The following is a 143,160-nucleotide window of genomic DNA, read 5'->3' as shown; positions in this document are numbered from 1 at the left end:
AGGGAGAGAGAACCGTTAACAATGTCGGCTAACATGGGAGCCAGAAAAGGAAGTTGGGTGGTCAACAATTTGGTGGGAATAGGGTCAAGGGAGCAGGAAGTGGGTCACATGGACTCGGAAAGGTCATGAGGGGAGATTGGAGAGAAACTGGAGAGAGATGTGAGGTCAGGGCTAGGGCAGGGGGACCTTAGAGGAGGTTTGGCTAAGGGGAAGGAAGGGAAGAGGCAGGGTCAGCCAAATGGATGGTCTCAATCTTAGAGATGTAGAAGTTCATGAGCTCCTCACACTTCTAAGAACAGAAGAAATAGGAGCAAGAATAGGCCATTTGGCCCCTCAAGCCTGATCCACCATTTAATAAGCTCATGGTTGATCTGATTTTAGCCTCAACTCCACTTTCCTGTCTGTTCTCCATAACCTTTGACTCCCCTATTGTTCAATAGTGTGTCTATCTCCACCTTTAAATATATTCAATGACCCAACCTCAACAACTCTGTGGGGTAGAGAATTCCAAAGATTTACAACCCTCAGAGAAGAAATTCCTCTTCATCTCTGTTTTAAATGGGCGACCCCTTATTCTGAAACGATGGCCCCTCATTCTAGATTCCCCACAAGGGGAAACATCCTCTCAGAATCTTATACGTTTCAATAAGATTACATCTCATTCTTCTAAACTCCAATGAGTATAGGCTCAACCTTTCTTCCTTCATCTCAGGAATCAACCTAGTGAACCTTCTCTGAACTACCTCCAATGCAAATATATCCCTCCTTCAATACGGAGATCAAAACTACGCAGTACTCTAGGTGTGGTCTCACCAATACCCTGTACAGTTGTAGCAGGACTTCTCTGCGTTTATACTCCATCCCCCTTGCAATAAAGGCCAACATTCTATTTGCCTTCCTGATTACTTGCACCTGCCTATTCATTTTTTTGTCGGAAGTGAGGGTGGAGATTGGGGAGAGGGGTTTAAAAAGACGGTTAGCAGTGGAGAATAGAAGCCGGGGTTTATCTTTACATCCCAGAATGATCCTGGAATAGTGAGCGATTTTGGGGACGAGAACCGGACCCAATAATGCTTTATGTGGTCCAGCCAGATCTGGCGGTGAATGGTTAAACCTGTTGTCCGCCATATCTGTTCAAGTCTGCATCCCTTGGACTTGAGAGCGAAGATGAGGGCTGTACCAGGGGGAATGGCCAGGGTGAGAGAGAGTAATGATTTTAACAGGGACGAGGGCATCAAAGGTGGTAGTGAGGGTGTGATTGAACAGATCAGTAGCTGCAGTAATATCGTGGTGAATGGAGGGACAAAGGCTGGACAGTTGGGAGTTGATAAGTGCAGCTGTAAGAGAGTCGGGAGAGTTTTTTCCAGGGACGGACACAGAAGAAAGTAGGGTTGGGTGGGGGAAGTGGATGTGGGTGGAGAGCGATACGAGGAAATGGTCAGAGATGGCCTTATCTGCAATTAACATGATGGCCACGAGAGAAGACAAGGTCGAGGGGGAGAGATTAAGGGAGGATAGGAGGCTAGTGAACTCAGGAGAGAGAGCATGATGAATTGAGATGGAGGTTGAAATCATCGAGAATGAGAAGTTGTTTGGTGGGTGGGCAGTCGAGAACGAGAATTTTAAATGTGAGGGGTGGAATAAGGCGAGCTGCTCAAAGGAGGCGAAAGTGCCAGAGGAGTAGGGGGACAGACCAAGGTGTGATTTGGTGATGAGAGTCACACCCCCACCACGGCGGTCTGGGCAGGGCAAATGCTGGAAGGTATAGCCAGACGGAGAGGATAAGGTGTCATTGCCCCTCAACCAAGTTTCCATCATGGTCATGATGTCACTGACACTGAGAGCAATCTCAGCAAAATTCGGCATGCAGCACACGTACCTCGCATCACATGAATTTTGTGTGTTTTGGCTTGGCTCCTATTAAGTGTTGGTACTCGACACAACGCAAGCCTCCTGACGCTGTGTCTCAAAGAGAGAACCGTCAATCTACCCTTTGTGTATCTATCTATATCAGGAAGTGTTTTATTTTTGGTGCACGATTTCAATCTGAATCAGCAGAATTCAAGTTCAACAGCGTTCAGCGAATAGTTTAAGCTTATAAAATTGGCTTGTGCGCAACTGTGGTGTCTCACCTGGTGTGTGGCTTCACTAACACATGTTACTGTGGAGAATTGGGGAATATGATCAGCTCCAATAACCACCTATTCGTTAAGTTTCTAACAAAATGTCTGATTGACTAAATGTAAGCGAACCCAAACAGCAGTGCAGGTTATCAAGTAGTAGTTCAAACCCAACCATTCCAATACTCATGGCAGTAATGTTGCTGTTCAAAACACTGGCTGTAAAGGTCTAACTATTCAATTTACAATGAACACATTCTAGAAATCACTCAACTCTACATTAACCCTCCTTATTTTATCTTCAAAATCACCGGCAAACTTCCTATCCTCTGTACCGGCCTCCTCCCCCATCTCTGGCTTAAGGTTACTAGATTCCCATTGTCTGCATTGGGCTTTGCTGATCTCTCCAAGACTCTTGGAAATAATGTTAATACGGACTCTTTTTCCCTCAATCTGTTTCAGCGAATACACTGACACGCAAACACCTCTTTGCCTTTTCTGTAAAAGACCTTTATTGAAGATTCTCGGGCCGGGACTTGTCAAGACAAAGGGACACTCTCAATCAGAGCCTGTTTACCTTCCTCTGGACAAGCCCTTTTTCAGCGCGACATAACAACAGTTATACATTTTCAAAACAGAACACATTTGATTAGCACTTGGTCTATCCAATCCCTTTCTGCCCCCCCCCCCCCCCCCCCCGAGTACGTCCAATGGCAGGCAAGAAAGTCTCCCAGTTAGGGCTGGTGCCTGGTCAGGTTAGTTATAGCTTTGCTACACACTGTTCCCTTATCAGTAAAGAACCCAATTAGTTTCCCTTCCTCCTTATCAGTAGAAGCTATTACTTTTCCCTTCCTATCGAGGATTGCTTTCTTTCTTTGTGCTGCCTTGCGGCTTTCTCATGACCCATGTCTAACCTCAACTTCAACTCTTGGTAACCCCTTTTTTTCTGTTGATTCTGCAGTTATCTGCATCTTGACATTTCTTTAGCTATTTTCCCATGATTCCCTATCTCCATCCTTTTGCCACATTCTCTATCCATCTACCACCTTCGCAACCCTTCTTTACACATTCTCATTCCCCCCATTTATCATTCCATGATAACCCTGGTGCTTATTCTAGGAGTATCGCGTTTAGCTGTGCGCATTCTCTTTCCTGATCCTCCTTGTTGTCTGAGAGTCCGCCTCGAGCCTCTTCGCAAGGTCTTATCAATGTCTGTTTAGGTTCTCACATCGTATCCTGTCGGAATATTATTAAATTGATAACTTCTGGAGCCTTGGTACAAGGCTGAAGAGAGGTTATGGGCCAGTGCAGGAACCAGCACTTTAACCCTTGTCCCACTGGTACCCCTAATGCCAAATTTTTCTCTTACAATAAGAGCTAAATAGCTTGAATCTGGAGAGACTTGGGCTGTCCCAAATCGCTTTACAGCCAATGAAGTACTTTTGAAGTGTAGTAATTGTAATGTGGGAAATGCGACAGCCAATTTGTGCACAGCAAGCTCCCACAAACAGCAATGTGATAATGACCAGATAATTTTTTTTGTTACGTAGATTGAGGGATAAATATTGGCCAGGACACCGGGGATAACTCCTCTGCTCTTCTTCGAAATAGTGCCATGGGATCTTTTATGTCCACCTGAGAGAGCAGACAGGGCCTCGGTTTAATGTCTCATCTGAAAGATGGCACCTCCAACAGTGCAGCACTCCCTCAGCACTGCACTGGGAGTGTCAGCCTACATTTATGTGCTCAAGTCCCTGGAGTGGGATTTGAACCAAAACCTTTGACTCAGGTGAGAGTGCTACTCACTGAGCCACAGCTAATGCTAGGAAACATGGCAGCCAATTTAGCACAGCATGCTCCCACAAACAGCTGAGATCACAGCCAGATAATCTTAGTGGTGTTAGTTGAGGGATAAATATTGGCCAGGATACCAGGGAGAACACCCCTGCTCTTCAAAATAGTGGCTCTGCACTGGAGCGTCAGCGAGGATTCTGTGCTCAAAACTCTGGAGTAGGACTTGAACTCACAACCTTCGGACTCAGTAATGAAAGTGCTCCCCACTAAGTTATAGCTGACACTCAGTTCTCATCAGGAAGATGCAGCAATGGCCTGGGGACTTTGTGAAGCCCTGACTATCTGAGAAGTGTCCAATACTGAAGAGAAAGAAATGAAGCTGGCTGCACAGTAGCAGAGTGTTGAGCCTGCTTTAGGGATATCCTGGGGAGTAAGTGTTTGGAATTGGGTGTGTTACACTTGTATAACTATTCTGGTGCGATCTGTTTAAGATCACCCAGGGAAAATTTCCTCCTTGTGGCATGTGCAGCAAAACCCTAAATGGGGTATGGGGTGGGGGGAGAGCTGTGAGCCACTTGGTCACTCCACTGCTGACCCAGAGTGTCTGCTGTGGCTCAGTGGGCAGCACACTCTCCCCAGAGTCAAAAGGTTGTGGGTTCAAGTCCCACTTCAGGGACTTGAGCACGTAAATCTAGGCTGACACTCCCAGTGCAGTGCTGAGGGAGCGCTGCACTGTCGGAGGTGCCGTCTTTCAGATGAGACGTTAAACTGAGGCCCTTTCTGCTCTCAGGTTGACATAAAAGATCCCATGGCACTATTTGGAAGAAGAGCAAGGGAGTTCTCCCCGGTGTCCTGGCCAATATTTATTCCTTAATCAAAAAAACAGATTATCTGGTCATTATCACATTGCTGTTTGTGGGAGCTTGCTGTGTGCAAATTGGCTGCCGCGTTTCCCACATTACAACAGTGACTACACTCCAAAAGTACTTCATTGGCTGTAAAGCGCTTTGAGACGTCCGGTGGTCGTGAAAGCTGCTATATAAATGCAAGTCTTTTATTATTTTTTGCTCCACAAAGTACGAAGGATATGGCCTGCCCCATCTTCCTCTCCACCCCCCCACCCCCCTGGTGAAACCTGCAGCAAGTATTGACTGCTCAGTAGCAGCCTGACAGTTCTGAGTTCCTTCCCTGATTCTGTGTGTGCCTATCCCAAGTCCTGAGCAGTTACTCCCTCGGACTTTGCTCTTGTGACATTGCTAATTGATTTATGGGCCTTTATGTCACCAGCAAACAGCTGCTGCTCACCCCACAGAGCGGGTGGGGAGCAGCTGTGAGCCACTTGGTCGCTCCACTGCTGACCCAGAGACGCAGTGTGGTGACCACCGGTCCAGGTCACTTCTGTAACTGCTCTGCTCAGACATCAAGAAAGAATTCCATTTATATAGCACCTTTCACGACCACTGAGCTTCCCAAAGTGCTTTACATCCAATTATATACTTTTTTTTTTGAAGTGTAGTCACTGTTGTAATGTGGGCAATGTGGCAGCCAATTTGCGCACAGCAAGCTCCCACAAACAAACAGATAATGACCAGATAATCTGTTTTTTTGTTATGATTGTGGGATAAATATTGGCCCAGGACACCGAGGATAACTCCCCCTGCTCCTCTTCGAAATAGTGCCTTGGGATCTTTTACGTCCACCTGAGCAGATAGGGCCTCGGTTTAACATCTCATCCGAAAGACGGCACCTCTGACAGTGCAGCACTTCCTCAGCACTGCACTGGAGTGTCAGCCTAGATTTTGTGCTCAAGTCTCTGGACTTGAACCCACAACCTTCTGACTCGCCCGAGGATGCTACGCACTGAGCCCAGAAAAGAGAGAGAGACGCACACACACCCAAATGACAGCACTCCCTCAGTACTGCACTGGGAGTGTCAGCCCACATTATGTGCTCAAGTGTCTGGAGTGGGATTTGAACCCACAACCTTCTGACACAGAGGCGAGCACACTACCACTGAGCCACGGCTGACACACAGCTTGGAGAAGAAGTTACGGAATGTGAATTTAAAATGTCTGCACGTTGCGGAAAGATACAGAACCCTGGGGGAGAGCAGAGCAGAGTAGAGTGTGGTTAGCTCTGTATCACTCTAGAAGAGTCAGCAAAGGCAAGATGGCCAACATGGTCTGTGGTTTTAAACATCTGTGCATCTATGTTCAACTGGATGCTGCTGCTGATGGTGTGAGACTGTTTAGTGTAAATGGTGTGGCTCAGATCTCGCCGCCTGAAAGGGTACAATGTAAAGGGAGAGAGCACGCAGAGACGTGTGTGTGTCTCTCTCTCTCTCTCTCTCTCTTTTAGTCATCTGCCCGAATATCTCCTAATGTGGCTCAGCGTCACATTTTATGACGTTGCTGTGAAGGTTTATTACATTAAAGGCGCTATTATAATTACAAGTTGGGTGCCTCCCTGTCTGTGTCTTTGGTATTTTTCTGTCTGTGTCTCTCTCTCTCTCTCTCTCTCTCTCTCTCTCCTCTCTCTCTCTCTCTCTCTCTCTCTCTCTCTCTCTCTCTCTCTACAGCAGCGCTGCCTCCGCAAGATCCTGCAAATCTCCTGGGAGGACAGATGCACCAACGTCAGTGTTCTCGATCAGACCAACATCCCCAGCATCGAAACACTGATCACACTTGACCAGCTCTGTTGGGTGGGCCACATTGTTCGCATGCCCGACACCAGACTCCTAAAGCAAGCGCTCTACTCGGAACTGCTACACAGCAAGCGAGCCAAAGGTGGGCAGAGGAAACGTTTCAAGGACACCCTCAAAGACTCCCTGATAAAGTGCAACATCCTCACCGACAACTTTGGAGTCCCTGGCCCGAGACCACCCTAAGTGGAGGAAGAGCATCTGGGAGGGCGTTGAGCACCTCGAGTCTCATCGCTGAGAGCATGCAGAAATCAAGCGCAGGCAGCGGAAGGAGCGTGCGGCAAACCAGTCCCACCCACCCCTTCCCTCAACGGCTATCTGTCCCACCTGTGAGAGAGACTGTAATTCCCATATTGGACTGTTCAGTCACCTGAGAACTCACTTTTAGAGAACATAACATAAGAATTAGGAACAGGAGTAGGCCATCTATGCCTCTAGCCTGCTCCGCCATTCAACAAGATCATGGCTGATCTGGCCGTGGACTCGGCTCCACTTACCCGCCCGCTCCCCGTAACCCTTAATTCCCTTATTAATTAAAAATCTATCTATCTGTGACTTGAATACATTCAATGAGCTAGCCTCAACTGCTTCCTTGGGCAGAGAATTCCACAGATTCACAACCCTCTGGTAGAATAAATTCCTTCTCAACTCGGTTTTAAATTGGCTCCCCCGTATTTTGAGGCTGTGCCCCCTAGTTCTAGTCTCCCCGACCAGTGGAAACAACCTCTCTGCCTCTATCTTGTCTATCCCTTTCATTATTTTAAATGTTTCCATAAGATCACCCCTCATCCTTCTGAACTCCAACGAGTAAAGACCCAGTCTACTCAATCTATCATCATAAGGTAACCCCCTCATCTCCGGAATCAGCCTAGTGAATCGTCTCTGTACCCCCTCCAAAGCCAGTATATCCTTCCTTAAGTTAGGCGACCAAAACTGCACGCAGTACTCCAGGTGCGGCCTCACCAATACCCTATGCAGTTGCAGAAGAACCTCCTTGCTTTTGTACTCCATCCCTCTTGCAATGAAGACCAACATTCCATTCGCCTTCCTGATTACCTGCAAACTAACTTTTTGGGATTCATGCACAAGTACCCCCAGGTCCCTCTGCACTGCAGCATGTTGTAATTTCTCCCCATTCAAATAGTATTCCCTTTTTTTGTTTTTTTTCCCAAGGTGGATGACCTCACACTTTCCGACATTGTATTCCATCTGCCAGACTTTAGCCCATTCGCTTAACCTATCTAAATCTCTTTGCAGCCTCTGTGTCCTTTACACAACCCGCTTTCCCACTAATCTTTGAGTCATCTGCAAATTTTGTTACACTACACTCTGTCCCCTCTTCCAGGTCATCTATGTATATTGTAAACAGTTGTGGTCCCAGCACCGATCCCTGTGGCACACCACTAGCCACCGATTTCCAACCCGAAAAGGACCCATTTATCCCGACTCTCTGCTTTCTGTTAGCCAGCCAATTCTTGATCCATGCTAATACATTTCCACTGACCCCGTGTATCTTTATCTTCTGCAGTAACCTTTTGTGTGGCACCTTATCGAATGCCTTTTGAAAATCTAAATACACCACATCCATCGGTACACCTCTATCCACCATGCTCGTTATATCCTCAAAGAATTCCAGTAAATTAGTTAAACATGATTTCTCCTTCATGAATCCATGCTGCGTCTGCTTGATTGCACTATTCCTGTCTAGATGTCCCGCTATTTCTTCCTGAATGATAGTTTCAAGCATTTTCCCCACTACAGATGTTAAACTAACCGGCCTATAGTTACCTGCCTTTTGTCTGCCCCCTTTTTTAAACAGAGGCGTTACATTAGCTGCTTTCCAATCTGCTGGTACCTCCCCAGAGTCCAGAGACTTTTGGTAGATTATAACGAATGCATCTGCTATAACTTCCGCCATCTCTTTTAATACCCTGGGATGCATTTCATCAGGACCAGGGGACTTGTCTACCTTGAGTCCCATTAGCCTGTCCAGCACTACCCCCCCCTAGTGATAGTGATTGTCTCCAGGTCCTCCCTTCCCACATTCCTGTGACCAGCAATTTTTGGCATGGTTTTTGTGTCTTCCACTGTGAAGACCGAAGCAAAATAATTGTTTAAGGTCTCAGCCATTTCCACATTTCCCATTATTAAATCCCCCTTCTCATCTTCTAAGGGACCAACATTTACTTTAGTCACTCTTTTCCATTTTATATATCTGTAAAAGCTTTTACTATCCGTTTTTATGTTTTGCGCAAGTTTACCTTCGTAATCTATCTTTCCTTTCTTTATTGCTTTCTTAGTCATTCTTTGTCGTTTTTAAATTTTCCCAATCTACTATTTTCCCACTAACCTTGGCCACCTTATACGCATTGGTTTTTAATTTGATACTCTCAATTTCCCTGGTTATCCACGGCTAGTTATCCCTTCACTTACCGCCCTTTTTCATTGGAATATATTTTTATTGAGCACTATGAAAGAGCTCCTTAAAAGTCCTCCACTGTTCCTCAATTGTGCCACCGTTTAGTCTGTGTTTCCAGTCTACTTTAGCCAACTCTGCCCCCATCCCACTGTAGTCCCCTTTGTTTAAGCATAGTATGCTCGTTTGAGACACTACTTCCTCACCCTCAATCTGTATTACAAATTCAACCATACTGTGATCACTCATTCCGAGAGGATCTTTTACTAGGAGATCGTTTATTTTTCCTGTCTCATTACACAGGACCAGATCTAAGATAGCTAAGAGACGCACACAGAGAGAAACACACACATAGGGAGGCAGAGAGGCAGAGAGAGACATCATCATGGGCAGTCCTTTCAATACCGGTCAATCGCCTGTGAACTTTTGTAAGTGAAGTGGGGTTAAGTGTGGGAGCAGGATGTACAGATATCATTTAGTGCCCAGTTTCAAGGAATACATTCTGTTCTTATTCGTATTGTCCATTGTAAATTCCTATGTGCACATTTGTAATGGATACCGTGTGTAAACCTGCCGCGCTCCAATCCCCTCCCCCACAGTGATATGGCGGCGAAAAACCTCACTTCAATTCTCAAAAATGAATTTTATTTGTGTCTCTCTCTAGTGTAAACAGCCTCTTGCTTTTGACTCCACCCACTGTTCTGTTTCCTCTATTGGCCTTGCTATCTTCCCCCGGACATACAGATAATTGCCATTGCTAATGCTGCTTCTGAGAGCTTGCAGAGGTACTGAACACTTTGCCCCCAACGGCTCTGAACTCCTGATTAACCACTAGGTCATTCATAACTTGCATCCAGCTCCTGGAGTGATCCTCCTACAGCCCGAGCCACGAGATAGAGTGTGTTAACTGGTAGGTGATCCTTCTCTCAACTCTAGCCCCTGACTAAACTCTCGGCATCTTTTAGCAATGCTGCCATAGTTGCTGCTCCTCTGAATTGCCTCCTTTGTTCATAAGCTGTAAATAAAATGAAAGAAAGCCAATTTGTGCACAGCAAGGTCCCACAAACACCAGTGTGATAATGACCACGTGATGTTAGTTGAGGCCTAAATATTGATCACTCTAGGAAGAATTCCTCTGCGCTTCTACAATAGTGCCATGTAATCTTTTACACCCATCTGAGAGGGCAGATGAGATGGGGCCTCTGTTTAATGTCTGATCTGAAAGACGACACGTTTGACAGTGCAGCACTCCTTCAGCACTGCACTAGAGTGTCAGTCTTTGTGCTCAAGTGTCTGTAGCACAAACCAGCCTTCTGATTCTGAGATGGGAGTCTTACCACTGAGCCACGGCTGACACCAATAGACTGTACTATACCTCTTGCTCCTCCCTACACCCAAATGATTCCAGACACTGGGATTTACTGCACACTACAGATTTCAAAACTCGAGCTTAAAATCAGCTGATCACTAATTCTGTTCTCGCCAACCCTTTTCAGCTTTGATCGTGTCCTACACTTAAAACCTGTCTCTGCCTCTCTTTACCTCTACCTCTCTGCTTTCTTTCCCCCTCTTTCTCACCCCTCCTTCTCTTCCTCGAGAGCGTTTGATGGGACAGTGTAGAGGGAGCTTTACTCTGTATCTAACCGTGCTGTACCTGCCCTGGGAGTGTTTAGGGGAGCATTACTCTATCTAATTTGTGCTGAATCTGCCCTGGGCAGTTCTGATGCTGACACTGTATCTGAAGTGGAAAATGTATGGCCTTGAGCTTCATTTTGAGCGCAACATTCAAGGAAAAGCCAATAGTTAGAAAAGGTAGTTTTTAAGTAATAAAATAGGATCACTAGTGAATGAGGGTGTGGTGTTGTAAAGGAACACCAGGTGCACAGAGTATATTGGTTGCTGTAAGATACCTGTCCTTAGTTTCAGGTTGATATCACAGTGTATGTTTGTTTTAGTGATGGTGATGCCTACTTGGAAGTGCGTGCGTGTGGCGGTTGAGGAGCGCTATAAAAGGTGCTATCTAAATTCAAGTTGTTGAATGAGGACCGTTTCCAGGTTGCCACAATGCCCCATGCAGTCGAATAGTCTGCCCACACTTCCTGTTTAAAATCTCGCATGAGGAATCGCCACTTGGCTGAGGTGCAGATTGTGCACCCCTGTGCCGGTCACAAGCTGCGGGCAGGTCGAGAGCTATCAGGAACTGTGTTCGTCATGAGTCTCGACTCCAGTTACACAGAGGTACAGATACACAAATCAGTAAAAGTAGTGACGCAGGTTAACATGGCCTTTTTCAGGCACTAAGGGGTTAAAATTGAAAAGCAGGGAAGTTGTGTTAAACTTGTGTAGAACCGTGGTTAGACCACACGTTTGGAGTATGTGCTTGGTATACAATTCTGGTCATACTATAAAAATGCTGAACCGGCTGGGGCTCTTCTCTCGAAAAGAGAAGCCTGGGGGGGTGACCTGATGGCGATCTTTAAAATTGTAGAGGAAATGTTTGCATTTGTGTCGGAGTCCAAAACATGAATACAAATTAAAAACAGGAAATGCTGTAAATACTCAGCAGGTCAGGCAGCATCTGGGCACCTTTCCGGTCGAGGACCTTTCTAGGAATGCCATGAATATAAGATGGTCACAAATAAATCCAATAAGGAAACCTCTTTACCCAGAGAGTGGTGAGAATGTGGAACGCACTACCATGGAGTGGTTGAGGCGACTAGCATAAGCTAGATAAGTACATAAGGGAGAAAGGAATAAAAGGTTATTCTGGTTGCCATGGCCCACGCCCCTCCCTATCTCTATAATCTCCAGCCCCACAACCCCCCGAGATGTCTGCGCTCCTCTAATTCTGCCCTCCTGAGCATCCCTGATTATAATCGTTCCACCATCTGCCTTCTGTTGCCTAGGCTCCAGGCTCTGCAACTCCCTCCCTAAACCTCTCCATCTCTCTACCTCTCTTTCATCCTTCAAGACGCTCCTTTAAAACCTACCTCTTTGACCAAGCCTTTGATGACCAAGCTTTTGGTTGCCTGCGCTAATTTCTGCTTACGCGGCTCACTGTCAAACCTTTATCGCATAATACTCCTGTGAAGCGCTTTGGGACATTTCACTACGTTAAAGGCGCTATATAAATACATGTTGTTGTTGTTGATGGGGGTGAGATGAAAAAGAGTGGGAGGCGGCTCGTGTGAAGCATAAGCTCCGGCGTAGACCTGTTGGGCCGACTGGCCTGTTGCTGTGCTGTAAACTCTAAATTCTATGTAACTTCATTACTCCTTCACTTGCGTAACTTGCAGCCACACCTAGGCCTCGAGCCAGAGCAGTTTCGACATTCTGTAAAGCCAGAAAGTGTGTGTCGTATGCCAGCCACCTGTAACGTGCGTGTGTATATGCTGCCAGGTCTGTTCCTGTGTAACACTGTCTGTCTCCCCGGGGCTATCAGTCGGTACTGCCATTTGGAATTCCTATTTGATCATTTCCAGGGTGTCCCACGAAGTGCACGGCAGAACAATTCGGAGCTCTTGGAATCGTGCAGCGAGCAGACAGCTGAAGGAAATAGTGTCCACGGCAGGTGCATTCCATTTAAGCGAGGTTCGGTGAGCATCCCTCTCACAGTTACTACACGTGGAACGATTCGCGCGTCCCGGAAGCCACATCAGGCCTGTAACATTTTAGTAGCTGTAGCATGAAGCTTTATAATAGAGGGCGTTGAAATGTTTCTAGATTGTAAGTGCTCAAACGAGCGCTAGTTTTAACTCTAAGCCATTTTAGTTTATTCCAAAACTTCTGCTAAGACATGGTCAACAATTCAGCATGGATCAAAGTTAGCGCTCTAGTCAAACCCATTACATTAATGCTTGGTAGAAATAATACTTGCTTATTAGGTTGATTCGTGAGATGAAGGGGTTGTCATTGGCGTTTAAAAGACTGAGAGGTGATCTTATTGACGCGTATAAGATTCTGAGGGGACTCGACAGGTTGGCTGCTGAGAGGATGTTTTCCTTCGTGGGGGAATCTAGAACTACAAAAACAACAACTTGTATTTATATAGCGCCTTGAACATAGTGAAATAACCCAAGGCACTTCCCAGGAGTATTGAGAGAAGTGTCAGAATAAGAGGTCGCCCATTTAAGATGGAGATGAGGAGGAATTTCTTCTAAGAGTCGTGAATCTTTGGCATTCTCTACCCTGGAGAGCTGAGGCATTGAATATATTTAAGGTGGGGATAGACAGAATTTTGAACGATAGGGAAGTCGAGGGTTATGGGGAACGGGCAGGGATGTGGAGTTGTAGTAATACCCGCCCTCCTGTATGGCTCAGACATGGACCATGTACAGTAGACACCTCACGTTGCTGGAGCAATACCACCAATGATGTCTCCGCAAGATCCTACAAATCCCCTGGGAGGACAGGCGCACCAACATCAGTGTCCTCATTCAAGCCAATATCCCCAGCATTGAAGCACTGACCACACTCGATCAGCTCCACTGGGCAGGCCACATTGTCCGCATGCCAGACACGAGATTTCCAAAGCAAACGCTGTACTCTGAGCTCCCTCACAGCAAACGAGCCAAAGGTAGGCAGCGGAAACGTTACAAGGACACCCTCAAAGCCTCCCTGATAAAGTGCAACATCCCCACTGACACCTGGGGGTCCCTGGCCAAAGACCGCCCTAAGTGGAGGAAGTGCATCCGAGAGGGCGCTGAGCACCTCGAGTCTCAATGCCGAGAGCAAGCAGAAACCAAGCACAGGCAGCGGAAAGAGCGTGCGCCAAACCAGTCCCACCCACCCTTTCCCTCAACGACTATCTGTCCCACCTGTGACAAGGTCTGTGGTTCTCGTATTGGACTGTTCAGCTACCAAAGAACTCACTTCAGGAGTGGAAGCAAGTCTTCCTCGATTTCAAGGGACTGCCTATGATGATGGGAGTTGAGGTAGAAGATCAGCCATGATCTTAAATGGCCTACTACTGCTTCTATTATGTTCTTATAACCCCCAAGAATCGGGATGAAGTACTTTTGGTTTTGTTTTCACCCTTGCATCTCTCTTTTACAGGTTTGGGGCCAATCACCATGGCAGACATGTCTTCTGAGGATATAACATACAGAGCCAACCAAGTGACAGATGAGGTGAGTCCCTGCCTGGGGGAGGGGGGGTGGGGGTTGGAGTTGAAAGCAGACCGCGGAAGAGTTAGATAGGACGAGGATGTCATTTTAAACAGCAGTAGGGCTTTTATTTGTTTTTCCTTTAATTTTCTACCTCTGTGGGACCCTCCAAGGCTGGGGGAGGGGGGGGTGGGGGGTCTTGACTCCCTCCAGTACCCCAACAGACAGTGAATGGTAGCCAATCATCACAGCTGAGCCCAATTCTATCCTCGTCCAACATCTGCAATCCCTTGCTTTCCAACAGGAGTCACTGAATAGAGAGTGGGTGCCCCTCATTGCCCTGATTGGCGCTGGGGCCTGTTTTAGTATCTCTACTGCTCGGAAACATGGACCATGTACAGTAAGTAGACACTTCAAGTTGCTGGAGAAATACCACCAACGATGTCTCTGCAAGATTCTACAAATCCCCTGGGAGGACTAATGTTGGCATCCTCAACCAGGCCAACATCCCCAGCATTGCAGCACTGACCACATTTGATCAGCTCCGCTGGTCAGGCCACATAGTTCGCATGCCTGACACGAGACTCCCAAAGCAAGCGCTCTACTCGGAACTCCTAAACGGCAAACGAGCCAAAGGTGGGCAGAGGAAACGTTACAAGGACACCCTCAAAGCCTCCCTGATAAAGTGCAACATCCCCACTGACACTTGGGAGTTCCTGGCAGAGACCGCCCTAAATGGAGGAAGTGCATCCGGGAGGGTGCTGAACACCTCGAGTCTCATCGCGAGAGCATGCAGAAATCAAGCGCAGGCAGCGGAAGGAGCGTGCGGCAAACCTGTCCCACCCACCCCTTCCCTCAACGACTATCTGTCCCACCTGTGACAGGGTCTGTGGCTCTCGTATTGGACTGTTCAGCCACCTAAGGACTCATTTTAAAAGTGTAAGTAAGTTTTCCTCGATTCCAAGGGACTGATGATGAATACTGCTTTCCCGGCTGAGATCAATCTGCGCCTTGGGCGAGACAGTTAACCAGCTCTGATCAATGGCCTCCACCCCAAATAATTTGCTGCTCTCTACAAATGTGCTGGGGTCAGGTGGGCTCCACAGGGCGCTCCCCGAGTGCTTGATCTGGCACGGGCTGCTCCTACTTGGCCGTTCCAGACGCCACGGGTTTTTTTCAATTTCTGAAGGGGGCTGACTGCCAAACATACAGTGCCGTGTCCAGCAGTGAAGTTACGGAGCTGTGACCTGTCGTGCCTGGTGAGTGCTGGGACGTTGGTTAGTGCGTGGTGCCCGCTGTGTGACAATTTCTGTTGCTCTATTCACAGTCCCTGGAGAGCACACGGAGGATGCTGCAATTGGCGGAGGAGGTAAAGTCAAAATTTATCTTCTGTTGGGGAACAGTGCTTGGCGTTAGGGGGGGGTGGGGCTGGGAGTGGGGGCGAGAGGCGGCTGCGTGTGGGGGGAGAGGGTGGGGGCGGCTGCGTGTGGGGGGAGAGGGCGGGGGCTGGGTGTAGGGGGGAGAGAGTGGAGGCTGGGTGTAGGGGGGAGAGGGCGGGGGCTGGGTGTAGGGGGGAGAGGGCGGGGGCTGGGTGTAGGGGGGAAGAGGGCGGGGGCTGGGTGTAGGGGGGAGAGGGCGGGGGCTGGGTGTAGGGGGGAGAGGGCGGGGGCTGGGTGTAGGGGGGAGAGGGCGGGGGCTGGGTGTAGGGGGGAGAGGGCGGGGGCTGGGTGTAGGGGGAGAGGGCGGGGGCTGGGTGTAGGGGGGAGAGGGCGGGGGCTGGGTGTAGGGGGGAAGAGGGCGGGGGCTGGGTGTAGGGGGGGAGAGGGGGGGCTGGGTGTGGGGAGAGGGGGGCGGGGGAGGCGGGGGCTGGGTGTGGGGGGGGGGAAGAGGGCAGGGGCTGGGTGTGGGGGGGGAGAGGGCGGGGGCTGGGTGTGGGGGGGGGAGAGAGGGGGCTGGGTGTGGGGGGGGGAGAGAGGGGGCTGGGTGGTGGGGGGAGGGGAAGGGGGGGGCTGGGGTGTGGGGGGAGAGAGGGGGGGCTGGGTGTGGGGGAGAGAGGGGGGGCTGGGTGTGGGGGAGAGAGGGGGGGCTGGGTGTGGGGGAGAGGGGGGGTTGGGTGTGGGGAGAGAGGGGGGGTTGGGTGTTGGTGGGAGAGGGCGGGGGCTGGGTGTGGGGGCGGGGGTTGGGTGTGGGGGGAGAGGGTGGGGGCTGGTTGTGGGGGGGGGTTGTGGGGGGGAGGGGTGGGACTGGGTGTGGGAGGGGAGGGGGGACTGGGTGTGGGGGGGAGGGGGGGACTGGGTGTGGGGGGGGGGAGAAGGGGGGGACTGGGTGTGGGGGGAGGAACTGGGTGTTTGGGGGGGGGGGGACTGGGTGTGGGGGGGGGAGACTCGGTGTGGGGGGGGGAGAGAGACTGGGCGCTGGGGAGGGGGGACTGGGAGAGAGAGACTGGGCGTGCGGGAGGGAGACTTGGCACGGGGGAGGGGTGGGGGAGAGAGACTGAGGGCGGGGGGAGAGACTGGGCGTGGGGGAGGGGGAGGGGACTGGGTGTGTGGGAGGGAGGGAAAGACTGGTATCTGGTTGGGCAGGAGGTTGCGGGGGAGAAGAGATGGGGAGGCTGGTGTTGGTGAACTTAAATCCCTGTCCTCTGGTTACTGACCCTCCGGCCAGTAAATACAGTCTCTCCTTATTTTCTCAATCAAATCTTCCTCATGTTTCCACACTCGGGTCCAAAACCCGAGGTCATAAATGTAGGATAATCACCAATATCGCTAATGAGGAATCCATGAGAGACTTATTTTCTCAGAGTGGTGAGATTGCGGAACTCACTACCACAAGGAATAGTTGAGGCGAATAGCGTAACTACATTTAAGGAAAGCTCGATAAACACATGAGGGAGAAAGGAACAGAAGGATAAGTTCATTGGGTGGTAGACGACTTGTGCAGAGCATAAACACTGGCATAGACTACTTGAGCCGAATGGCCTCTGCTTCTGAGCTGTAAAAACTGTAATTCTATGTAATATCCTTTCTTTCAATAGTGTGACCTGAGGGTGTTTAATAAAACCTCTCAATATGTGTACTGAATACTAATCTCTTATTAATTCTGGCAGTGGTTCATTGCGTGGTGGATCTGGAAAATGGAGCTCTGTGAGAAGGTGTAGAGTGTAAGGCCCGGTGGTCAGTCACTGCTCCTGTGTGGTTAAAGTCAGCAGTTGGTGTGCTGACTCTTCCTTTCTTTTTTGCAGAGTAAGGAAACTGGCACCAAGACCATGATCATGCTGGATGAGCAGGGAGGTGAGTGCATAGTTCCGCTTGGTCATCATCGGGGAGGGTGGGCACGGCCCTGTGGGGTGGGCCAGGCCCCACAGGATCCAGGGCAGGTAGGCATGGGCTCATACTTGCAGGGAAGGGTGGACAAGGAATGTGTGGGTGACCCAGCAGTGAACGACGGGCACAGTTTCCTTTAGAACAGTTGGAGCGATGAGACGGCAGACTGTCGCGCGTGCATGCGTGTACGCGCGGAGTCCTCGCCTCCTCTGCCTCCAGGAGTGCTGCCACCCACTGAACTATTGGGCTGTTCATGGAGAGAAATGTCCCACCTCTCTTTGTTCCCTCTCCCGAGTTAAACATTTAAAAGTCGTTGTATTCCTCCATAACCCCAGACCTCTGGCCTGAGGGAGAGCGCCTCGGCTGAACAGCAGTAATGGTGCAGAGGGAGAATAGTGCATGTGCCACACAATGTAAGCCCTTACAGAGCAAGCTTGCTCTTGACTGGGTTGTTGCCACCGTGATGGAGCGGACTGTGCCCCTTGGCAGGACTGGCACACCCTGGTAGGAGGCCCACTGCTTGGGCGATTCCTGACAGAAGTTGAGGGGGTGTCAGGAGGAAGTCTCGAGGAGGGAGGAGAAAGGGGCCCTGTTCCAGCATGGCTTCCGTGTCACACATTGCGGCATTCTGAAGATTCATAGTTAAATGGGCCAGGAGCAGGTGGAAAGAAGTTCAGCTGCTCCACACCTGACCTTGTGGCTACATGCTGTTTTTGTTTAGAACAACTGAAGCGCATTGACGAGGGGCTGGATCAGATCAACCAGGACATGAAGGAGGCAGAGAAAAACCTGACTGACCTCACCAAGTGTTGCGGCTTGTGTGTGTGTCCCTGCAGCAGGTAGGTGTCTCAGCACGTCCAGTGACTGGCCTCCAACGGACCCACAGTCCCCAACCAACCAGGTACCACACAAAGACTTGCATTTATATAGCACCTTTCACAACCTCAGGACTTCCAAAAGTGCTTTAGAGACAATGAAGTACTTTTGGAGAGTAGTCACTGTTATAATGTAGGAAATGCAGCAGCCAATTTATGCACGGCAAGCTCCAGATAATCTGTTTTGGTGATGTTGGTTTGAGGGATAAATATTGGCCAGGACGCTGGAGAGAACGGCTCTGCTCTTCTACAAAATAGTGCCATGGGACCTGAAAGGACGGACAGGGCCTCGGTTTAACGTTTCATCCAAAAGACGGCACCTCCGACAGTGCTGTACTGTAGTGTCAGCCGAGATTATGTGCCCAAGTCTCTGGAGTGGGACTTTCAACCTTCAGACTGAGGTGGGAAAGCACTGAGCCATAGCTAACAATACGCAACAGGCTGCCATGTGAGCAGAATGGAGTGCCTTCTGTCCAGGCAGGGCATCGGTCATTGTCTTTCAAATTGCATCCCAGATGCTAATGTAGAGCGATTCATTGGAATGGAGCAAGGGGCATAAGGTGGGCAGTGGCTGTTTCACACAGGTGCAGATGGGCGTGTTGCTGAGGTTAAGGAGTACTGTTGGGACAGTGTAGGGGGAGCTTTACTCTGTATCTAACCCGTGCTGTACCTGCTCTGGGAGTGTTTGATGGGACAGTGCAGAGGGAGCTTTACTCTGTATCTAACCCGTGCTGTACCTGCCCTGGGAATGTTTGATGGGACAGTGTAGAAGGAGCTTTACTCCGTATCTAACCTGAGCTGTACCTGCCAACCCTGCTGATGCTGTTACCATGTTGAGGGGTGACTGGTTGTCTGGCTTTAACTCGGAGTCAGTTGCTGTGTGCAGCACACACTGGTGCTGGAAGCTGCCAGCAGATTTGCCTCATGTCGGTTTATAACATGTAAAGTCTATGCAAAAGCAACATGTCATGGTAATAGAATCTAACTTCAAGAGCAAGGGAGTGGTGTCTCTATTGAAGCTCAGGAACTGCAGCTGTGGTCAGCGTGTGGGCCGCTGAGCATGAGGTGTGATGATTGAGTTCTTGGGCCTATTGTGTGTCAACACTAACTCCTTTCTCTTGGTCACAGTTCAGCTGCTCTAACTATAACAATCTGCTCAACACTTCTGCTACCACTGTCCATTATCGGGTTAATCAATTCGAGCTGTGACTGACACGATTCTAATTCCAGTGAGCAGCTCGGGAGAAGTGCTCCAGGCTGTATTCTGTAATGCGAGAATCTTCACTAACACTGCCCTACCTAGAATGTCTGTTCTTTGAGTTCATTTTCTTGCTCTCCTTTTTCTCTCTCTCTCCCCTTACCCCTCCCCCTTTTTTCCTCCCTATGCTTCATTCGTTGGAGATTAACCCTAATATAACCCTGAGAGGAAAGTGGGAGCCAGTCAGTGACGTAAACAGTGGAGTCTGCCATGGAGAACAAGGCCGATTTGGGGATCCGCATGTGCTGTCCACGTATTGAGTAGGTGGTACATTTAACTGCATGTTGCATGAGCCTGGTGTGTGCCTGTTTAATTGTGCAAGTCTGTCCCATTAAAAGAAAGAAATTGCATTTCCTTAGCGCCTTTCACAACCTCAGGACATCTCAAAGTGCTTTACAGCCAATGAAGTACTTTGGAAGTGCAGTCACTGTTGTCACGTAGGAAACGCGGCAGCTAATTTGCGCACAGCAAGCTCTCACATACAGCAACGTGATAATGACCGGATAATCTGTTTTTAGTGATGTTGGTTGAGGGATAAATATTGGCCAGGACGCTGGAGAGAACGGCCCTGCTCTTCTACAAAATAGTACCATGGGATCTTTTACGCCCACCTGAGGTGGTAGACAGCTTCGGTTTAACGTCTCATTCGAACAACGGCACCTCCGACAGTGCAGCACTCCCTCAGCGCTGCACTGACGTGTCGGCCTGGATTATGTGCTCAATTCAAAATGTGCAGGGAGAAGGATGAGGGGAATTGCTGGAAGGAATACAGGAACCACCAACAGAATGTCAAAAAACAGTGGGGGACGAAGGGAGCTGGGAATGATCAGAGTGTTGAATAACCAAACATAACGGGAAGAAATCTTGCAACAGAAAATGGGGTTATCAAAAGAGAATGGAGACGCTTTTAAGGAAGGAAATCAGGAGGCTGAATTAAAACAAGTTAACATACCAAGTGATTACTTCCTGGAAGTACTGACTAGAAAGGACAGTACAGCAGCCACCCATCCTTGCAGATTCTACGACTAAACCTGATAACTTTCACATCCCTTGCACTGTAGATTCTAGATTGGCTCAATACCAACAAAATCTCCGAGATGGACTAAATATGGCCGAGTGTGCGAAGTGAGTCTAGGGACGGTGTCCATGTATCCTGCATAAAACCTGGAGGTGGGAATGGAATTGGCTGTATGAGAGGAAGGTTTCTTAAGTCCCCCTGTAGCTAGTCTCCATCATCCACTGTGTAACACCCCCCACCCCCGATTCGCCCTGGTGCTGTCTGTAAATTGAGATTGAATTAGTCCCGACATCGACCATCCCCCACCCCCCTCAAAAACCCTTCACCTTTCAAAGACACCTACTCACCCTTTCCTGTTCATAAAACAACCCCCCCCACTCACTCCCAGAACCCTTCCCCATTCAAAAACCCACCCCTCGAATCCAGAACCCTTCCCATTCACACTCCCACCCATAAACCTTTCCGTTCAAACACACTCTCACCCATAAACCTTCCCATTCACACTCCCACCCATAAACCTTTCCGTTCAAACACACTCTCACCCATAAACCTTCCCATTCAAACACACTCTCCCACCCATAACCCTTCCCATTCAAACACACTCTCACCCATAAACCTTTCCGTTCAAACACACTCTCACCCATAAACCTTCCCATTCAAACACACTCTCCCACCCATAACCCTTCCCATTCAAACACACTCTCACCCATAAACCTTCCCGTTCAAACACACTCTCCCACCCATAAACCTTCCCATTCAAACACACTCTCACCCATAACCCTTCCCATTCAAACACACTCTCCCACCCATAACCCTTCCCCTTCAAACACACTCTCCCACCCATAAACCTTCCCATTCAAACACACTCACCCATAAACCTTCCCATTCAAACACACTCTCCCACCCATAACCCTTCCCCTTCAAACACACTCTCCCATAAACCTTCCCATTCAAACACACTCTCCCACCCATAACCCTTCCCATTCAAACACACTCTCCCACCCATAAACCTTCCCATTCAAACACACTCACCCATAAACCTTCCCATTCAAACACACTCTCACCCATAAACCTTTCCGTTCAAACACACTCTCACCCATAAACCTTCCCATTCAAACACACTCACCCATAAACCTTCCCATTCAAACACACTCTCCCACCCATAACCCTTCCCCTTCAAACACACTCTCCCACCCATAAACCTTCCCATTCAAACACACTCACCCATAAACCTTCCCATTCAAACACACTCTCCCACCCATAACCCTTCCCCTTCAAACACACTCTCCCATAAACCTTCCCATTCAAACACACTCTCCCACCCATAACCCTTCCCATTCAAACACACTCTCCCACCCATAAACCTTCCCATTCAAACACACTCACCCATAAACCTTCCCATTCAAACACACTCTCACCCATAAACCTTTCCGTTCAAACACACTCTCACCCATAAACCTTCCCATTCAAACACACTCACCCATAAACCTTCCCATTCAAACACACTCTCCCACCCATAACCCTTCCCATTCAAACACACTCTCACCCATAAACCTTTCCATTCAAACACACTCTCACCCATAAACCTTCCCGTTCAAACACACACTCCCACCCATAAACCTTTCCGCTCAAACACACTCTCACCCATAAACCTTCCCATTCAAACACACTCACCCATAAACCTTCCCATTCAAACACACTCTCCCACCCATAACCCTTCCCATTCAAACACACTCACCCATAAACCTTCCCATTCAAACACACTCTCCCACCCATAACCCTTCCCATTCAAACACACTCACCCATAAACCTTCCCATTCAAACACACTCTCCCACCCATAACCCTTCCCATTCAAACACACTCTCACCCATAAACCTTCCCGTTCAAACACACACTCCCACCCATAAACCTTTCCGCTCAAACACACTCTCACCCATAAACCTTCCCATTCAAACACACTCACCCATAAACCTTCCCATTCAAACACATTCTCACCCATAAACCTTCCCATTCAAACACACTCACCCATAAACCTTCCCATTCAAACACACTCTCCCACCCATAACCCTTCCCATTCAAACACACTCTCACCCATAAACCTTTCCGCTCAAACACACTCTCACCCATAAACCTTCCCATTCAAACACACTCACCCATAAACCTTCCCATTCAAACACACTCTCCCACCCATAACCCTTCCCATTCAAACACACTCACCCATAAACCTTCCCATTCAAACACACTCACCCATAAACCTTCCCATTCAAACACACTCTCCCACCCATAACCCTTCCCCTTCAAACACACTCTCCCACCCATAAACCTTCCCATTCAAACACACTCACCCATAAACCTTTCCATTCAATCACACTCTCACCCATAACCCTTCCCATTCAAACACACTCTCCCACCCATAACCCTTCCCATTCAAACACACTCTCCCATAAACCTTCCCATTCAAACACACTCTCACCCATAACCCTTCCCATTCAAACACACTCTCACCCATAACCCTTTCCATTCAAACACACTCTCCCACCCATAACCCTTCCCATTCAAACACACTCTCCCACCCATAACCCTTCCCATTCAAACACACTCTCCCACCCATAAACCTTCCCATTCAAACACACTCTCACCCATAAACCTTCCCATTCAAACACACTCACCCATAACCCTTCCCATTCAAACACACTCTCCCACCCATAACCCTTCCCATTCAAACACATTCTCACCCATAACCCTTCCCATTCAAACACACTCTCACCCATAACCCTTCCCATTCAAACACACTCCCACCCATAACCCTTTCCATTCAAACACACTCACCCACCCATAACCCTTCCCATTCAAACACACCCTCACCCATAACCCTTCCCATTCAAACACACTCTCACCCATAACCCTTCCCAGTCAAACACACTCTCCCACCCATAAACCTTCCCATTCAAACACACTCTCACCCATAACCCTTCCCATTCAAACACACTCTCTCCCACCCATAACCCTTCCCATTCAAACATACTCTCCCACCCATAAACCTTCCCATTCAAACACACTCGCCCACCCATAACCCTTCCCATTCAAACACACTCTCCCACCCATAACCCTTCCCATTCAAACACACTCGCCCACCCATAACCCTTCCCATTCAAACACACTCTCCCACCCATAACCCTTCCCATTCAAACACACTCTCCCACCCATAACCCTTCCCATTCAAAGAACCACCCACAATCCCCCAGAACCATTAGCATTTACACCAATTCACCCACCCCCCCCAGCCACAAGCCTTCCCATTCGAAGACCCTGTTTCCTATTGCCCAGCCCCGACTAGATACGTCTCTCTGCACCACAAATACCTGATTTCCTCAACTAGTTTTCCAATAGACACCTCATGAAAGGCTCTAAAACCCATGAAGCAGTCGCCTGCACGATCGCCCCTAACTAATCACTAGTTACTTTATCAAAGGTCACAGTACACTGGGTTGCCCTGACATTCCTTGTGTAAATCCAAACTGATGCTTGGCCGTTAGTTTTGTATGTCCCTGAACGCCCCAGTGGCTTATCCTTGACAATCCGATTCTAGAATGTTCCTTGGTGCAGAACTTACCGGGTCATCCAGTCAGTCCATTTTTGAGGTGCTACATTTTCCTTTCCCCAGTCCTCTGGTATCACCCCTTTATCAGAGGCGTCCCTAAGTATTTGTGGGTTATTGTCCATTGTCTAAGGGAAGTAGATGCCATGTGGTCAGTCGGTGACGGCAGTGTGTAACTGACCGATTGAGGCCGGCCAGTGCCTGGTCCAGTCCAGGGTCTGTGCTGAGTTAGCCGATTTCTCAGGTTGCCACGATAAACCTTTCACCTGCTAGGTTGGGGAAGGAGAAGGCAGCCGGGTCATAAGAACAAGAAATGGGAGCAGGAGTCGGCCATTTGGCCCCTCGAGCCTGCTCCGCCATTCAATAAGATCATGGCTGATTTGATCTTGGCCTCAGCTCCACTTCCCTGCCTGCTCTCCATAACCCTCGACTCCCCTATTTTTCAAAATCTTGTCTTTCTCTACCGTAAATATATTCAATGAGACAACCTCAACAGCTCTCTGGGGCAGAGAATTCCAAAGATTCACGACCCTCTGAGAAGAAATTCCTCCTCATATCCGTTTTAAATGTGCGACCCCTTACTTCTAGATTCCCGACGAGGGGAAACGTCCTCTCTGCATCTACCTCGTCGAGCCCCCTCAGAATCTTATACGTTTCAGTAAGATCACCTCTCATTCTTCTGATATCGAATGAGTATAGACCCAACCTGCTCAACCTTTCTTTATAAGGCAACCCCCTCATCTCCGGAATCAACCTCGTGCACCACCTCTGAACAGCCTCCAATGCAAGTATATCCTTCCTTAAATACAGACACCAAAACTGTACGCAGTACTCCAGGTGTGGCCTCACCAATACCCTGTACAGTTATACCAGGACTTCTCTACTTTTATACTCCATCCCCCTTGCAATAAAAACCACATTCCATTTGCCTTCCTAATTACTTCATGTACCTGCACGCTAACTTTTTGTGTTTCATGTACAAGTCCCTGATCCTGATCCTTTGGACCCTGTTGGAAATTGTCTGGCGAGGACCAAATCGGGGACACTATGGAGCTGAGGTGTGGAAAGTGGTCCCTGGATGATGGGGGTGGGGGGGAGACCTGGGTGAGGTGGCAGAGGGGGGGGCGGGGGCATGCCAGGGTGAGGTGGCGGGGGGGGGGCCTGGGTGAGGTGGCAGAGGGGGGCGGTCCCTGGCTGGGGGGGTCTCTGGGCGAGGTGGCAGAGGGGTGAGCCCGACTCCCAGTGGTCAATGGCCTTTAGGGGAGGAAATTAGCAGAAGTAGTCGGGAGAGGGATCAATGATCTCCCAGATTGCAGTGCAGACTTGCAGGAGAGCAGCAGGGCACGGGAAGAGGACATTGATGCTCACAGGTACTACCTGGCTCACTCACATTGGTTTTCAGCTGACAGTGCAGAAGATAAGCAATGACATTGTAAATCAGTGCCACCCATGTTCAGCATGTAAAAACAGACTGCTATTTATACCATGCAATTTATAACCTTGGGACGTCCCAACGCGCTTTAAAGCCAATGTTGTACTTTGAGTGTAGTCGCTGTTGTAATATAATGCAGGAGACCCTTCCCTCTTGCTGAAAGATGACCAGATGCTATTCTACCAATAACGCAGGGTGAAGAACTTCGAGATGGGAGACTCGTACAAGAAAGCCTGGGGCAACGATGCTGACGGCAGAGCCGTCTCCAATCAGCCAGGCAACAGGCAGAACCATGAGATGGCCAGGCGGGGTGGCGAAGGAGAAGGCTACATCAACAGGTAGGTGGCATGCGCTCAGTCACTGTTCCAAACCACAGCACACACACCCAACAGCAAGTCACTGGCTAGGTGCTGTAATTGGAGAGCAGACAAATGACCCTTTTACTCCTGATCTCCAGTGGAGACAGCAGGCATTACCTTTCCTCTGCCTCACCCCAAGTGAGAGCGAGTACAACCTTTTCATCCTTATTCTGGGGGAGAGTGGGCATGACCTTTCCACCCCCCCCCAGAGTGGAGAGCACCCCTTCTTGCCGTTGTCCCCCGAGTGGAGAGCCCTCCTCCTTGCCGTTGGCCCCCGAGTGGAGAGCCCCCCTCCTTGCCGTTGTCCCCCGAGGGGCGAGCCCCCCTCCTTGCCGTTGTCCCCCAAGTGGAGAGCCCCCCTCCTTGCCGTTGTCCCCCGAGGGGCGAGCCCCCCTCCTTGCCGTTGTCCCCCGAGGGGCGAGCCCCCCTCCTTGCCGTTGTCCCCCGAGGGGCGAGCCCCCCTCCTTGCCGTTGTCCCCCGAGGGGCGAGCCCCCCTCCTTGCCGTTGTCCCCCGAGGGGCGAGCCCCCCTCCTTGCCGTTGTCCCCCGAGGGGCGAGCCCCCCTCCTTGCCGTTGTCCCCCGAGGGGCGAGCCCCCCTCCTTGCCGTTGTCCCCCGAGGGGCGAGCCCCCCTCCTTGCCGTTGTCCCCCGAGGGGCGAGCCCCCCTCCTTGCCGTTGTCCCCCGAGGGGCGAGCCCCCCTCCTTGCCGTTGTCCCCCGAGGGGCGAGCCCCCCTCCTTGCCGTTGTCCCCCGAGGGGCGAGCCCCCCTCCTTGCCGTTGTCCCCCGAGGGGCGAGCCCCCCTCCTTGCCGTTGTCCCCCGAGGGGCGAGCCCCCCTCCTTGCCGTTGTCCCCCGAGGGGCGAGCCCCCCTCCTTGCCGTTGTCCCCCGAGGGGCGAGCCCCCCTCCTTGCCGTTGTCCCCCGAGGGGCGAGCCCCCCTCCTTGCCGTTGTCCCCCGAGGGGCGAGCCCCCCTCCTTGCCGTTGTCCCCCGAGGGGCGAGCCCCCCTCCTTGCCGTTGTCCCCCGAGGGGCGAGCCCCCCTCCTTGCCGTTGTCCCCCGAGGGGCGAGCCCCCCTCCTTGCCGTTGTCCCCCGAGGGGCGAGCCCCCCTCCTTGCCGTTGTCCCCCGAGGGGCGAGCCCCCCTCCTTGCCGTTGTCCCCCGAGGGGCGAGCCCCCCTCCTTGCCGTTGTCCCCCGAGGGGCGAGCCCCCCTCCTTGCCGTTGTCCCCCGAGGGGCGAGCCCCCCTCCTTGCCGTTGTCCCCCGAGGGGCGAGCCCCCCTCCTTGCCGTTGTCCCCCGAGGGGCGAGCCCCCCTCCTTGCCGTTGTCCCCCGAGGGGCGAGCCCCCCTCCTTGCCGTTGTCCCCCGAGGGGCGAGCCCCCCTCCTTGCCGTTGTCCCCCGAGGGGCGAGCCCCCCTCCTTGCCGTTGTCCCCCGAGGGGCGAGCCCCCCTCCTTGCCGTTGTCCCCCGAGGGGCGAGCCCCCCTCCTTGCCGTTGTCCCCCGAGGGGCGAGCCCCCCTCCTTGCCGTTGTCCCCCGAGGGGCGAGCCCCCCTCCTTGCCGTTGTCCCCCGAGGGGCGAGCCCCCCTCCTTGCCGTTGTCCCCCGAGGGGCGAGACCCCCTCCTTGCCGTTGTCCCCCGAGGGGCGAGACCCCCTCCTTGCCGTTGTCCCCCGAGGGGCGAGCCCCCCTCCTTGCCGTTGTCCCCCGAGGGGCGAGACCCCCTCCTTGCCGTTGTCCCCCGACGGGCGAGACCCCCTCCTTGCCGTTGGCCCCCGACGGGCGAGACCCCCTCCTTGCCGTTGGCCCCCGAACAAAGTCCCAGATTCCTGGAAGCACACTTCTGAATGAGTTTAAATAACACATGGCAGATGATGGAGTTGATGAGCATTCACGGCACCAAGTCCCCAACATCACGTGGAATAACCTGAGAATTCGGGTTCCATTTCAGGATAACCAATGACTCCCGAGAGGATGAAATGGATGACAATCTGCAGCAAGTGGGCAGTATCATCGGAAACTTGAAAAACATGGCCATCGACATGGGCAACGAAATAGACACCCATAACAAGAAGATTGAAATTATAACCGAAAAGGTACCTGCTGTGTGTCTGCCCTCCTTCCTCAAGATGCTAAGGCTTCCATCTAGTAGGTTACTCTGACAGGGCGAGTCTTAGCTCCCTGAGGTCTTGAGTATCTTCCCCCACCACCCAAGAGCAAGATAAGTCATGGATAAACAAGTCCAGGATAGCGAGTTAATGTAGTTACTGGACCCATCCTAGAGAATCACAACATCAGACCTTGTTCCAGGCATACAGTTAAAAGATGAACAAGTGAATGTATAGCACATTATGTAATATATCTATTTATATTTTTTGATAGAGATTATGCTAGCCAGTTCCTTGCAAAGAAAGCAAAATATGAGGAGCTATTGTTTTGTGGATGGTTTTTATATAGGTAGCTTTGTCTTATCCTTTGTATCTAACTCGGCCAATCTATTTGCCTCGGAGAAATACTGGTCTCCATCCGGGCAACAAGTTAGACTTGGCTTAAACACTCATAGAAAACCAAGTTAGACTTGTCTTAACTTGGTTCGTTGAGCAGTTCTTGACTTATTTAATAGGCCTGCAAATGGATCCCAAGGCATTCTTGGATTGGAAGAACTCTGACGCGTCTAAAAATAACAACATAGTTGAGCTAAAGCAAAGTGCATTTGTTTAAAGCTGGCTTGGCTCCTTCCTCCAGCCTGGGTTGGATTAATAATGTTACAAAGGGATAGAAGTTATGCCACAGTTATATAAAGCTCTGGTTAGACCACATCTGCATTACAGTTCTCGGCACCGCCCCTCAGGAAGGAGATACTGGCCTTTGAGAGGGAGCCACGCAGATTCACCAGAATGATACTGGGGTTAACCGGGTTAAGTTATGAGGAGAGGTTGCATTGATGTGGCTTGTAATTCCCTTAAATATAGAAGATTAAGAGGTGATAAGTATTAAGATGTTTAAAGACTTGATGGGGTAGATAGAGGGAAAATATTTCCTCTGGTGGGTGGAGTCCAGAAAATGGGGCTGTTCAGGGGTGCTGTTAGGACGCACTTCGTCATACAAAGAGCAGTGGAACTTTTCCCCAAAAAACTGTTTGGGGAGAGGGGCGGTCAATTGAAAATTTTAAGACGGAGATTGATAGATTTTTGTTAGGCAAGAGTATTAAGGGATGTGGAACCAAGGTGGGTAGATGGAAATAAAATAGAGATCAGCCATGATCATATTAAATGGTGGTGCAGGCTCGAAGGGCCGAATGGCCTACTCCTGCACCTATTTTCGATGTTTCTATGACTTGAGGTAGACAGAATCTTTACCAAGATAAAACGCAATAAAGTGCTATTGGACGGGAGCAGCAAACATGGTCCTTTGTGCGCTGACTGTCTCTGTGTTTAACAGGCGGATGCTAACAAATCTCGGATCGATGATGCCAATCTGCGAGCAAACAAACTCATCAATAAGTAAGATGGCGGCCACTCAAGATTCTGTCCTGAATATACAGCTTTGCCTTTGAGTCTGATTTCTGTACCCCTTTCCATGGGAGTCACCTGCGCCTTGTGCCTTCCTGCATCTCGATTTGTCCCCAACGAGTTGACTCCTTGAATTAGTGTAAGATGTACGTCGGTGCTGAGTGATTCACCAATGCAGTCTACCAGCTGGATTCTGGAGCCAGTCAGTGCCGTGTCCAGAGAAAGCGACTTGATTTTTTCCCCCACTGGCCTATTGTTCAGGTGGTTTCTGGTCGCAGTGTGTTCCTTCGACACATCCAGCACTCATTAATTGGCCACTGATGTAACAACAGCACGGAGCAAAACTGGGAGCTGTGGGCAGTTCACCAATCCAAATCGGCAATAAAAACACACACTGCTGGAAATACTCGGATCAGGCAGCATTTGTGGCGAGATAATGTTTCAGGTCGATGACGTATCATTGGAACTAGAGGAGAGTTGATGGGTCATTGGCCTGAAAGGTTAACTTTGTTTCCCTCCACAAATGCTGCCTGACCCGCAGAGCACCTGTATTTACAGCACTTGTTTTTATTTCAGATTTCCAGCACTTGGCAGTATTTTGCTTTCGTAATATCTGGGAGACTGCTCTATCTCCTCTCCTTTTTTCTCCCCCCCCCCCCCCCCCACGTCTCTGTCCCCTCTTTCTCTCCCGAAATCCCATCTCTCTCCCCCACCCCCTTGTCCGTGTTTGTCTCTTCTTTCTCTCCCCATGGTCTGTCTCCCTCCCTCCTCCACTCAGATGCCACAGGATTGTCTTGAACTTTATAATTATCTTTCAGACAAGAGCTGCATTAGCCAAAGGGAGATGAGTATTGATCTGCAGAGAGGTGAATGAGGGGCAGTTGGGGTGTGTATGGTCTCGGTTTGATTGGGACGCACTCGTATATAGAATCCAAAGATTCTGCCCACTTCAGTAATGGCACCCAGACTCTGGGTCATTGCAGTACTCCACATACCAAGTGCCCTTAATGTCCCCCATGCCCTCACTCCCATTATTCCTGTGGTATTCCTGCCTTCGCTCTTGGTTTTGCTGTGATCTCTTCCAATTTTTAACCATCTTTAATTTGGCAACTCATAAGGTTTAAGAACAGTAATGTAACGTGGATGCTGTTTCTCCAGTACAAAGCACATTCTAGTCCTGCCCCAGAAATCAGAGTAGAGCTGGGGGAACATTGAAAGAGCTGGGATGTGATGTGTTAGCTGGATCTCGGCTGTTGCGGGAACTGGATGATTTTTGGGCGGTGCAAGGACCTGATTTCAACAAGTGCTGCTGCTCAGTAGCGACTGTGGAAATGCTGCTTTGTCTCGAACCCCACCCACCATCCTCAAACCCCACAGGCCTTCACCGTGTGAGAGTGTCTGCACCCATCACGCTATCGCAGCTGGGTTCTGGCCTGAATTTAGAAGTTATGGCTGAAGTCTTGCAGGTGAGCTGCACCTTTGTCAGCCTCAGTGGTGGTAGTAAGTGTGGCCTGTGGGCAGGGAGCTGGAATCCCCCTTACTACTGGCAGTCGGTGGAGTAAAATCAGTAACCATTGTGGCCCAGCTGCACGTAACTGTCTGCAATTGAACAGTGTTGAGAATAAAATGGTAAAATAATCTTGTGGGCGGCAGGGAATGTGTGTGTGAGTGGTGGTTGGGCAGGATTCTCTACACGAAGGCCTGGCCTTTACCCAGCACCGGATCCAGTGCCTCCCATAGCTTCACGTCGTCACTTACCGTCAGCAACTTGTGTAGAAAACGAGTGAAGATGAGTGAGTGGACTGACGAGCAGTGGTCAGGGCTGCACAGACTCCATCTCCAACACTCAGGGGCTTACTGTAATATATATTGCACATATAATCACTTTTCTACTTCTCTCCAATTGCATTGAGCTCATTGGAAAATAATGTTTAATAGAAATAATGTGATTACTATGATCTGGCTCTCCGCCTTAAAGCATCTAATTTCTTTTTCTAAAATAAATAAATCCTCCAAAAGAAGTCTGTGTGACTGAGATAAAACCTGGCATCGTCCTAGATCAGGACATGAGAAAACATTTATTTTTAAAGTGCATCTAAATATTTAATACGTGGTGTTAGCTGTGGCTCAGGCCTCTCACTAAACATCCACCACCCTGACCCCGCCACACAGCATTGCCCAGTCATCAAAATCCACAGCGTGGCCATGGACAACGTGGACCATTTCCCATACCTCGAGAGCCTACTAGCAGCAAGGGCAGACATCGACAACAAGGTCCAACACCGCCTCCAGTCGCCTGAGGAAGAGTGTTTGAAGACTCTGACCTCAAATCTGGCACCAAGCTCATGGTCTACAGGGCTGTAGTGATACCTGCCCTCCTGTATGGCTCATAGATGTGGACTATATACAGTAGACACGTTAAATCGCTGGAGAAATACCAACTGTCTCAAGATCCTGCAAATCCCCTGGGAGGACAGATGCACCAACCTTAGCGTCCTCGACTAGGCCAACATCCCCAGCATCGAAGTACTGACCACACTCAACCAGCTCCATTGGGCGGGCCACATTGTCCGCATGCCCCACATAAGACTCCCAAAGCAAACGCTCCACACGGCTCTTCCACGCAGCAAGCGAGCTCCAGGTGGGCAGAGGAAACGTTTCAAAGACACCTTCAAAGCCTCCTTGATAAAGTGCAACATCTGGGAGTCCCTGGGCCAAGTGGAGGAGGAGCATCCGGGAGGGTGCTGAGCACAGAGTCTCGTCGCTAAATCAAGCGCGGGCAGCGGAAGGAGCAAACCAGACTCCCCACCCACCTTTTCCTTCAACCACTGTCAGTCCCACATGTGACAGAGGCTGTCATTCCCGTATTGGACTGTAATTACCTGAGAACAAAGTGGAAGCAAGTCTTCCTCGATTTCGAGGAACTGCCTATGATGATGAATGGGTAGCACACTTGCCTCTGGGTCACTCTCGAGACTTGAACACAAAAATCTACGCTGACACTCCAGTGCAGTGCTGCACTGTCGGAGGTGCCGTCTTTCAGATGAGACGTTAAACCAAGGCCCCTACCCGCGCTCTCAGATGGATGTAAAAGATCCCATGGCACTATTTCAAAGAAGAACAGGAGAGTTTTCCCTGGTGCCCTGGCCAGTATTTATCCCTCTATCATCATAACAAAAACAGATTATCTGGTCATTATCAAATTGCTGTGTGTGGGAGCTTGCCAAGTGCAAGTTGGCTGCCGCATTTTCCACATTACAACAGTGACTTCATTGGCTGTAAAGTGCTTTGAGACGCCCGGTGGTTGTGAAAGATGCTATATAAATGCAAGTCTTTCTGGTGCTGGAGGATGGCTCCCCACTCTTTCCCTTCCACCCCCCAAACTAGTATCTAATTACTTCGTTCAGCCATTCCTAGGTTTTTTGTGAATCTCTACAACTTTCGACGGATATTGCCCCATCTCCTGGCCTGTACCTGTAATAATAACCCAAGTCAACTCCCCACCCTGACTCGTCTCTGCCAGGGGAGGATGTTACTGGTGTCTCTGCTGCACATACGCACAGCTTTCTCAAAGGATCAAACTATTTCCCTCCGTTCCAGCGCAATTATGATGTTGTAGGGGCTGCGTGATTCTTGCTGTCATGTTTCAGTGACTGTAGGGCAGCTTGTTTCTAGGTTCCTCTTTGCCCCTTTCAGCACACTCTAACGTCATGTTGGGGGTCCCTTGCCTCAGCGAGTGGCAATTGATCTTCCTGCTCCGGGTGTGAGCGGTGGCCAGTGCCTAGTGATAGGTGAGGGGGAGACCAAAGGAAACCATTGCCCTCACTCTGCCCTTTCTTCACACCAGGTTGCCCCAGGGCTCCCTGCCGCTACTCCCCCACATCAAATCGAAGAGGGGAAAAAAAAAAAGGTGCACAATTAATAAAGAAGCATTTTATGTGCAAAGTGTTTTATTTTATATATACACACACCGGTGTTCGATATGACAGATGGAATGGACCCAGAACTCACCAACAAGAGGTTAGACCAGGTGCTGTGGCTGCACCATCACCTTTAGCCTAGAATTATTGGTAGCACTGGAACCTGCCTTGGTCCCGGGCAGCAGCTTCATTGCCAGCAAGTCACAGCTTCAAGCTGATGCTGGGCTTCTCCCAACCGTTATGAAGTAGGGGATATCGGAAAGAATGGCGGGGTTACCGGAGCCATCTCCCAGACTTGGGAACAGGCCCTAAGTTAACCCCAGACCACCCGCCGCCCCGAACGTGCAAAGTGGACACAAGGTGCAACTGCAGGAGATTCTATCAGGAGCGAGCAGGGCCGTGTGCCCCCATGTTCACAGCAGCTTAAAAGACACTAGAGTACAATGCATTTTATAGATAACAGGCAGCGTATCAGCTTTGCTAATCCCAGTAACTGGAATACAGGCAGGACTGGGACCTTCGACATCGCATCACACTGCTCCTTCCACGGGTTGGAGTCACCTCCGCTGTAGCGACTATCACAAGTTAATACTACCCTTTAATCAGCTGCCCAGATAAGCTGGGCCATCATCCCATGGCTGAGGGAGAGACATCGGACCCGGGTTTCTCTCCAATCAAGTGAATTTCTTCTTTGTTGCTGTGAAGCGTTCCATGTACTAAGGGGGAGAAAAACACAAATCAGACCACCGTACACTCACACAGGACTGGCCCCCTCAATCACCCCCGCACTCTCACTCAGGACTGTCCCACTCACTCGAGACCATCCCTACAATTACTATGAACTATGCCTTTACTCGGCTGCCCCCCCACCCCCCCGCAACAACTCCAATCAGATGGAAACTAACCCCAGAAATTCCAGCCCTGCCCCCAATCTCTGCAAATTCTCCCTTCAAACTCAGCCTTTCCCACTCTGGGCCGTGCACTGGAGTCGGATCAGCATCAGGCTCGCAGTGCAGAGATGAACTGAATTATTCTGTGGGCTGTTACATCGAGAGATTTTACATCACAGAACAACTCTGGACCAAAGCTCACCACTCCCACCCCCTTCACATCAGTCATCTCATAGCCCTGCTGCAGTCCATTTAAGAGAATGGGTTTAGATTGGCTGGGGTTTTAAAGGGTATGGAGAGTGGGAATAGACTGGGTGGGATATAAAGGGTATGGGAAGAGGCCAGGAGAGTGGGATTAGACTGGATAGGATATTAAAGGGTATGGGGAGAAGCCAGACAGTGGGATTACACAGGGTGGGATAGAAAGGGTATGTGGAGTGAGGAGAATGGGATTAGACTGGGTGGGATATAAAAGGTATAGGGAGAGGGCGGGACAGTGGGATTACACAGGGTGGGATATAACGGGTATGGGGAGAGGGCAGGACAGTGGGATTAGACTGGATAGCTTACATGGAGCAAGCCACTGGCGCAGACCGGATGAATGGAATGGCCTGGTTGGTGTACTTGAAGTAAAACCTGCCGGTGCTCTAAGTGCAGCAGGTGTGAAAATCTGGTTTGGGCTCCGATCGGTAAATCGCCGAATCGCTTCACATGGGATCTTGTGTCAGAACTGGCACATTACACCAGACATGTGAACCTGCCCTTTCTGCTTCAGGTGTTGACTCCACCGTCGGCACTACCGATCAGAGCCCTTCCCGCTTTGTGACCAACCTTTTCATATCCCTCCAGGTCTCGCAGATTCCTTATTTCAAAGAGATTTCCCTCGACAGCCAGCAGGGATATCGGGGAGTCGGCCAGGATGCTGACAGGGATCATGGTGATTTCTAAACAGTTCTCTTCCAGCCGCAAAACCTTCAGCCGTGGACAGCGGGAGATGTTCGGTGAGATCTGAGAGATCTGAAAGTAGGAAATGATCACTTACATCTCAAACTATATCTTCACAGATTGCAAACAGAAATCCTTATAAAACTAGCAGCTTATGGTGCACAACTAATAGTGCATACCCCTCACATTGTGCACAACTAACGTACACCCCTCATACTGTGCACAACTAATAATAGGAACAGGAGTAGGCCAGTCAGCCCCTTGAGCCTGTTCCGCCATTCAATTAGATCATTGTTAACCACTTCAAGGTACAGCGCGAGCTGGTGCAGGAGGGCGACGGCAGCGAAGAGGGGCGTCATCAAGGTCCAGGTCGGTGATTGGAGCGTGGAGAGATACAGCAGGAGCGGCGAGGTCGGGGCGAAGGAACGGCGAGAAACATAGAAAATAGGTGCAGGAGTAGGCCATTCGGCCCTTCGAGCCTGCACCGCCATTCAATATCATGGTTGATCATTCCCTCACTACCCCTTTCCTGCTTTCTTTCCATACCCCTTGATCCCCTTAGCCGTAAGGGCCATATCTAACTCTCTCTTGAATATATCCAATGAACTGGCATCAACAACTCTCTGCGGCAGGGAATTCCACAGGTTAACAACTCTGAGTGAAGAAGTTTCTCTTCATCTCAGTCCTAAATAGCTTAACCCCTTATCCTTAGACTGTGACCCCTGGTTCTGGACTTCCCCAACATCGGGAACATTCTTCCTGCATCTAACCTGTCCAGTCCCGTCAGAATTTTATATGTTTCTATGAGATCCCCTCTCATCCTTTTAAACTCCAGTGAATACAGGCCCAGTCGATCCACTCTCTCCTCATATATGTCACTCCTGCCATCCCGGGAATCAGTCTGATGAACCTTCGCTGCACTCCCTCAATAGCAAGAACGTCCTTCCTCAGATTAGGAGACCAAAACTGAACACAATATTCCAGGTGGGGCCTCACCAAGGCCCTGTATAACTGCAGAAAGATCTCCCTGCTCCTATACTCAAATCCCCTCGTTATGAAGGCCAATATACCATTTACCTTCTTCACTGCCTGCTGCACCTGCATGCCAACTTTCAATGACTGATGTACCATGACACCCAGGTCTCGTTGCACCTCCCCTTTTCCTAATCTGCCACCATTCAGATAATATTCTGCCTTCGTGTTTTTGCCACCAAAGTGGATAACCTCACATTTATCCACATTATACTGCATCTGCCATGCATTTGCCCACTCACCTAACCTGTCCAAGTCACCCTGCAGCCTCTTAACGTCCTCCTCACAGCTCACACCGCCACCCAGTTTAGTGTCATCTGCAAACTTGGAGATATTACATTCAATTCCTTCATCTAAATCATTAATGTATATTGTAAAGAGCTGTGGTTCCAGCACTGAGCCCTGCGGCACCCCACTAGTCACTGCCTGCCTTTCTGAAAAGGACCCGTTTATCCCGACTCTCTGCTTCCTGTCTGCCAACAAATTCTCTATCCACGTCAGTACATTACCCACAATACTGTGTGCTTTCATTTTGCACACCAATCTCTTTTGGGACCTTGTCAAAAGCCTTTTGAAAGTCCAAATACACCACATCCACTGGTTCTCCCTTGTCCACTCTACTAGTTACATCCTCAAAAAATTCCAGAAGATTTGACAAGCATGATTTCCCTTTCATAAATCCATGCTGACTTGGTCCGATCCTGTCACTGCTTTCCAAAAGCACTGCTATTTCATCTTTAATAATTAATTCCAACATTTTCCCCACTACTGATGCCAGGCTAACCGGTCTATAATTACCCGCTTTCTCTCGCCTTCCTTTTTTTTAAAAAAGTGGTGTTACATTAGCTACCCTCCAGTCCATAGGAACTGATCCAGAGTCGATTGGCTCTGATCACCAATGCATCCACTATTTCTTGGGGCACTTCCTTAAGTACTCTGGGATGCAGACTATCAGACCCCGGGGATTTATCGGCCCTCAATCCCATCAATTTCCCTAACACAATTTCCCGCCTAATAAGGATTTCCTTCAGTTCCTCCTTCTCACTAGGCCCTCAGTCCCCTAGTATTTCCGGAAGGTTATTTGTGTCTTCCTTCGTGAAGACAGAACCAAAGTATTTGTTCAACTGGTCTGCCATTTCTTTGTTCCCCATTATAAATTCACCTGGATCTGACTGCAAGGAACCTACGTTTGTCTTCACTAATCTTTTTCTCTTCGCATATCTTTAGAAGCTTTTTCAATCAGTTTTTATGTTTCCAGCAAGCTTCCTCTCATACTCTATTCCCCCCCCCCCCCTAATTAAACCTTTTGTCCTCCTCTGCTGAAATCTAAATTTCTCCCAGTCCTCAGGTTTGCTGCTTTTTCTGGCCAATTTATATGCCTCTTCCCTGGATTTAACACTATCCTTAATTTCCCTTGTTAGCCACGGTTGAGCCACCTTCCCCGTTTTATTTTTACTCCAGACAGGGATGTACAATTGTTGAAATTCATCCATGTGATCTTTAAATGTCTGCCATTGCCTATCCACCGTCAATCCTTTTAGTATCATTTGCCAGTCTATTCTAGCCAATTCATGCCTCAAACCATTGAAGTTACCTTTCCTAAGTTTAGGACCCTAGTCTTTGAATTAACTGTGTCACTCTCCATCTTAATAAAGAATTCTACCATATTATGGTCACTCTTCCCCAAGGAGCCTTGTACAAAATTACTAATTAGTCCTTTCTCATTACACATCACCCAGTCTAGGATGGCCAGCCCTTTAGTTGGTTCCTCGACATATTGGTCTAGAAAACCATCCCTAATACACTCCAGGAAATCCTCCACCATCGTATTGCTACAAGTTTGGTTAGCCCAATCTATATGTAGATTAAAGTCGCCCATGATAACTGCTGTACCTTTATTGCACGCATCGCTAATGTAGAGGGATGTGATTGGGACCCAGGATAGGCGCGAGTTCGGGGCCAGGGGTCCAGGGGCAGCACAGGTCAGCCCTCACTGCGATATGTGTGCGCACTAGGTCCGTGCAACAGAGCAGAACTCCAGTTGTCTTGGGTATCCCTTGGCACTGGACCAAGACCGAGCTCTGTCAAGCTCGTGTGGTAGCTGGGGTGCAACGGCCACCCCACGTTAAAAAAATCCTTCATTGAAACACCTGTGAACTCATCCGTTTTTGGTGTGGAAACAAGTCATCCACGCTTCGAGGGACTGCCTATGATGATAGTGATGTTGATCAGTACCTTAACTCCATCTACCTGCCGTGGTTCCATAACCCTTCACACCCTTTGCATAACGAAAATCTATTAATCTCAGTTTTGACATTTTCAATTGACCCCCAGCCTCAACAGCTTTTGGATGAAAGAGTTTTCCTCTGCCCTTTGTGTGAAGAATTCCCTCCTGACAACACCCCTGAACGGCCTGGCTCTAATTTTAAGGTTATGCCGTCTTGTTCTGGACTCTCCCACCAGAAGGAATAGTTTCTCTCTGTCTACCCCATCAAATGTGGGAAGGGAGGACCTTGAGACAATCACTATCACTAGAGGGGTAGTGCTGGATAGGCTAATGGGACTCAAGGTAGACAAGTCCCCTGGTCCTGATGAAATGCATCCCAGGGTATTAAAAGAGATGGCAGATGCATTCGTTATACTCTACCAAAATTCTCTGGACTCTGGGGAGGTACCAGCAGATTGGAAAGCAGCTAATGTAACGCCTCTGTTTAACAAAAGGGGCAGACAAAAGGCAGGTAACTATAGGCCGGTTAGTTTAACATCTGTCGTGGGGAAAATGCTTGAAGCTATCATTAAGGAAGAAATAGCGGGACATCTAGATAGGAATAGTGCAATCAAGCAGACACAACATGGATTCATGAAGGGGAAATCATGTTTAACTAATTTACTGGAATTCTTTGAGGATATAACGAGCATGGTGGATAGAGGTGTACCGATGGATGTGGTGTATTTAGATTTCCAAAAGGCATTCGATAAGGTGCCATGCAAAAGGTTACTGCAGAAGATAAAGGTACGCGGAGTCAGAGGAAATGTATTAGCATGACTGAGAATTGGCTGGCTAACAGAAAGCAGAGAGTCGGGATAAATGGGTCCTTTTCGGGTTGGAAATCGATGGCTAATGGTGTGCCACAGGGATCGGTGCTGGGACCACAACTGTTTACAATATACATAGATGACCTGGAAGAGGGGACAGAGTGTAGTATAACAAAATTTGCAGATGACACAAAGATTCGTGGGAAAGCGGGTTGTGTAGTGGACACAGATTGGCTGCAAAGAGATTTAGATAGGTTAAGCGAATGGGCTAAGCTTTGGCAGATGGAATACAATGTTGGAAAATGTGAGGTCATCCATCTTGGGAAAAAAAACAGTAAAAGGGAATATTATTTGAATGGGGAGAAATTACAACATGCTGCGGTGCAGAGGGACCTGGGGGTCCTTGTGCATGAATCCCAAAAAGTTAGTTTGCAGGTACAGAAGGCGAATGGAATGTTGGCCTTCATCGCGAGAGGGATGGAGTACAAAAGCAGGGAGGACCTGCTGCAACTGTATAGGGTATTGGTGAGGCCGCACCTGGAGTACTGCATGCAGTTTTGGTCACCTTACTTCAGGAAGGATATACTAGCCTTGGACTATTCACTAGGCTGATACCGGAGATGAGGGGGTTACCTTATGATGATAGATTGAGTAGACTGGGTCTTTACTCGTTGGAGTTCAGAAGGATGAGGGGTGATCTTATAGAAACATTTAAAATAATGAAAGGGATAGACAAGATATAGGCAGAGAGGTTGTTTCCACTGGTCGGGGAGACTAGAACTAGGGGGCACAGCCTCAAAATACGGGGGAGCCAATTTAAAACCGAGTTGAGAAGGAATTTCTTCTCCCAGAGGCTTGTGAATCTGTGGCATTCTCTGCCCAAGGAAGCAGTTGAGGCTAGCTCATTGAATGTATTCAAATCACCACATAGATAGATTTTTAACCAATAAGGGAATTAAGGGTTATGGGGAGCGGGTGGGTAAGTGGAGCTTGAGTCCACGGCCAGATCAGCCATGATCTTTTTGAATGGCGGAGCAGGCTCGAGGGGCTAGATGGCCTACTCCTGTTCCTAATTCTTATGTTCTTATGTTCTAAATTCTTTAATTATCTTAAACACTTCAATTAGATCACCCCTAAATCTTCTATATTCAAGGGAATACAAGCCTAGTCTATGCAACCTCTCCTCATTTAACTCTTTTATCCCCAGTATTATTCTGGTGAATCTGCACTGCACCCCCTCCAAGCACCAGAACGGAATGCAATATGGGGTCTAACCAGAGCTCTGTACAGCTGTAACATAACGTTACACCCTTAATCTCAAGACGGCTGGAGTACAAAGGATAACCTTCCATTCGTCTTTTCAATTTTTTTTTTGTACCTGTCCACTAGCGTTTAGCAATTTCTGTACTTCGACTCCTAGATCTCTGCTTCTCTACAGTTCCTAACCACTCACAGCGTGCACAATAGTGTACATCGTTCACAGTGTGCACAACTAATAGTGCACAGCTCACAGTACGCACAATAGTGTACATTGTTCACAGTGTGCACAACTAATAGTGCACAGCTCACAGTACGCACAACTAATAGTGTACATCGTTCACAGTGTGCATAACTAATAGTGCACAGCTCACAGTGCCAGTGCGCACAACTAATAGTGCTCAGCTCACAGTGCGCACAACTAACAGTGCGCACAACTAATAGCGCACACAGCTCGCCTGCTGGCAGTATTCCCTTTTTGCGTTGAGCTGTAACGGTTGCCAGTGACTGACCTGGTTCTGGTTGACATTGAGTTCGATGGCCTGCAGCTGCTCCAGTTCATCTGGAAGGCGCTGGATTCGGTTCTTGGACAGATCCAGCACGTCCAGGTGTCGGAGCCGGCACAGCTGGAGTGGGAACTCCCGCAGCTGGTTCCCGGAGAGACTCAGGGTCTTCAGGGCTGCCAGCTGGCCAAAGCTAGAGGGGAGCTTTTTCAGTGCGTTACTGTTGAGGTGAAGAGTCTCCAGTTTCTTCAGCTTGCCCAGATCCTCGGGGAGAACGGCTGACAGAGAGAGAAAAACAGTCTCAAGCTGACAATAACACTGCCAACCAGCGAGGCACCGAGCTACCTTCAGATTCCTGGGGCATTCTGGGGCTGGAGAGATGGTGTAGGAGGGAAGAGTTCAGATTCCTGGGATTGGGACCAGTTCTCGGGCAGTAGTGACCATAACAGGATGAACGGGCTTCATCTGAACAAGGCTGGGACCAGCATCTTTCCCGAGAGAGGATCCTAACCAGCGCTGTGGGAACAGGTTAAACTAACATGGTGGAGCAGGAGGATAAAGAAGACGAGAAGACAGAAAGGAGAGACAGGGAACGCAAGGAAAATAAGAGGGAAAGAACACGTCAGGAAGCAGGAGGGAGTAAAAGCAGTAAGATTGTCAAACAGATAAAGGGTGGTTTGAGTCGTGTGTTTGTAAAGGCACAAAGGATTGTGAATAAAATTGGTGAGCTGGAGGGGTCTGATATAACAGCATCAACAGAGACACGTGCCGTGTGGGGCTGGGCTGTGTGCAGCTGATGGTTTACTGAGTCTTACCCAATCTATTGCTATTGAGAGTCAGATTCTTCAAAGCTGAGAAGTTGCCGATGAAAGAAGGTAAGGACTCGATCTTGTTTGCTGACAGGTCCATTGTCCTCAGACTCGCTGAGAGTCTCTGCAGGTCCCCGGGAAACTGGGGGAGGGGGGGGAAACAGAAATCTGTAACTTGCAAGAATCACGAAAGGAGAAAAAGGACAATCCCACACCGAGTCCCCCACCAGCACCACGCACTAACCACAGGTCTGCAAACTAAATGCCAACCTGCCTCTCCTCTCTCCAGACACTGTCAGATCGTCCCCCCACAACCACCCGCTGCTGGGAGGTCAACATAGGGGTGGCTGAGGACTGAAGTAACTAAGCACTATGGTAAGATCGAAGGGCCGCAGATTGATGAGTTGCTGCTCCTCAACCTTCACTGGAACACCACAGGAGAACAAAACAGAAAAAGTCAAGAGTGGGAATGGGAGCGGCTGTTAAAGTGCAGTCACAGGGAGTCAGAGTGAGAATAGGCGGGGAATTAAAATTCCTGCAATGAAAAGCATCTCACTCTAATCACTGACATTTCACAGATCAGTGAAGTACATTATGTACAAGTGATCATCCTCACGTTCGCAGTTCCCAGGGAAACATCAATGACCAGGCTTGTATTCCCTTGAGTACAGAAGGTAAAGGGTGATCTAATTGAGGTGTTTAACCCAATCAGTGGAAATCTGGAACTCTCTCCCCCAAAAGGCTGTTGAGCTGGCGGGGTGGTCAATTGAAAATTTCAGATTGAAGATTGATTTTTGTTGGGTAAGGGTATTGAGGGTTACGGAACCAAGGCAGGTCGATGGAGTTAAGTCACACATCAGGTGTGAGCTAACTGAATGGCGGACCAGTCTCGAGGGGCTGAATGGCCTCCTCCTGTTCCTACGTTCTGACGCCAGGTTAACTTGTTACGCTCACCTTATCTGCTTATGCAGTCGATAAGCCTGCATGCCCCAGGGCAGCAACAGCAGTATTAAAGATAAGAATGTACAGCACAGGATCGTTGTGTCTGACTCAAATCGGCCTCAGCACTTCTCATTTTGTGACGGGGAGGAGTCGGCCTGGGACCCTGCTCCTATCACTCCCCCCCCACCACCCCCTGTGACTGTTGCAGTGAAATATGGAGGAGGGGAGAAGATCAGCGTTGAATGTGAAGTCCCCATAGCTGAACATCCTGCTGCCGTTCACTGTCCGGGCTCACACATGACCTATGGCCATGTTGTTGAGCTCGGATAGCTCTGCTTCAGTATTACAACCATCACTGCTCGCGCTGACTGCTGCAACTTCTCACCTCATTCAGGCCTGCCCCTGTAAGCTGGAACACCCCCGTCTTCTGGGCAGTTTCCAGGTGAGCTTTCAGGGCGCTGTTCCCCATGGCAAAACTGCATAAATCCAAGAAGAAAAAGTATTTCCCTGATCTCTGGTCACATCTAGGTCTGCTCAGGATCTGTCCTTTTCCAAACACTGCAGTCACACCAGATCATAACTAAAATAAAGCACAGCAGTTAACAGGAAGGAACTCGCATCTCAACAGCTAAATCTTAATCTGTCAGATTGTTACAAGATCCCTCCCCCCTGGATCAACGCACCCCCTCCCCACGTCAGCACGTTCCCCCACCCTCAGGCCAACACGTCCCTCCCCCTGGCTCCGCCCATTGGTCACTGGGGATCCCACCCACCGGTCGCTGTGTCAATGCATCCCCCACGGAGATATTGCACCCGTCATACCAGAAGTTTCCAGATCTGACTCCAGGGCGTTGTTCAGTTACCTGAACGCAGAACTAGGAGTGACTTCAATACTACTGGGTGAAGGAGTAAGAAACGAGTCAGTATCCCTGCTCCTTCTCTGTAGCAGTCGGAGGAAAATGTGAGGTAGTCTAAGACGGGTTTGGAGTGAGAGTGTGTAAATGCATGTAGCGTACTCGGAACTCTTACACGGCAAGTGAGCCCCAGGTGGGCAGAGGAAACATTACAAGGACACCCTCAAAGCCTCCTTGATAAAATGCAACATCCCCATCGGCACCTGGGAATCCCTGGCCCAAGTCCACCCAAAGTGGAGGAAGAGTATCCGGGAGGGTGCTGAGCACCTCGAGTCTCGTCGCCGAGAGCGTGCAGAAAATAAGCACAGGCAGCGGAAGGAGCGTGCGGCAAACCACACTCGACACCCACCCTTTCCTTCAACCACTGTCTGCCCCACCTGTGACAGAGACTGTAATTCCCGTATTGGACTGTACAGCCACCTGAGAACGCCCTTTTAGAGTGGAAGCAAGTCTTCCTCAATTTCGAGGGACTGCCTATCATGATGATGTACGTAGCGTGGTAAATAAAGTTGGTGAACTGCAGTCACAAGTGGCTCCATGGGACTATGATACTTTGGTAGAAAAAATAGAAAACAGACTATTTTTTAAATGGTGAGAAATTGGGAAATGTTGATATTCAGAGGGACCTGCAATAGTTTACATGCAAGTACAGAAAGCAATTAGGAAAGCAAATGGTATGTTAGCCTTTATTACCAAGGGATTGGAGTATGAGTAAACAAGTCTTACTACAATTATATAGGGCTCTGGAGAGATCGCACTTGGAGTATTGTGAACAATTTTGGTCTACTTACCTAAGGAAGGATATACTTGCCTTAGGAGGAAGTGCAACAAAGGTTTACTGGACTGATTCCTGGGATGGGGGGGCGGGTGGGATTGTCCCCTGAGGAGAGATTGAGTAGACTAGGCCTATATTGCTTAGACTTTAAAGGAATGATAGGTGATCTGAATGAAACATATACGATTCTTACTGGGCTTGACACTGTAGATACAGGGAGGATGTTTCCCCGGGCTGGGGAATGTAGAACTCGCAGTCACAGTCTCAGAATAAGGGGTCGGCCATTTACGACTGAGATGAGGAGAAATTTCTTCTCTCAAAGGGTGGTGAATCTCTGGACTTCTCTACCCCAGAGAACTGCGCTTGAGCATATTCAAGAAAAAGAGCGTTGGATTTTTGGATACTAAGGGAATCAAGGGATATGGGGATAGTGGGAAAGGTGAAATTGAGGTAGAAGATCAGCCATGATCTTACTGAATAACGGAGCAGGCTCAATGGGTGAATAGCCTACTCCTGCTCCTATTATGTTCTTATGATATAGTGATAATAAAGACACATGGCTCAAAGAAGGGAAGGATTGGAAATGTAATACTCCTGGCTACAAGATATTCAGGAAGGCTAGGGAAGGAAAAAAAAAGGAGGGGGTAGCAGTATTGATCAAATAAATGATTATAGCACTCGAGAGGGATGATGTAGTTAATGAGTCAAAGACATATTCAATTTTTGAGAATGAAGGGACAAATAAAGGAGTTATTACAATACTGGGTATATACAATAGGCCACCAAATAGTGGGAAGGAGATAGAGGAGCAAATTTTGAGGCAAATTACAGAAAGATGCAAGAACTATAGAATAGTGATAATGGTGGACATCCTCGTATAGAGACTGGAATAGTACCAGGGTAAAGGGCAATGAGGGAGGAATTCCTGAAATGTGTACAACAGAACTTCCTTGATCGGTGTGTTTCCAGCCCAATGAGGAAGGAAACAGTGCTGGATCTAGTTCTAGGGAATGAAGTCGGAAAAGTGAAGTATGTTTCATAGAATCACAGAAATTTACAGCACGGAAGGAGGCCATTTCGGCCCATCGTGTCCGCGCGGCCAACAAGCGGCTATCCAGCCTAATCCCACTTTCCAGCTCTTGGTCCGTAGCCCTGTAGGTTACGGCACGTCAAGTGCACTTTTTTAAAGTGGTGAGGGTTTCTGCCTCTACCACCCTTTCAGGCAGTGAGTTCCAGACCCCCACCGCCCTCTGGGTGAAGAAATTTTCCCACAAATCCCCTCTAAACATCCCCCCAATTACTTTAAATCTATGCCCCCTAGTTGTTGACCCCTCTGCTAAAGGAAACGTCCTTCCTATCCACTCTATCCAGACCCTTCATAATTTTATACACCTCAATAAGGTCTCTCCTCAGCCTCCTCTGTTCCAAACAAACCCAGCCTATCCAATCTTTCCTCATAGCTAAGATTCTCCACTCCAGGCAACATCCTCGTAAATCTCCTCTGCACCCTCTCCATTGCAATCACATCTTTCCTGTAATGTGGTGGCTAGAACTGCACGCAGTACTCCAGCTGTCGCCTAACTAGTGTTTTGTACAGTCCAAACATAACTGCCCTGCTCTTGTATTCCATGCCTCAGCTAATAAAGGCAAGTATTCCATATGGCCTTCTTAACCACCTTAACTACCTGGCCTGCTACCTTCAGGGATCTGTGGACCTGCACTCCAAGATCCCTTTGTTCCTCTACACTTCTCAGTGTCCTACCATTTCATGTGTATTCCCTTACCTTGTTAGCCCTCTCCAAATGCATTACCTCACACTTCTCAGGATTGAATTCCATTTGCCACTGTTCTGCCTACCTGACCAGTTCATTGATATCTTCCTGCAGTCTACAGCTTTCTGCTTCATTATCAACCACACAGCCAATTTTTGTATCATCTGCAAACTTCTAATCATACCTCCTACATTCAAGTCTAAATCATTGATGTATACCACAAAAAGCAAGGGACCCAGTACAGAGCCCTGTGGAACCCCACTGGAAACAGCCTTCCAGTCACAAAAACATCCATCAACCATTATCCTTTGCTTCCTGTCTGAGAGTCAATTTTGGATCCAACTTGCCACTTTGCCCTGGATCCCATGAGCTTTTACTTTCGTGATCAGTCTGCCATGTGGGACCTTCTCAAAAGCCTTGCTAAAATCCATATACACCACATCAAACACACTGCCCTCATCGACCCTTCTCGTTACCTCAAAAAATGCAATCAAGTTAGTCAGACATGATCTTCCCTGAACAAATCCATGCTGACTGTCCTTGATTAATCTGATCTTTCCAAATGAAGATTTATCCTGCCTCAGAATTTTCTCCAATAATTTTGCCAAGGTGACTGGCCTGTAACTCTGTCTATCCCTTTCTCCCTTTTTAAACAAAGGTACAACGTTAGCAGTCCTCTGGCACAACACCTGTAGCCAGAGAGGATTGCAAAATGATGGTCAGAGCCTCTGCTATTTCTTCTTTTGCTTCTCTAGCAGCCTGGGATACATTTCATGCGGGCCTGGGGATTTATCCACTTTCAAAGCTGCCAAACCCCTTAATACTTCCTCTCTCGCTATGTTTATTTCATCTAATATTTCACACTCCTCCTCTCGGATTGCATCGCCCCTCTCTTTTGTGAAAACAGGCGCAAAACACCCACATCTTCCGCCTCTACACACAGATTACCTTTAAGGACTCTAATCGACCTCACTCTTCCTGTAGTTATCCTCTTGCTCCTAATGTATTTATAAAACATCTTTGGGTTTTCCTTGATTTTACTTGCCAATATTTGTTCATGCTCTCTCTTTGCTTTCCTAATTTTTAATGCTCTAAAACGAAGTCCAGAACCTCCCCCTCCCTTGTTGGACTTGCTACAACTATTTTGTAGACACCAATTAAATCAAATGTCCTCTGTTTAAAAGGGGGGGAGGGGGGGGAAGAGGCACACACCACTTTCAAGCCCCTGTGTTTTTTTTTTACGGGCACTAAAAACACAAATTATACAAGTGCCCTCTGACTAAAAGAGGGGGGGGGGGGGGGGCGCACTAAAACCGGTACAATAAACAAATTAAACTTTAGACATTTAAAATCAAATTAAAATTTGGTTGCCCGGGATGATGATGCACTCCAGTCCCTCCGGCGCCCACCTCTCGCGGAAGGCCACAAGCGTGCTCCATCTCCAGGGACACCCTGGCTCGGATGTAACCACGAAGATAGGCAGGCAGTCGGGCTGAACGACCCTCTCGACCGCCCGTTGCCTGAACCGGTTAATGGCCACCTTGACCATGCCCAGGAACAGTCCTACAAGGTGGGCTTGCTCCAACTCTTTTTGTTGGAAACAAAAATAAAAGAGTTAAATCAAGTGCCCCCGATCTGGGGGACACTCCAAATACTTATAACGGCCCTTTTTATATTTTTTTTTGTATTTTTTGTGTGGGTTTTTTTGGGCACTAAAACCGTAAATTTACAAGTGCCCCCTATAGAAAGGAGAGGGGGACACTAAAACCCAGCAATAAAAAAAATTAAACTTTAAAACATATAAAATCAAATTAAAATTTGGTTGCCGGGGGTGATGATGCACTCCAGTCCCTCCGGCGCCCACCTCTCGCGGAAGGCCACAAGCGTACCAGTGGACACCGCATGCTCCATCTCCAGGGACACCCTGGCTCGGATGTAACCACGAAGAGAGGCAGGCAGTCGGGCTGAATGACTCCCTCGACCGCCCGCTGCCTGAACCGGTTAATGGTCACCTTGACCATGCCCAGGAACAGTCCTACGAGGTGGGCTTGCTACATACTGGCTAAAAATGTTCTCCTGAATGCATTTAATTAATTCTGCACTCTCTATACCATTCACACTAATTCTATCCCAGTTAATATTAGGGTAGTTGAAATCCCCTACTATTATTGCCCTATAGTTTTTGCATTTCTCAGAAATTTTCCTACATATTTGCTTTTCTATCTCCCTCTCACTGTTTGGGGGTCTATAGTGCACTTCCAGCAGTGCATTTTGTTCTTCAATTCAACCCAGTGTTTGGGGAACAATGATCATAATATCACGTTAAGAATAGTTACAGAAAAGAACATGGCACAATCAAGCATGTATATACTTCACTGGAGGAAGGCTAACTTCAGCGAGTTGAAATGAGATCTGGTCCAGGTGGATTGGAATCAAAAATTCCTAGGCAAAACAGTATTTGAACAATGGGAGGCCTCCAAAGAGATAGTTTGGGTACAGAGTAACCACGTTCCCACGAGGGGAAAATAAAGGAAATCCAAAGCTAGAGCTCCCATTAAAGGCATATAGATTAAAATGAGACAGGAAAAACAGGTTTATCACAAATGTATGTTTTATAATACTGTCGTGAAACAAGCAGAATACAGAAAGTACAGAGGAGATGTAAAAAAAGGGAAGATGAGAAGAGAGGGAGTATGAAAATGGATTCAGTTCCATTCACTACTCCTCAGGTAATGAACTACTCCGTGCCCGAATGTAGAAACACCTCGCCAACATTCAGGCTTGGGCTGATAAAGTGGCCGAATGTTACTTGCCACTTAAATGCCAAGCAATGACCATCTCCAACAAGAGAGTCTCGCCACCACCCCTTGACATTCACCGGGATTACTATTCACCGAATCCCCCACCATCAACATCCTGTGGGCCACAGTCCCAGGATAAGGGCTCGGCCATTGAGGACCGAGATGAGGAGGAATGTCTTCACTCAGAGAGTGGTGAATCTCTGGAATTCCCTACCCCAGAGGGCTGTGAGGGCTCAGTCTTTGAGTATATTCCAGACAGAGATCGACAGCTTTGTGGATATTAAGGGATAAGGGGTTATGGGGAGCGGGCAGTGAAGTGGAGCCGAGTCTATGACCGGATCAGTCATGATCGGATTAAATGGCGGAGCAAGCTCAAGGGGCCGTATGGCCGACTCCTGCTCCCATTTCTGGGATATTGAGGAGAGGTGACCGATTCCCGCAGATCCCAGTCCCGCCCAGCCGGTAGCTGTGCCCGCGGCCTGCCGCTGCTCTGCCCTCTCCGGCGAGGACTAACCCCGTCAGCTGGAAGCCGCCTGCCGGGCAGGCCCAACGCGGAGCGACAGCCACAGCCCGAGACCTCCCCCTGCCCCGCCGCGCTATTGGCAGCGTCTCCCTGCTAACCCCCCACAGGAAAGTGTGGGTGAAGCGAGCCTGACGGGACCTTACCTGACCGTATCAACATGGCGGGGCTCCGTCTGACCTCATCATCCGGCACCCGTGCATGTGACTTCATCAGCGCGCGACGCCCAGTAAGGCTGGAGAGCGCGAGCGGTGAGTAACGTTCGGGGCTCGCGCGGCTCCGGCGGACAACACCCGCCTCTCCCCATCCCCCCGGCAACCTCTCCGTGTCAACACGCGCCGAGCCCACCTCCCGTAAATAACCGCCTTGCCGTCCGCCCCGGGACCCGAGTGATGTCACCGGTTTGTGAGTGTCTTTGTAAGCCCAGTGATGTCACCGGTCTGAGTGTCTCTGTGACCCGAGTGATGTCACCGGTCTGCGAGCCCAGTGATGTCACCGGTCCGTGAATGTCTCTGTGAGCCCAGTGATGTCACCGGTCCGTGAGTGTCTCTGTGAGCCCAGTGATGTCACCGGTCTGAGTGTCTCTCTGACCCGAGTGATGTCACCGGTCTGCGAGCCCAGTGACGTCACCGGTCCGTGAGTGTCTCTGTGAGCCCAGTGATGTCACCGGTCCGTGAATGTCTCTGTGAGCCCAGTGATGTCACCGGTCCGTGAGTGTCTCTCGGACCAAGTGATGTCACCAGTCTGTGAGTGTCTCTCGGACCTGAGTTCTGTCACCGGTCTCGCTGAGATCCTCGGGTATGTACAAATGACTAACTACAGGAAAGCCTGTGCTCCAGAGTGCTGTTGTAGAACCCCGGCACTGAATTGGTGGCACTTTGCAGAACTCACGTTTTTTCCCCAATCTGCCTTTCAGTCCGTCTTCAAGTGAGGATGCAGTCTGCAAACCCGTGGGACCCGACAGCACTGAACCCTGCAGCTAGTTTTCTGGAGAAGTGCCTGGGATCGGGCGTGTTGACACAGGTAGGGCTGGCTGAACTCAGCAGGTGAAGTTAATGGCTCTTGCACGTTTCAAAATCCATACATTATTCCAGACAAAATCCAGTTGTCTTCTCAGCCCCACTGCCCAAGTGGCTGTCCATAATGTATGAATCCTGTCAGTAACAGTCCCTATGAGGGACATCCCACCCAAGCTCCATCGGTTGTGTTGGCACCAATACACACATGGGTTACCAGACCGAGCGAGAGCTCCCAAAACCAAAAGAAAGAAAAACTTGCATTTATATGGCACCTTTCACGACCTGCAATGTCCCAAAGTGCTTGACAACCAATGAAGTATTTTTGAAGTGCAGTCACTGGTGTAATCATCATCATAGGCAGTCCCTCGGAATCAAGGAAGACTTGTTTCCACTCTTAGAATGAGTCCTTAGGTGGCTGAACAGTCCAATACGAGAACCACAGTCCCTGTCACAGGTGGGACAGACAGTCGTTGAGGGTAAGGGTGGGTGGGACAGGTTTGCCGCATGTTCCTTCCGCAGCCTGTGCTTGATTTCTGCATCTCTCGGCGACGAATCTCAAGGTGCTCAGCGCCCTCCCGGATCCGCCTCCGCCACCCAGGGCACTCTTTGGCCAGGGACTCTTGGGTGTCAGTGGGGATGCTGCACTTTACCAGGGAGGCTTTGAGAGTGTCTTTGTAATGTTTCCTCTGTCCACCTTTTGGCTCGTTTGCCGAGTAGAGCGCTTGTTTTGGGAGTCTCATGTCTGGCATGCAGACGACGTGACCCACCCAGCGGAGCTGATCAAGTGTGGTCAGTGCTACAATATTGGGGATGTTGGCCTGGTCGAGGACACTACTGTTAGTACGTTTGTTCTGCCAGATAATTTGTAGGATGTTGCGGAGACATCATTGGTGGTATTTCTCCAGCGACTTGAGGTGTCTACTATACATGGTCCATGTCTCTGAGCCATACAGGAGGATAGCCCTGTAGACCATGAGTTTGGTGGTAAATTTGAGGGCCTCGTCTTTGAACACACTTTTCCTCAGGCAGCCGAAGGCTGTGCTGGCACACTGGAAGCGGCATTGAATCTCTTCATCAATGTCTGCTTTTGTTGATAAGAGGCTCCCGAGGATTAGGAAATGGTCCATGTTGCCCAGGGCCGCGCCGTTGATCTTGATGACTGGGGGACAGTGCTCTGCAGCGAGGACAGGCTGGTAGAGGACCTTTGTCTTACAGATGATTAGCGTAAGGCCCATAATTTCGTACGCCTTGGTAAATACGTTGACAACTTCCTGGAGTTCAGCCTCTGAGTGTGCGCAGATGCAGGTGTTGCCTGCGTACTGTAGCTCGATGACAGAGGTTGGGGTGTCTTGGACCTGGCCCGGAGACGGCGTAGGTTAAACAGCTTTCCACTGATTCTGTAGTTTAGTTCCACTCCAGCGGGGAGCTTGTTGACTGTGAGGTGGAGCATGGCAACGAGGAAGATTGAGAAGAGGGTTGGGACGATGACACAGCCCTGTTTGACCCCAGTCCAGACGCAAATTGGGTCTGTAATGGATCCGTTGGTAAGGATCACGGCCTGCATGTCATCATGGAGCAGGCGGAGGATGTTAATGAACTTTTGGAGGCATCCGAAACTGAGGAGGATGCCCCATAGACCCTCGCGGTTGACAGTGTCAAAGGCCTTTGTAAGGTCGAAGAAGGCCATGTATAAGGGCTGGCGCTGCTCCCTGCATTTTTCCTGCAGCTGTCGCGCTGCAAAAATCATGTCTGTTGTGCCCCGTAGAGGACGAAATTCACACTATGACTCCGAGAGGAGCTCCTCGGCCACAGGGAGAAGATGGTTGAGGAGAACTCTAGCGACAACTTTCCCAGTGGCTGATAGCAGGGAGATTCCCCTGTAGTTGCTGCAGTCGGACTTGTCCCCTTTTTTGAAGATGGTCACAATCGCTGCATTTCTGAGATCTCCCGGCTTGCTCTCCTCCCTCCAGATGAGAGAGATGAGGTCATGTATCCACGCCAACAGCACCTCTCCGCCATACTTTAGTGCTCAGCAGGGATTCCACCCGCTCCCGTAGCCTTGTTGTTTTTGATCTCTCTGCTTTGTCTTTGATGTGCGAGGATTCTTCATCGCAGTCAAGGCCACCTACGGTCCAAACTCTCAAGGCCCCACCCCACTACTGGCCAAGAATGGGGAAACCCTCATCAAGGACACCACTGGAAGGAGCACTTTGAAGATCTCCTCAGTCGAGACTCTGCCTTTGACTCGAGTGTTCTCAACTCCATCCTGCAGCACGCGACCCGCCACCACCTCAGTGAAACCCCAACGTTGCACGACTGGTGTAATATAGGAAACGCGGCAGCCAAATAGTGCACATAAAGCTCCCACAAACAGCAGTGTGATAATGACCAGATAACTTTTTTTTATGTTGATTGAGGGATAAATATTGGCCAGGACACCGGGGAGAACTCCCCTGCACTTCAAAATAGTGCCATGGGATCTTTTACATCCACCTGAGAGAGCAGACGGGGCCTCGGTTTAACGTCTCATCCGAAAGACAGCACCTCCGACAATGCAGCACTCCCTCAGCACTGACCACTCATTGAACTTGTTGACTCTCTCATCGGGTAAGCCTTGACAGGGAATGCTGGCGGGTTATCCAACAAGCTGCATCTCGGAGCCAAGCCCCAATCCTGCCCTCTGGTGCCCAAATGCGCATTGCAGTGAGATCATTCTCCTCCCCTTGCTCAGGATGCTGAAGCCATTTACTGAGTGTCACAAACTCTCAAAGACCAGGAGTCCCGCTCTGTGACTCAGGAGAGAAGTTGGCTGCACAGTGGTCTCATTCTGTAGGAAGATATCGATGAACTGGTCAGGTGGGCAGAACAGTGGCAAATGGAATTCAATCCTGAGAAGTGTGAGGTAATGCATTTGGGGAGGGCTAACAAGGCAAGGGAATACACATTAAATGGTAGGACACTGAGAAGTGTAGAGTAACAGAGGGACCTTGGAGTGCAGGTCCACAGATCCCTGAAGGTAGCAAGCCAGGTAGATAAGGTGGTTAAGAAGGCATACGGGATACTTACCTTTAATAGCTGAGGCATAGAATACAAGAGCAGGGAGGTTATGCTTGAACTGTATAAAACTCTAGTTACGTCCCAGCTAGAGTACTGCATGCAGTTCTGGTCATCACATTCCAGGGAAGATTTGATGGCACTGGAGAGGGTAATGAGGAGATTTACGAGGATGTTGTCTGGACTGAAAAGATTTAGCTATGAGGAAAGATTGGATAAGCTGGGTTTGTTTTCTTTGAACAGAAGAAAAAGGAGCAGGAGTAGGCCATTTGGCCCCTCGAGCCTGCTCTGCCATTTAATAGGATCATGGCTGATCTGATCATGGACTCAGCTCAACTTCCCTGCCAGTTCCCCATAATCCTTGACTCCCTTATCTTTCAAAAATCTGTCTATCTCCACCTTAAATATATTCAATGACCCAGCCTCCACAGCTCTCTGGGGCAGAGAATTCCAAAGATTCACGACCCTCTGAGAGAAGAAATTCCTCCTCATCTCTTATAAATGTGCGACTCATTATTCTGAAACTCTGCCCCTTAGTTCTAGATTCTCCTCACCTTCTCTGAACTGCCTCCAATGCAAGTATATCCCTCCTTAAATAAGGAGATCAAAACTGTACGCAGTACTCTAAGTGTGGTCTCACCAACAGTTGTAGCAGGGCCCTTGCAATAAAGGCCAACATTCCATTTGCCTTCCTAATTACTTGCTGTATCTGCATGTTAACTTTTTGTGTTTCATGTACAAGGACCCCCAGGTCCCTCTGTACTGCAGCATTTTGTAATATCTCCCCATTTAAATAATTTGCTTTTTTATTTTTCCTACCAAACAGAAGAGGCTGAGGGGAGACCTTATTGAGGTGTATAAAACTATGATGGGAATAGATAGAGTGGATAGGAAGGACCTATTTCCCTTAGCAGAGGAGTCAACAACCAGGGGGCATAGAAAAGTAATTGGTGGAAGGTTTAGAGGGGATTTGAGGGGAAATGTCTTCACCTAGAGGCTGGTGGGGGTCTGGAACTCACTGCCTGAAAGGGTGGTAGAGGCAGAAACCCTCACCACATTTAAAAAGTACTTGGATGTGCACTTGAAGTGCCGTAACCTACAGGGCCATGGACCAAGAGCTGGAAAGTGGGATTAGGCTGAATCATCAAATCATCATCATAGGCTGTCCCTCGAATGAGGATGACTTGCTTCCACGAGAGTTCACAGATGTTTCAATGAAGTACCTGATGTTCCAGTCCCAAACTGCAGTTGAGGGGGTGGAAGATTCCTGTGCTGCACACCAGCCACCACACGGGCTTGACAGAGCTGGGTCTTGGTCCAGTGGCAAGGGTTAACCAGGACAACTGGAGACCTGTTCTGCTGCACAGACCTAGTGCGCGCACATATCGCAGTGTGGGCTGGCCCGTGCTGCCCCTGGGCCCTCGCCTCTTCTGGGCCCCGTACCCTCATTCGCCACACCTCCGCTACAATGTTGCAGGGCCCGGCGTCCAGCTCTATTTATAGACCCGACCTGCGATGGTGTTCGCACACAGGTCGGGGCAGCCCACGATGCTATTAGATTGAATAGCTGTTTGTCGGCAGGCGTGGACACGATGGGCCGAAATGGCCTCCTTCTGTGCTGTAAATTTCTATGATTCTCTCCCAGGTCCTCAAAACAGTGATCTCTCCTTCCGTTTCCACCTCCTCCTATTGGCTTATAATAGCCACGCATGGTATCACTTGACAAGCTTTTTAAAATCAAAGCTTTTGGCCCCTGTGTCCAGTCTGCCCTGTTTGACCCTTGGCCCTGTTTGACCCTTGGCCCTGTTTGACCCTTGGCCCTGTTTGATGCTTGGCCCTGTTCGGCACTGTGAGCCTCTGTTTCTCGGGGAAGTCTTGAACAGGATGACGTTGATGGATCCAGCTTGATGCCCCGCAGCATTGCAGAGACAGGAAGCGAGTAGATTGATATTGCAGTTGCAAGGTGTGCATTTGTTTTATTCTCACATTACTAACGTGTGTTTCTTTTTTTATGCTGTCGAACAGGATATTTTGGATTTAAGCAAGGTAGAGTTTGGAAACACCGTGCCATTTGTCCAACGCTTCAAACTATTGGATGCAGTTTCGAATACTAGGGCAGAACTTGAGCAGGTATCAGACTTTATACTGACTAATTAAACTGTTCACTCTGTAAAGTGCAGCAAGGTGCCAAATACAACAACAACTTGCATTTATATAACGTCTTTAACGTTGTAAAACATCCCAAGGCACTTCATCATCATCATCATTATCATAGGCAGTCCCTCGGAATCGAGGAAGACTTGCTTCCACTCTTAAAATGAGTCCTTAGGTGGCTGAACAATCCAATACGAGAACCACAGTCCCTGTCACAGGTGGGACAGATAGTCGTTGAGGGAAGGGGTGGGTGGGACTGGTTTGCCGCACGCTCCTTCCGCTGCCTGTGCTTGGTTTCTGCATGCTCTCGGCGACGAGACTCAAGGTGCTCAGCGCCCTCCCGGATGCACTTTCTCTACTGAAGGCGGTCTTTGGCCAGGGACCCCCAGGTGTCAGTGGGGTTGTTGCACTTTATCAGGGAGGCTTTAAGGGTGTCCCTGTAGCGTTTCCGCTGCCCACCTTTGGCTCATTTGCAGTGAAGGTGTTCTGAGTAAAGTGCTTGCTTTGGGAGTCTCGTGTCAGGCATGCGGACAATGTGGCCTGCCCAGCGGAGCTGATCGAGTGTGGTCAGTGGTTCAATGCTGGGGATGTTGGCCTGGTCGAGGATGCTAATGTTGGTGCATCTGTCCTCCCAGGGAATTTGTAGGATCTCGCGGAGACATCATTGGTGGTATTTCTCCAGCGACTTGAGGTGTCTACTGTACATGGTCCATGTTTCTGAGCCATACAGGAGGCTGGGTATCACTACAGAACTTGTCAAGGCACTTCACAGGAGTATTATCAAACAAACATTTGACACAGATTTTTTTTTAATTCGTCCCCGAGATGTGGGCATCGCTGGCGAGACCAGCATTTATTGCCCATCCCTAATTGCCCCTGAGAAGGTGGTGGTGAGCTGCCTTCTTGAACCGCTGCAGTCCGTGTGGTGAAGGTGCTCCCACAGTGCTGTTAGGGAGGGAGTTCCAGGATTTTGACCCAGCGACGGTGAAGGAACGGCCGATATATTTCCCAAGTCAGGATGGTGTGTGACTTAGAGTGCTGATGCCATGGAGGCCTGTCAGTACAGGACTAGTTCAAAAGTAACTAGCTCAAAATAACAGTAGCTTCTAAAAATTGGTGATGTGTACAATAAGAACAACACCAGTTTGCATTTACATAGTACCTTATTGTAAAGCACCCCAAGGTGCTTCCATAAATAGGCACATGGAAAATGGACCCTCAGCCAGGGAGGGAGAGACAGCGAGGGGTGAGTGAAAACCTGCAGAAGAGAGGGACATTCCAAAGCGCTTACAGCCAATGACATGTAGTCACTGTTGTAATATGGGAAACACAGCAGCAATTTGTGCACAGCAAACTTCCACAAACAGCAATGAGATGATGACCAGATAATCTGTTTCGGTGATGTTGGTTGAGGAATAAATTTTGACTGGGACACCGGGGATAACTCTCTTTCTAAATAGTGCCACGGGATCTTTTATGTCCACCTGAGGGAGCAGACGGGGCCTCAGTTTAACGTCTCCTCCAAAAGACGGTACCTCCGACACTGCAGCGCTCCCTCAGCACTGCACTGGGAGTTTCAGCCTGGATTATGTGCTCAAGTCTCTGGAGTGGGACCTGAACCCACAACCTTAGAGACGCGAATGCCTCCCACTGAGCCACAGCTGACACCGCAGGGAGAATGAGAGAATGAGAGAGTGTTCGAGAGATCAAGGACGAAGGCATGCGTGAGGGGTTTCAGTAGAGGTGGAGGTGGGTAGGGTGGAAATCCAGGTAAGTCACACGCAATCGACCCAGGTAGACTTTAAAGCAGTGACTACACTTCAAAACAAACAGTAATTAATTGGCTGTAAAGCACTTTGGGATGTCCTGAGGCTGTGAAAGGCGCTATAGAAATACAAGTTTGTCCTTTTTTGTTGGGCTATTATTGTGTTCATTTTGCAGCTGTTGTGATGAAGTTTATTCAAACTATGTTTCCCCCCACATTCCCTGAAGCAGTGACGCATGCTGACTTGGATACTGCCGACACTTCAGCATCTTACCTAAGTGGCCATTCCTTATGCGCAGGCCTCAGCAGTGAGTGTGAGCTGGAGGGGAAACATCACAGACAAGCTGGTCCCGTCCTCCCCCAATGTTCACACACATACACCTTCCGACAGGGAGCAGCGGACGGTGGGCACACTGGCTGACCAACCACGGGGCAGTGAGCCAGTGGTGTGGCCCGATTGCAATTGGGTAACTTGGCACCGATCAATAAAGCACCTGAGATGTACGCATGGCTGGGGGCGCACTCATCTGCCGAGCTATTTGAGACACCTCTGCTGTGCACTGTTGTTGATGTTTCTTCATTTCTTACCGTCAGAAATCTCTGGATGTAAAGCTGCTGCAGTTGCAGAGTGACATGGCTGATATCGCTCACCCCGTGTGCTTGGGTAAGTTCTGGCAGTTCTGAACACGTGAGGATAGCATGCAGGTTCAGCAAGTGATCAGGAAGGCCAATGGAATCTTGGCCTTTATTGCAAAGGGGATGGAGTATAAAAGCAGGGAAGTCTTGCTACAGTTATACAGGGTATTGGTGAGGCCACACCTGGAATACTGCGTGCAGTTTTGGTTTCCATATTTACGAAAGGATATACTTGCTTTGGAGGCAGTTCAGAGAAGGTTCACTAGGTTAATTCCAGGGATGAGGGGGTTGACTTATGAGGAAAGGTTGAGTAGGTTGGGCCTCTACTCATTGGAATTCAGAAGAATGAGAGGTTACCTTATCGAAACATATAAGATTATGAGGGGGCTTGACAAGGTGGGTGCAGAGAGGAAGTTTCCACTGATAGGGGAGACTAGAACTAGAGGGCATGATCTTAGAATAAGGGGCTGCCCATTTAAAACTGAGATGAGGAGGAATTTCTTCTCTCAGAGGGTTGTAAATCTGTGGAATTCGCTGCCTAAGAGAGCTGTGGAAGCTGGGACATTGAATAAATTTAAGACAGAAATAGACAGTTTCTTAACCGATAAGGGGATAAGGGGTTATGGGGAGCGGGCAGGGAAGTGGACCTGAGTCCATGATCGGATCAGCCATGATCGTATTAAATGGCAGAGCAGGCTTGAGGGGCGAATGGCCTACTCCTACTCCTATTTCTTATGATCAATCTACTCAATCCTCAAAGGACAACCCCCTCATCCCATCCATCTGTTCAAAGGTGCAGTGTGTGAATGATGAGGGCAGGATCAGGGCTCAGCTGTGAAGGCCCAGGTGGCTGGTTAGCCTGCCAGCACTCCGTGAAGAAAGGCAGTTTGGGCGAGCTACCAAGAGGGCTGCACCTGTACATCTGTGCCCAGTGTGAGCTGGCACCTTGAGGACAAAAGGGGAGACACTCAAGTGGAGGGGAGAAGGACCCTGCATTGGTCTGGTGTGTGTGGCAGCGTGTCGGGTCCGCAGTGCTGTGGCACCAGTTATTTGACATGCTTCTCTCTTGTATTGCTAGCTGAGAAATACAGTCAGCTTCAGTTGATGAACAGCCACCTGGAGGCGATCTTGCAGGAGGAGACGCTGCTGAAGCAGCGATTGGTGCAACCCATTTGCCATCAGTGCCTGCCCGTTGAGGCCAATTGTCACAGGTGAGCTGTAAGGCATCCCGACTGCAGTTGGGTTTAGGGATGTCAGCACCACAGTCAAGGCCACCTACGGCCCAAACACCCAAGGCCCCACCCCACTGCTGGCCAAGAACGAGGAAACACTCAAGGACACCGAGGCAGTCAGGGCCCACTGGAAGGAGCACTTCGAAGACCTCCTCAATCGAGACTCTGCCTTTGACTCAAGTGTTCTCGACTCCATCCCGCAACATGTTACCTGCCACCACCTCAGTAAAACACCAATACGCACAACAGTACTTGAAATATAATTCGAATTCTTCAGCACTTCGGAGCCATTTTCTACAGCAAACCCAACCAGATTCTGTGGCACTACCATGTAGATTCTGTGACAAGTTCGGCAGATGTTTGGAGACATCTCAGTCTGATTTTAATATTATTGCACATTATCTTGTGCTTGGTGTAGCAATTTCTGTTAAACAAGGTAGAGTTCACGATAGGGTAGAGTGTACTTAGTCTGAGAGGAGTCTCTCATGAATGGCCTCCTCATTCTTTGCATTCTCTGTCAGCAATGGTTTTGTGTTTCTGTGCGTTAACATTTTGACACCTATGCTGCATCTTACATCTGACCCTACTTTTGGAAAGTATTGTGAAAAAAAATGAGGATTACTTTTAACAAACTGTGTGTCAGCCGTGGCTCAGTGGGTAGCACTCTGCCCTTGAGTCAGAAGGTCGTGGGTTCAAGTCCCACTTCAGAGACTTGAGTACGTAATCTAGGCTGACCCTCCAAGGGAGCAATGCACTGTCGGAGGTGCCGTTTTTCAGATGTCCATTAATCCGAGGCCCCGCCTGCCCTCTCTGGTGGATGTAGATGATCCCACAGCACTATTTTGAAGAAAAGCCAGGGGATTATTCCCGGTATCCTGACCAACATTTATCCCGTGACCAATAACTCCATTATTATTATATCATGCGATTAGCAGGATGGTAGAAGATGAACGAGATGAACTTTTTTCACCTAGCAATTCCCATGTAACAAACGTCACTAGAACAGATTACCTGGTCATCGTCACATTGATCACATTGATCACATTGCTGTTTATGGGATCTTGCTGTGTGCAAATTGACTGCCGCATTTCCTCCATTACAACAGTGACTACATTCAAAGTACTTTATTGGCTGTAAGGTGCTTTGGGACATCCTGAAAAGTGCTACATTAGGGCAAGGTCTTTAAATGGTAATCTAATTGTTACTAAACCCAATAGTGTGAGAGAGTTGGATTAATGTCAGTAGAGATACAGTCAGTAACACAGGGTGCTGGGGGAGAGGGGTTACTGAGTGACAGTGTGAGGGAGCTGGATTAACATCAGTAGAGATACAGTCAGTAACACAGGGTGCTGGGGGAGAGGGGTTACTGAGTGACAGTGTGAGGGAGCTGGATTAACATCAGTAGAGATACAGTCAGTGACACAGGGCGCTGGGGGAGAGGGGTTAATGAGTGACAGTGTAAGGGAGCTGGATTAACATCAGTACAGATACAGTCAGTGACACAGGGCGCTGGGGGAGAGGGGTTACTGAGTGACAGTGTGAGGGAGCTGGATTAACATCAGTACAGATAAAGTCAGTGACAAATTCCAAGCTTGACATGAGATTGAGCCCTTTCTCTGCTATTTTTATCTCCCTGCTCATCACTTTAATTTTTCCACAGGTATGTCTCTGAGCTCATGCCAATGCTGATTAAGGTTATTGAGAAACTGGACTCCAATCTGCAGCTGTTAAAATCCAAGCCTCAGGTGACGCAGAAAGTGAGGATGATGGTAAGTAAACAATGGAAATTTGCAAATGTGTTTATAAATTTTTTCTCCTTTTTGTGAAGAATGGAACATCTACCATTTCAGTCACCCAGTATCACAACATGAATCAGATGCAACCTAAATCCCTTTCTCCGCTGAACAATCAAACACTCCATCTAACCCGTGCTGTATCTGCCCTGGGAGTGTTTGATGGGACAGAGTAGAGGGAGCTTTACTCTGTATCTAACCCCGTTGTGTACCTGCCCTGGGAGTGTTTGATGGGACAGTGTAGAGGGAGATTTACTCTGTATCTAACCCCGTGCTGTACCTGCCCTGGGAGTGTTTGATGGGACAGTTTAGAAGGAGCTTTACTCTGTATCTAACACCGTGCTGTCCCTGCCCTGGGAGTGTTTTATGGGACTGTGTAGAGGGAGCTTTACTCTGTATCTATCCCCGTTGTGTACCTGCCCTGGGAGTGTTTGATGGGACAGTGTAGAGGGAGATTTACTCTGTATCTAACCCCGTGCTGTCCCTGCCCTGGGAGTGTTTGATGGGACTGTGTCGAGGGAGCTTTACTCTGTATCTATCCCTGTTGTGTACCTGCCCTGGGAGTGTTTGATGGGACAGTGTAGAGTTACTCTATATGGAACTGTGTACCCTCCCCAGAAATACTCTGTACAAACACTGGTGTGATAAATAAAGTGTTGTATTCACCAACACTGATGTCCATCCACTTGTGATTAATAGAAAGATGCTTTGATAATATAGAAGTTTAAGACCGTTTGTTGTATGTTTAGGAAAGCTTTGTTGCTAGGATGGTGTCTGAGGCAATGGAGCTGAAGGAAGTGATGGACTTTATCGCGAGGTGGAGGGAGCAGCAGAACACTGTTGGATTGGAGAGCCTGGAATGCAAATGATGACTCCACTTTCTGGCTGGACAGTCACTTTCTCCCAGAGAATGGAGCTGTTTAATGCAAGAGTTATTTGAGTTTTTAAGATTTGAATGTGTGAACTCCCAGGGGATGGGATTGCCAACAGAAATGAAGCAATGTTTATGATTGGGTGACCATTCGGCTGTTTCCCTGGGTCATCGGTTGTGCGAAGTGTCAGGACCACACCGCGTGCTAACGCAAAATGCTGAAAACACTCCGCATCCGTGGAGAGAGAGCGAGAGCAGAGGTGCTAATGTGTTGGGTGTGGGCCATTCGTCCTTCCCTGTGATGCCGGCAATGTGCACTTCTGACAGGCTGACTGCTCGGTAGGTACAGTTCCACGGGTACCTGGGCCCCTCGCCCAAGCAACCAATCTTCATGTCAGCCCAGGAAGTGTCAGCAGGCTATTTGACAGTGCCACCAAGCCCAATCTTCTCCTTGCCCTACGTCCAGGGGATCACTGGATCATGACTAGGAGCAGAATCCTGATAACTATTCCCCATTGTCATCCAGTGGTCCCTGACCAGGAATGGAACCCTGGGCCCTTCTGCTCAGTGCCTTTTACTCTCCAGACCATTGAGGGGATTTGTTAGCCCAGGTAAATAGGGGATCAGTAGGAAGGTCTTACATCCTGATCAGAGAAAGTATACACCATACGAGAGTGAATCCTTTATTGTTGAGTCGGTTACCTTAATGAATTTATGTTCCTTGCATTTCTGCAAGGGTGATCATTTTACACACACTCCCATTTATCAGAAATTGGCTGAGATGATGCTCATTTGTAAATAAAAGTTGTTTGCAGTACTTAACGAGATTTGGAATTCTATTAAAATAAATCAGCACCAGGAGCATTAACTGGAAGCAGAACGGGACCGGTGACATCAATCACGTGCAGGATTAGTGGCTCAGCTCCTGACACCTCAAGGTCTCTCCACCATCTATTCGGCTCAAGGTCAATGGGCCTGGAAAAGTGCCGCTGGGACATCACTCGCTATGCTCCACACCCTCCGGGATACAGCAGTTTGCTTAATCCACAACTTTGCCACTGTCGCAAGAATGCTCTAAGTTCCCATCCCAAGTCACGTACCATCCTGGACTTCAACCTCTGTCGCCGTTCTTTCATCTTTGCTGGGTCACGATCCTGGGTCACACATCCCCTGGGAGGACAAATGCACCAACGTTAGCATCCTCAATCAAGCCAACATCCCCAGCATTGAAGCACTGACCACACTTGATCAGCTCCGCTGGGCAGGCTACATTGTTCGCATGTCAGACACGAGACTCCCAAAGCAAGCGCTCTACCCGGAACTCCTTCACAGCAAACGAGCCCCAGGTGGGCAGTGGAAACATTACAGGGACACCCTCAAAGCCTCCCTGATAAAGTGCAACATCCCCACTGACACCTGGGAGTCCCTAGCCAAAGACCGCCCTAAGTGGAGGAAGTGTATCCAGGAGAGTGCTGAGCACCTCGAGTCTCGTTGCTGAGAGCATGCGGAAATCAAGCGCAGACAGCGGAAAGAGCGTGTGGCAAACCAGTCCCACCCTCCATTTCCCTCAACGACTATCTGTTCCACCTGTGACAGGGACTGTGGTTCTCGTATTGGACTGTTCAACCACCCAAGGACTCACTAAGAGTGGAAGCAAGTCTTCCTCGATTCCAAGGGACTGTCTATGATGATGATCCTGAACACCCTACCTAACATACTGTGGGTTCACCATCACCCCAAGGGCTACAGCGGTTCAATGAACAGTCTTGCTGTCCCCACCTCTGGGGAAACTCGGCGTGGCAGTAAATACAGCCCTGCGAGCAAATTTAAAGAAAAAACATGCGCAGTTGTCTAATGGTTCTCGGAGAGGGGAAGGCCTGGCCACACTGAAGGCCTTGGGTCAGGCAATTGTGGTGTAAAACAGCAGACATGGGATGGAAATGTGGCTGTGAGAGTGCTCTCGAGTCTTGGCTTAGTCCACACACAGTCTCAGGAGTTGGCCTCTGGTCAGGACTGCTCCTTCCTAGCTCCCATGAAACCCTTGACATCTCTTTAACTGTTTAGACTCCATCTGTTACAGTCTAGCCCAGTGTCTGATGCTAAACCTGTTTCCCTGAATATGCTGCTGCTGTGGGAATCCATTCATTTTCAACGATTGGCCAATCAGGATTTATAGCAGCAAGTTGCAGTCTATTCAGATCGTGGCGAAGGTGCAGCGAATCTGGGCCCAGGGGCAGCACGGACCAGCCCACACTGCGATATGTGTGCGCACTAGGTCCAGGCAGCAGAGTTGGCCTCCAGTCGTCCTGGTTAACCCTTGCCACTGGATAAAGGCCTAGCTCTGTCAAGCCCATGTGGTGTCTGGTGTGCAATGGTCACGACATGTTAAAAAAATCCACGCACGGGCATCTTCCACCCCTGGAGTTCGGGACTGCAATATCGGGTCCTTCATTGAAACATCTGTGAACTCATCCCTTTTGGTTTGGAAGCAAGTCATTCTCGTTCGAGGGACCGTATATTCAGTAAATGGATTTAGGAGTGAAGTTATCCGATAAGCTAACTTCAGTCATTGTCCACACACACCAGAGGACCCTGAAGAGTGGGCAGGAGTGGAAGCACCCCTTCCCTTTCTTTCCAGAGACATTCTGAAGCCAGTTGTTGATCTGACTGAGATGAACTCATTGCTCTGTGGCATTCCTCAGTCCTGCGCCATAGCTATTATTTATTGTAATAAAAACATAGAATGCTGGAAATCTCAGCGGGTCAGGCAGCATCTGTGGAGGGAAACAGAGTTAACGTTTCAGGTCTGTGACCCTTCGTCAGAACTGGAAAAGTTTGAGATGTAACATTCTTAAGGAAGTGCTGGGAGAGGGGAGGAAAGATCAAAAGGGAAGGTCAGTGATAGGGTGGAAGGCAGGAGAGATTAGAGAGACAACAGGGGTGATGGGCCGAATGGAGATGGTAATGGCACAAGTTAGGAAACAAAAGATGAGTCTCATCATCATCATCATAGGCGGTCCCTCGAAGCGAGGATGACTTGCTTCCACGCCGAAAAAGGATGAGTTCACAGGTGTTTCAATGAAGGACCGAATATTCCGGATCCCGAACTACATCCTGAAGGGTGGAAGATGCCTGTGCGTGGAATTTTTTGCACACCAGCCACCCCACGGGCTTGACAGAACTAGATCTTGGTCCAGTGGCAAGGGTTACCCAAGACGACTGGAGACCAGCTCTACTGCACGGACCTAGTGCGCACACATATCGCAGTGTGGGCTGGCCCGGGCTGCCCCTGGGCCCTCGCCTCTTCTGGGCCCCGATCACATCCCTGTACAAACTCTTGCCGCTCCTTCGCCCCGACCTCGCCGCTCCTCTGTACCTGCCCGCACTGCAGTCAGCCATCGCCCTCCTGCAGCAACACGCGCTGCTCCCTGAAGTGGTATGCTGCTGCACACTGCTCTCTGTAATGGACCTGGCCTGCTGATGGTCTTGCAGGCTGGGACTGCAAGATAGGGTGTGAATGGCAGAATAATTACCAGCTGCCATGGGAAACAGAAAAATAAAATTAAAATAAAAAGGCAGAGTTGGAAAAAAATAAAGGGAGGAAAGGGAACAAAATATGGGCAGAGGTTATGGACTGAAATTGTTGAACTCTATGTTGAGCCCAGAAGCCTGTAAAGTGCCTAAACGAAAGATGAGGTGCTGTTCCTCGAGTTTGCGTTGAGCTTGATTAGAACAGTGTAGGAGGCAGAGGACGGAGAGGTCAGAGTGGGAGTGGAGCAGAGAATTAAAGTGACAGGCGACCGGAAGCTCGGGGTCACAACTTATGGACTGAACGGAGGTGTCCCGCAAAGCGGTCACCCAATCTACACTTGGTCTCCCCAATGTAGAGGAGACCACATCGTGAGCAGCGAATACAGTATACTAAATTGAAAGTAGTACAAGTAAATCCCACAGCTATTACTTATTGACTGAGCCTTGGGGAAGCTCCTTCAACATTTTAAAGGGTTCTGCTGGAGATTGTTTTCCTGCAATAGGATGGGCTCAGCATCTGCAGCCTCGCTCTCTCCCTTGGTGGTATGAAGTCTGATCGTTGCTGGTCAGATTTGATGGCCGTAAATTGGCTACAGGCTGCTGTTCAATCACGGAAGCTTGTTGCTGGACCCTTCAGCAGCTTTGATTGACAGGGCATTCATCGGGTTTGCTGGCTGAATGTTTTCAACAGATGTTTGGAAACCTCCAGATCACAAGGTAATTATAGTTGAAGAAGAAACATGCAGGAACCAGAGACCAGATGGCAGGAGGCAAATCCACAGAAAGATGCATGTACATAAATACCAAAAGCATTAGAAGCTGTTGAAATCAGAGGCCTGTATGGCAGCAAGGAACTACAGTTAAGTAGGAATTTCAGAAATTTGGCTCAATCCAGACAAGAGTAATTATAATATTTGGAATATAGAGTGTTCAGAACAGATAAGGTGGCGTAGTCCTTTGTAAACAAGGACATGTGAGAGGTATATAAAATTGACCCTGTGGGATGTAGAAAGTTGTACAATGCACTGCTGTGGTTATGCAACTCTAATGCGAGAACATTCAAGCTACTGCTAGGGATCTGCAGAAGAAGAAGGAAGACAGTTTGCTCTTTCAAAAGGTAGGAAAGGTATGTGAAAACAGGCAAGTTACTTTATTTTAAAATCAGCCAAATATAAACTGACCAAACCTAAGCAGTTTACAACTGACTACACTCCAAAAGTACTTCATTGGCTGCAAAGCACTTCAAGACGTCCGGTGGTCATGAAAGGCGCTATATTCTTTAGAGATGGTAGATGTACATGTGTGGCTGTACTATGATCCCGTGAAGCAGGGCTTAATCTGATCTATTGTTGATTAATGATTGAGACATGTAGAACATGGAAGTTGTGGCCTGATCTGGGATTGTGAAATATCCAGGAACAGGAGCCAGGCACGTTAAAGGGACTAGTTTCAAAGAAATAGGAGAACAAGTAAGCACTTTGGTTCAGAGAGGCTGTTCAACTACACTTTGGTAGAGGACAAGTGGAATGTGTTTAAAGGCATAATTTTGAGCATAGCTAGAATTATCCAGTTCAGATTAAACAAACAGGATGAGCACAAGATAATAAATAGTCTAAATAATGACTTCCTCCAAGTATCCAAAAAACATTGTCAAACAGAGACAACCTAGTCAGTTAATTTGGCATGGAAATCTTGGATAAGCCAAAATAAACACATTCCCAGGGAACGATGGTATTTGTCCCAGAGCGAAGATGGACTAGAGAGTATATTTGTGAAGTGCTAGCCAGTAGTATAAGGGAGTCACTGCACATGATAGATTGGTAAACAGTAGATGTGGCGCCCTTACTGAAAAAGGCTGACACTGGCAAATACAAATCCATTAATCTTGTAGTCTTAGCTCAACATTGTAGACACTGGGATCGATACCTGGACAGCAATGTTTATCAATGATACCAGCCGAATCCTTAACCCCATCACTTCCCACATTATCTTAACCCCATCACCATTTCCCACATTACGACAGTGACTATATTCCAAAAGTGCTTCATTGGCTGTAAAGCGCTTTGAGACATCCGATGGTTGTGAAAGGCGCTATATTAATGCAAGTCTTTCTTTCACTGTAACTTCTTGTCAAGGAACTGCCTACACTTTACCACCCAGTCTTTTCCTAGGAATGAATTGTGTTTAAATTTGGCTCTCAGAACTGTCTTGCATCAACCCTTGTGGTCTTCAGTCCCAGGTAAGGAATGTTTTGGTTGTTAAAGCCTTCGTGGTTTGTATTTCACAGTCACCCTTTTCTTTCCCAGCATTCAGTTTGACTACCGACTCCAGTGTGAGAATACACTGAAGACAATTCTTAGGCTATTTCTCCTACATGTCCAACCAATTCAGAGCAGCAATAAGCAAAGCAATGCTGACCTATATTCCTAAACAGAAGATCAAAGCACACTGCTCTGATCACACCACCTTGTGACCATTTCTGGTCTCTGACAGACAGAAGACATTCCAGCACTGGATGCAACGTAGATAAAAACCACAAGGCTGATGCCTGGTATAAAAGCTCTACCTTAATGAAAAACAAGGGAAACTTTGCTTTTGAGAATTGAAAGGAGTTATGTGAGAAGTGGTCTCCTAGAGATATACATGTTGGTTAATGGTTTGGAAAAGCAAATTCTGGAAAATAACTTCAAACTAAATTACAAGAGCAGGGCATGGGAACACAAGGTCAATCTAGTAAAAGGCAAATTTAGGAGAGGCCATAGGAGGTTCTTCACATAGAGCAATTAGAGCAAAAAATGTTGGAATCTTTTAAGAAACAATATGATGCTACCTTCAGGGGTCTTTCTGGATGGATGAACTAAGATGGAACTATTTAAGATTTGTTAGCAAGACATCCCAAGACTAGGCAACAAAATATTAACGCCACCATTGGTGTGTCCCCCGATCAATGATACAAAACCCTTCGCTATCCCACAGTCTGCCTAAAGTTGTGTGTCAAAGAATGCTTCATTGGGCAGCTATACAGATGGTAAATTAAAGAGGAGAAAGTGAATCTATTGATCATTCTACAGCATTCACGACAGGTTCCTAATAACGTGAGACATCAGATTTTTTACCCAGCACATTCTGATCTGGAACGCGCTGCATGAAAGGGTGGTGGAAGCAGATTCAATAGTAACATTCAAAAGGAAATTGGATAAATACTTAAAGGAAAAATTTGCAGGGCTATGGAGAAAGAGCAGGGGAGTGGGGCTAATTGGACAGCTCTTTCAAAGAGCTGGCACAGACACGATGGGCTGAATGGCCTCCTGTTCTGTATCATTTTATGTAGCATTTTTTGCTATAGTGAAAAGATGGGTCCTTGCGACCAGTTTGCACAGTTAATAATTCCTATCAGTTAATAATTTCTTTGTAATTGAAGCTGTGTTTTAAGGAGAAAAGCGTCACCAGCTTTAAGTGGTTCAAGAAAGTGTATCCCGCCTGGGGGAATATTAGAAACGGGTATAGGCCATTCAGCCTCTCATATCTGATCTGTATCTCAACTCCATTTTCTCACCTTAGCTCCACATCTCTTGTTATTCTTACCCAATAGAAATCTTGACCTCAGTCTTGAAAGCTCCAATTGACCCCCCGTATCCATAGCCTTTTGAGGGAGTTCCAAATTTCCACTACACTTTCCGAAAAAAAAGTGTTTCCAGATTTCACGCCTAAATGAACTTCTCTAATTTTAAGATTGTGCCCCCTTGTTCTGGATTCCCCTTGTTGGGCCTAGGACACTGCCCTGAGGAACTCCTGCAGCAATGTCCTGAGGCTATGATGATTGACCTCCAACCACCACAACCCATCTTCTTTTGTGCTAGGTATGATTCCAGCCAGTGGAGAGTTTTCTCCCCGATTCCCATTGACTTCAGTTTTACTAGGGCTCCTTGATGCCACACTTGGTCAAATGTTGCCTTGATATCAAGGGCAGTCACTCTCACCTCACCTCTGGAATTCAGCTCTTTTGTCCATGTTTAGACCAAGGCTGTAATGAGGTCTGGAGCCGAGTGGTCCTGGAGGAACCCAAACTGGGCATCGGTGAGCAGGTTATTGATGAGTAAGTGCTGCTTGATAGCACTGTCGACGACACCTTCCATCACTTTGCTGATGATTGAGAGTAGACTGATGGGGTGATAATTGGCTGGATTGGATTTGCCCTGCCGTTTGTGGACAGGACATACCTGGGCAGTTTTCCATATTGTCAAATAGATGCCAGTGTTGTAGCTGTACTGGAATAGCTTGGCTACAGGCGTGGCTAGTTCTGGAGCACAAGACTTCAGTATGACAACAGGAATGTTGTTGGGGCCCAGCGTCTTTGCTGTATCAGTGCGCTCAACCTTTTCTTAATATCACGCGGAGTGAATCGAATTGGCTGAAGACTGGTTTCTGTGATGGTGGGGACCTCAGGAGGAGGCCGATATGGCTCATCCACTCGGCACTTCTGGCTGAAGATGGTTGCAAAGGCTTCAGCCTTGTCTTTTGCACTTGCGTTTTGGGCTCCACCCTCATTGAGGATGGGGATATTCATGGAGCCTCCTCCTGCCGTTAGTTGTTTCTTTGATCTGATCCGTTGATTGTGGGCTCGCTTAGCTCGGTCTATAGCATGCATGTAGTCCTGTGAAGTACCTTGGGACATTACACTACATTAAAGGCACTATATAAATACAAGTTGTTTTGTTGTTGCAACTTCCCCAGGTTGTCACCTCATTTTTAGGTACACCTGATGCTGCTCGTGGCATGCTCTTCTGCACTCCTCATTGAACCAGGGTTGGTCCCCTGGTTTGATAGTAATGGTAGAGTGAGGGATATGCCAGGCCACAAGATTACAGATTGTGGTGGAATACCCTTCTGCTGCAGTTGATGGCCCACAGCGCCTCATGGATGCCTAGTTTTGAGCTGCTAGATCTGTTCTGAATCTATCCCATTTAGCACAGTGGTAGTCGCTGGAGAAATACTACCAACGATGTCTCTGCAAGATCCTATAAATCCCCTGGGAGGACAGACGCACCAACATTAGCGTCCTCGACCAGGCTAACACCCCCAGCATTGAAGCACTGACTACACTCGACCACACATAGTTCGCATGCCAGACACGATACTCCCAAAGCAAGCGCTCTACTCGGAACTCCTTCATGGCAAACGAGCCAAAGGTGGGCAGCAGAAACGTTACAAGTACATCCTCAAAGCCTCCCTGATAAAGTGCAACATCCCCACCGACACCTGGGAGTCCCTGGCCAAAGATTGCCCTAAGTGGAGGAAGCGCATCCGGGAGGGCGCTGAGCACCTCGAGTCTCATTGCCGAGAGCATGCAGAAATCAAGCGCAGGCAGCGGAAAGAGCGTGCGGCAAACCTGTCCCACCCACCCCTTCCCTCAACGACTGTCTGTCCCACCTACGACAGAGACTGTGATTCCCGTATTGGACCGATCAGTGACCTAAGAACTCATTTTAAGAGTGGAAGCAAGTCTTCCTCGATTCCAAGGGACTGTCTATGATGATGATGATGATGATGGAGTGCCACATAACACGATGGAGGGTGTCCTCAGTGTGAAGATGGGACATTGCCTCCACAAGGACTGTGCGGTGATCACTGCTACCAATGCCGTCATGGACAGATGTATGTGTGACAGGTAGATTAGGGAGGATGAGGTCATGTAGGTTATTCCCCCATGTTGGTTCTCTCACCACCTGCTGCAGGCCCAGTCTGGTGGCTATGTCCTTCAGGACTTGGCCAGCTCGGTCAGTAGTGGTGCTACCAAGCCACTCTTGGTGATGGACATTGAAGTCCCCCACCCAGAGTACATTCTGTGCCCTTGTTACCCTCAGTGCTTCTTCCAAGTAGTGTTCAACGTGGAGGAGTACTGATTGATCAGCTGAGGGAGGGCGGGAGGTGGTAATCAGCAGGAGGTTTCCTTGCCCATGCTTGACCTGAAGACATGTGACTTCATGGTGTCTGGAGTCAATGTTGAGGACTCCCAGGGCTACTCACTCCCGACTGTGTACCACTCTGCCACCACCTCGGGTGGGTCTGTCCTGCTGGTGGGACAGGAAATACCCAGGGATGGTGATGGAGGAGTCTGGGACATTGGTTGAAAGGTATGATTCTGAGAGTATGACTATGTCAGACTGTTGCTTGACTAGTCTGTGGGACTGCACTCGCAATTTTGGCACAAGTCCCCAGATGTTAGTGAGGAGGACTTTGCCGGGTCGACTGGGCTGGGTATACTGTTGTTGTGACCGAACCGGTGCGGAGGTCGATGCTGGGTGGTCCGTCCATTTTCATATTTTTTGAAGCTGTTTGGGACAACTGAATGATGTGCTCGACCATTTCAGAGGGGAGTTAAGAGTCAACCACATTGCTGTGGGTCTGGAGTCACACACAGGCCAGACCAGTTATAGACGGCAGGTTTCCTTCCCTGAAGGACATCAATGAACCAGTTGGGCTTTTACAACAATCTGACCGAGTCAGTCACATTTACGGATACCAGCTTTTGAATTCCCGATTTTACAACCCAAATTCAAATTATCGAACTGCCACAGTGGGATTTGAACTCACGGCCTCTGGATTATTAGTCCGGTAACATTACATCATAGCATCTATATGTTTTCACATTATATACTGTGCATGGATCTTTCCAGGCAGTTTCCAGTGGGGTTCCGCAGGGCTCAGTACTACGTCCCTTGCTTTTTGTGGTATATATCAATGATTTAGACTTGAATATAAGGGGTATGCTTAAGATGTTTGCAGATGATACAAAAATCGGCTGTGTGGTTGATAATGAAGAAGAAAGCTGTAGACGGCAGGAAGATATCAATGAACTGGTCAGGTGGGCAGAACAGTGGCAAATGGAATTCAATCCTGAGAAGTGTGAGGTAATGCATTTGGGGAGGGCTAACAAGGCAAGGGAATACACATGAAATGGTAGGACACTGAGAAGTGTAGAGGAACAAAGGGACCTTGGAGTGCAGGTCCACAGATCCCTGAGGATAGCAGGCCAGGTAGATAAGTGATTAAGAAGGCATATAGAATACTTGCCTTTATTAGCCGAGGCATAGAATACAAGAGCAGGGGGGTTATGCTTGAACTGTATAAAACATTGGTTAGGCCACAGCTAGAGTACTGCATGCAGTTCTGGTCACCATATTACAGGCAAGATGTGATTGCACTAGAGAGGGTACAGAGGAGATTTACAAGGATGTTGTCTGGACTGGAGAATTTTAGATATGGGGAAAGATTGGATAGGCTGGGGTTATTTTCTTTGGAACAGAGGAGGTTGAGGGGAGACCTTAGAGGTGTATTAAATTATATGGGGCCGAGATAGAGTGGATAGGACGAACTTATTTCCTTTAGCAGAGGGGTCAACAACCAGGGACATAGATTTAAAGTAATTGGTAGGAGGTTTAGAGGGAATTTGGAGGAAATTTCTTCACCCAGAGGGTGTTGGGGGTCTGGAACTCACTGCCTGAAAGGGTGGTAGAGGCAGAAACCCTCACCACATTTAAAAAGTACTTGGATGTGCACTTGAAGAGCCGTAACCCACAGGGCTATGGACCAAGAGCTGGAAAGTGGGTTTAGGCTGGGTAGCTCTTTGATGGCCGGCACGGACACGATGGGCCGAAATGACCTCCTTCCGTGCTGTAAATTTCTATCATACCACGATCTGTAAGTCCAGATAGTGCAGAGAATGACTTAGACTAGATACGCCTTTAACTGTACAATAGGTTAACACTTTATTTGCTACCAGAGGTAGCTACACAACAAGCTGTAAAATATTCAGCAGCATAGAAGCATCAGTTACAATCGCAATGCGTAATACTCTGCACTCCTGGAATCTGAGGCACTGATTCAGCACGTAACAGCCCGAGAGATGGGAATATTCGAGGACCGCGGGAACACACTTACAACCAGCTGTTGTTCTCCTCCTCACATTTCTGTGGCTCGATAAAGGGCTTGTCTATCGATTTAATCGTCAGTTCTCCGCAATAGATGCACTCGGCTGCCACCAGATCGTCGATGTCAGCTTTGATCTGATCACGGGACTGCTGCCCTCGGTCGCTGCCCTCTCCTTCCTTGGCACGCTGTCGGGATTTAGCCTGGCTGGCAGCCCCCAGCTTCCTCTGCAGCTCCTCCAGCCTGGCCTGCTTGTAGGGGGAAAGGTGGGGAATGACCTCATGCAGCAGGCAGTCGGAGTGGAACATGTGGCCACACAGGAAGAGGTAGAAGGGCCGGTTCAGCAGCGGGAAGTCACACGCAGCGCACTTCTCCTGCGACTCCACCACTCCGTACTTGTTCCTCATTTCCTGGATGTCCTCTCGGATCCGCCTGGCGCTCTCCGTCGCCTCCTCCATCTCCTGCTTGAGCTCGTCAATGTGCTTGTTGTACTCCTGGAGGGAGCTGCAGATGGCCTCCTTGAAGTGGTCGATGGTCACGAAGTCGGGAAAGAACGGCAAGATGTCTTCGATTTTCAGCAGGTTACAGCTGGAGAGGCACACCATGGCCTTCTTCACATCCTTCTCCTCCTGGACCACGTGACGAGCAATCTTCAACCACAGCTTCTTGCGGAGCTCCTCGTCTTCCTCCGGCATGTCCGCACACGACTTGGCAAGATCCACATCCATCTTTAAAAAAGCAAAAACATATCCATCCACAAGCCTGGCATCAACAAGGAGAACAGAGGCAGAACATCAAAGCACAGAATGGCCAAGTTATTCAATTCTTCAAACCACACCCCATCTACAATCCACCCAATCATGGACTCTATCCCATCCAATTAATCTAGTGACGTGCGTGAAATATTGGTACAGAAAGAGGTTATTCCGCCCCTCGAGACTGTTCCGCCATTCTATGAAATCATGGCTGATCTGTATCAATTCCATCTTCCCGCCTTGGTTCTGTAACACTCAATACCCTTACCCAACAAAAATCTAGCAATTTAAAATGTTTCAATTGACCCCCAGCCTCAACAGCTTTATTTTGGGGGGGGGGGGGGAGGGGTGGGAAAGAGTTCCAGATTTCCTCTGCCCTGTGTGTAAAGAAGTGCTTTCTAACATCACCCCTGAACGGCTTGACTCTAATTTTAAGGTCATATCCCCTTGTTCTGCACTCCCCCCACCAGAGGAAAATGTTTCTCTCTCTCTCGACCCCATCAAATCCCTCAATCACCTTAAACACCTCAATTAGATCACCCCTTAATCTTCTGTATTCAAGGGAATACAAGCCTAGTCTATGCAAATCTGAGCTCAATTTAACCCTTTTAGTCCCAGTATTGTTCTGGTTAAACTGCGCTGCAACCCCTCCAAGGCCAGTGCATAGAAACATAGAAAATAGGAGCAGTAGTAGGCCATTCGGCCCTTCGAATCTGCACCGCCATTCAATATGATCATGGCTGATCCTCTATCTCAACACCATATTCCTGCTTTTCCCCCATACCCCTTGATGCCTTTTGTTTCTAGAAATCTATCTATCTCCCTCTTAAATACATTCAGTGACTTGGCCTCCACAGCCTTCTGTGGTAGAGAATTCCACAGGTTCACCACCCTCTGAGTGAAAACATTTCTCCTCATCTCGGTCCTAAATTTCTTACCCCGTATCCTGAGACTGTGACCCCTTGTTCTCGACTTCCCAGCCAGGGTGAACATCCTGAGGTATGGGAGCATTTTTTGGGGAGATATTATTTAGTCTACAATGTTCGGTTCAACAATCAACTTCATTTTTCATATAGTTTCTTAATCAGCGTGGCTGGGTCAAAAAATATACAAACACTATCCAGCGATCCGTACATTGCTGTTGGGGGGGGCCTGGCTCAGGTAGTTTACCGGAGGGGAGTGACGACATGTTAACTACATCAGAAATTCTCTCTGGCTTTGATGTTAAATGCAAGCCAGAAGACAATTCCAATAGGTTGTGTTTCAGACCAGGCCTGAACAAGCCTGTGGACTGCAGAAGGAGCTGCTGTTCAGTCTGCACAACTGGAATTCATAGTACGCAATGAGGAGGAAGGAAGAACAGTAGGAGTATGTTTGTGTGTGCATGTATTGGCACATGCAGCAGAGCCTGGTCTCCAGTCATCTTGGATCCCCTTGCCACTGGAACAGCCTCCTCTGTTCCAAAGAAAACAACCCCAGCCTATCCAATCTTTCCTCATAACTGAAATTCTCCAGTCCAGGCAACATCCTCGTAAATCTCCTCTGTACCCTCTCTAGTGCCATCACATCTCTCCTGTAGTGTGGTGACCAGAATTGCACACAGTACTCTAGCTGTGGTCTAACCAGTGTTTTATACAGTTCAAGCATAACCTCCCTGTTCTTGTATTCTGTGCCTCGGCTAATAAAGGCAAGTATCTTGTATGCCTTCTTAATCACCTTATCTACCTGGTCTGCTACCTTCAGGGATCTGTGGACGTGGTCAAAAGGTTTTGAAGAGGTTGAGAGTTTGGACAGTGTAAAGCATTATGAAGTCAAGCACTTTACGGTTGGATATTGTGCATCATTTTGCTTCTGTGCAATTATATATTTTGTAAACAAACTGACTGGTTTTAGCCCGAATAATACAGTGAACATAAGAACTTAAGAATTAGGAGTACGCCCATCGAGCCTACTCCTCCATTCAATAAGATCATAGAAATTTACAGCACGGAAGGAGGCCATTTCGGCCCATCGTGTCCGCGCCGGCCAACCAAGAGCTACTTGGAAGAAGGGACTGAGTGTAACGTAGCCAAATTTGCTGATGATACAAAGATGGGAGGAAAAGCAACGTGTGAGGCGGACACAAAAAATCTGCAAAAGACAGGCTAAGTGAGTGGGCAAAAATTTGGCAGATGGAGTATAATGTTGGAAAGTGTGAGGTCATGCACTTTGGCAGAAAAAAAATCAAAGAGCAAGTTATTATTTAAATGGAGAAAGATTGCAAAGTGCCGCAGTACAGCGGGACCTGGGGGTACTTGTGCATGAAACACAAAAGGATAGTATACAGGTACAGCAAGTGATCAGGAAGGCCAATGGTATCTTGGCTTTTATTGCAAAGGGGATGGAGTATAAAAACAGGGAAGTCTTGCTACAGCTATACAAGCTATTGGTGAGGCCACACCTGGAATACTGCATGCAGTTTTGGTTTCCATATTTACGAAAGGATATACTTGCTTTGGAGGCAGTTCAGAGAAGGTTCACTAGGTTGATTCCGGGGATGAGGGGGTTGACTTATGAGGAAAGGTTGAGTAGGTCGGGCCTCTACTCATTGGAGTTCAGAAGAATGAGAGGTGATCTTATCGAAACGTATAAGAGTATGAGGGGGCTTGACAAGGTGGATGCAGAGAGGATGTTTCCACTGATAGGGGAGACTAGAACTAGAGGACATGATCTTAGAATAAGGGGCCGCTCATTTAAAACAGAGGAGAAATTTCTTCTCTCAGACGGTTGTAAATCTGTGGAATTTGCTGCCTCGGAGAGTTGTAGAAGCTGGGACATTGAATAAATTTAAGACAGAAATAGACAGTTTTTTGAGCGATAAGGGGATAAGGGGTTATGGGGAGCAGGCGGGGAACTGGAGCTGAGTCCATGATCAGATCAGCCATGATCTTATTAAATGGCGGAGCAGGCTCGAGGGGCCGTATGGCCTACTCCTGCTCCTATTTCTTATGTTCTTATATCCAGCCTAATCCCACTTTCCAGCACTTGGTCCGTAGCCCTGTAGGTTACGGCACTTCAAGTGCACATCCAAGTGCTTTTTAAATGTGGTGAGGGTTTCTGCCTCTACCACCCTTTCAGGCAGTGAGTTCCAGACCCCCAACACCCTCTGGGTGAAAACATTTCCCCTCACATCTCCTCTAAACCTCTCCCCAATTACTTTAAATCTATGCCCCCTGGTTGGTGACCCCTTTGCCAAGGGAAACAGGTCCTTCCTATACACTCTATCCAGGCCCCTCATAATTTTATATACCTCAATAAGGTCTCCCCTCAGCCTCCTCTATTCAAAAGAAAACAGACCCAGCCTATCCAATCTATCCTCATAGCTAAAATTCTCCAGTCCAGGCAACATTCTTGTAAATCTCCTCTGCACCCTCTCCAGTGCAATCACATCTTTCCTGTAATGTGGTGACCAGAACTGCACACATGGTTGATGATCAACCTCAGCTCCACTTTCCCACCCGATCTCCATATCCCTTAATTCTGTAGACTCCAGCCTTGAATATATTCAGAGACTCAGCATCCACAGCCCTTTGAGGCAGATAATTCCAAAGATTCACAGCCCTCTGAGTGAAGAAATTCTTCTTCATCTCAGTCCTAAATGGCTGACCCCTTATCCTGAGACTGTGACCCCTGCTTCTAGACTCTCCAGCAGGGGAAACAATCTCTCAGCATCTACCCTTTCAATGAGAGTATCGGCCCATTCTACACAATCTCTCATCATAAGACAGCCCTCTCATCCCAGGAATCAATGAGGTCTCTGGTACAAATTATTTTGGGACTCAAAGCTACATGTTTCAGAACAGAATATGTAGATCTGCCATGGATACTGTGAAGTAAACTGCAATAGCCTCTAGAAATAGTCATTAATCCTCAAAGATTATGTGGCAAACTGAATTTTGCCCAAACTGAATCTTTAACCCTTCAAATATTTCTATAATTCTAATGTAGTCTTTTCACTGAGTAAGCTAGCAATCACAAACCAGGCAGGTAACAATGGTGGTTTGAAAGAAGACTTGGATTTATATAACGCCTTACATGACTATCAGACGCCTCAAAGCACTTTACAGCCGATGAAGTATTTTTGAAGTGTAGTCATTGTTGTAATGTGGGAAACATGGCAGCCAATTTGCGCACAGCAAGCTCCCACAAACAGCAATGTGATAATGACCACATAATCTGTTTTTGTTATGGTGATAGAGGGATAAATATTAGCCCAGGACACCGGGGATAACTCCCCTGCTCGTCTTCAAAATAGTGCCATGGGATATTTTACGCCCACCTGAGAGAGCAAATGGGGCCTCAGTTTAACATCCCATCTGAAAGACGGCACCTCCGAATGTGCAGCACTCGCTGAGTACTGCACTGGAGTGTCAGCCTAGATTTATGTGCTCGAGTCCCTGGAGTGGGACTTGAACCTACAACCTTCAGAGAATTGTGAACTTGTGGAATTCTCTACCACAGAAATTTGTTGAGGCCAGTTGGTTAGATATATTCAAGAGGGAGTTAGATGTGGCCCTTATGGCTAAAGGGATCAAGGGATATGGAGAGAAAGCAGGAATGGGGGTACTGAGGGAATGATCAGCCATGATCTTATTGAATGGCGGTGCAGGCTCGAAGGGCCGAATGGCCTGTTCCTGCACCTATTTTTTATGTTTCTATGACTCAGTGGCGCGTGTGCTACCCACTGAGCCACAGCGCAGTAACTGCTTATTCAAAAGGATTATGTACAATCCCAAACATTTCAGGCTGTTGAGAGAAGATGGCGCTGAAGGCCCAGATGTTCTATTCCACGTACCCAGCCAGGGTCTTAGCTAAGCAGACAGGTCGGCTCTCACCACAGGATAGTAATGTGATTCACAGCTCAGTGCATCGAGCTCCAGTCCCGCAGGCTTACGAGGAAGCAGCCCAGAGAAGGGTCGCATTCTCCCGCCAAGAGTGGTGTGTGTTTCTGCAGCAGCAAGAAATCGTTTTTAGAAGGGTAAGGGAGTCAGGAGTCATGGGGAGTGGGCAGGGAAGTGGAGTTGAGGCCAAGTTCAGATCTCGGGTCAAATGGCCAATCCTGCTCCTATTTCTTATGTATGTTCTCACCTTTTCCAGTCTTTCAACCTTCTTAGCCAGTCAGCAGGTTGTGGGTTCAAGTCCCGCTCCAGGGACTCGAGCACATAGATCTAGGCTGACACTCCAGTGCAGTGCTGAGTGAGTGCTGCACTGTTGGAGGTAACCTCTTTCAGATGAGACGTTAAACCGAGGCCCCGTCTGCTCTCTCAGGTGGATATAAAAGATCCCGTGGCATTACTAAGAAGAGCAGGGGAGTTTAGCATTGAAGTACAGGCATCTTCCACCCTTCACGACATCGTTTGGGATTTGGAATATTAGGTCCTTCATTGAAACACCTGTGAACTCATCCCTTTTTGACATGGAAGCAAGTCATCCTCGCTTCGAGGGACTGCCTATGATGAGCGTTGAAAGGCTAAGCTGGAAAAGGTGAGTACATAATAGGAGCAGGAGTGGGCTTATTTGACCCTAGATCTGAACTTGGCCTCAACTCCACTTCCCTGCCCGCTCCCCATAACCCTTGACTCCCCTATAATTCAAAAATCTGTCTAACTCCACCTTAAATATATTCAATGACCCAGCCTCCACAGCTCTCTGGGGCAGAGAATTACAAAAATTCATGACCCTCAGAGAAGAAATTCTTCATTTCCGTTTTAAATGGGTGACCCCTTATTCTGAGACTATGCCCCCTAGTTCAAGATTCCCCCACGAGGGGAAACATCCTCTCTGCATCTACCTTGTCAAGCCCCCTCAGAATCTTATATGTTTCAATAAGATCACCTCTCATTCTTCTAAACTCCAATGAGTATCGGCCCAATCTGCTCAAGCTTTCAGAGCCCACGTTCCGAGTTAGTGTCATCTATTTGTCGAGAAATTGCCAGTTTGTGGAAACGGTCAGTGGTCTGAAACCACAGTGATTTAACAAAGTTTAAAATAGAGATTTAATGGAGCATGAAAACATATTGGAAAGAGTTTAGTACAGGTGAGGGTGGTCTTGAGGACACAACTAATGGATGCTTTGGCAAATCAGTTTGATGTACAGCTTGCCCCGATGGCTGGTGCGTGGCATCAATATTTACAACAGACTTGTCACAAGGCGTGCTGAACCCACAGCCCTAGAGAAAGTCAAAGCATGTTTAATGTGGTGGGAAACACCTTCACTTGTCACTTTCCCTCGCACAAGAGGTTCATGGTCAGTTTCATGCTGATGGGGGTGGAGTTTGCCCAGACTCCTCAGCAAGAAAGAAACTGCTCTATGATAAACTGGAGGGAGATACAGACACACACAGGTGGTGGAATCATTTAATGGGGGCAAAGAAAGCAAAATAAAGACAGAAGTATATGACAGGGCACATTACACTTCATCAAAAGCCCACTGACAACGCCGCCAGCACTCAGAGCTGTGAACATGCATTGCGTGAATGCAATGCCCAGTGTAGCATCGTGCCACACAGATCACAAAGCTCCCAGCTCTGATCACCAGTTCATGTTGCTTAGCTGGTCTCACTCAGGGGAAGCAGCTGTACACAACTGGTCTCAGCGAAGGGAAGTCAGCTGTGGCTCAGTGGGCAGCACATTCGCCTCTGAGTCAGCAAGTTGTGGGTTCAAGTCCCACTCCATGGACTTGAGCACAAAATCTAGGCTGACACTCCAGTGCAGTGCTGAGGGAGCGCTGCACTGTCAGAGGTGTCGTCTTTCGGATGAGATGTTAAACCGAGGCCCTGTCTGCGCTCTCGGGTGAACGTTAAAGATCCCATGGCACTATTAAAACGAGCAGGGGAGTTTTCCCCAGTGTCCTGACCAATATTTACTCCTCAACCAACATCGCTAAGAACGGATGATCTGGTCGTTATCACATTGCTGTTTGTGGGAGCTTGCTGTGTGTAAACTGGCTGCCACATTTCCCTACATTACAGCAGTGGCTACACTTCAAACTACTTCACTGGTTAGTGCTTTTGAACGTCCTGAGGCACCGTATAAAAGCAAGTCCTTTCTTCAAAGGAAGGGTGAGCTAAGGACCCTCACTCCCAATCGTATGCCAGGGACCCCTGCAAAAAGAGCAGCATAAAGCCCGACATAAGAACATAATTAGCAGGAGTAGGCCATTTGGACCCTCGAGCCTGCTCCGCCATTCAATGAGATCATGGCTGATCTTCTACCTCAACTCCACTTTCCTGCAATATCCCCATCTCCCTGGATTCCCTTAATATCCAAAAATCTATCGATCTCGGTCTTGAATATATTCAACGAATGAGCCTCCGCAGCCCTCTGGGGGAGAGAATTCCAAAGATTCACCACCCTCTGAGTGAAGAAGTTTCTCCTCATCTCAGCCCTTAATCGACCCCTTAATCTGAGACTGTGGCCCCTGGTTCTACACTCCCCAGCCAGGGAAAACATCCTCCCTGCATCTACCCTGTCAAGCCCTGTAAGAATTTTGTATGTTTCGATTAGATCACCTCTCATTCTTCTAAACTCTAGAGAATATAGGCCCAGTCTACTCAATCTCTCCTCATAGGACAATCCCCCATCCTAGGAATCAGTCTGTTGAACTTTCGTTGCACTCCCTCAATGGCAAGTGTGGACCTACCTGGAGAGCAAGGTCCACCGCCTCTTCATACAGCTCCATTGTTTTGTATATGTGCACACAGGCTCGATGGTGGCCATTCTCTGCACACAGGCGCAGCGCGTACTTCAGGTCGTAGTGAATGTGGTTGGCGTTTGACCCCGCCTGTTCCAGGTACCAGAGCAGGGCCTTGGGCTTATACTTGGCGTACAGCGACAGCAGGTAGTTGTGAATGGCCTGGTCGGTGACCTCCAGCTGGTGCACGCAGAACTCCAGGTAACGGATGGCCTCGCCGATCTGCTCCGAGCTGCCGATCTGGCTGTAGTTGACCAGCGCCGGGATGAGGCTCTTGGGATCCAGCTGCTTCCTCATGTCGATCCAGGCGTCCACCACCAGCTTGGGGATGTGCTGCATGAGGACAGGGGAGAACTTGTAGAACAGGGCGGGGTGGCGGTACTTGGACAAGACCTCCAGCGCCGCGCCGTAGTCGTCGTGCTGGCAGTGGTGGGCCATGACCCGCTCGTAGTCCTGCATGATCACCGAGAAGAAGACCATGTCCTCCACGTTGCCGTGGCTGGCCAACAGGTCATAGATGGTCGAGCGGTTGTTGAGCAGGCACTCCTTGATCTTGGAGCCGCCGAGAAATTTGCGGAAGTCCTCTCGGGTCGCCTCGAACAGGTTCCGTTTGCCCTCGTCCCCCTCGAGTGTGCCCAGCCTGTTCAGGTAGATTTCCGTCAGCCAAGTCGCCAGCAAGGTCAACTGAGTCTTGTCCTCCAGCTTCAAGTTCTTCAGCTTCTTCAGGAGGAATTCCTTCAGGGCCTCCTCTTGCTTGGCTTCGATGAACTTCAGGGCGATCTCCTCAAAGTACTTCTGAGTCAGGGCGTAGTACTTGGCGCTCTCCACGTACTTCTTGTTTTGAAAGCAGTGGTCAGCCTCCTTGGCGAGGACAGTATCCAGGCACTCGGGCCGGTCTTTGCAGTACTCCTTGGCCAGGTCGAACCTGCCCATGTTCATGTACATCTGCCAGACATCCCGTGACTCCTTCTGAATGTGGTAGCGGAACACTGCCTTCTCCGTGTAGACCCAGATCAGTCCGGCCACAGAGTCCTTCACCATGCGGAGGAGGCGGCCAAACTTGTCAGGGAAGGCGTCCTCGAAGACTAACTGCCCGTTCAGGGTGCAGATGGCCTTGACCCGGTCAGACAGCAGAAGCAGGAAGTGGAACTGGGTGAGGACGATGGAGCGGGGCGGCTCGAGCTGGGGCTCGATGTCGGCCGAGTACTCCCAGACCTGCACGTCACTCAGCAGGGAGTCAGGCCGGGCGTAGTCCAGGGTGCCGTAGAGCACGCCGTTGCCCATCATCCAGGCGAAGGAGCGGGGACTGGAGCGCAGCTTGGAGGTGTAGCAGGAGATCTCGCTGTAGCCCAGGCTGGCCGGGAACTCTTGGAAGCTGGGCAAGGTGTCGGCGTACTGGCTGAAGATGGGTTGAAACAGTTGGGGCTCGCCGGCCTCCGGGGCCCGGCCCACAAACTGGTACAGCCGCTTGCGGGTGGTGGCGATGACAAAGAGCCGCCCGTCAATGCTGCGCTCGATCTCCAGGCAGCAGATGGGTGCCAGCGACCCGTCCTCCTCCAGGCTGTACACGTACTTGAAGTACGGGTCGGGGCTGGAGTTGAAGAGCCGTTCCTCCGACACCACAACTTCGGCCTCGTACATCTGCCCCTGGCTGGTCCCCACCAGGATGGGGCCGGTGCTGGTCTCGCTGCCCAGGTGTTTGTTCCAACCCACGCTCTCAATCAAGTGCCCCTTCCAGCGGGAGAGACACCGCGCCTTCTGCGAATTGCGGTTGAGGTAAAGACACTCGCTGGAGGTGAGGCTGATCAGGAGATGGGAGCCTACAACAGGAGCAAACACATCAGCGTCACTTCAACAACTTACACTTCTTGTTTTCGAACACTTCTGACGAAGGGTCATCGACCCCAAACGTTAACTCTGTTTCTCTCTCCACAGATGCTGTCTGACCCGCTGAGTATTTCCAGCATTTCCTGTTTTTATTCCCAATTCCAGCATCTGCAGTATTTTGCTTTTGCATATTTATACAGGACCTTTAACGTGATAAAACATCCCAAGGCGCTTCACAGGAAAATGTTGGACACCGAGCCACATAAGGAGATGTGAGGGCAGATAACCAAAAGCTTGGTCGAAGAGATGGGTTTTAAGGAGAGACTTTAAAGAGAGATTTACGGAGGGAATTCCAGAGTTTAGGACCTAGGCAGCTGAAGGCACGGCCGTCAATGGTCGAGCATTTAAAATCAGGGATGTTCAAAAGGCCAGAATAGGCGGAGCAAAGATGTCTCAGGGAAGTATAGGTTTGGAGGAGATTAGAGATAAGTCCAACGGTAAAACAGGGTAGCGGTTAGGCCAAGGGCGTTGCACGCCAGCCTGAATCTCAAGAGGTAAAGCTTGCTCGAGTAGAAATCTGTTACAGCTGCAGGGAGGGAAAATAAAACGGATGGAGGTGGAGCTGTCTGGCCTCTGCTGGACTGGTAGTTCGGACACGGCTATTTATTTTCGGTCCCCCTGGGGAGAAAGGAGAATCAACCATGGTTCTTGCACCATTGATGAATTTAGGGAGCTAGGAGTTAAATTAAAAAGTAGGACCTCAAAAGTAGTAATCTCAGGATTGCTACCAGTGCCACGTGCTAGTCAGAGTAGGAATTGCAGGATAGCTCAAATGAATACATGGCTTGAGCAGTGGTGCAGAGGGGAGGGATTCAAATTCCTGGGACATTGGAACCGGTTCTGGTGTAGGTGGGACCAGTACAAACCGGACGGTCTGCACCTGGGCAGGACCGGAACCAATGTCCTAGGGGGGAATGTTTGCCAGTGCTGTTTAGGAGGTGTTAAACTAATATGGCAGGGGGATGGGAACCTATGCAGGGAGAGAGAGGGGAATAAAACAGAGACAGAAGCAAAAGATAGAAAGGAGAATAGTAAAAGCGGAGGGCAGAGAAACCCAAGGCAAAAAACAAAAAGAGCCACTTTACAGCAGAATTCTAAAGGGTCAAAGTGTGTTAAAAAGTCGAGCCTAAAGGCTCTGTGCCTCAATGCGAGGAGTATTCAGAATAAGGTGGACAAATTAACTGCGCAGACAGCAGTTAACGGTTATGATGTGATTGGCATCACGGAGACATGGCTCCAGGGTGACCAAGGCTGGGAACGCAATATCCAGGGGTATTCAGCATTTAGGAAGGATACACAGAAAGGAAAAGGAGGCGGGGTGGCGTTGCTGGTTAAAGAGGAAATTAATGCAATAGTAAGAAAAGACATCAGCTTGGATGATGTGGAATCGGTATGGGTGGAGTTACGGAATACCAAAGGGCAGAAAACACTAGTGGGAGTTGTGTACAGGCCACCACATAGTAGTAGTAAGGTTGGGGACAGCATCAAACAACAAATAAGGGATGTGTGCAATAAAGGTACAGCAGTAATCATGGGTAACTTTAATCTACATATTGATTGGGCTAACCTAACTGGTAGCAATGCGGTGGAGGAGGATTTCCTGGAGTGTATTAGGGATGGATTTCTAGACCAATATGTCGAGGAACCAACCAGAGAGCTGGCCATCCTAGACTGGGTGATGTGTAATGAGAAAGGACTAATTAGCAATCTTGTTGTGCGAGGCCCCTTGGGGAATAGTGACCATAATATGGTAGAATTCTTTAAGATGGAGAGTGACAAAGTTAATTCAGAAACTAGGGTCCTGAATTTAAGGAAAGGTAACTTTGATGGTATAAGGCGCGAATTGGCTAGATTAGACTGGCAAATTATACTTAAAGAGTTGACGGTGGATAGGCAATGGCAAACCTTTAAAGATCATATGGACGAACTTCAACAATTGTACATCCCTGTCTGGAGTAAAATTAAAACGGGGAAGGTGGCTCAACCGTGGCTAACAAGGGAAATTAAGGATAGTGTTAAATCCAAGGAAGATGCATACAAATTTGCCAGAAAAAGTAGCAAACCGGAGGACTGGGAGAAATTTAGAATACAGCAGAGGAGGACAAAGGGTTTAATTAAGAGGGGGAAAATAGAGTCCGAGAGGAAGCTTGCCGGAAACATAAAAAATGACTGCAAAAGCTTCTGTAGGTATGGGAAGAGAAAAAGATTAGTGAAGACAAGCGTTGGTACCTTGCAGTCGGATTCGGGTGAATTTATAATGGAGAACAAAGAAATGGCAGACCAATTGAACAAGTACTTTGGTTCTGTCTTCACAAAAGGAAGACACAAATAACCTTCCCAATGTACTAGGGGTCCGAAGGACTAGTGAGAAGGAGGAACTGAAGGATATCCTTATTAGGCGGGAAATTGTGTTAGGGAAATTGACGGGGTTGAAGGCCGATAAATCCCCAGGGCCTGATAGTCTGCATCCCAGAGTACTTAAGGAAGTGGCCCTAGAAATAGTGGATGCATTGGTGATAATTTTCCAACAGTCTATCGACTCTGGATCAGTTCCTATGGACTGGAGGGTTGATAATGTAACTCCACTTTTTAAAAAAGGAGGGAGAGAAAACGGGTAATTATAGACCAGTTAGCCTGACATCGGTGGTGGGGAAAATGTTGGAATCAATCATTAAGGATGAAATAGCAGCGCATTTGGAGAGTAGTGATAGGATCGGTCCAAGTCAGCATGGATTTATGAAAGGGAAATCATGCTTGACAAATCTTCTGGAATTTTTTGAGGATGTAACTAGTAGGGTGGACAAGGGAGAACCAGTGGATGTGGTGTATTTGGACTTTCAAAAGGCTTTTGACAAGGTCCCACACAAGAGATTGGTGTGCAAAATCAAAGCACATGGTATTGGGGGTAATGTACTGACGTGGATAGAGAACTGGTTGGCAGACAGGAAGCAGAGAGTCGGGATAAACGGGTCCTTTTCAGAATGGCAGGCAGTGATTAGTGGAGTGCCATAGGGCTCAGTGCTGGGACCCCAACTCTTTACAATATATATTAATGATGTAGATGATGGAATTGAGTGTAATATCTCCAAGTTTGCAGATGACACTAAACTTGGTGTGATCTGTGAGGAGAACACTAAGAGGCTGCAGGGTGACTTGGACAGATTAGGCGAGTGGGCAAATACATGGCAGATGCAGTATAATGTGGATAAATGTGAGGTTATCCACTTTGAGGGCAAAAACACGAAGACAGAATATTATCTGAATGGCGGAAGGTTAGGAAAAGTGGAGGTGCAGCGAGACCTGGGTGTCATGGTTCATCAGTCACTGAAAGTGGGCATGCAGGTACAGCAGGCGGTGAAGAAGGCAAATGGTATGTTGGCCTTCATAGCACGGGGATTTGAGTATAGGAGCGGGGAAGTCTTGCTGCAGTTGTACAGGGCCTTGGTGAGGCCCCACCTGGAATATTGTGTTCAGTTTTGGTCTCCTAATCTGAGGAAGGACGTTCTGGCTATTGAGGGAGTGCAGCGAAGGTTCACCAGACTGATTCCAGGGATGGCTGGAATGACATATGAGAAGAGACTGGATCAACTGGGCCTTTATTCACTGGAATTTAGAAGGATGAGAGGGGACCTCATAGAAACATATAAGATTCTGACTGGACTAGACAGGCTAGATGCAGGAAGAATGTTCCCGATGTTGGGGAAGTCCAGAACCAGGGAACACAGTCTTAGGATAAGGGGCAGGCCGTTTAGGACTGAGATGAGGAGAAACTTCTTCACTCAGAGTTGTTAACCTGTGGAATTCCCTGCCGCAGAGAGTTGTTGATGCCAGTTCATTGGATATATTCAAGAGGGAGTTAGATATTGCCCTTGCGGCTAAGGGGATCAAGGGGTATGGAGAGAAAGCAGGAAAGGGATACTGAAGGAATGATCAGCCATGATCTTATTGAATGGCGGTGCAGGCTCGAAGGGCCGAATGGCCTACTGTTTTGGGAATGTTTTTGTGGGGTTTCTACCCCCCCCACCAGGCGTCTCTCGAAACGCTCCCGGCCCGGCTCTTTAACTCGGGAGTTTCCCATCCTAGTGCTAAGGGAGCTGTACAATACCTCCCTTCACGCTGCGCCCCCTGGCGCAGGGCCCAACTTACAAACTATTCCCAGGCACTAACTTCCCCGCCCCGCCGCCATTATCACAACATAAAAGCCGAAAATCCACCCCAAGGATTTTTCTCCAGCACAACTGTGGGCATCAAGGAGAGAAATGATAAAACGCCAGTATCTCACTTCACAGAGACACGACATTAAACACTCGACCTGGCTGACAAGTCTGTGCTCCCTCACTAGGCCAATGTCAGGGAGAGTCGGGCTACTATGCGAAGGCTTCTCACTTAGTATGGTCAAGCTGCAATTATCACAATAACGCAGGCAGGGAAGTGGACCCAAGTCCATGATCAGATCAGCCATGATCGTATTAAATGGCAGAGCAGGCTCGAGGGGCCAAATGGCCTACTCCTGCTCCTATTTCTTATGTTCATATTTAACTCACATTTATACAATGCCTTTAATGAAGTCACATGTCCCAAGGCCCTTCACGGAGCGCACTCAAGACAAAAACTGACGCTGAGCCAACAAAGGAGATTTTAGGCCAGGTGACCAAAAGCTTGGTCAAAGAGGTAGGTTTTATGAAGGAGAGAGAGGTAGAGAGGTGGAGAAGTTTAGGGAGGGAGTTACAGAGCTCAGGGCCTTGGCAACTGAAGGCACGGCCACCAATGGTGGAGCGATTAAAATCGGGGGTGCTCAAGAGCCCAGAATTGGAGGAACGCAGACATCTCGGATGGTTGTGGGGCTGGAGGAGATTACAGAGATAGGGAAAGGAAAGGCCATGGAGGGATTTGAAAACAAGGATGAGAATTTTGAAATTGAGGTGTTGCTTAACTGGGAGCCAATGTAGGTCAGCGAATATAGGGGTGATGGGTCGGCGGGACTTGGTGCGAGTTAGGACAAGGGTTGCCGAGTTTTGGATGAATTTTAAAATTGAGGCGTTGTTTAACTGGAACCCAGCGAGCAGATGACTCCACAACAAAGCATAGAAACTGCATGCACCATACCAGAGGGGTCCAAAAACAGCTTGTGAATCCTGGCATCATCTTTGCGCCCCACTTCAATCTGGTTCGGCTGGTCTGGTTTTCCGAGGTCAATCCTGCACGAGTAGGGGAAAGAAAAAAAAGACCCGAGTTATCATCGCGATAGGAAGGGGGGGTGAGGAGGAGAAAGGGAAGGGGGGTGCCATGGGATGGAGGGGGAGGGGGAGGGGGAGGGGGAGGAAGCCGAAGCCGGGGGTGGGAGGGAGTAGAGAACCGGGGGGAAGCCGAGGAGCAGGCACCGGGGGAGGGAGACGGAAGGGGGGTGCGGACCCTTACCTGAGCAGAGTGTCCTTGCCCATGCTCATACACAGCTGGTTGTTGCACACCACGAGGTGGCTGATGACATCGGGAGGGCTGAAATCAATTCTCTGTTTGGAAAATATTGGTTTCTCCTCTTCGAGACGAGCACTGACGTAACCTGCAACAACCAGAGATTAAAGTTGCACTCCTCCACCTGATGGATGGTATCTCTGGGTGAGTGAGTAGGAGCACCGTGGGCCAACTGGGACACTGCTCCCTGCCGACAATAGTAATAGCTTGCATTTATATAGCGCCTTTAACATAGTAAAACATCCCAAGGCGCTTCACAGCAGTGTTATAAAGCAAAATTTGATACAGAGTCACCTGAGGAGATATTAGGGCAGGTGACCAAATGCTTGGCCAAAGAGGTAGGTTTTAAGGAGCACCTTAAAGGAAGAAAGTGAGGTAGAGAGGCGGAGGGGTTTAAGGAGGGAGTTCCAGAGCTTAGGGCCCAAACAACTGAAGGCACGGCCACTGATGGTTGAGCGGGATACTCAAGAGACCAGAATTAGAGGAGCACAGATATCTTGGACGGTTGTGGGGCTGGAGGAGATGAGAGAGATAGTGAGGGGCAAGGCCATGGAGGGATTTGAAAACAAGAATGAGAATTTTAAAATCGAGGTGTTGCTTAACCAGGAGCCAATGTAGGTCAGCAAGCACAGGGGTGATGGGTGAGCGGGACTTGGTGTGAGTTAGGACACGGACTGCCGAGTTTTGGATGACCTCAAGTTTACATAGGGCAGAATGTGGGAGGCCAGCCAGGAGTGCGTTGGAATAGTCAAGTCTAGAGATGACAAAGGCACGGATGAGGGTTTCAGCAGCAGATGAACTGAGGCAAGGGCGAAGATGGGCGATGTTACTGAGGTGGAAATAGGAGGTCTTAGTTATAGCGCAGATATGTGGTCAGATGCTCATTTCAGAGTCAATATGTCACCAAGGTGGTGAACAGTCTGGTTCAGCCTCAGATGCTTGGGAGAGGGATGGAGTCAGTGGCTTGGGATTGGAGTTGGTAACAATGGCTTCAGTCTTCCTAATATTTTATTGGAGAAAATTTCTGCTCATCCAATACTAGATGTCAGACAAGCAGTCTGACAATTTAGAAACAGTGGAGGCTAGCCAGGAGTGCGTTGAGGTAGAGCTGGGTGTCATCAGCGTACATGTGGAAACTGACGCTGTGTTTCCGGATGATGTCACCAAGGGGCAACATATAGATGAGAAATAGGAAGGGGCCAAGGATAGATCCTTGGGGGACACCAGAGGTAATGGTGTGGGGGGGGGGGGGGGGCGAAGAGAAGCCGTTGCAGGTGATTCTCTGGCTACGATTAGATAAGAATGGAATTAGGCGAGTGCAGTCCCACCCAGCTGGACATTGATGGAGAGGTATTGGAGGAGGATGGATTGGTGACCCTTGTCAAAGGCTGCAGACAGGTCGAGAAGGACAAGGAGGGATAGTTTACCTTTGTCACAGTCACAAAGGATGTCATTTGTGACTTTGATGAGAGCTGTTTCAGTACTGTGACAGGTGTGGAAACCGGATTGGAGGGATTCAAACATGGTGATCCAGGAAAGATGGGCACAGATTTGGGAGGCGATAACGTGTTCCAGGACTTTGGAGAGGAAAGGGAGGTTGGAGATGGAGCGGTAGCTTGCAAGGAGGGAGGGGTCAAGGGTTGTTTTATTGAGAGGGGTGATGATGGCAGATTTGAGGGAGAGGGGGACAGTACCTGAGGAAGGAGAACCGTTAACATCAGCTAACATGGGGGGGGCAGCGGGGGATTGTCGGTGCGGGTGTTCAATGTCAACACCGTCACACAGGGGGGAAGCTGCCCCCGGCCCCCGGGTGTGGAGCAGCTCTGGGCTCTGGGCTCTGGGTGTGGAGTTGCCCCGGGTGTGGGCCTTACCTGACTGCCCGATGCCGGTGCCGCCGGGCCGAAGCGGCGGGTAGGGGAGCCCGGCGGGCCGGGAGCGGGCTCGGGCCTGCGAGTCCTCATATTCATCCAGGATCGAGCTCATGGCGGCGGGGCCCAGCAACCGGAAACAGTCGGCACTTGGGCCACGGGCCGGCCAATTACCGCCCGGGACACGGAAACCCCGCCTACTGACCGAACAACCAATCACCGCCCGGGACACACTAACCCCGCCCACTGACGCAACAACCAATCACCGCCCGGGACTCGGCAACCCCGCCCACTGACAAAACAACCCATCACCGCCTGGGGCTCGGAAACCCCGCCCACTGACACAACAACCAATCACCGCCCGCGGCTCGGAAACACCGCCCACTGACACAACAACCAATCACCGCCGGGGCTCGGAAACCCCACCCACTGACCGAACAGCCAATCACTGCCCGGGGCTCGCTAACCCCACCCACTGACCGAACAACCAATCACTGCCCGGGACTTGGCAACACCGCCCACTGACCGAACAGCCTATCACTGCCCAGGGCTCGGAAACTCCGCCCACTTACTGTACAACCCACAGGGCAGAAGCTCCGCCCAATTTTCAAATAACCAATCACATCCCAGAGTGCAGAAGTTTCCCCCCTCAATGTCCGAACAGCCAATCACAGCACAGGGTTCATGAACCCCACCCACTGACTGAACAACCAATCACAGCCCAGGACACAGCAGGCTGGGCCAAGCAACGAGCAACCAATCATATCTCGGGGCTCCACCCAAGGCCTGAATAACCAATCACAGCCTGACTTAGTCATGCCCCCAGCACCGAACCCCCGTAGTCTGCTCACCCCCCCAGTTCATCGTCCCCTTGTGCCCTTTGCTTTTTTATCCGTTCCTGGGATGTGGGTGTCGCTGGCAAAGCCGGCATTTATTGCCCATCCCTAATTGCCCTTGAGAAGGTGGCGGTGAGCCGCCGCCTTGAACCGCTGCAGTCCGTGTGGTGAAGGTACTCCCACAGTGCTGTTTGGGAGGGAGTTCCAGGATCTTAACCCAGCGACAATGAAGGAACGGCGATATATTTCCAAGTCAGGACATAAGAACATAAGAAATAGGAGCAGGAATAGGCCATTTGGTCCCTCAAGCCTGTGACTTGGAGGTGGTGGTGTTCCCATCCGCCTGCTGCCCTTGGGAGGTGCTGCTGAAGAAGCCTTGGCGAGTTGCTGCAGTGCATCTTGTATATGGTACACACTGCAGCCATGGAGCGCCAGTGGTGGAGGGAATGAATGTTTATGGTGATGGATAGGGTGCCAATATCTGTCTTAGATTAGGGTGATCATACGTCCCCACTTTCCAGGGACAGTCTCCAGATGAAATAATGTGTTTCGGGCAAACAATGTCTCTGGAAGAATGATGTTCATTGGAAACGTACTAACGAAATGTGAGGAAGAAGGCCTCCAGTGGACATGTAGATGTTATAAACATCTTAACGGGACCGGCCCTTTGGCGCATCAGTTCCAGATTGTGTTGAATAAGCAGTGTGATTCAGAACCAACAAGCCCTTTGGGATCATCATAACTCATTCGATGGTTATTCCCTATTTGGGGGAGGAAGGCTACCCCCTGAACTGGCCACGAATGAGCCTGAGACACCAGGGGCTGGTAAGATGCTGTGCCAATTATAAGGACAGTTCCTCTAGGGTCACCTATGATATCAAGGTCATTCCCAAAGACAAAAATCAAAACGCCTCTCAGGGAGATTACACTGATTTTAGGAGAGGCCAAATGAATTACCCATACTTACAAATATCGGTATAATGACGAAAGTGGTGCCTGTAATCTTGCATTTCAGAGATATACCCCTACCCAAGGGAATGTGCCCCCAGAACTACAACATGTTTTACCGCAATTTGGTACAAAGGATCCTTAAGGATTTCTTGGCAAGGAACCAGGCTCAGGAACATTGGGGAGCCGGAACCTGGGAGGGAGATATGGAACAGGTGAATATGACCAGCTCAAGCTCGGGAAAGAGGCCTGGCAGAATGGTTAGGTATCGGGGCAACTGCAGGGACTGCAGCCTGGAATAGGGTGGATATTGAAAGTATGTGGGAACATGGTGAAGCCATGAGGAAATTGCCGAAGGGAATCTTGGCTGGAGCAAATAAGGAAGGGGAGGGTGTGATTCTGGAGTTATCTCAGAACTTGCTGTCTATCAAAGAATGTAGAAACAGGTACAGGATTATATTATTATCATCATCATCATAGGCAGTCCCTCGACTCAAGGATGACTTGCTTCCACATCAAAAAGTTCACAGGTCTTTCAATGAAGGAACAAATATTCCAGATCCCGAACTGCATCCTGAAGGGTGGAAGATGCCTGTGCGTGGATTATTTTAACGTGTGGTGACCGTTGCACACCAGCCACCACACGGGCTTGACAGAGCTAGGTCTTGGTCCAGTGGCAAGGATTGACCAGGACGACTGGAGACCTGCTCTGCTGCACGGACCTAGTGCGCACACATATCGCAGTGTGGGCTGGTCCGTGCTGCCCCTGGGCCCTCGACTCTTCTGGGCCCCGAACTCATGCCTCTCCTGGGCCCCGATCACATCCCTCCACGATCTCTCACCGCTCCTTCGTTCCGACCTCGCCGCTCCTGCTGTACCTGCCCACGCTCCAATCACCGACCTGGATCTTGGTGACGTCCTTCTTCGCTGCCATCGCCCTCCTGCTCCAGCATGTGCTGCTCCCTGGAGTGGTATTATATTAATATAGTTACAAATGACACAAGTGAAGCGTAAAGAACTATTTCCAAGGCCATAGTGTGTGCTACCTACAGCAACTACAGGTCAGACCCGGTTAGGGCAGGTTTCAATGCTATAGTGAACAACCAGATTCCGTCCTTCGTATTAACAGTATGATCCGGGGATGGTTTACTGACCATAACCATACTGTGGGAGTGAGGCAGCATGGGTGATGAGCACCACGGAAACAAAAGTATTGTTCTGATTGTGCTGTGGTTGCCCAGATTAGACAGGAGGGATGAATGGGAGGTCTTCAGGGTGGAGTCAATTGGAAAGCTGGAGAATGAAGTCCACTCGTGCTCTGAGAATCACCCATGGATTCTGATCAGCAGAAACATAGAAACATAGAAAATAGGTGCAGGAGTAGGCCATTCAGCCCTTTGAGACTGCACCGCCATTCAATGAGTTCATGGCTGAACATGCAACTTCAGTACCCCATTCCTGCTTTCACGCCATATCCCTTGATCCCCCTAGTAGTAAGGACTACATCCAACTCCTTTTTGAATATATTTAGTGAATTGACCTCAACAACTTTCTGTGGTAGAGAATTCCACAGGTTCACCACTCTCTGGGTGAAGAAGTTTCTCCTCATCTTGATCCTAAATGGCTTACCCCTTATCCTTAGACTGTGACCCCTGGTTCTGGACTTCCCCAACATTGGGAACATGCTTCCTGCATCTAATCTGTCTAAACCCGTCAGAATTTTAAACGTTTCTATGAGATCCCCTTTCATTCTTCTGAACTCCAGTGAATACAAGCCCAGTTGATCCAGTCTTTCTTGATATGTCAGTCCCGCCATCCCGGGAATCAGTCTGGTGAACCTTCACTGCACTCCCTCAATAACAAGAATGTCCTTCCTCAAGTTAGGAGACCAAAACTGTACTCCAGGTATGGCCTCACCAAGGCCCTGTACAACTGTAGCAACACCTCCCTGCCCCTGTATTCAAATCCCCTCGCTATGAAGACCAACATGCCATTTGCTTTCTTAACCGCCTGCTGTACCTGCATGCCAACCTTCAATGACTGATGTACCATGACACCCAGGTCTCGCTGCACCTCCCCTTTTCCTAATCTGTCACCATTCAGATAATAGTCTGTCTCTCTGTTTTTACCACCAAAGTGGATAACCTCATATTTATCCACATTATACTTCATCTGCCATGCATTTGCCCACTCACCTAACCTATCCAAGTCACTCTGCAGCCTCATAGCATCCTCCTCGCAACTCACACTGCCACCCAACTTAGTGTCATCCGCAAATTTGGAGATACTACACTTAATCCCCTCGTCTAAATCATTAATGTACAAACCAAACATGGGAGAGCTCTGACACCAAGCGTTGTTCCGAGCATCATCATCATCATCATAGGCAGTCACTCGTAATCGAGGAAGACTTGCTTCCACTCCAAAAGTGAGTTCTCAGGTGACTGAACGGTTCTATATGGGAATTACAGTTTCTGTCACTGGTGGGACAGACAGTGGTTGAGGGAAAGGGAGGGTGGGTAGTCTGGTTTTCCGCTGTCTGCACTTGGTTTCTGCATGCTCTTGCCGACGAGACTCGAGGTGCTCAGCGCCCTCCCGGATGCTCTTCCTCCGCTTTCACCAGTGGGAACCTGTTCAACCTTTGTCATCTCCAGACCAGATCCAAGACCGTCCCAACCTCTGTCGTAGAGTTACAGTACACAGACGGCGCTTGTGTCTGTGCACAGAGACTGAACTCCAAGTCATAGACAACATCTTCACTGAGGTATACTGATACCAATGTGGTGTAAGGACCCAGGTCTCCCGGCCGATGGATTCAATTCAGATAGCGAGTTTCCAACGTATAGCATTCACCTTACCAGGCGGGAACCAATCTAGTACGCTGTGTGTACACAGGCCACGGAGCCTATTGTGTCACTACCAATGCTAAGAGAATGAGGCATGGACGTCAGTGATGTGCCCACGTTTTCCTTCATGCCGACAGCCCCGACCACTCTGGGGGACCATAGATTGCTCCCAGTGAAGGTCCATAATGTCACTGAACATAGGGTGGATTTCTCAATGCAAGCCGAAGCCTTGGGAGCAATTTCCCACTTCGGCCAGCCTCTCCCCCTTCCTTCCCTCAGCCTGTAGTCTGACCTGCAGTGCTCCTCAACTTCACAGGCAGTAAGAATGATGCAAAACAATAATGTGACTAATAAGGCGATACGGAACTGAGGAGAAAGGTTGTGGTGGGAAACTGCCTATAATGTAGGGCAACACCCGTGGCTCAGGACATTGTGAATGCTGTTGTTCCTGACTCAGGCCTTAATATTATTTGCTGCATTATCATACTTTGTTATTGAATTCATTTAGTCCCAAAATTGTATAAACGAACAAATAGTCTAGAGATAGCTTCTTTGATTAGGAAATAGTAATCATGAGAGAGAGAGAGAGAGAGAGAGATCACCCCGATAGAGAGACAGAGAGAGAGAGAGAGAAAGGTCACCTCTGTTGTGTATGGAGAACGAGTCACATTGAACACTGTGAGCTCAAAGTAAAGTGTGACCTTAGTCTTTTATTGCCTCTCCAACCTGTGAAGCCTCCTTAAATACCTGTGCTCCCAAGGAATTATGGGATCCCTTGGGACTCCAGGGGACGAGCCCTCTAGTGGCTGTACAGAGTAAATACAAGTCCACATATATAACAACACTCTCCCCAAAGTCAATAGTGTAGCTATTTACAATGTGAGTCGATCTGGAGCCCTTCTTGCCCTGGTTGATCGTCTCGGTGTGAAAGCTGGTGTTGTTGAATCATTTGTTGGGCCCTCGCTGGGCTGCTGTGCAGCTGGCCTTGCTGGGCTGCCTGGTGTGTTGGGCCCTGCAGGGCTGCTGTGGATGATGGGTTCTGCTTCGTGGTCAACCGTGGTGCCACTGGTGAGTGTGTTGGGGGATCAAAAAAGGTAGGGTCCAAGGTGGGTTGCTCAGGATAGTCCATGAATCTGAGTTTGATTTGGTCCAAGTGTTTCCGGTGAATGAGTCCATTTGAAAGTTTGACCCGAAACACCCTGCTCCCCTCTTTGGCCACAACAGTGCCGGGCAGCCACTTGGGACCTTGTCCATAATTTAATACAAATACAGGATAATTGACTTCAATCTCGCGTGACACATTTGCGCAATCATGGTATGCACTTTGTTGAAGCTGCCTGCTCGCTACCTGTTCATGTAGATCAGGGTGAACTAACGAGAGCCTTGTCTTAAGTGCTCTTTTCATGAGCAGTTCAGCAGGTGGAATCCCAGTGAGTGAGTGGGGTCTCGTGTGGTAGCTAAGCAGGACTCGGGATAGGCGAGTCTGCAGTGAGCCTTCAGTTACCCTCTTCAAACCTTGCTTGATGGTTTGCACTGCTCTCTCTGCCTGACCATTGGACGCTGGTTTAAACGGGGCAGATGTGACATGTTTGATCACATTACAGGTCATGAATTCTTTGAACTCAGCACTGGTAAAACATGGCCCGCTCACCAGGACATCGGGTAAGCCGTGTGTGGCAAACATGGCCCGCAGGCTTTCAGTAGTGGCAGTGGATGTGCTAGCCGACATGATCTCACATTCAATCCACTTGGAGTACGTGTCTACAACCACAAGGAACATTTTACCCAAAAACGAGCCTGCATAGTCGACGTGTACCCTAGACCACGGTTTGGAGGGCCAAGACCATAAACTTAGCGGCGCCTCCCTGGGTACATTGCTATACTGCGAGCATGTATTACATCTGTGAACACAGGACTCTTAAGTCCGCATCGATACTGGGCCATCACACGTGGGATCTGGCTATCGTTTTCATCATTACGATGCCTGGATGGATACTGTGGAGGTCATTGATGAAGGTGTCTCTGCCCTTCTTGGGGACCACTACTCGATTGCCCCACAGAAGGCAGTCTGCCTATATAGACATTTCATCTTTGCACCACTGGAATGGCTTTATCTCTTCCTGCATTTCCATTGGGACACTAGACCAGCTCCCGTGAAGCACACAGCTTTTGACTCGAGATAATAAGGGGTCCTGGCTTGTCCAGGTTTTGATCTGCCAGGCAGTGACGGGTGATTGCTCACTCTCAAATGCTTCCATAACCATGGCTAGATCTACGGGCTGCACCATTTCCATCCCCGTGATGGGCAATGGCAGCCTACTGAGAGCATCGGCGCAGTTTTCTATGCCTGGCCTGTGGCGGATAGCGTAGTTGTATGCGAATAACGTGAGCATCCATCACTGGATGCGGGCCAATGCGTTGGTATTTATCCCTTTACTTTCGGAAAACCGGGATATAAGTGGCTTATGTCAGTTTCCAATTCGAATTTTAGCCCATACAGGTATTGATGCATTTTCTTTACCCCATAGATACACGCTAACGCTTCTTTTTCAATCATGCTGTAGGCCCTCTCAGCCTTAGACAGACTCCTGGATGCATAAGCAACCGGTTGCAGTTTCCCAAAATCATTAGCTTGTTGCAATACACACCCGACACCATATGACGACGCATCACATGCTCGTACCAAACGCTTACATGGATCATACAACACAAGCAATTTGTTTGAGCATAACAATTTTCTCTCTTTTACAAAGGCATTTTCTTGGCTTTTGCCCCATACCCATTCGCCCCCTTTTCGTAGTAAGACATGTAATGGTTCTAGCAGTGTGCTGAGACCCCGTAAGAAGTTACCAAAGTAGTTCAAGAGTCCCAGAAACGACCGCAGCTCCGTCATGTTCTGTGGCCTTGGTGCATTCTCAATTGCCTCTGTCTTCGCATCGGTGAACCTGATGCTGTCCGCTGCAATCCTCCTTCCCAAGAACTCCACTTCAGATTCCAGGAAAACGCACTTCGAGCGTTTTAACCTGAGCCCCACGCGTTTGATTCAACTAAGAACTTCCTCCAGGTTCTGCAGGTGCTCAACTGTGTTCTGACCTGTGACCAAGATGTCGTCCTGGAAGACCACGGTATGTGGGACCAACTTCAGTAAACTTTCTAAGTTTCTCTGGAATATCGACCACCGCTGATCGGATTCCAAACGGGCATCTGTTATAAACAAAAAGACCCTTGTGCGTGTTGATGCAGGTGAGGGTCTTCTATGATTCCTCCAGTTCCTGCGTCATGCAGGCTGAAGTCATATCCAGCTTCATGAACGTCTTTCCTCCCGCCAGCATTGCAAAGAGGTCATCGGCCTTTGGTAGTGGGTATTGGTCCTGCAGGGAGAAACGATTGATAGTTATTTTGTAATCGCCACAGATTCTGACGTTGCCATCTCCCTTGAGGACTGGGACAATAGGACTGGCCCACGCACTGAACTCGATCGGTGAAATGATGCCCTCTCTTTGCAGCCGATCTAGCTCGATCTCTACCCATTTTCTCATCATGTACGGTACTGCTCTCGCCTTGGGATGGATGGGTTGCGCCCCCGGAATTAGGTGGATCTGCACTTTTGCTCCTTGGAATTTCCCGATGCCTGGTTTGAACAGCGAAGGCAATTTGTTTAAGACGTGGGCACACGAAGTGTCGTCAGCAGGCGATAGCACTCGGACGTCGTCCCAGTTCCAGCGTATCTTTCCCAGCCAGCTCCTGCCGAGCAGCGTGGGACCATCGCCCGGTACCACCGAGAGTGGTAGCTTGTGCACCGCTCCATCATAAGAGACCTTTACGGTAGCACTGCAGATTACAGGAGTCAGTTCTTTAGTGTAAGTTCTTAGTTCCATGCGAACTTGAGTTAAGATTGGCGTTGAGGCCTTGTTGCACCACAACCTTTCGAAAGTCTTTTTGTCCATTATGGACTGGCTCGCGCCTGTGTCCAGCTCCATTGAACATTCAGCATTATCGGGGGACAATTCGTGATGAATGTGTGCACCCCATGTACCTCTGCCTCCTCTATCTGAGGCTCTCGTTTGTCGTGATCCTCCGTGGATCTGTCCTTCTCCGCAACATGGTGGTTTGCAGGTTTAACAGGCTCGCCTGCACACTCATTGTAAGTGTCCCATTGTTTCACAGCCCTTGCAAACGTACTCTTTGAATCAGCATGAATGGAAACGATGATCACCCCCGCAGCGCCAACAAGGTGTTAATGGCCTTGCATTCATTATCCTTGATGGTGGACTCTGAGACATCTGCGGACATGCAGCTACAGGTATGTGTGACCTGCCCTGTACGTTACGATTCGAAAACAACATCACTTTGTTCACAGTACTTGCAGCAGCACTTGTGTGCTGAGAGATTTGCTTCATATTGTCACTGGTGGCAATGAACGCCTGGGCTATTGCTGTGGCCTTACTCAAGGTTGGGGTCTCTACAGTCAAAAGTTTGCGAAGTATGGTTTCGTGGCCAATGCCAAGTACGAAAAAGTCTCTGAGCGTGTGCTCCAAATGTCCTTCAAATTTGCAATGTCCTGCAAGGCATCTCAGCTCGGCGACATAACTCACCACTTCCTGGGTTCAGACCTTTTGTAGGTGTAGAACCGGTACCTCGCCATCAGAACGCTTTCCTTCGGGTTCAAATGTTCTCAGACCAGTGTGCACAAATCATCATATGATTTCTCCGTGGGTTTTGCTGGAGTGAGCAGATTCTTCATGAGGCCATACGTTGGTGCCCCATAGACGGTGAGGAGGATCGCCCTTCGTTTGGCAGCGCTCTCTTTCCCATCTAGCTCATTGGCCACGAAGTATTGGTTGATACAAAAGTTTCCCAATTATCTCCCTCCGAAAATTTCTCCAGGATGCCCACTGATCTCTGCATCTTTGGATTCGCTTTTTGTATCTCGTCGGCAGTTGTTGTGTATGGAGAAAGAGTCAGACTGAACACTGTGAGCTCAAAGTAAAGTGTGACCTTAGTCTTTTCTTGTAGGTTTCCAGAGTGCCTTTCCAACCTGTGAAGCCTCCTTAAGTACCTGTGCTCCCAAGGGATTATGGGATCCCTTGGGACTGCAGAGGATGAGCCCTCTGGTGGCTGTACAGAGTAAATACAAATCCACATATATAACCACACAAGGAGAGAGAGAGGTCACCCCAAGAAAGAGAGAGAGAGAGAGAGAGAGAGAGTGGGAGAGAGAGACTGGGAGAGAGCGAGAGAGAGACCGGGGGAGAGAGAGAGAGACTGGGAGAGAGAGGGAGAGAGGGAAAGAGAGAGAAAGGCTGGCGGGGGAGAGAGAGAGAGCGAGGTCAGCCCGAGGGAGAGAGAGACTAGGGAGGAGAAAGAGAGAGAGAGTGACTGGGGGAGAGAGAGAGAGAGCGGACATCCCAAGTGTTATGTATGTACATGCTATTTGTAGCCAGCAGATGGTGTCATTGTTGGAGGCCACTGAGCAACACACACATGGTGCTGCTCTGATATAAAAGGCCAGCCATTTTGTGAGTCAGGCACTTTGGGCCTAAATAAAGCAGGAACAAGGTTGTACCTTGTTCAGTTAAACAGTACTCAGTTTGTATCTTTATTGCATACATAACAGTTGGCAACGAGAATACAAAAACCTTTGATTGCAAAATGAGCACGATTGGATTTTTAGAGCGATTTGTGGAGGGAGAAGATTGGGCAGACTTTATGAGCCATTTGAACCAGTACTTCATGGCCAACAAAATGAAGGGGGTCGACGATGCAGATCGGCGCCGGGCCGTGTTCCTCACTGTGTGCGGTTCAAAGATCTACGGTCTGATAAAGAATCTACTCATGCCTAGTGATCCAACAGAGAAAACGTATGAGGAGTTGTGTACATTGGTACGGGAGCACCTCAAGCCAGACGACGGCATCATCATCTCGAGATACAGGTTTTACACACACGTTCGATCGGAGGGCCAGAGCGCAGCGGGATTCATTGCCGACCTGAGACGTCTAGCGGGACCGTGCAAGTTCAGGACGGTGTTGGCAGACATGCTGCGGGACTTCTTGGTTATCGGTATCAACCACGAGGTGACCCTCCGCAAACTTCTGGTGGTGGAGGAGTTGGATTTAAAAAAGGCCATCCAGATCGCTCAATCATGTATGACAATGGACAGGAGCCTAAAGCAAATGTCGATGAAGAACCGAACCTCGGCAAGTACTGTAAATGCGATTGATTCGATGTTCGGCAGAGCGGCACATGGCAGGGCCTATCCGGCTGTGTTCACGAAACCTGTGGCTGCCCAAGTCCACCAGCGGGAATGTATCCGACTTCTCCGTGTTGGCATTGTGGGGGAAATCATCGGCACCAGCAGTGCCGATTTAAGCAAAATAGTTACAAAGGCTGTGTGAGAGTGGGGCATCTCCAGCGCAAGTGTCCACAGATGAGCAAGCGAGCTGCGACACACCACATGGAGGCTGAGAGTCAGACTAGCGCGGATCCAGATACGCGATTTGAGATGCCAGAGGAGAAAGTGTATGGACTGTACTCTTTCATAACCAAGAATAAACCAATTTTGATTAACGTAAAGTTTAACGGGATACCGGTATCGATGGAACTGGACACGGGGGCGAGTCAATCGATCATGAACAAGAGGGCATTTAATAAGCCGTAGGATACTAAGACTGTGAGGCCCAGGCTGAGCCCTGTTAACGCCAAGCTGCGCATGTACACCAAAGAACTGATAAAGATGATTGGCAGTGCACAAATTAATATGTCGTATGACGGTGCAGTTCATGAGTTACCACTGTGCATTGTTCCAGGCAATGGCCCAATGCTGCTCGGCAGGAGTTGGTTGGAGAAAATCAGATGCGACTGAAACGACATAAAGGCGTTGTCATCGAAGGAAGATACATGTGCCCAAGTATTGAGCAAGTTCCCCTCGCCGTTCGAACTGGGTATCGGCAACTTCACGGGAGCCAAGGTGCAGATCCATGTGGACCCATGGATGTAAGACCCGTCCATCATAAAGCTCGGGCAGTGCCGTATATGATGAGGGAGAAGGTCAAAATTGAACTGGACAGACATCAGCGTGAAGGGATCATATCACCGGTCGAATTTAATGAATTGGCCAGCCTCATCGTTCCTGTGCTGAAAAGTGACGGCACAGTCAGAATCTGTGGAGACCACAAGGCTACGATCAACAGAGTTTCGAAACAAGATCAGTTCCCGTTACCGAAGCTGATGACTTGTTTGCGACGCTAGCCGGAGGGAAGTCATTCACAAAACTGGACTTGACGTCGGCCTATATGACGCAGGAGTTGGTTGAGACGTCAAAGAGACTTACATGCATTAACGCGCACAAAGGACTGTTTATTTACCACTGGTGCTCGTTTGGAATTCGCTCGGCTGCAGCAATATTCCAGAGAAATATGGAAAGTCTACTGAAGTCCGTTCCCAGAACTGGGTTGTTCCAAGATGACATCCTGATCACCGGTCGGGACTCCAAAGAACATCTGAACAACCTGGAAGAGGTTCTACTGCATTTGGACAGAGTGGGATTCAGACTTAAACGCTCGAAGTGCGTCTTCATGGCACAGGAGGTCGAATCCCTCAGGAGGAAAATCGCCGCTGATGGCATCAGACCTACTGACGTGAAAACCAAAGCCAACAAGAATGCACCCAAGCCACAGAATGTGACGGAGCTGCGTTCGTTCCTGGATCTACCTCAACTACTTTGGTAACTTCCTACCTAAATTGAACACCTTACTAGAACCACTGCACATGCTATTGAGAAAAAGCAACAACTGGGTGCGGGGCACATTGCAAGACAGAGCTTTCGAGAAAGCCACCAATCTGCTTTGCTTGAACAAGCTGCTGGTACATTATGACCCATGTAAATGTTTCGTTTTGGCCTGTGACGCATCGTCATAAGGAATTGGTTGCGTGTTACAACAAGCCAATGAGTCGGGGAAACTTCAACCTGTTGTGTGTGCATCCAAAAGTTTGTCGAAAGCAGAAAGAGCCTACAGCATGGTAGAAAAAGAAGCTTTAGCGTGTGTGTACGGTGTTAAAAAGATACATCAATACCTGTTTGGTCTGAGGTTCGAATTAGAGACCGATCACAAGCCGCTCATTTTATTGTTTTCCGAGAGCAAAGGTATCAATACCAACGCTTCATCCCGCATCCAAAGGTAGGCGCTGACATTATCTGCCTATGATTATGTCATTCACCACAAACCTGGCACAGAGAATTGTGCCGATGCTTTGAGCCGTCTGCCGTTGCCCACACCGGAGGTGGAAACGCCACAACCGGCAGATCTAATGTTAATCATGGATGCTTTTGAGAGTGAAGGAACTCCTATCATGGCTCAACAAGTTAAGACCTGGACCAGCCAGGACCCGATTTTATCGGTGGTGAAGGGTTGCATCCTCAAAGGGGATTGGTCTGCCATACCTAAGCAAATGTGTGAGGAGGCCAAACCGTACATTCGTCGCAAAGATGAACTGTCTATTCAAGCAGTTTGCATATTGTGGGGCAATCGAATTGTAATGCCTAAGAAAGAGAGAGAGAAGTTTGTGCATGAGTTACACAGCACACATCCTGGTGTAGTGATGATGAAGGCCATCGCCAGGTCCCATGTTTGGTGGCCAGGAATTGATTCTGAGATGGAAGCATGCGTACATCAGTGCAACACTTGCATGCAGCTCAGCAAAGCACCAGCAGAATCGCCGCTGAGTCTGTGGTCATGGCCATCCAAACCTTGGTCCAGAATCCATGTAGATTTTGCAGGTCCCTTCCTGGGCAAGATATTTTTAGTGGTGGTGGATGCTTATTCAAAGCGGATAGAATGCATAATCATGTCATCCAGTATGTCCACGGCAACCATAGAGAATCTCAATGTCATGTTTGCGACACATGGTCTGCCTGACATAGTGGTAAGCGACAATGGGTCGTGCTTCACCAGTCAAGAGTTTCAGGAGTTTGTAAAACCTAACCGCATAAAACATGTAAGGTCAGCACCGTTCAAGCCTGCATCCAACGGTCAAGCAAACGTGCAGTACAAATTATCAAGCAAAGCATGAGGAGAGTAACTCAAGGGTCACTGCAGACCCGCTTGTCTTGCATACTGCTGAGTTACAGGACAAGACCTCACATGCTCGCAGGGGTCTCGCCTGCCGAACTCATGATGAAAAGAGGTCTTAAGACCAAGTTATCTCTGGTACACCCGGATTTAAGTAATCATGTTGAATACAGAAGACAGAGTCAACAAGGGTACCATGATCGCGCAACTGTGTCACACGAGATTTCTGTTAATGATCCTGTATATGTGTTGAATTATGGTCAGGGTCCCAAATGGATCGCTGGTACGGTCATGGCCAATGAGGGCAACAGAGTATTTGTTATTAAGCTCAAGAATGGGCAAACTTGCAGGAAACACATGGATCAAACAAAGCTGAGGCACACAGATGAGCCAGAGCAGTTGGACGAAGAAACCGTCGATGACCAACCAACCTACCAGCAGCCTTCAGTGGACTCAAGGGTCATCAGTGACCCCGGAATTTCCATCACGGACTTGTTCAATAAAAATGGACTTGCAATTCCTGACATGGCCACTGCCACCCCCAACAAGCCAGTCATCCAGCCACCAGCCACAATGGACTCCGCACTGGGGAAGAGAGAGAGAGAGAGACTGGGGGGAGAGAGAGAGAGAGAGAGAGAGAGGTCACCCCGAGAGAGAGTGAGAGAGAGAGACTGGGGGACAGAAAGAGAGAGAGAGAGAGAGACTGGGAGAGAGAGAGAGAGAGAGAGGTCACCCCGAGAGAGAGAGTGAGAGAGAGAGACTGGGGGACAGAAAGAGAGAGAGAGAGAGAGACTGGGGGGGGGCGGGGGGGGGAGGAGAGAGAGAGAGAGTGACGGGGGAGAGAGAGAACCTGGGTGAGAGAGAGAGAGAGAGAAACTGGGGGAGAGATAGAGAGAGAGGTCACTCCGAGAGAGAGAGAGAAGGATTGGAGATAGAGGGAGAGAATGAAGGATTGAGGACAGAGTGTGTACCTCTGTTGGGGGGGATAGTCAATACTGAGGAGGACTGCAACAAATTACAGGAAAGACATTAATAAACTTGCAGAATGGGCAAATGAAGTTCAACACCGATAAATGTGAGGTATTACATTTTGGTAGGAAGAATAAGGAGGTCACTTATTACTTGGAGGGTGTGAGTCTGGGTGAGGTAGAGGAAAAGGGGATCTCGGATACAAATACACACATCATTATAAGTTCCAACACAGGTTAGCAAGGCTGTTATGTATGCAACACCTTGTAACCAGCATTCCACCGCACCAGAGGGCGCATCTGTTGGAGTCCCAAGGGATCCCAGCATCCCTTGGAAACACTGCATATAAGCAGGCATCCCATGCTGTGCCAGCACTCTGGAGTCAGAATAAAGAGACTAAGGTCACACTTACTCAAGTCTACAGTACTCAGTCACATTGCTTTATTTGAGACATAACTGGCGACGAGTAATCGATAACGAACCATCACGCGAAAATGCAAAGAACTGTTGCTTTCCTGGAGAAATTCTCAGAAGGTAACGATTGGGAAGCCATCGTGGAGCGACTCAACCAATACTACGTGGCCAATGAGCTAGAAGGGAATGAGAACGCTGCCAAACGAAGGGCGATCCTCCTCACCGTCTGCGGGGCAACAACCTATGGCCTCATGAAGAATCTTCTTGCTCCGGTGAAACCAAAAAACAAATCATATGAAGAACTGTGTACGCTGGTCTGGGAGCACCTAAATCTGAAGGAGAGCGTTCTGATGGCAAGTTATCGATTTTAAACATGTCAACGGTCTGAAGGCCAGGAAGTGGCGAACTACGTCAACGAACTAAGGCGCCTTGCAAGACATTGCGAATTTGATGGATTCCTGGAGCAAATGCTGAGAGACTTTTTTGTGCTTGGCATTGGCCATGAGGTTATCCTTCGCAAACGATTGACTGTTGAAACACCGAACCTGAGCAAAGCTATAACGATAGCCCAGGCATTTATGTCTGTTATATATGTGGACTTGTATTTACTCTGTACAGCCACCAGAGGGCTCATTCCCCGGAGTCCCAAGGGATCCCATTATCCCTTGGGAGCACAGGTTGGAGAGGCACTCTGGAAACCGCAATAAAAGACTAAGGTCACACTTGACTTTGAGCTCACAGTGTTCAGTCTGACTCTTTCTCCATACACTACAACTGGCGACGAGATACAGATAGCGAACCCAAAGATGCAGAAAACAGTGGGAATCCTGGGGAAATTTTCGGAGGGAGATGATTGGGAAACTTTTGTGGAGCAACTCGACCAATACTTCGTGGCCAATGAGCTAGATGGGGAAGAGAGCGCTGCCAAACGAAGAGCGATCCTCCTCACCGTCTGTGGGGCACCAACGTATGGCCTCATGAAGAATCTGCTCACTCCAGCGAAACCCACAGAGAAATCATACGATGATTTGTGCACACTGGTCTGAGAGCATTTGAACCTGAAGGAAAGCGTTCTGATGGCGAGGTATCGTTTCTACACTTACAACAGGTCTGAACCCAGGAAGTGGCGAGTTATGTCGCCGAGCTGAGATGCCTTGCAGGACATTGTGAATTTGAAGGACATTTGGAGCACATGCTCAGAGACTTTATCATACTTGGCATTGGCCACGAAACCATACTTCGCAAGCTTTTGACTGTAGAGACCCCAACCTTGAGTAAGGCCATAGTGATAGCCCATGCGTTCATTGCCACCAGTGACAATACGAGGCAAATCTCTTAGCACACAAGTGCTGCTACAAGTACTGTGAACAAAGTGATGTTGTTTTCAAATCATAACGTACCTGCAGCTACACGTCATCAAATGTCTCAGAGTCCACCATCAAGCGTGATTAACACTTTGTTGGCGCTGCGGAGGTAATCGTTTCCATTCATGCTGATTCAAAGGATACGTTTGCAAGGGCTGTGGAACAATGGGACACCTCTAACGAGTGTGCAGGCGAGCTGCTAAGCCTGTTAAACCTGCAAACCACCACATTGCAGAGGAGGACAGATCCACGGAGGATCACTACAAACCAGAGCCTCAGATAGAGGAGGCAGAGGTACATGGGGTGCACACATTCACCACGAATTGTCCCCGGATAATGCTGAATGTTGAACTACATGGACTCCCGGTGTCAATGGAGCTGGACACGGTTGCGAGCCAGTCCATCATGGGCAAAAAGACTTTCGAAAGGTTGTGGTGCAACAAGGCCTCAAGGCCAGTCTTAACTCCAGAAACTAAGAACTTACACGAAAGAACTGATTCCTGTAATTGGCAGTGCTACCGTAAAGGTCTCTTATGATGGAGCGGTGCACAAGCTACCACTCTCGGTGGTACCGGGCGATGGTCCCATGCTGCTCGGCAGGAGCTGGCTGGGAAAGATACGCTGGAACTGGGACGACGTCCGAGCGCTATCGCTTGCTGACGACACTTCGTGTGCCCAGGTCTTAAACAAGTTCCCTTCACTGTTCGAACCAGGCATCGGGAAGTTCCAAGGGGCAGAAGTGCAGATCCACCTAATTCCGGGGCCATCCATCACAAGGCGAGAGCAGTACTGTACATGATGAGAGAAAGGGTAGAGATCGAGCTAGACTGGCTGCAAAGAGAGGGCGTCATTTCACCGATCGAGTTCAGCGAGTGGGCCAGTCCTATTGTCCCAGTCCTCAAGGGAGACGGCACGGTCAGAATCTGTGGCGATTACAAAGTAACTATCAATCGTTTCTCCCTGCAGGACCAATACCCACTACCAAAAGGCGACGACCTCTTTGCAACGCTGGTGGGAGGAAAAACATTAATGAAGCTGGATCTGACTTCAACCTACATGATGCAGGAACTGGAGGAATCATTGAAGGCCCTCACCTGCATCAACACGCACAAAGGTCTTTTTGTTTATAACAGATGCCCGTTTGGAATCCGATCAGCGGCGGCGATATTCCAGAGAAATATGAAAAGTTTACTGAAGTCGGTCCCGCCACCGTGGCCTTCCAGGATGACATCTTGGTCACAGGTCGGAACACAGTCGAGCACCTGCAGAACCTGGAGGAGGTTCTTAGTCGACTCAACCACATGGGGCTCAGGTTAAATGCCCGAAGTGCATTTTCCTGGCGCCTCAAGTGGAGTTCCTGGGAAAGAGGATTGCGGCGGACGGCATCAGGCCCACCAACGCAAAGACGGAGGCAATCGAGAACGCATCGAGGCCTCAGAACGTGACGGAGCTGCGGTCGTTTCTGGGACTCTTGAAATACTTTGGTAACTTCTTACCGAGTCTCAGCACCCTGCTAGAACCATTACATGTCTTACAATGAAAAGGGGACGAATGGGTTTGGGGCAAAAGCCAAGAAAGTGCCTTTGTAAAAGTGAGAAAATTGCTATGCTCAAACAAATTGCTTGTGTTGTATGATCCATGTAAGCGTTTGGTATTAGCATGTGATGCATCGTCATATGGCGTCTGGTGTGTATTGCAACAAAGCTAATGATTTTGGGAAAGTGCAACCAGTTGCTTATGCATCCTGGAGTCTGTCTAAGGCTGAGAGAGCTTACAGCATGATTGAGAAAGAAGCGTTAGCGTGTGTCTATGGGGTAAAGTAAATGCATCAATACCTGTTTGGGCTAAAATTCGAGTTGGAAACTGACCATAAGCCACTTATATCCCTGTTTTCCGAGAGTAAAGGGATAAATACCAACGCATCGGCCCGCATCCAGAGATGGGTGCTCATGTTGTTCACATACAACTACGCCATCCGCCACAGGCCAGGCACAGAAAACTGCCGATGCTCTCAGTAGGCTGCCATTGCCCACCACGGGGGTGGAAATGGCGCAGCCTGCAGATCTAGCCATGGTTATGGATGCATTTGAGAGTGAGCAATCACCCGTCACTGCCCGGCAGATCAAAACCTGGACAAGCCAGGACCCCTTATTATCTCGAGTCAAAAGCTGTGTGCTTCACGGGAGCTGGTCCAGTGTCCCAGTGGAAATGCAGGAAGAGATAAAGCCATTCCAAATGTCTATATAGGCAGACTGCCTTCTGTGGGGCAATCGAGTAGTGGTCCCCAAGAAGGGCAGAGACACCTTCATCAATGACCTCCACAGTACCCACCCAGGCATCGTAATGATGAAAACGATAGCCAGATCCCACGTGTGATGGCCCGGTATCGATGCGGACTTAGAGTCCTGTGTTCACAGATGTAATACATGCTCGCAGTTAAGCAATGTACCCAGGGAGGCGCCACTAAGTTTATGGTCTTGGCTCTCCAAACCGTGGTCTAGGATAACATCGACTATGCAGGCACGTTCTTGGGTAAAATGTTTCTTGTGGTTGTAGACGCTTACTCCAAGTGGATTGAATGTGAGATAATATCGGTTAGCACGTCCGCTGCCACCACTGAAAGCCTGCGGGCCATGCTTGCCACGCACGGCTTACCCGATGTCCTGATGAGCGATAACGGGCCATGTTTTACCAGTGCTGAGTACAAAGAATTCATGACCCGTAATGGGATCAAACATGTCACATCTGCCCCGTTTAAATCAGCGTCCAATGGTCAGGAAGAGAGAGCAGTGCAAACCATCAAGCAAGGCTTGAAGAGGGTAACTGAAGGCTCACTGCAGACTCGCCTATCCCGAGTCCTGCTTAGCTACCACACGAGACCACACTCACTCACTGGGATTCCACCTGCTGAACTGCTCATGAAAAGAGCACTTAAGACAAGGCTCTCGTTAGTTCACCCTGATCTACATGAACAGGTAGCGAGCAGGCAGCTTCAACAAAGTGCATACCATGATAGCGCAAATGTGTCATGTGAGATTGAAGTCAATGATCCTGTATTTGTATTGAATTATGGACAAGGTCCCAAATGGCTTCCCGGCACTGTCGTGGCCAAAGAGGGGAGCAGTGTGTTTCAGGTCAAACTTTCAAATGGACTCACTCATTCACCGGAAACACTTGGACCAAATCAAACTCAGATTCATGGACTAACCTGAGCAACCCACCTTGAACCCTACCTTTTTTGATCCCCCAACACACTCACCAGTGGCAACCGACACCACGGTTGACCACGAAGCAGAACCCATCATCCACAGCAGCCCAGCAGGACCCAACATACCAGGCAGCCCAGCAAGGCCAGCTGCACAGCAGCCCAGCGAGGGCCCAACAAATGATCCAACAACACTAGCTTTCACACCGAGATGATCAACCAGGGCAAGAATGGCCCCAGATCGACTCACATTGTAAATAGTTACACTATTGACTTTGGGGGGGAATGTTGTTATATATGTGGACTTGTATTTACTCTGTACAGCCACCAGAGGGCTCATTCCCCGGCGTCCCAAGGGATCCCATAATCCCTTGGGAGCACAGGTATTTAAGGAGGCTTCACAGGTTGGAAAGACACTCTTTACTTTGAGCTCACAGTGTTCATTCTGACTCTTTCTGTATATACTACAATGTCCACCAGCGATAACACCAAACAAATTTCGCAGCATAAAGATGTATCGGCAAGTACTGTACACAAAGTAACGTCGTTTTCTGGCAGGAATGCATATGGCAGAACGTACACGGCTGCAGCTGCACGACCTCAGATGACTCAGAGTCCGCCATTAAGTGTGAATGCGAAGCAATTAACACCTTGTTGGCGCTGCGGAGGTGATCATCGAGCCCCTCAATGCCGCTTCAGATACTATGCGTGCAAAGGCTGTGGAACAATGGGACACCTCCAGCGAATGTGCAGATGAGCTGCAAACCCTGCAAACCACCACGTTGCAGAGGATGACTGATCCATGGCAGATCAGGCTGGACTAGAGACGCGAACCGAGGAGGCAGAAGTGTACGGGGTACACACCTTCACCACGAAATGTCCACCGATCATGTTAAAAGTTGAACTGAATGGAATTCCAGTATCCATGGAATTGGACACGGGTGCGAGTCAGTCTATCATGAGCAAAAAGGCCTTCGAGAGGTGCAACAAGGCACAAAGGCCCAAAGCTGAGCCCTATTCATACCAAGCTGAGAACTTACACTAAAGAGCTGATCCCTGTAATTGGCAGCGCAGCAGTAAAAGTCTCCTATGATGGAGCAGTGTACGAACTCACACTATGGATAGTACCAGGAGATGGCCCCACACTGTTTGGCAGAAGCTGGCTGGGAAAAATCCGCTGGAACTGGGACGACATCCGAGCGCTTTCATCCGTCGACGACGCCTCATGTGCCCAGGTTTTGAGCAAGTTCCCGTCGTTGTTTGAGCCAGGCATCAGAAATTTCTCTGGCGCGAAGGTGCAGATCCACTTGGTTCCCAGTACACGACCCATCCACCACAAAGCACGTGCGGTGCCATATATGATGCGAGAGAAAGTGGAGATCGAGCTGGACAGGCTGCAATGAGAGGGCATCATCGCGCCGGTGGAGTTCAATGAGTGGGCCAGTTGAATTGTTCCGGTTCTCAAGGGCGATGGCACGGTCAGAATTTGTAGGGACTATAAAGTAACAATTAATCATTTTTCGCTGCAGGACCAGTACCCGCTACCCAAGGCAGACGACCTATTTGCGACGCTGGCAGGAGGGAAGATGTTCACCAAGTTGGACCTGACCTCGGCCTACATAACGCAGGAGCTGGCGGAATCTTCGAAAGGCCTCACCTGCATCAACACGCACAAAGCTCTGTTCATCTACAATAGATGCCTGATTGGGATTCAATCGGCTGAGGCTATTTTTCAAAGAAACATGGAGTCGGTGCACCGTGGTTTTCCAGGACGACATATTGATCACAGGTTAGGACACCATCGAACACTTGCAGAACCTGGAAGAGGTTCTTAGTCGGCTAGATCGTGTGGGACTCAGGTTGAAACGCTCGAAGTGTGTTTTCCTGACACCAGAGGTCGAGTTCATAGGGAGAAGAATCGCAGCAGACGGCATCAGACCCACCAACGCCAAGATGGAGGCCATCAAGAACGCGCCGAGACCACAGAACGTGACAGAGCTGCGGTCGTTCCCAGGACTCCTCAATTATTTTGGTAATTTCCTACCCGGGTTAAGCACCTTGCTAGAACCCCTACATATGTTGCTACACAAGGGAGATGACTGGGTATGGGGGAAATCACAAGAGGCTGCTTTTGAGAAAGCCAGAAATCTGTTATGTTCCAACAAACTGCTTGTTCTGTATAACCCATATAAACATTTAGTGCTAGCTTGCGATGCATCTTCGTACGGGGTCGGGTGTGTGTTACAACAAGCAAACGAATCGGGAACATTGCAACTGGTCGCTTATGCGTCAAGGAGTTTGTCCAAGGCCAAAAGGACTTACAGCATGATTGACAAAGAAGCTCTGGCATGCGTTTACGGGGTGAAAAAAATGCACCAGTATCTGTTTGGGCTTAAGTTCAAGTTAGAAACTGACCATAAGCCGCTCATATCACTATTTTCAGAGAGCAAAGGTATTAATACCAATGCCTCTACTTGCATCCAAAGATGGGTGCTCACGCTGTCTGCATATAACTATGTAATTCGTCACAGACCAGGCACAGAGAACTGTGCTGATGCTCTCAGTCGGCTACCATTGCCCACCACCGGGGTGGAAATGGCACAGCCTGCAGACTTGCTCTTGGTGATGGATGCATTTGAAAATGAAAAGTCATCTGTTACGGCCCACCAGATCAGGACCTGGACCAGCCAGGAACCTTTACTGTCCCTTGTAAAAAACTGTGTCCTCCATAGGAGCTGGTCCAGCATCGCAGTGGAGATGCATGAAGAGATTAAGCCATTCCAGCGGCGCAAAGACGAAATGTCCATACAGGCGGACTGTCATTTGTGGGGCAATCGTGTGGTTTTGCCTAAGAAAGGCAAGGAAACATTCATATACGACCTACACAGTACCCACCCAGGCATAGTAATGATGAAAGCTATAGCCAGATCCCATGTATGGTGGCCCAGCATTGACTCAGATTTGGAGTCTTGTCTGCACCAATGCAACACTTGCTCTCAACTGAGCAATGCACCCAGGGAGGCACCGCTAAGTTTGTGGTCATGGCCCTCCAAACCGTGGTCTAGGATCCACGCTGACTTCGCTGGCCCGTTTCGAGGCAAAATGTTCTTGGTTGTTGTGGATGCTTATTCAAAATGGATTGAATGTGTAATAATGTCTGTAAGCACGTCCACTGCCACCGTCGAAAGCCTACGAGCCATGTTCGCCACACATGGCCTGCCTGATGTCCTTGTCAGCGACAATGGGCCGTGCTTCACCAGAGCTGAATTCAAGGAATTCATGACCCGCAATGGGATCAAGCACGTCACATCTGCCCCGTTCAAGCCTGCATCCAACGGCCAGGCAGAACGGGCAGTCCAAACCATCAAGCAAAGCTTGAAACATGTGTCAGAAGGCTCCCTGCAGACCCGCCTGTCCCGAGTCCTGCTCAGCTACCGCACAAGATCCCACTCGCTTACCGGGGTTCCTCCTGCCGAACTGCTCATGAAAAGGGCACTCAAAACAAGGCTCTCTTTAGTCCACCCTGATCTCCATGATCATGTTGAGGGCAGGTGGCATCAACAAAGCATGTACCATGATCGCGCAAATTTGTCACGCCATATTGAAGTCAATGACCCTGTATTTGTATTCAACTATGGACATGGTCCCAAATGGCTTGCTGGCACTGTCGTAGCCAAAGACGGGAGTAGGATGTTTCAGGTCAAACTTGCAAATGGACTAATTTGCAGAAAGCATTTGGACCAAACCAAACAGCGATTCAGAGACAGCCACGAGCAACCTGAAGAGGACACCACCAACTTCGACTCTCCGATACACACACAAGTGGCAATCGACATCATGGTTGACTACGAAGCTGAACTCATCATCCACAGCAGCCCAGCAAGGCCAGCTGCGCAGCAGTCCAGCGAAGACCCAACCAACTCACCTGCACCTGTGTTTGTACCGAGACGATGGACTAGGGAGCAGAAAGCCCCAGATTGTCTCAACCTGTAAATAAGTGTACTATTGACTTTGGCGGGGGAGTGATGTTATGTATGCAACACCTTGTAACCAGCATTCCACCGCCACCAGAGGGCCCATCTGTTGGAGTCCCAAGGGATCCCAGCATCCCTTGGGAGCACTGCATATAAGCAGACGTCCCATGCTGTACCAGCACTCTGGAGTCAGAATAAAGCGACTAAGGTCACACTTACTCAAGTCTGCAGTACTCAGTCACATTGCTTTATTTGAGACATAACAAAGGCCATAAAAAAAGCACACCAAGCAGGCTTGAGGGGCCAAATGGCCTACTCCTGCTCCTATTTCTTATGTATGTTCAAGCACTAGAGTTTATTTCTCGAGGGATAGAATTGAACAGTAGGGAGGTTATGCTTACCCTGCACTGAACCTTGGTTAGACTACACTGCATACAGTTCTGGTCGCCATATTATAAAAAGGATATTGAGGCACTGGAGAGGGTGCAGAGAAGATTTACAAGGATGATACCAGAAATGCGGGGGTATACATATCAGGAAAGGGTGGACCAGCTGGGTCTCTTTTCCCTTTGGAAAAAGAAGGCTGAGGGGTGACCGAATTAAGGTCTTTAAAATTATGAAAGGCTTTGATAGAGTGGATACAGAGAGAATATTTCTGTTATATCTGTAATGCACTTATAAATGATTCCACAAGGCAATGTGTTGTACTCAAACTGTAGTGACCTTGGTCCTTTATTCGTAACTCCAGAGTGAGGCACAAGCATGGTGAGCAGCCTTTTATACTGGGCCCTGCACACCTATGCAGGTGACCCTCAGGTCTCAGACCGCAGTGCCCTCTGTTGGACAGCCTCTGCCACAGGGGCAGGAAACCCCGGTCTCCACCAATTGCACCCTCTAGTGGTGCCAGCATAGTAGCTACACAGTGTAAATCTTATTGATCAGGTAACAAGTTTCCATCTTATGCAACTATACAGTGACTACACAGAGTATATCTATAGTCTGCATATATAACATCACTCTCCCCCAAGTCCTTTGTGTCGATTACCTTTGCACTATGTGCTCTGGCTTAGCCCTCCCCAGACTTAAGTGCCAATAGCCCTTGCAGCTTGGCTGTGCTTTGGCTTGGCTCTCTCCCTGTTAACCCCCAAGTCCCTTTGCCACAACGTTGGGTAGTGGTTACCAGTTTGAATGGTTCGATGATGCAGTGGAAGTTCCAGAGGGTTCTGGGTGTGATCCATGTGTGTGTCCATGGCTACATACACCCATTTCCCCCCCCCCCCCGCCCCCACAGCGAGATCATGCAGCAGGCCCGTTACATTAACATACAGGATCAGACACAGTGCAAGTACAAAGAAAGGAAGTTACAGTTTGTATCATGACATCTTGGTTCAGTGATTTACATTCGTTACGTTTTGCGGTTGTGCACCAGGATTGGGTAGATTGCATATTGGCGTATTGGCGCCGTTTTCATTTCCAGGTCCATGGCGAATAGTGCCATCGGGTGCCTGCAGTGTGGGATAGACCAGGGGCAGGGTATCAGGATTAGTTATGGTCAGTACTGAGGTAGCAGTACAGGTATGCGAGGACGCTGGTTCCAGAGCAACCGGATGGGGCCCTAGTCGTCTGATAACGGCGCTGTGACCCCTGCTAGCGGGGTGGGCTTGGTTCGCTCACCATGCCAGGACTCAGGGCCTTTGCCATTGCCTAGTGGTGGGCAGAGCCACAGATGTGTGTGGCCTCCCTATCCTCTGTTGAGGGCTGCAGAATCTTCTGCCTGCTCTCTAACGGTGTTGGGAACCTGGCTGTTCCAGGTCCTGTTTAAGGAACTCGTTGGTTCTGACCTTTTGCTCCCAGACATGGCCGAGGTAGTGACTGGGTCTGGGGGCTGCACTGTCTCCACCCGGGTGGTGGGCAACAGCGGCCGACTGCACATATTAGCACCGTTTTCGTTTCCAGGTCCATGGCGAATAGTGCCATCAGGTGCCTGCAGTGTGGGATAGACCTGGGGCAGGGTATCAGGATCAGTGCCTTTGCCCTCCTGAGGTCACTGGCCTATAACTTGTGGCAATACCTGGGGCGGGGTATCAGGATCAGCGCCTTTAACCTCCCGAATTCGCTCACTTGCTACTTTTGGGGACACTCTATTCCTGACATCTCGCAACAGCATTTTGTTCACAATCTTAATCGGTTCGTTACATTGATTGCTATGCATACAATGTCTCTTTAAGTTCAGTTGGTTGCAGGTCTCCTTTAAGGGAACCCTGCTGGCTTTACCCCAATCAAATCCTTTGTTAGACACCACGTGTTGGTCCCTCAGCGTTGCGCCTCATGATATGGCTGCGGCCATCTTTTTTTTCAGCCACGCTGCACCTCGCTGCAGCAGGGATGCCATCTTGCCTCTGTCCTCGACTGCCTTGATCCTTCTCTCCCACGATTCTGCCACAAAAACTGGAAGAGTGCCTGTGAATTCGATCTTCCTCCCCAGGAGTCCTGCCATTGGAGCTGGGAAGGTACCTTTAGGTCATTTCAGTTGGATCATTGCCATGCAGTTGTGATGATCGGTCTGTGCCTCAGGTGCTGCACTGATCTGTTCTCTGGTGCCTGGCTCAAGCGAAGGTGAGGTTTTGCTTTGCCTCTGAGCACGGGGGACATCGATTGCTGGAGTGAAGAGGTCTTCCCATTTCCACTGGATCTTCCCCATCCACCTTCTTCCGAGTAGCATTGGACCATCACCTGCAACAATCCACAGAGGTAACTTGTGCACTACACCATTATGGATTACACGTACATCCGCACTACCAAAGACTAGGTGCGCAACTTTTCCTGTACTGGAACCAGCTCGGGTAATTTTTCGTTCCATAGCCTCTCAAAGGCATCCTGGTTCATCACTGACTGGCTCGCTCCCATGTCCACTTCCATGACGACTGGAACGCCGTTTATCTCAATTTCCATCTTCACTGGTGGTGCAGGTATACACTCCATACACTTCTTCTTGGGGCTGAGCTGCCTCTCTGGCCAAATCATCATACTCCCCTCTGGATTCAAAGTCATCCACCTACTCCTCTGCTAGACGGTGAGTCATATTTCTTTTACACATACGCTGGAGGTGGCTCTTCGTGTTACAGGCTTTGCATATGTACTCAGCAAACCGACACTGGTGAGCCCTATGGTTTCCTCCGCGACGCCAGCATGGTGCTACTTGATTGGCACCCCTCGGTGGACTCTGAGTTCTGAAACCCTGAGGTCTGTGCTCTCTGCCCTGGGCAGAGCCACGTTCTACAGTCTTGCCTGTGAAATGCACCATTCTGTATACAGTACTTGCCGGGTTTGAGTCCACAGGATGAATAATTTGCTTGGTACTGCAGGTGGAGGTCATGAACGCCTGACTGATACTGATGGCCTTCTGCAGATTGATTGTGATAATAGCTTGTGAAGGAGGGCCTCGTGGCCAATTCCCATAATGAAGATGTCTCGCAATGCTTCGTTGAGGTGCGTGCTGAAATCACACGGTGCCGCTAGTCTCCTGAAGTCGGCAGCATATTTTGCATCTCCTGGCCCTCAGGTCTGCGGTGAGTGTAGAATCTGTAGCTGGTCGCGAATTAGTTCAGTCAGCTCATCGTATGTCTTATCCTTCGCCATCGTGGGTGCCAGCAAGTCCCTGATGAGGCGGTAGATCTCGGGCCCACAACTGGTCAGCAGTATAGCCTTGTGCTTTTTCGCCAATGTGTCCGTCTCCCCTCCCCTGCCACGAAATATTGCTCAAGCCTTTCCGTGAAGGCACCCCAATCATCACCCTCTGCGAAGTCTTTCAGTGTGCCAAAGATAGCCATAATCACGTGAAAGTCCGTTGTTATGTCTGTAATGCACTTATGAATGACTCCACGAGGCAATGTGTTGTATTCAAACTGTAGTGACCTTGGTCCTTTATTTGTAACGCCAGAGTGAGGCACAAGCATGGTGAGCAGCCTTTTATACTGGGCCCTGCACACTTATGCAGGTGACCCTCAGTGCCCTCTGGTGGACAGCCTCTGCCACAGGGGCAGGAAACCCCGGTCTCCACCAGTTGCACCCTCTGGTGGTGCCAGCATTGTATATACACAGTGTAAACCTTATTGATAGTACATCAGGTAACAAGTCTCCATCTTATGCAACTATACAGTGACTACACAGAGTATATCTATAGTCTACATATATAACAGTTTCCACGTGTGGAGAAGAGCATAACTAGAGGCTATCAATACAAGTCACCAAGAAACCCAATAGGGAATTCAGAAGAAACTTCTTTACCCAGAGAGTGGTGAGAATGTGGAACTCGCTACCACAAGGAGTGGTTGAAGTGAATAGTATAGATGCATTTAAGGGGAGGCTAGACAAGTATATGAGGGAGAAGGGACTAGAGGGTTATGCTGATAGATTTAGATGAGGAAAGACGGGAGGAGGCTCGAGTGGAGCATAAATGCCAGCATGGACTGGATTGGCCGAATGGCCTGTTTCTGTGCTGTGAATCCTGTGTAATCCTATGTAAAGAGTCTTAGGCTAAAAACACAAGTGGACATCCTGCATAAGAAGCTCCACGAGCAGATTGGTGTTTGGCTAGAGTCTACTGATGATCTTGCTGTGAAAAACCAGACTGATAACCTTCGTTGTTTCAGTGTTCTGACCCCAGCTTATGCAGACAAAATTGTTGAATTTCTCCTGTCTCAGTTACAGAACGCTGGCCAAGGCTTGAACAATAATCTGCTGTTGTTCAGCACATATTGCGAAAAAGAAACTGTGAGCCATTAACGAAAACTCTTACAATGAAGATGCCAATCTCCCCAGAAAGTTTCTGTACCCCCGCAAACTTGGTGAGACTTGTTTTATGGCATGTATTGGTGTTTGGTGAGGTTTTTGTTCCAGTGAAGTTTGGCACCAGTGAGCTGAGGTGGTTAATTAGATATTGTATAATTTTATTGTAACATTAAGGCACTGAATGTTATGTGTGTAACAATATTTGCTCCAATGGGTACAAAGCGCCTGAAGTAAGGGCAAGGGGTTCTACGTATACGACCAGGACAGTTAGTAAGTCTAAAAGAGGGAATAGAGATTATTGTGTATGTAGGCAGTCTGTTAGTGACACCACAAGGCAGGGGTATGGCACTTGAACTGTACAGACTGTAGTCCTTTATTACAGCTCCAAGAGTGAGGACACCAAGAGGTGAGTTCCCTTTTATACTGGGTTACCTGCAATGTACAGGTGACCCTTAGGTCTACAGCACCAGCACCCCCTGGTGGTACAGGTAAGGTATATACATGGTGAAGGTACATTCAGGTCTAGTGTTCAGTGCATCATTACATCATTGGCATGAATACATAACAACACTCCCCACTAAGCCTTTTCCAAGTCCTTATTGCTATGACCTGGGGAGGTGAGCAGCAGTGGGCCGTGGGAGGTTGTGGTGAGGGTTGTGTGGGTACCAGGTGTGATCCCTGTGCTTGAGACTGACCTCATACATTCACCCCCCTCCCACTCACACACAGACCATGTGGGTGTCACTGTCGGAGGATCCCTCAGTGGTAAGGAGCCAGTGCTATGGGTAGGGTACATACTCTGTAGAGTGGGTAAGTGATGGTGTTTGGTGGTGGGCAGGGCCACAGGACTTGTGTGGGCTCCTTATCCTCCATTGGTGGTGGAAGTCTGGATATCCCAGGGTACTGGCCTCTCGCTCCTGGTGTTGGCCCTGGTGGCCAGGGGGTGTAGGGCCGATCTGGGGCAGGTTGCCAGTGGTGGTGGCTGTGCTGCCCATTGTCCGCTGCCCCTGCAGTGGGTCTGCTCCCACTGGGTGTGTGTGAGTCCTTCCTGGGGCATCACATTTGTCCCAAAAGTCCAGGCTACATGGTCAGTAGCTGGACCTGGGGGGTCTCCCATGGGAGGATTTCTCTGGCATTTACATTGTACCTGTAGAACCCGGTGTCCTTTAACAGTCTACTTTCTGCATACATGACACATTGGCTCCAATCACACTTAGTCGATTTTACACTGTTATCTCTCCTTACATTATTACTTTTAGCACTTACAACACTTCCTTGTGTATCGGTGTCTCCATACAGGGTTACATTAGCCATATTAAAATTTCTATCATCATAATTTAACAGTACAAACTTGTTGCTAACATCACTTTCACAAGCATTCATTACATTGTTTTCATCAGTTACTCCGGCATCACAATTCAACATTACATTTGCATACATGCATTTGCTTACTGCACTTTTAACTTTAAAGTCCTTGGCATCGCTGTGCCTAGAGTGAAACTGTCCCTTTAATTTCTTTGGGTTACCGGTTTCCTTTAAGGGGCCCTTCCAATGCGGTTCGCCGCTCGGTGCTCCTTCAACCTGTCGCTCCTCCAACGCTGCCCCTCATGGTCTGGTCGTGGCCATTTTGATTCTGGGTTCTTCGCCTCGTGGTGTCGCCGCCATCTTCTCGCTCTCCTCGAGGTAGGCTGTGGTGATCTTTTTCTTCACAGGTTCGGCCACAGATGTCGGGAATCCAACCTTTTCATCGATCTTCTTCCCTCGGAGTCCTGCCATGGCCCAGAAAGTGAGGTCTGGACGTTTGGTTTGGGTGATCTCGCCACGGTGTTGTGCAGTCATCGTCGCGCAGTCAAGCTGGTCGGTAGGATTTCTAGGTGCAGCGATGGATCCAGGTTCGGGGCTGTTGGGATATCGATGGCTGGAGCCCGGAGGCTGTCGTTGCTTCGACCGACTTGGACCTGCTTCATCCAACTTTTTCCCAGCAACGTTGGACCATCGCCGGCAATAATCCACAGGGGAAGCTTGTTCATCACACCGCCCTGGGAGACCTGGACGCCCACGCTGCCAATGACTGGGATTGAGCAACTTTGCCTGGACAGGAGACAGTTTTGGTCATTTGGCAGGATTGATCCAAAGTTTTTCGAAGGTCACCTGGCTCATCAAAGACTGGCTCATCCCTGTGTCGCTCTCCATTAAAACTGGAACTCCGTTGATGTCTACTTCCATCTTCCACGGGGAACTTTCGGTGGAGCAGGTATAAATTCCGTACTCTTCTTCCAGGGGTTGAGTAGCTTCATCTTCATCAGTGTCAGAGCCCAGGTGATCAGCCAACTCTTCAGTGACGCGGTGGGTAAAGCTTTTTCTACACATTCTCTGAAGATGGCCTTTCACGTTGCAGCCTTTGCAGGTATAGTCTTTGTACCGGCACTGGTGGGCCCTGTGGTTTCTTCCACAGCGCCAGCACGGGGCTAGCCGGTTGGCCTCATGTGGTGGACTCAGGGTTGCGGGACTCGGGGCAGCATTTCTGCCTTTGAAAGTCGCCATTCTGTTCACTGCACTTGTCAGTTTAGAGTCCTGGGTGTGGGTCATCATTCGCTTGGAGTCGCCGACCGAAATCATGTCGGCCTGGCTCACTTTAATTGCCTTCTGCAGGGTGACCATAGTGTCCGCAGAGAGCAGTTTGTGGAGGAGGCCCTCGTGGCCGATTCCAATAACGAATATGTCCCTTTGTACTTCGGTGAGGTGGTCGCCAAAATCACATGGTGAAGCCAACCTTCTTAAATCTGCAGCATACTTAGCAATTTCTTGGCCTTCGAGTCGCTGGTGAGTGTAAAACCGGTGCCTGGCTCTCTTTGGGTTTCAGTTGCTCCTGTATCAGGGTTACGAGCTCCCCATAGCTCTTGGTTGTTGTCTTCGCTGGGGCTAGTAGGTCCCTGATGAGGCCGTGGATGGTGGGCCCACAACTGCTAAGCAGGATGGCCCTGCACTTGTTCGCCAGTGTGAGTCTCCATCCAGTTCGTTGGCAATGAAGAAGTGTTCTAACCTTTCCACGAAGGCATCCCAATCTTTCCCATCGGTGAATTGTTGGAAGTTGCTGAGATTAGACATGTTGTGCATGGGATTCGTGACCTCGTCGCCAGTTATTGTGTATGTAGGCACTTTGTTAATGACTCCACGAGGCAGGGGTATGGCACTTGAACTGTACAGACTGTAGTCCTTTATTGCAGCTCCAAGAGGTGAGCTCCCTTTTATCATGGGTCACCATACATAACAGAGATTGTTTAGACCAGTTGCTTGCAATTCCTACGCCATGTGGGAACTTCAGGATGCATCATGTGCCTTGGGGGCAAGTGTCTCCAGCTGTGTGAGCTCGAGCTCAGGGTTTACCAGCTTGATGGGGCAGCTGGAGTCACTGCGGGGCATCGGGGAGGCTGAGAGTTTCCTGGATCGTACATTCCAGGAGGTGCCCCCCCCCCCTCACCCCACCTCCCCCCCCCCCCCCCCACCACAGGCAGAGAGAGTTCAGGGTTCAGGATAGTAAATTGAGGGTGCTAGCCGAAAGAGTTGGAAGTGCAGGAGTCTTTGGGATATATGTGTGGTACTCTGCATTGGAGACTGCTGAGAGTGACGACACTTAGAAGGAGTGACACCAATGGGCAAGGGACTGTAGGGGGGAACGGGGGAAACAGTAAAACAAAGAAATGCAGTTGTTAAAGGAGATTCATTTGTTAGGGGGACAGATAGGCCTTTCTATAACCGCCATCTTGAATCCCGCATGGTGTGTTGCCCCGACCTGTGTGAGAACAGTACCGCAGGTCAGGGCTATAAATAGAGCTGGAGCGCTGGGCCCTGGAACATCGTGGGCGAAGGTGCGGCGAATTAGGGTACGGGACTCAGAAGAGCCGAGGACCCGGGGCAGCACGGACCAGCCCACACTGAGATATGTGTGCGCACTAGGTCCGTGCAGCAGAGCAGGTCTCCAGTCGTCCTGGTTAATCCTTGCCACTGGATAAAGGCCTAGCTCTGTCAAGCCCATGCAGTGGCTGATGTGCAACGGTCACCACACGTTAAAAAAATCCACGCACAGGCATCTTCCACCCCTGGAGTTCAGGACTGGAATATTAGGTCCTTCATTGAAACTCATTTGAGGCACCACCTGTGATGATAAGACTGTTCTGTATGCAATTAAGGTTCAAACTGAGTACTGTTTAACTAAGCAAGATACAACCTTCGCTCTGCTTTATTTAGGCCCAAACTCTCTGACTCTCAAAATGGCTGGCCTTTTATACCAGAGCAGCACCATGTGCGTGCTGCTCAGTGGTCTCCAACAATGACGCCACCTCGTGGCTACAAACACAATGTACATACATGACAATACCCCACTCTGAGATCTTATCACAGTCTTTCACAGGTTGAGACGGTCCGGTGCTTTTCACTCCCAGGGTGACTGTCTCAGTTCGATTCCAGCTTTGGGTGAGTTTGCGGGGTCTGTTGTGGCTGGTGGCTGGATGACTGACTTGTTGGGGGTGGCAGTGGCCATGTCAGGAATTGCAAGTCCATTTTTATTGAACAGGTCCGTGATAGAAATTCAGGGGTCACTGATGACCCTTGAGTCCTCTGAAGACTGCTGGTAGGTCGGTTGGTCGTTGATGGTTTCGTCTGACTGCTCTGGCTCGTCTATGTGCCTCAGCTTTGTTTGATCCATGTGTTTCCTGCAAGTTTGCACATTCTTGAGCTTAATAACAAATACTCTGTTGCCCTCTTGGCCATGACCGTACCAGCGATCCATTTGGGACCCTGACCATAGTTCAACACATATACAGGATCATTAGCAGAAATTTCACGTGACACAGTTGTGCGATCGTGGTACCCTTGTTGACTTTGTCTTCTGTATTCAACATGATTATTTAAATCCGGGTTTACCAGAGATAGCTTGGTCTTAAGTCCTCTTTTCATCATGAGTTCAGTAGGTGAGACCCCTGCGAGTGTGTGGGGTCTTGACCTGTAACTCAGCAGTATGCAAGACAAGCCGGTCTGCAGTGATCCTTGGGTTACTCTCCTCATGCTTTGCTTGATAATTTGTACTGCACGTTCTGCTTGCCCGTTGGACACAGGCTTGAACGGTGCTGACCTTACATGTTTTATGCCATTAAGTTTCACAAACTCCTGAAACTCCTGACTGGTGGAGCACAATCCATTGTTGCTCACCACTATGTCAGGCAGACCATGTGTCGCGAACATGACATTGAGATTCTCTATGGTTGCCATGACATGATGAATGACATCGTTATGCATTCTATCCACTTCGAATAAGCGTCCACCACCACTAAGAACATTTTGCCCAGGAAGGAACCTGCAAAATTTACATGGATCCTGGAGCAAGGTTTGGATGGCCACGACCACAGACTCAGCGGCTATTCCGCTGGTGCTTTGCTGAGCTGCATGCAGGTGTTGCACTGATGCACACTGTCATGTATCCTACGTGGCTACTGTTGGTACTATTGCAAGGGTTGCCACCAGAGGGCACAGCAGTGGGAGACTTGCAGGTTACCTGTACAGGTGTGCCTGGCCTAGTATAAAAGGTAGGCCACCAAGTGTGATCCTCACTCTGGAGTTATCAATGACTAAGGTCACTACAGTTCAAGTACAACACATTGCCTCGTGGAGTCATTATCAGAGCATCCAAAGACATAACAATTGGCGACAAGATTACGGACCTTCACATAAAAATGGCTACCCTTGGTATGTTGCAGCAGTTCGCCGATGCTGATGATTGAGACGCCTTTGTGGAGAGGCTTGACCATTTCTTCGCAGCAAACGACCTGGCAGGTGACAATCCAGCCACACTGGCTGATAAGCGCAGAGCTATCCTGTTAACCAGTTGTGGGCCCATCGTTTATGGCCTTGTCAGGGACTTGCTGGTACCAGCGAAGATAACGACCAAGACGTACGAGGAGCTTGTAACGCTTGTTATGTATGTATGTTAATGTATGTACGGTAACACTACACCACTGAATGTACCTTCATCCTGTATACACTATACCTGTACCACCAGGGGGTGCTGCTGCTGGAGACCTAAGGGTCACCTGTACACTGCAGGTAACCAAGTATAAAAGGGAGCTCACCTCTTGGTGTCCTCACTCTAGGAGCTGCAATAAACGGACTAAGGTCACTACAGTTCAAGTACTATATCCTTACCTCATGGAATCATTATTAGAATGCTTGCATATACTACAACGCTGATCCAAGAACAACTCAAGCCCAAAGAGAGCATCCTCACAGCCAGACACCGGTTTTACACCCACCGACAGCCCGAAGGCCAGGAAATTGCGAAATATGCTGCAGACCTCTGGAGGCTGGCGGCACCCTGTGATTTCGGCAAACACCTCACCGAAGTGCTGCGGGACATTTTTGTCATTGGAATCGGCCATGAGGGCCTTCTTCATAAGCTACTGTCTGTGGATACCACAGTCACACTGCAGAAGGCCATCTCTGTGAGCCAGACATTCATGACCTCGACCTGCGGCTCTAGGCAGATGACTCATCGTCTGGACTCAAACCCGGCAAGTACTGTGCACAGAGTGGCACCTTTTAGAGGCTGTACTGTAGAACGTGAACCTTCTCAGGGGAGAGAGAACAGGCCCCCGAGTCCCTTAACACAGAGTCTGCCGAGGTGGGCTAACCGAGTAGCTCCATGCTGATGTTGCGGAGGGAATCACAGGGCTCACCAATGCCGCTTTAAAGACTATGTTTGTAAAGGCTGCAGCACAAAGGGCCACCTCCAGCGAATGTGTAAAAGAAATATGACTCACTGTGTCGATGAAGAGTCTGCAGATGGCCATGAATCCAGCGCGGATTATGAAACGATAGTCAGAGAGGCAGCTCAGCCCCATGATGAGGTATATAGCATGTTTACCTGCACCACCGAGTGTTCCCCGCTGAGGATGCAAGTCGAGATAGATGGCGTTCCAGTCTTCATGGAGGTGGACACGGGGGCGAGCCAGTCAGTAGTGAATCAAGAAGCCTTTGCGAGGCTATGGGACAATCAAACTGACCGACCCAAGTTGGCCCCAGTTCAGGCAAAGCTGCGCACCTACACCAATTAACTTATCCCAGTCGTTGGTAGTGCAGATGTTAAGGTACTCCATGATGGCGCGGTTCACATTGTTACCCCTGTGGGTTATTGCAGGTGATAGACCAACGCTACTCGGAAGAAGGTGGATGGAGAAGATCCATTGGAGCTGGGAAGATTTCATCCCTCCAGCGATCGACGTCCCCCACGCTCAGAGGCAAAGCAAGCCCACACTTGAGGTTAGATCCAACACCAGAGAGCAGACCAGCACAGCACCCGAGGCACGGACCGCTCAGCACGACTGCGTGGAGATGATCCAGCTGAGACGACCCGAACACATCTTCCAGGCTCCAGTGGCAGGACTCCGGAGGAAGAAAATCGTATCCAAAGGCGACTTCCCAGCTTCGGTGGCTGAACCCGGGGAGAAGAGGATCACCGCAGTCGACATCATGGATTGAGGAAAGATGGCGCCCGAACCACGAGGTGATGCGCTGAAGAAAAAGATGGCGGCGGCCAGACCACGAGGGACAGCGCTGATGGAGCAACACGTGGCACCAAACGGAGAAGAGGATTGGGGTAAAGATAGCAAGGCTCTCTTCAAGGAGGCCTGCAACCCACTACAATTAAAGGGACAGTCACACACACTCAATCAATGTAAGGGCAACTGTGAGTTAGATGTAAAATGTGTAATTGATGATCAGAGTTGTGTACATGCAATAAGCGAAGAAAAGTCGCGTGATCGCGATCGGAGCTACAGGTTATTTACAATAAGTAATGAAGTGTTGTGCGATGTAGGATTTCAACTACATTCAATCAATGCAGCAGGCAGACACCCATCGGGAGCACACAGGTCCAGCAAGCTAGCCTGCGTGCCTAGGACCAGAGTTATGCACCATGGAATGTGGCCACAAGCAGCTAATACATACAAGCTGCAGGGCAAGCGATCTCAGGAGAGCAATGGCAACGGTATTGATACCCTGCCCCTGATCGGCTCCACCTCTCAGGCACCCGATGGCACCAACCGCCTTGAGCCTGAAAGAGCAAACTGTGCTAAGGCGCAGCCCCCAGACCCTATCGCCACCAAGGCCATACCCCTGAATGCAGGGTCATCTGCAATGGTTCTCCCAAATGGGACTGGGACCAGCCAGGATCACAAACCAAATAACGCCCAGGCAAGTGAGTCAGCAGTTCCCTGTGCACTGCTAGACGACTGCTCCTCAGGAAGCAGCAGCGATCTGGGCGCAAGGAAAGGACAGGGAGGTCACAGGCATCTGTGAACCTGCCCTATGCTAGGAGCAATGGCAAAGGCCCCGAGAGCAGGCAACTTGAGCCAACCGGGTTCCCACTGCCAGCACCGGGTACCGCGGCGCCACCAGACTACCTGGACACCATCCAGCAGCTCTGGAACTAGCTTGTCCTCACACACCGGTGCTGACCCCAGCACTGACTCCAAGTATGTATCAAGCATGTACCTCACCAGTCAAATGTACTTGCCTCACAACTGTACCACAAATGTAATGATGTAAATGCAAATTTTTTTTCCGGACTTGAATGTATATGGATGTAATGAGCCACCGGCATAATCTATATGTGGAGGGGTGGGGGAGGGGAGAATGGAGTGGTCATGGACGCATAAATAGAAACCACCAGCACCTCTATTGTCAATGAAACACAACCTACTCATCCAAGCTGGAGACGACTCTCCAAGGGTCAACCAGATAGAGCTAAGCCCAGAGCACAGTCAATGCAGAGGCGATTTGCACTAAAGGCTTGGGGGAGAGTGATGTCACGAATCCTACATGGTTACTGCTTGTATTATTACAAGGTGTGCCACCAGAGGGCACCACAGTGGGAGACTTGTAGGCTACCTGTACAGGTGTGCCTGGCCTAGTATAAAAGGCAGGCCACCAGGTGTGACCCTCACTCTGGAGTTATCAATAAAGGACTAAGGTCACTACAGTTCAAGTACAACACATTGCCTCGTGGAGTCATTATCAGAGCATGCAAAGACATAACACGCATGCTTCCAGCTCAGAATCAATACCTGGCCACCATACATGGGACCTGGCGATGACCTTCATCATCACTATACCAGGATGTGTGTGCTATGTAACTCACGCACGAACTTCTCTCTCCCTTTCTTGGGCATTATGCAATCTGCTTGAATAGACAGTTCGTCTTTGCGATGAATGTACGGTTTGGCCTCCTCGCACATTTGCTTAGGTATGGCAGACCAATCCCCTTTGAGGATGCAACCCTTCACCACCGATAAAATCGGGTCCTGGCTGGTCCAGGTCTTAACTTGTTGAGCCATGATAGGGGTTCCTTCACTCTCAAAAGCATCCATGATTAACATTAGATCTGCCGGTTGTGGCATTTCCACCTCCGGTGTGGGCAACGGCAGACGGCTCAAAGCATCGGCACAATTCTCTGTGCCAGGTTTGTGGTGAATGACATAATCATAGGCAGATAATGTCAGCGCCTACCTTTGGATGCGGGATGAAGCATTGGTATTGATATCTTTGCTCTCGGAAAACAATAAAATGAGCGGCTTGTGATCGGTCTCTAATTCGAACCTCAGACCAAACAGGTATTGATGTATCTTTTTAACACCGTACACACACGCTAAAGCTTCTTTTTCTACCATGCTGTAGGCTCTTTCTGCTTTAGACAAACTTTTGGATGCATACGCGACAGGTTGAAGTTTCCCCGACCAATTCCATATGACGATGCGTCACAGGCCAAAATGAAATGTTTACATGGGTCATAATGTACCAGCAGCTTGTTTGAGCAAAGCAGATTGGTGGCTTTCTCGAAAGCTCTCTCTTGCGATGCGCCCACACCCAGTTGTCACCTTTTCTCAATAGCATGTGAAGTGGTTCTAGTAAGGTGCTTAATTTAGGTAGGAAGTTACCAAAGTAGTTGAGTAGACCCAGGAACGAACGCAGCTCCGTCACATTCTGCGGCTTGGGTGCATTCTTGATGGCCTTGGTTTTCACGTCAGTAGGTCTGATGGCATCAGCGGCGATTTTCCTCCCGAGGAATTCGAGCTCTGGTGCGATGAAGATGCACTTAACATAGAAACATAGAAAATAGGTGCAGGAGTAGGCTATTCGGCCCTTCGAGCCTGCACCACCATTCAATATGATCATGGTTACTCATGCACTTCAGTACCCCATTCCTGCTTTCTCTCCATACCCCTTGATCCCTTTAGCCATAAGGGCCACATCTAACTCCCTTTTGAATATATCTAACGAACTGGCCTCAACAACTTTCTGTGGTAAAGAATTCCACAGGTTCACAATTCTCTGAGCGAAGAAGTTTCTCCTCATCTCGGTCCTTAGACTGTGACCCCTGGTTCTGGACTTCCCCAACATCGGGAACATTCTTCCTGCATCTAACCTGTCCAATCTCTTCAGAATTTTATGTTTCTATGAGATCCCCCCCTCATTCTTCTAAATTCCAGTGAATATAAGCCTAGGCGATCCAGTCTTTCTTCATATGTCAGTCCTGCCATCCCGGGAATCAGTCTGGTGAACCTTCGCTGCACTCCCTCGTTTCGAGCATTTAAGTCTGAGACCCACTTTGTCTAAACGCAGTAGAACCTCTTCCAGGTTGTTCAGATGTTCTTTGGAGTCACGACCAGTGATCAGGATGTCATCTTGGAACACGACGGTTCTGGGAATGGACTTCAGTAGACTTTCCATATTTCTCTGGAATATTGCTGCAGCTGAGCGAATTCCGAAAAGGCACCTGTGGTAAATAAACAGTCCTTTCTGCGTGTTAATGCACGCAAGTCTCTTCGACGTCTCGACCAACTCCTGCGTCATATAGGCCGACGTCCAGTCCAGTTTTGTGCATGTACCGAAAACCGGCTTTTCCGATCTGTCAAAATTTCCTTTGACAGATCCTCTGCATCCCCGGGAGAAGGAAATTTGCGCGGGAGAGATTGGGCTATTTGCCCAACTCATGCCCTGCGAATGTCCTTCAAACTCTTACGCCTGGTAAAAGCAGGTGCATAGCTTACTTTTACCAGCATAAGAATTTTAAAATGTTTTAAATCTGTGATGTGTTTTTTTTATTTAGTATGCTGCATTTGGGTGTTTTAGGGATTTTCTCATTAATAATAATGGGAACTCCATTACTATCAATGAGAATACTGCATTGTGATTGGTTGTCCAGGCACACATGACTCCAGCTTGGACTTACCTCAAAGTCATCTTCCCGTTCGCTGAGCAGCGAATCTAGGCCTCCAACCGGGATCTTGCGTTTCTCCAAGACCAACAGGTAGATTCTGTTATATCTTTAGCTGCTCTGATAATGACTCCACGAGGCAATGTATTGTACTTGAACTGTAGTGACCTTAGTTCTTTATTGATAATTCCAGTGAGGATCACATCTGGTGGCCTGCCTTTTATACTAGGCCAGGCACACCTGTACAGGTAACCTACAAGTCTCCCACTGCTGTGCCCTCTGGTGGCAAACCTTATAATAGTACAAGCAGTAACCATGTAGGATACATGACATCACTCTCCCCCAAGCCTTTAATGCAAATCGCCTCTGCATTTACTGTGCTCTGGGCTTAGCTCTATCTGGTTGACCCTTGGCGGGTCATTTCTATCTTGGGTGAGTGGTTGGTGTCATCGGGTGCCTGAGAGGTGGAGCCGATCAGGGGCAGGGTATCAATACCGGTGCCGTTGCCCTCCTGAGATCGCTTGCCCTGCAGCTTGTATGTATTGGCTGCTTGTGGCCACATTCCATGGTGAATAACTCTGGTCCCAGGGACGCAGGCTACTACATTAGGTTGCTCGCTGGACCTGTGTGCTCCCGATGGGTGCCTGCCTGCTGCATTGACTGAATGCAGTTGAAATCCTACATCGCACAACGTTTCATTACTCATTGTAAATAACCTGTCGCTCCGATCGCGATCGCGCGACTTTTCTTTGCTTATTGCATGTACACAACTCTGATCATCAATTACACATTTTACATCAAATTCACAGTTGCTATTACATTGCTTGAGTGTGTGGAACTTTCGCTTTAAGTGTGGTGGGTTGCAGGCCTCCTTTAAGAGAGCCTTGCTTTCTTTACCCCAATCCTCTTCTCCGTTTGGTGCCACGTGTTGCTCCATCAGCGCCGCCCCTAGTGGTCTGGCCGCCGCCATCTTTTTCTTCAGCGCTTCACCTCGTGGTTTCGGCGCCATCTTTCCTCCATCCACGATGTCGACTGCGGTGATCCTCTTCTCCCCGGGTTCTGCCACCGAAGGTGGGGAGTCGCCTTTGGATCCGATTTTAATCCTCCGGAGTCCTGCCACTGGAGCCTGGAAGGTGTGTTCGGGTCGTCTCAGCTGGATCATCTCCATGCAGTCGTGCTGAGCGCTCTGTGCCTCGGGTGCTGTGCTGGTCTGCTCTCTGGTGCCGGGTCCACCCTCAGGTGAGGGCGTGCTTTGTCTCTGAGTGCAGGGGACATTGATCGCTGGAGAGATGAAATCTTCCCAGCTCCAATGGATCGTCTCCATCCACCTTCTTCCGAGTAGCGTTGGTCCATCGCCTGCAACAATCCACAGAGGTAACTTGTGAACCGTACCATCATGGAGTACCTTTACATCCACACTACCAGCGACTGGGATAAGTTCATTGGTGTAGGTGCGCAGCTTTGCCTGAATCGGGACCAACTTGGGTCGTTCAGCTTAATTGTCCCATAGCCTCTCAAAGGCTTCTTGATTCACTACTGACTGGCTCGCCCCCGTGTCCACTTCCATGAAGACTGGAACGCCATCTATCTCGACTTCCATCCTCAACGGGGAACACTCTGTGGTGCAGGTAAACATGCCATACACCTCGTCGTGGGGCTGAGCTGCCTCTCTGTCTATCGCTTCTAATCCGCACTGGATTCATGGCCATCTACAGACTCTTCATCGACACAGTGAGTCCTATTTCTTTTACACATTCACTGGAGGTGGCCCTTTGTGCTGCAGCCTTTGCATACATAGTCTTTAAAACAGCACTGGTGAGCCCTGTGATTCCCTCCACAACGCCAGCATGGAGCTACTCGGTTAGCCCCCCTCGGCGGACACTGAGTAAAGGGACTCGGGGGCCTGTTCTCTCTTCCCTGAGAAGGTTCACGTTCGACAGTCCAGCCTCTAAAAGGCGCCACTCTGTGCACAGTACTTGCCGGGTTTGAGTCCTGACGATGAGTCATCTGCCTAGAGCCGCAGGTCGAGGTCATAAATGACTGGCTCACAGAGATGGCCTTCTGCAGTGTGACTGTGGTATCCGCCGACAGTAGCTTGTGAAGAAGGCCCTCATGGCCAATTCCGATGACAAAGATATCCCGCAGTGCTTCGGTGAGGTGTTCGCCGAAATCACAGGGTGCCGCCAGCCTCCTGAGTGTTATGTATCTTACATTATTATATATAACTGTATCCCAACATGCTATACATGACTGTAATAAGATATGACCTGTAACCACCAGCATACCTTACCACCGGGGGTGCACTTGTAAGAGACAGGTATATAAGGACAGGTCTCAGGCAAGTGCAGCATTCCAGAGCTGTGAAATAAAGGTGCAGGTCCAGAGTGACCTTGACTTCACTACATGCCTCGTGTGAATCTGTACTAAGGGGACAGGACTTTACAGTGACGACGGGTTATAGGATTACAGAATCCACAGAATGGCGAACAACGGATCAGATGAAAAGTACAATGCGGGAGACAATTGGGAGGACTTTTTAGAAAGGCTCCAGCAAAGCTTTGTAACCAAAGACTGGTTAGGCGACGATAAGGCAGACAAGAGAAGAGCCCATCTCTTGACCAGCTGTGGCTCGAAAACATACGTTTTAATGAAGGATCTGCTGGCACATGAGAAACCAGCAAGCAAGTCGTTTGAAGAATTGAGCACACTGGTAAGAGACCACCTAAAGCCAGCGAGCAGCCTACACATGGCCAGACACAGGTTCTACAACTACAGACGCTGTGTGGGCCAGAGCATACCCGACTTCGTGGTGGAACTTCGGAGGTTGGCTAGTTTATGTGAGTTCTCCGATGAACTGAGGAGAGAAATGCTGAGAGACTTTTTAATTGAAGGAATAGGCCACGCAGGCATATTCCGAAAGCTCATAGAGACCAAGAACTTGACTTTAGAAGCAGCAGCACTGGTTGCACAGACATTCTTGGTAGGGGAAGAAGAAACGAGGTTGATTTACAATGCAGGTATGACAACTAACGAAATATCGGAACAAGAAGTTCACAGCATTAAACAAGCTGCTATCCCCACACACAGACAAAACCGGCAGAACAGGCTCTCAACAGCAAGCAGTGGCGCCAGAAGCCATCAAGGGCCACAGGAACGGCCGTTCACACCTCATCAACCCACAATGCGAGCAATCAACTACAAACTGAGAGAAGCTCAAGAGAGATCAGCCAGACGCAGCTCATTCTTTGCAAGCAGTCTGTGCTGGAGGTGTGGGGGTGGGCACTCGTCAAGGGGATGGCGATTTCAGCAGGCTGTTTGCAGGATCTGTGAATATACAGGGCATTTGGCCCGCATGTGCAAAAAAACGGCAGCTCAGCTGGTATATGAATCGGATGGGTCGGAAAGCGGACCAGAAGACGGTGGGGACAGTACCCGGGACACCGATGTACAGCGGGTCAACATGATCAATGGCCGCTGCTCCTTCAATAGGACGCCTCCTATAATGATGAGGGTCCTACTCAACGGGAAACCTGTCAACATGGAGCTGGATACGGGAGTGAGTCAATCTCTCATGGGCGCTCAACAATTTGAACAACTGTGGCCGCATAAAAGAGACAGACCAAAACTCACAAGGGTCGACACCAAACTAAGGACCTATACCAAAGAAATCGTACCAGTCCTCGGCAGCATCATGCTCTCTGTCACACACAAAGGGACAGTGAACCGACATCCCCTGTGGATTGTCCCCGGAGACCCCCCAGCACTGCTGGGGAGAAGCTGGCTGGCAAAACTAAACTGGAAATGGGATGATGTCCATGCCATGTCATTAGAGGAACGGACCTCCTGCTCAACAGTTATAAAACGATTTGAACATCTCTTTTAGCCAGGTGTGGGCACTTTCAAAGTGGCCAAAGTCAAAATCTACATCACACAGGATGCTAGACCGGTCCATCACAAGGCCAGAGCTGTACCCGATGTGATGAGGGAAAAGATTGAACACGAACTAGACAGGCTTCTGCGGGAAGGCATTATATCACCTGTGGAATTTAGCGACTGGGCAAGTCCCATCATCCCAGTCATGAAGCCTGATGGATCCGTACGAATCTGTGGAGACGACAAATCTACCATAAACAGAGTCTCCCTACAGGACCAGTACCCGCTGCCCAGAGCGAAGGACTTATTTGCCACATTGGCTGGAGGTAAACTTTTCTCAAAACTAGACATCACATCTGCTTATATGACGCAAGAGTTGACCGAGGAATCCAAGCTACTCACCATCATCAACACACATCGAGGCCTTTTCATGTACAACCGATGCCCATTCGGCATCAGGTCGGCAGCTGCCATATTCCAGCGCAACATGGAGAGTCTGCTCAAGTCCATCCCGGGGACGGTTGTATTTCAAGACGACATACTTATCACGGGCAGGGACACCGACTCCCATCTCCGTAATTTGGAGGAAGTACTAAAGGATCGGGTAGGCCTTCGAGTCAAGAAATCCAAGTGCCTGTTTCTCGCACCCGAGGTTGAATTTTTGGGCAGAAGGATTGCCGCTGATGGAATCCGCCCAACAGAGTCCAAAACAGAAGCAATTCGCCTGGCACCCAGGCTCCGGAATGTCTCAGAACTTTCTCGGGCTACTCAATTACTTTGGGAACTTTATGCAGAACTTAAGCACGCTGCTGGAGCCTCTCCACGTACTACTCAGGAAGGGGTGCGATTGGTTTTGGGGGGACGCCCAGGAACGCGCCTTCAATAAGGCACACAACCTTCTGTGTTCCAACAGTGTTTTGACTTTCTTTGATCCAGGTAAAAAGCTAGTTCTCACATGCGATGTGTAAGTGTATGGGGTCGGGTGCGTTTTGCAACATGTCAATACTGCGGGCAAATTACAACCCATAGCTTATGTTTCCAGGTCACTTTCACGGGCGGAGCACGGTTACGGAATGGTAGAGAAGGAGGCGCTTGCGTGCGTGTACAGTGTCAAAAAGATGCACCAATACCTTTTCGGGGCCAAGTTCGCGTTAGAAACTGATCACAAGCCCCTCACGTCCCTCCTATCCGAGAGCAAGGCAATAAACGGCAACGCCTCGGCGCGAATTCAACGGTGGGCACTCATGCTGGCATCCTACGACTATACCATAAGGCACAGAACAGGCACAGACAACTGTGCCGACGCGCTCAGCAGGCTACCCCTGGCGACCACGGAAGGGTCTGACGAACAGGACTGTGAGATAGTCATGGCAATCAATGCCTTTGAGTCCACTGGTTCGCCCATGACGGCTCGCCAATCAGAGCCTGGACGGCCAGCGACCCCACGTTATCCTTAGTAAAAAGATGTGTCCTAACCGGTGACTGGGCAGAGGCTCGCGATGCCTGCCCCGAGGAATTAAAACCCTTTCACAGGCGCATGCAAGAGCTATCACTACAAGCAGACTGCCTGATGTGGGGCAGCCGAGTAGTCATGCCTCTGCGAGGCAGAGAGGCATTTGTCCGGGAGCTCCACCGCGAGCACCTGGGGATCGTTCTCATGAAGTCCATAGCCAGATCCCACGTCTGGTGGCCTGGTATTGACGCGGACTTGGAGCTCTGCGTCCGAAGGTGCACCATTTGTGCCCAACTCAGCAATGCCCCCAGGGAGGCTCCCCTGAGCCCCTGGCCCTGGCCTACCAAACCGTGGTCGCGCGTGCACGTAGACTATGCGGGCCCATTCATGGGCAAAATGTTCCTCGTAGTTGTAGATGCATTTTCAAAGTGGATCGAATGCACCATTTTAAACTCGAGCACAACCTCCACCACTGTGGAGAGTCTCGCAACCATGTTTGCAATGCACGGAATCCCTGACATATTGGTCAGTGACAATGGTCCGTGCTTCACCAGTGCAGAATTCCAAGATTTTATAATTGACCACGGCATAAATCACGTCAAGATGGCACCGTTCAAGCTGGCCTCCAACGGCCAGGCGGAGAGAGCAGTGCAAATCATTAAACAAGGCATGCTTAAAATCCAAGGTCCCACGCTGCAGGGTCGCCTGTTGCGACTGCTACTGGCATACAGATCTCATCCGCACTCATTGACTGGGATCCCCCCCCGCGCAACTGTTGATGAAAAGGACTTTAAAGACAAGGCTCTCATTAATCCTCCCAGACATGCACGAAATCATTGAGACAAAGCGCCGTAAGCTGACTGAGTACCATGCCAGAAATTCGAGGGGGAGATGGAATGAGATAGGGGACAAAGTGTTTGTACTAAACTATGGCAGGGGTCCCAAATGGCTTGCAGGGACAGTAACGGGCAAGGAAGGAAGCAGGCTACTGGTAGTACAAATGGACAATGGCAAAACCTGCTGGAGGCATGTAGACCAAGTCAAAAGCAGATTTACCAACAACACTGCGGAACCAGAGGCAGACTACAATGTGGAACTTGCACCACACCTGGTGGACAGACAGAGGGAACAACCTAAGGAAAGGGCAATCCCAACAGACAGCCCAGGCGAGTCAACAACAATCACACCAATCTAAACAGACAGCCCAGACGAGATACCAGCAACCACACCCAAAGAAAAACAGACACCAAGGCAAACAACTGAACCACAACTCAGACGCTCCACGCGAGAGCGTAGACCACCTGAGAGACTGAACCTATAAAGACAATAAGACATTGGGGGAGGGTGATGTCATGTATCTTACATTATTATGTATAACTGTATCCTAACATGCTATACATGACTGTAATAAGATATGACCTGTAACCACCAGCATACCTTACCACCAGGGGTGCACTTGCAAGAGACAGGTATATAAGGACTGGTCTCAGGCAAGTGCAGCATTCCAGAGCGGTGAAATAAAGGTGCAGGTCCAGAGTGACCTTGACTTCACTACATGCCTCGTGTGAATCTGTACTGAGGGGACAGGACTTCAGTAAGCTTTCCAGGTTCCTCTGGAATATCGCCGCGGCCGATCGAATCCCAAACAGGCATCTGTTGTAAATGAAGAGACCTTTGTGCATGTTGATGCAGGTGAGGCCTTTCGATGATTCCTCCAGCTCCTGCGTCATGTAAGCCGAGGTCAAGTCCAGCTTCGTGAACGTTTTCCCTCCCGCCAGCGTCGTAAATAGGTCGTCTGCCTTTGGTAGTGGGTATTGATCCTGCAGTGAGCAACAATTGATAGTTACTTTGTAATCACCACAGATTCTGATGGTGCCCTCTCCCTTGAGGACTGGAACAATCAGACTGGCCCACTCATTGAATTCAATCGGCGAAATGATGCCTTCTCATTGCAGCCTGTCTAGCTCGATCTCCACCCTCTCATCATGTAAGATAGCACTCTCGCCTTGTGGTGGATGGGTCGCGCCCCCGGAATCAAATGGGTCTGCACTTTTGCTCCTTGGAACTTCCCGATGCCTGGTTCGAACAGCGAGGGGAACTTGCTTAGGACCTGGGCACATGAGGTGTCGTCGACGGACGAAAGCGCTCGGACATCGTCCCAGTTCCAGCGTATCTTTCCCAGCCAGCTCCTGCCGAACAGCGTGGGGCCATCGCCCGGTACCACCCAGAGTGGTAACTCATGCACCGCTCCGTCGTAGGAGACCTTTACGGTAGCACTGCCGATTATGGGAATCAGTTCGTTTGTGTATATTCTCAGTTTAGTACAAATGGGAATCAGGACTGGCCTTGAGGCCTTGCTGCACCACAACTTATCGAAAGTCTTTTTGCTCATTATGGACTGGCTTGCACCTGTGTCCAGCTCCATGGACACCAGGAGTCCATTTAATTCAACCTTCAGCATTATCGGGGACACTTTGTGGTAAATGTGTGCACCCCATATACCTCTGCCTCCTCGGTCTGTGGCTCTGGTTCGTCGTGGTCCACCGTGGATCTGTCCTCCTCTGCAACATGGTGGTTTGCAGGATTAGCAGGGTTTGCAGCTCACCTGCACATGCGTTGGAGGTGTCCCATTGTTCCACAGCCCTTGCAAACGTATCCTTTGAAGCGGCATGAATGGAATCGATGATCACCCCCGCAGCGCTAACAAGGTGTAAATGGCCTTGTATTCACCACCCTTGATGGTGGACTCTGAGTCATCTGCGGACGTGCAGCTGCAGGCATGTGAGTCCTGCCCTGTACATTTTGATTCAAGAACAACGTTACTTTGTTCACAGTACTTTCAGCAGCACTAATGTGCTGAGAAATTTGTTTGGTATTGTCACTGGTGGCGATAAACGCCTGGGCTATCGCTATGGCTTTACTCAAGGTTGGGGTTTCTACAGTCAAAAGTTTGCAAAGTATTACTTCATGGCCAATGCCAAGTACAAAGAAGTCCCTGAGCATGTGCTCTAAGTGTCCTTCAAATTCGCAATGTCCTGCAAGGCACCTTAGCTCGGCGATGTAGCTTGCCACTTCCTGGCCTTCAGACCTCTTGTACGTGTAGAACCGATACCTCGCCATCAAAACGCTTTCCTTTGGGTTTAGATGCTCCCGGACTCATCGTACAACTTGTCTGTGGGTTTCGCTGGAGTGAGCAGATTTTTCATAAGGCCATACGTTGGTGCCCCGCAAACGGTGAGGATCGTCCTTCTTTTGGCAGCATTCGCTTCTCTTTCCAGCTCGTTGGCCACAAAGTATTGGTTGAGTCGCTCAATGAAGGTTTCCCAATCATCTCCCTCTGAGAATTTCTCCAGGATGCCCACTGTTTTCTGCATTGTTGCGGTGGGGTTCGTCATCTGTATCTTGTCGCCAGTTGTTATGTCTTGAATAAAGAGTCAGGCTAGATACTGCAAGCTCAAAGTAAGGTGTGACCGTAGTTCTTTATTAAAGATCTCAGAGTGCTTCATAAGAACATAAGAACTTAAGAATTAGGAACAAGAGTAGGCCATCTAGCCCCTCGAGCCTGCTCCGCCATTCAAAAAGATCATGGCTGATCTGGCCGTGGACTCAGCTCCACTTACCCGCCCGCTCCCCATACCCCTTAATTCCCTTATTGGTTAAAAGTTTATCTATCTGTGATTTGAATACATTCAATGAGCTAGCCTCAACTGCTTCCTTGGGCAGAGAATTCCACAGATTCACAACCCTCTGAGAGAAGAAATTCCTTCTCAAATCGGTTTTAAATTGGCTCCCCCGTATTTTGAGGCTGTGCCCCCTAGTTCTAGTCTCCCTGACTAGTGGAAACAACCTCTCTGCCTCTATCTTGTCTATCCCTTTCATTATTTTAAATGTTTCTATAAGATCACCCCTCATCCTTCTGAACTCCAACGAGTAAAGACCCAGTCTACTCAATCGATCATCATAAGGTAACCCCCTCATCTCCGGAATCAGCATAGTGAATCGTCTCTGTACCCCCTCCAAAGCTAGTATATCCTTCCTTAAGTAAGGTGACCAAAACTACACGCAGTACTCCAGGTGCGGTCTCACCAATACCCTGTACAGTTGCAGCAGGACCTCCCTGCTTTTGTACTCCATCCCTTTCGCAATGAAGGCCAACATTCCATTCGCCTTCCTGATTACCTGCTGTACCTGCAAACTAACTTTTTGGGATTCATGCACAAGGACCCCCAGGTACCTCTGCACCGCAGCATGTTGTAATTTCTTCCCATTCAAATAATATTCCCTTTTACTGTTTTTTTTCCAAGGTGGATGACCACACATTTTCCGACATTGTATTCCATCTGCCAAACCTTAGCCCATTCGCTTAACCTATCTAAATCTCTTTGCAGCCTCTCTGTGTCCTCTACACAACCCGCTTTCCCACTAATCTTAGTGTCATCTGCAAATTTTGTTACACTACACCCTGTCCGAGAGGCGGGAGTGCATGGTGTCGGAGCGGCCTATAAAAGGCCCAGCGGTAGCGAGAGGAGGCGGCAGTCCGAGAGGCGGGAGTGCGTGGTGTCGGAGCGGCCTATAAAAGGCCCAGCGGCAGCGAGAGGAGGCGGCAGTCCGAGAGGCGGGAGTGCGTGGTGTCGGAGCGGTCTATAAAAGGCTCAGCGGTAGCGAGAGGCGACGGCAGTCCGAGAGGCAGGAGTGCGTGGTTTCGGAACGGCCTATAAAAGGCCCAGCGGCAGCGAGAGGCGGCGGCAGTCCAAGAGGCGGGAGTGCGTGGTGTCGGAGCGGCCTATAAAAGGTGTACTTGTGCAGTTACAGGGAGAAGGCAAAAAAGAAGTAGAAAGAAACAGAAAGGTGACGTCACAGCCAAGGGGGTAAGTGATTGGCTGGTGATTGGTGAGTAGTTTTTCTTTTTTCTCTTCGATAACAGTGAGTAAAATTTAGCATTGTTGTTGCCTATCTAAGGGTTAAGTCATGGCAGGACAGCTCGGTCGTGTGTTATGCTCCTCCTGTACCATGTGGGAACTCAGGGACGACTCCAGTGTCCCTGACGACTACGTGTGCGGGAAGTGTATCCGCCTCCAGCTCCTGACGGACCGCGTTGCGGAGTTGGAGCTGAGGGTGGATTCACTCTGGAGCATCCACGATGCTGAGAATGACATGAGTAGCACGTGTAGCGAGTTGGTCTTACCGCAGGAGAAGGGTCCACAGCCAATTAGGGAATGGAAGACCAGCAGGAAGAGCAGTGCAAGGAAGGTAGTGCAGGGGTCCCCTGTGGTCATCCCCCTGCAAAACAGATACACTGCTTTGAGTACTGTTGAGGGGGATGACTTCTCAGGTGAGGGCAGCAGCAGCCAAGTTCATGGCACCGTGGCTGGCTCTGTTGAACAGGAGGGCAGGAAAAAGAGTGGGAGAGTGATAGTGATAGGGGATTCAATTGTAAGGGGAATAGATAGGCGTTTCTGCGGCCGCAACCGAGACTCCAGGATGGTATGTTGCCTCCCTGGTGCAAGGGTCAAGGATGTCTCGGAGCGGGTGCAGGACATTCTAAAAAGGGAGGGAGAACATCCAGTTGTCGTGGTGCACATTGGTACCAACGACATAGGTAAAAAAAGGGATGAAGTCCTACGAAACGAATTTAAGGAGCTAGGAGCTAAATTAAAAAGTAGGACCTCAAAAGTAGTAATCTCGGGATTGCTACCAGTGCCACGTGCTAGTCAGAGTAGGAATCGCAGGATAGCGCAGATGAATACGTGGCTTGAGCAGTGGTGCAGCAGGGAGGGATTCAAATTCCTGGGGCATTGGAACCGGTTCTGGGGGAGGTGGGACCAGTACAAACCGGACGGTCTGCACCTGGGCAGAACCGGAACCAATATCCTAGGGGGAGTGTTTGCTAGTGCTGTTGGGGAGGAGTTAAACTAATATGGCAGGGGGATGGGAACCAATGCAGGGAGACAGAGGGAAACAAAAAGGAGACAGAAAGGAGATGAGGAAAAGTGGAGGGCAGAGAAACCCAAGGCAAAGAACAAAAAGGGCCACTGTACAGCAAAATTCTAAAAGGACAAAGGGTGTTAAAAAAACAAGCCTGAAGGCTTTGTGTCTTAATGCAAGGAGTATCCGTAATAAGGTGGATGAATTAACTGTGCAAATAGATGTTAACAAATATGATGTGATTGGGATTACGGAGACATGGCTCCAGGATGATCAGGGCTGGGAACTCAACATCCAGGGGTATTCAACATTCAGGAAGGATAGAATAAAAGGAAAAGGAGGTGGGGTAGCATTGCTGGTTAAAGAGGAGATTAATGCAATAGTTAGGAAGGACATTAGCTTGGATGATGTGGAATCTATATGGGTAGAGCTGCAGAACACCAAAGGGCAAAAAACGTTAGTGGGAGTTGTGTACAGACCTCCAAACAGTAGTAGTGATGTTGGGGAGGGCATCAAACAGGAAATTAGGGGTGCATGCAAGAAAGGTACAGCAGTTATAATGGGTGACTTTAATATGCATATAGATTGGGCTAACCAAACTGGAAGCAATACGGTGGAGGAGGATTTCGTGGAGTGCATAAGGGATGGTTTTCTAGACCAATATGTCGAGGAACCAACTGGGGGAGGCCATCTTAGACTGGGTGTTGTGTAATGAGAGAGGATTAATTAGCAATCTTGTTGTGCAAGGCCCCTTGGGGAAGAGTGACCATAATATGGTGGAATTCTGCATTAGGATGGAGAAAGAAACAGTTAATTCAGAGACCATGGTCCAGAACTTAAAGAAGGGTAACTTTGAAGGTATGAGGCGTGAATTGGCTAGGATAGATTGGCGAATGATACTGAAGG

General features: G+C 49.2%; 4 protein-coding genes across 12 annotated transcripts in view; 2 read left to right on the top strand and 2 right to left on the bottom strand.

Moving 5' to 3' along the window:
- The window catches only part of LOC139263117 (synaptosomal-associated protein 23-like), a 37,449-nt gene extending 6,304 nt beyond the window's left edge, over positions 1-31,145 (top strand). For 2 of the 4 annotated variants that reach the window (XM_070878679.1, XM_070878680.1), the window contains exons 2-9: positions 12,514-12,627; positions 14,087-14,160; positions 15,464-15,505; positions 17,378-17,426; positions 18,181-18,298; positions 25,836-25,979; positions 27,947-28,091; positions 29,437-31,145. In XM_070878679.1, coding sequence (XP_070734780.1) covers positions 14,104-14,160; positions 15,464-15,505; positions 17,378-17,426; positions 18,181-18,298; positions 25,836-25,979; positions 27,947-28,091; positions 29,437-29,502 — 621 coding nt within the window. In that variant the 5' untranslated portion in view covers positions 12,514-12,627; positions 14,087-14,103 and the 3' untranslated portion in view covers positions 29,503-31,145. The remainder of the gene's footprint in view (positions 1-12,513; positions 12,628-14,086; positions 14,161-15,463; positions 15,506-17,377; positions 17,427-18,180; positions 18,299-25,835; positions 25,980-27,946; positions 28,092-29,436) is intronic. The other 2 variants (XM_070878678.1, XM_070878681.1) reach the window with 1 other exon arrangement.
- Positions 31,146-33,439: 2,294 nt separating this feature from the next.
- lrrc57 (leucine rich repeat containing 57) lies at positions 33,440-49,959 on the bottom strand. 2 transcript variants are annotated; one of them, XM_070878676.1, is made up of 6 exons: positions 49,770-49,959; positions 43,227-43,421; positions 41,906-42,041; positions 41,100-41,368; positions 35,149-35,334; positions 33,440-34,143 (listed from the first exon to the last, which is right to left on the bottom strand). In XM_070878676.1, the coding sequence occupies exons 2-6, from the start codon at positions 43,308-43,310 to the stop codon at positions 34,102-34,104; spliced, it is 717 nt and encodes a 238-aa protein (XP_070734777.1). In that variant the 5' UTR covers positions 43,311-43,421; positions 49,770-49,959; the 3' UTR covers positions 33,440-34,101. The 2 variants fall into 2 exon arrangements, with proteins under 2 accessions (XP_070734777.1, XP_070734778.1); XM_070878677.1 differs by lacking the exon at positions 49,770-49,959 and adding an exon at positions 49,618-49,724.
- haus2 (HAUS augmin like complex subunit 2) lies at positions 49,769-62,964 on the top strand. Of its 4 annotated transcripts, none has more exons than XM_070878671.1 (7): positions 49,769-49,874; positions 50,540-50,646; positions 55,722-55,826; positions 58,210-58,279; positions 59,330-59,462; positions 61,144-61,252; positions 62,026-62,964. In XM_070878671.1, the coding sequence occupies exons 1-7, from the start codon at positions 49,784-49,786 to the stop codon at positions 62,143-62,145; spliced, it is 735 nt and encodes a 244-aa protein (XP_070734772.1). In that variant the 5' UTR covers positions 49,769-49,783; the 3' UTR covers positions 62,146-62,964. The 4 variants fall into 4 exon arrangements, with proteins under 4 accessions (XP_070734772.1, XP_070734774.1, XP_070734776.1 ...); XM_070878673.1 differs by lacking the exon at positions 49,769-49,874 and adding an exon at positions 49,881-50,028; XM_070878675.1 differs by lacking the exon at positions 49,769-49,874 and adding an exon at positions 49,888-49,976.
- On the bottom strand, positions 62,835-91,506 carry vps18 (VPS18 core subunit of CORVET and HOPS complexes). Of its 2 annotated transcripts, XM_070878669.1 has the most exons (6): positions 91,325-91,506; positions 89,400-89,541; positions 89,088-89,179; positions 82,044-83,914; positions 73,620-74,335; positions 62,835-63,317 (listed from the first exon to the last, which is right to left on the bottom strand). In XM_070878669.1, the coding sequence occupies exons 1-6, from the start codon at positions 91,434-91,436 to the stop codon at positions 63,152-63,154; spliced, it is 3,099 nt and encodes a 1,032-aa protein (XP_070734770.1). In that variant the 5' UTR covers positions 91,437-91,506; the 3' UTR covers positions 62,835-63,151. The 2 variants fall into 2 exon arrangements, with proteins under 2 accessions (XP_070734770.1, XP_070734771.1); XM_070878670.1 differs by lacking the exon at positions 62,835-63,317 and having other exon boundaries at positions 73,423-74,335; positions 91,325-91,505.
- Between the last annotated feature and the right edge of the window lie 51,654 nt (positions 91,507-143,160).

This window comes from Pristiophorus japonicus, chromosome 4 (genome assembly GCF_044704955.1).
Source record: "Pristiophorus japonicus isolate sPriJap1 chromosome 4, sPriJap1.hap1, whole genome shotgun sequence".
In the NCBI taxonomy this organism is placed as follows: Eukaryota; Metazoa; Chordata; class Chondrichthyes; family Pristiophoridae; genus Pristiophorus; species Pristiophorus japonicus.
This window is presented reverse-complemented; position numbering and strand designations above follow the sequence as displayed.

Coding starts and splice junctions, on each gene's coding strand:
- lrrc57 (XM_070878676.1), bottom strand. CDS start 43,310: ATGGGGAACAGCGCCCTGAAAGCTCACCTGGAAACTGCCCAGAAGACG. Junction 35,335..41,099: donor TCAATGTCAACCAGAACCAG/GTCAGTCACTGG, acceptor TCCTACTTTCAG/ATCTCTCAGATCTCACCGAA. Junction 34,144..35,148: donor ACCTGGAGGGATATGAAAAG/GTTGGTCACAAA, acceptor TCTCCCCCTTAG/TACATGGAACGCTTCACAGC.
- haus2 (XM_070878671.1), top strand. CDS start 49,784: ATGGCGGGGCTCCGTCTGACCTCATCATCCGGCACCCGTGCATGTGAC. Junction 49,875..50,539: donor AAGGCTGGAGAGCGCGAGCG/GTGAGTAACGTT, acceptor TCTGCCTTTCAG/TCCGTCTTCAAGTGAGGATG. Junction 55,827..58,209: donor CTAGGGCAGAACTTGAGCAG/GTATCAGACTTT, acceptor TCTTACCGTCAG/AAATCTCTGGATGTAAAGCT.
- vps18 (XM_070878669.1), bottom strand. CDS start 91,436: ATGAGCTCGATCCTGGATGAATATGAGGACTCGCAGGCCCGAGCCCGC. Junction 89,180..89,399: donor GGCAAGGACACTCTGCTCAG/GTAAGGGTCCGC, acceptor CTACTCGTGCAG/GATTGACCTCGGAAAACCAG. Junction 74,336..82,043: donor CGGTGGACCTTGCTCTCCAG/GTAGGTCCACAC, acceptor GCTTTTTTAAAG/ATGGATGTGGATCTTGCCAA.